Source organism: Petromyzon marinus, chromosome 3, assembly GCF_048934315.1.
Source record: "Petromyzon marinus isolate PM22_M1 ecotype Great Lakes invasive population chromosome 3, UKy_Petmar_22M1.pri1.0, whole genome shotgun sequence".
NCBI lineage: Eukaryota > Metazoa > Chordata > Hyperoartia > Petromyzontiformes > Petromyzontidae > Petromyzon > Petromyzon marinus.
In genome coordinates, this window is record NC_133669.1 from 15381375 (window position 1) to 15504272 (window position 122898).

The window sequence follows — 122898 nt, forward strand, 5'->3', positions numbered from 1 at the left end:
TCCCACCTTATCCCGCCGCGCTGGGATAAATTAGCGCGCAAGAAGTGTTTCCGGCTGGGAGTATTTTTTTCCCGCATGATTATTTATTTCTAAAGCCATTTTCAGCTTATCCCAAATTAATTCTTCTCCCTGTTCGAGGCGTTTTCGTGTCCCTCCTGGGGATGCCCGCCTTCAACACCCCCCCCCCGCGCTCTCGTTGGTTTCGCCCGCCGATTACGGGTGACGTCACGCCGAGGGCCCCGCCCACGAACACAAAGTGGGAGGAGGGGTGCTGGTTACGGCGCCATTATTCGTGGCGCATCGCATATAAACAGAGGGGGCCCCGTGGCAACCCTCACAGCGGCATCCTCTCGCTATCGCTCCTCTCGTGGCTGATCCTTAACTTCAAGTTGTCGCTTGTCGAGTGTAGCAAGGCCGCCCGCCGGTGTCGCTCGTCGCTCGTCGCCGACAGACGTCAACGATGGCCTTCGTGGTGAGTGGCGGAGGTTGACGGCGCTGCTGTGGACGTGCGGTGGCGGTCGTTTCGCGCGCTGTTTGCTAAGACAATTCGCACGTTTAAATGTGTGCAGCGTCACACCGCTATCTGTTACTGTGCCAACGTTTGTTGGGTATACGTGAGCCGTGAAGCCATGCGTGTTCCAATCGTTTTTTTAATTAATCATCTTTGACGTAACTGCGTTGTCCGCTCAAGGTTAAAGTTGGCTGTGTAGATTTTTTTAAAATTGTTGGTTCTTTCGGTAAAGTCACGCAGAATGGAAACAATGAAATTATTATTTTATTATTGTTTCCCTTCTACGTGAAGAACCAAGAATATGAATCCCTGCAGTCACGAATAGCTTTTAAATAAAAAAAAATGTGTGTAGATTTTGTCAAATGGTGCATTTGATTCTCATACTTCGGTTATTTAAATACATCTTATTCAGTTTCTGGTTAAATGCACGCACTTGGGTTAATCCGACTGCGCAGTTGGTGAGCAAGGAGGGATTAATGGCGTTGAGTCGTCTTGTTACTCCATCCACCTGCAGTGTTTACCGCTCGAAGTGTGTGAGCTTCCTGCCCGTCGCCTGCTGGCATCTACGATTGAAACCTGTGGTGGCAATTCCAGGTTGCTGGGGGGTTGGGTGGCGGCGGCGAGTCTTTAAATATGAGACGATCATTGTGGACGTCTCCACAAAGTGGTACCAATTGTATCGACCCTGGAGGGATGATGGGCTGAGACGATTCCCCCAGACGGGATTTAAAATCGCATATTTCCTGTTGCGTGTGAGCTCCTCGCACTTAACGTAGAGCCACCCGGATGGATATATGTACGTGTTTTTTTTAAGATTGTATAACAAACGCTGTATAATGTATACCGTTACGCTTTGAGGCTGTTTTTAAAGAATGTTTTTTTTTCAACTGAGAAGGCGTTTATTTAAGGGATCAGTCCGTCCTCATACGTGGAGGAGATAATGCTCTTAAAGGTAATCCATTAAATAAAGTCTTAAGTATAATGCCGTGTTGCAAATAAAGGAACCTACCCAATGGCCACAGCTAGGCCTCGGCAAGGTAAAGTAATTTACCCATTATACCGGGTAAAAGGGATAACGGTGTCGACCATGTCAAGGGGTAAAGTAAAGGGTAGGGTAAAGGTAGCCCTGAAGAATATTACCCGGTAAATACTTTGTTCACCGCTCGCTAAAAGCTCCGTGGCGCAGTCCGTGGCCTCCATTTTACAAACATTGTTCAATGTGTCGTAGTGTTAACCCAGTAATTAGCCTGTAAACGGGTAATTTGTATGGGCTTGAGGGTAAAGGTAGGCTCGTTGCTTTTGACCTTTTACCTTACCTTGTCGAGGCCTAGCCACAACTCGTCACGCTTCCAGTGCATAACCTAAATACTTGTTAACCACGGGGTACAAAGTGAGCTCACACTGCCACCACTCTCCAAGTTTAACCTTGCTGATACGCGCAGCAGTCTCCAGCAGAGAGAGCCCTTAACCAGCTCTGGATGGAACATTTCTGCTTCCTGTTTACATTACGTTTATTTTTATTTGTTACTGTACCGGCTGTCCCCAACCTTTTTGGCACCAGGGACCGGTTTCGTGGAAGACAATTTTTTTCACGGACCGGGGGGGGGGGGGTCATCATTGGGTCTTTCCCCCTTTTCAAAGACGCTCGCCAGCGACTCATCTTCTTTGGTTCTTTCGGTAAAGTCACGTAGAATGAAGGGGAAAATAATAAATTAAAAGGCCACTTGTGTTGTGGCCGAAACGTCGTGAGAATTTTACTGTGTTATTTGATTAATTTATTATTTTATTCTCATTCTACGTGACTTTACCGAAATAACCAAAGAAGATGAATCCTTGCAGTCACGAAAGCTTTAAATCGAAATTTAAAACTCTCCAGCGACGTTTGTTTTTTTACTTATTTTGGCTACTAGGGGTTGGAGCTTGTGGGCTTTATACCAACACTGACTGAGACGAGTGCGCGGTGCGGGAAAGAGGCGCGGACGGAAGTGGTTAATAATAAAACAATGGGGGTTGGGCCACGCGCGGACTCACCGCTCTCTCCTCCTGCTGCTGAGCGGCCCGGTTCCTAACAGGCCACGTGCCGGTCCGCGGCCCGGGGGTACGGGGCCCCTGTGTTACACGGATCGTCCCGTTAAGCCGGTTCGGCTCCTTTGAGGGATATTCGTGGTGTGCGAGCGCAGCAACAATAACAAGAGATAAAAAAATAAATATTGCAGAGAGCGAGTAAAAGGGTCCTTAAGGAAAATTGCACAACTAACGAGGTGTTTTAACTTTCGTCAACGAAACACGAGAATGGGAAACAAAAACCCCAATGTGAATATGGGAGCAAGAGGCACCAGAAAAAAAGTTAGGTGCATGTGCAAGTAAGCTCTGTATTGACATAAGGGAGGTAAAGAGGGGTAACGAGAGAAACGTGTTTTTCTTTTTACAAGTTGACCCTAGAGTAATCATTGCATTGCCTTTGATTTCTGGTCTCCGGATATAAAATGAAATACCTTTTAGTCGTAACTATTTTGAGTCGCAGACTTGTAGTATTGTTAACCAGCAGCATTTAAAAATGAGAACTTGAACCAGTTTGGTCCGCTGTGCCAAACGAGTCACTGCTCCCAATACCATATGGGGTTTGTGCGGGTGCTCTATGTCACGGGCTGTCGGCGCGAAAACAACACTTGTCATCCCAATAGGCAGGCATCCGTTTATTAGAATAAAGTCTGAGGATCATGATTCATATCCATTTCATTTTTATAACAACAATGCTATCTAATTGTTATGTCGTATGTAGGAATGTAACGATTTAAATACCATGGGGATATGATGATGGACACGATTTGGGGTAGCAATCAATGGAAGAGTGAATTGTTGTTTCTTGTTCCGTCTCGTATACATTGACTAAATTTAAATGAAAGGTTATCTATGACGCATGTGAATGTATGCATCCGTGTTAATTTATGAATCCCAATGTATCTAAATTATGTAATTATTTTGCATAAACCCTGCTGCTGGCAGCTTTTCAGTGACTTACCATGTAATAAGTACAGTAAAGTAAGGGAGGGGGGGTTTCTGTGTTTTTATGTTAGAACCATTGCGTTTTAAGTAGACTGTACCATGTGAGTGTACGTTACACTGTGTGTAATCCTGGTGTGAGAATGAGTCATTGCCCTAGATTGTGATCATATTTACTGATGGTGGTGATGTTAATGGTGTAAATGATGACGGTGTTGGTGGTGATACTCTTGATTGCATTGTTTACATTTATGTTCAGTGTGAAGGTGAAGGCATACTTGTTTCATAAGAAACTAAGAATTGCAGGCCAAGATGGTGTGTTTGCTGATCATGTGTTGGTAATAATCCTGTGCTTATGGTGGTGGTCCTGGTATAGGTGAAGGCTTATTTGCTGCGCAAGGATGAGTCTCGTCCGGAGATTCGCCGTGTGGCCATGGACGTGGATGCAAGCAGCAGCTTCATCTACCTCAAGGGGAAAATTGCCCAGGCCTTCCCATCCTTGGCCGATGCAGGCTTCATCATGCATTACAAGGGTATGGCACACACCCACGTGTACCACGTAGATAATGTCTACCATTTGTGTGTACTGTTGGCCATGTATCTTTGTGAGTCTGTTACTTTTGTGGATTTTGTGTTGCTTTATGAGTGGTGTTATACACTTATCATTGTATACGGATCCTTATGTTGTGTATCATGTGTGGTTAGTGTACCAGTTGTGGGGAGCAATAGTGTCGCGGTTAGTACGCTGCGCTCCAAACCCGGCGACCTGAGTGCGATTCCTACTCACGGCCGACGCCAGTGAAAACTATATGAACCGGTCTTACGCATCTCCTAGTTCCATTTGGCCTCAAATGAGTACCCGGTGCAGTGTGTAGGCATTGCTAGTGGAGAAACAAAGGTGGTCGGGCATGGTGCTTACCACCCACCCCCTCGTGTACCGTTCCGGTCTTCAAAGGTGATGGCTAATGGCACTTGCCCCTACAGTCTGTTAAAGGCAATGAGAGATTTTTATTTTGTAACAATTGTGCATACTATGTGGTTTGCTGCGTGCAGATTCGGAGGATGACCTCATCGCATTCTCCAGTGACCAGGAGCTTATGGAAGCTCTGGGCAACCTTTCCGAGGATGTGTTCCGCGTGTACATCAAACGTATGCACTCGCACACGTTTACTGCGTACACAGACAATATATTGTTCATTCTGAATATTCCAATATCTTATTTAAAAAAAATCGTCACCTATATGTCAAATCATCCACAACGTGATTTTTCTGTGTCTTGAAACTGGGCTTTTCTGGTTAAATCTTCAACTAGGTGATTAGTTCTTCAGTTGCATTTTATCACCTTTCTTTCTCTGCCCCGTGACCTCTCCAGTTGATCGTGGGCAGCGCAAGAAAGACACTGGAGATCTTGGTGGACACGGTGGACAGGGTGGACAGGGTGGACAGGGTGGATCGAGTGGACAGAGTGGGCAGAGTGGACGGAGTGGACAGGGTGGACGTGGCGGGCACGGAGGGCACGGAGGGCACGGAGGGCATGGTTGGCATGGATGGTACGGGGGACACGGTGGACATGGAGGACATGGGGGACACGGGTGGCACGGGTGGCATGGCGGCAACGTACACCCCCACGTGGTCTGCGATGGCTGTGACGGCCCTGTGATTGGAGTGCGATACAAGTGCTCTGTGTGCCCCAACTACGACCTGTGCCAGAGCTGTCGTGACAAGGGCACACACGGCGAGCACGAGATGACCACCATCCCCTTCCCTAACTGTCAGCAGCAAGGGCCTCACGCCTGGGCGGTACGTACCATCACACGACAGCTTGTGAGTACACAGAAGGGTGATCCTATCACAGACGGATGTAGACAATCAGTCATGTGTGGGTGGGATTGGTTACAGGGCTACATTCATGAACTTGATGGCAGAATTTGGATGCGTGGAAATTCCAACACAATTACATGGGAATGGTAACAGAACACAGCTTGTCTACACCATGACACAAACCATTGTCTTTATTGCACAATGGGGATTTAACATGTTTTTTCCCCCCACATGTATGCATGTCTCTAGTGGTTTGGCACCCCTGGGCCACATGGTACCCCTGGGTCACATGGCCCGCATGGACGACATGGGTCCCATGGCCCCCAAGGGCATTCCTTTGATTTTGGCCGCCATGCATTTTGGGGGATGGGCTGTCCCATGGGAGGATTTACCACAAGTGCTGGGGCCTCTACAAGCTTTGGGACCTCTACGCATACAAGTAAGTACACCTGGTGTGTGTAAGCAATAAACAATACAGTGGGCAGTATCATGTGGTGTCGCGGTGACGGTAATATCTGCCTTGCCTGGTAAACAGGAGGCATAAGTTTGATCCCGACCCTTAGGCATGTATATTTGGAGTTTACATGTTCTTCCATGGTTGTGTGGCTTTTTCTCCGGTTCCTCCAGTTTTTCTCTCTATTTAGAAACATGCTATTAGATTATTTGGCTGCTATACATTTCCACAAGACACTTGGAGCTATCATGTGTGGCCAGGTTGCCTTTGAAAAAGAGCTAATAGCTCGGTGCACTTTACCTGGTAAAATAAAATAGTTTGTGTGTTGAATTGATTTCACACTGTATGTAGCCAACTGCTCATTGGAGGTGTGGGGGAAGGATAAAGGAAGTGTAATTTGATGGATCACACCAGGTGCGTTAGCCACAACATCTGATTTAGTCGTGTGACTTGGTGTTCTTTTACCACCGTTATTCTTCGAGTGCATCTAACTTGGTGGAATTACCATTATGATGTCTGTAGTTTAGTGGCGAGTTGTGGAGGAGTTGTTTAATGCGTTACATGTATATGTAACATGATAGGAAGGTGTGTAAAGAATGTGATTGGCAAGTAATAGATATACAAGGGGACATTTTTTGGTGATCTCATTTTTCTGTGATCTAAATGCGTTTCATGGCACTTGGAGTGTGCTTTTACACATTTTAGGCAACAGTCAGCAGTTGGGTATTGCAGCAAAATCAATTCAGAATCTTATTTTTATCTTGGATGAAGCTCTTTCCACAGATGTCCAGTAGGGGCAGGTCCAAAAGTTACAAAATACCAAAAAATGCTGGGAGTGTAAAATTGAGGAAGTTTATTAAATCACAATTATATATATATGTTCAAATTGTATAAATACATCAATTCCAAAGCTTGGGAAAGGCAGCAAAAACAGTCCCAGACCACACCAAGCCAATGCACAGTCCCTGAATAAAATGGCACATTGAACTATTGATACACTTGTAAGGATTAAAGTTACAAATCACTTTTGCAAACGTGGTTGTATCTAGGATATTTTTGGAGGAAGATTTTATAATATTAAGGAAGGAAACGAGATTGGTGCTGCAAAGGTTTTGCAACCTATTTCCAATTCTTGTTCTTGGGCTAGTTGAAAGGCAAATGGTGGATGGATGTGTTAGGTTTTTTTTAGTTTGACATTTGGGGGTTCATGAATTGGCTAAGTATAGTGAAGATTTGCCAATTAGGATTTTATGGATGAACAGGGCCCAAATATGGATTTTTCTTCTTGCATCAAGTGATGTGAGATTTAATTTTAAGTAGCGTTCACAATGGGGGGTTTAGTCTTTTTAGACTTTCATTAGTAACTGATCTGTAAGCAGTGTCACAGTCATCAAAATTGGTAGAACAATAAATCTTGACTTAAAGATTCGTGACTGCAGGAATTAATATTCTTTGGGTCTCTCGGTAAAGCCACGTAGATAGAAAAAATAGAAAAATATGACATTTCGATCGCAACACAAGCAATCGTCATCAGGTGAAAAAAATACCGCTTTTTTCACCTGATGACGATTGCTTGTTACGATCGAAACGTCGTGATATTTTTTATAATTTTTCTTTCTACGTGGCTTTACCGAAAGACCCAAAGAATGTGGTTGAACGATTGCTTCAACACTTTTCAGGCACAATTCAATAGGAAAACAATTTTGTTTTAGGTATAAAAAAACATTTTTTCATTGTTGCTTTCAACCTACTGACCATTGATGTACGGTCAAATAATTCCCACAACAGGTGTGAGGGGGCCATCATCTAGCAGTGGATTGTACATGATCTAAACACATCACTCGTACACACCACTCGCATATTCCACTTTAACACGCGCACCACTCGCGCGCATACACAGCACTTGCACGTGTGCACACTATTCACACACCACTCGCACACATACACACCTTGCATTACTTAAACCTGCATCAATCATTCTCAACCCATGGGTGCTGGGGGGAGGGCAGGCTGCTGAATGTTCCAGAAGTCCCAAGTCTTTACCAAGCGGTCAATGCACTGGCGCCCTCTAGAGGTGGCACATTAACGTGAGGCGAGACTAGATGGAGAAGAGAGGCTTCAACTTTCTGGGCAAGGCGGCACAGCCAAAGAGCAAGGCATGACTATACTAAAATGAGAACACTGGTTTTCCAGCAGGTATGTGGGCATATAGCAGGTGGTTGTATGCTTTAGCGAGTAAAATGGTCCCTTATCCCCCAGGCTCAAATTTTCCTGGAGCCACCCAGGCTGAAGAACCAGCAGCTGAAGCACCCCAAGGAGAGCAGGCAAACCCTGCAGCGGACTTCCTGCAGAACATCGGAGAGAATGTGGCGGCCATGCTGGGCCCTCTTGGTAAGCGGCTTGAGAGGGGGGAGGCGGATGGGAGGCAGGTGGATGGCGAAGGTTGTGTGTAACGAGTGTGGTTGTGAGTGGCCACCGCGGTGGAAAGCTGTTATCTGCCTTGCCTGATATACAGGAGGTCGTGGGTTTGATCCCGACCCTGATGCCTGTCTATATGTATGTTTGCGTGTTCTCCACATGGTCATGTGGATTTTTCTCTGGGTACTCCGGTTTTTTCTCCATTTTAGAAACATGCTCTTAAATTATTTGGCTGCTATAAAGTGCCACTTCGTTGACCTTGTGGCCAGGTTGCCTCTCAAGACGAGTTGTATAGCTCTGGGCTTTCCCTGGTAAAATAAGAATAGTTTAGTAGTTTTAGAGGTAAGTGTGGCCATTTTCTTGTCTGTGTTGGTGAGTGCCTGCCCGAGTACATGTTTTGTGATGAATTAATCCTCATGGAAAGTGTAACAGTACTGTTTGTTAGTAGTTTTGTTGTATTTTAATATTGTGCTGTATAGGTGTAGACTTGATGTAGCGCATGATTGGTTGTTTCGTTTTGGTTGGGTATTGATGCGATTTGGAGTTTATGCTGGTATAATATTAAGTTGTGATGTTTAGCTATTTGAGTGGAGTTTGTGGCTCTGTTTAGGTATTGACGTGAGCGTCGATGTAGAACATGGTGGGCAACGACGTCGCTGTGGAGCTCGTGCCGGCTGTGGTACTTGGGAGGCCAGGGGTCCATGCTCGGGAAAAGAGAAGACCAAGGGAGAGAATAAGGAGGATCCCAAGGGGCAGGGAAAGGGAGAAGAGACCAAGGGGCCGAGTCCATCCAAAGATGATGAACTTGGGATGGAAACCGAAGAAGTCGCCGACAATGACAAAGTAAGTTGAGCGCTAGGATGTAGTTTAATGTTGCATATTGTGCTTGTGTACAGTTTGCTGGGTGTGGTGGTCTGTAGAAGGCAGTTCATGCAATTTGCAACATTTTGAGTACTGCTCGCTCATGTTTTGGTTTTCTGTATTCTGTTCTGTGTAAGGATGAATATATGTACAAGTGTGTACATATTTGAATATAGAGTTGCTTGACCTAGAACTTTTTTTAATCGACATGTACTTAAGGAGCTTGATAATGTGATACCATGCCAGGTCATAGGTTAACACCACAGGGTTGCGTTACTCAAGGGCTGCATAAAAGACGTCAATGCTTTTAGAAATCCTATTCGTTGGAATTATGGCCTCTCGCCTACACTCTGGGTTCTCATTTTAGTTTCCTCGATTGTTCATTCGTTTGTTAGTGTGGTATGAGACTTGGTTTTGGTACAATTTTAAATCTATTGCTCTCCCCGTGCAGGCCACATCTCCAGCTCGGGACTGGGAGACTGGGGAGGGGCCAATGGGCGGAGGCACCACCGCCATGGAAACGGTGCCCAGCAGCACCAGCAGCAGTGGAGGCGCTGCCATGGCTACAGTTAACAACACCAGAGACAGTGTGCAGGTAGGTGGAAAGGGAGATAAATTGTAACAGGATTTGAAGTGGTTAGTTACACTTGAATTTAACATTTTAAATTGTGTCCTGTAACTGCTTTGGAACATTACATAAAAATAGAACTTGACTGGTTTTCAGGCTGCATTGAATATAGCCATAGCAGAATGTGGCAATTTATATCCATTCAATTATACAGTTTAACAGTTTTCACAAACTTCTTTTGTGTCCGTGATAAACCATCGTATTTAATATTGTTCGGATACATTTCTATTCACACTCCTGGATTCATCGTGTGAAAATGGTGTATTTGAATCCCTTTGACTTTTTCTAAAGCCTTTACTTTATTTTGATTCGTTTCTTAACCTGATAAGGTTTGAGTAATTGATCAATTACATATAAAAGGGTAGGGCCTCGACAGTCACGAGGGTTAGGTTTTTGAAAATATGCGCAACAAAAATTTGCGAATGTAGTTACTGTGTTTTTTCCATATACGGAAAAGGGGGGTTAATGACTGAACATACAGGGGAAAATTAAAATGTTTAAAAACATTTAATCCTGTACAGTAATTAAATTGTAAAATCCTTCAAAAAGATAACACGTACGACAAAATGTAATAAATAAAGTAAAACACATCGGTGAATTTATACTGTAAATGTGTAAGTTTTTATTTACCTCTACACCGTCATGGTCACTTGATCCTGAATGATGACACCATCTAGGTGGCCATATGACACGTCCTGAACAAACGGACGGCTAGATGCATATAGCAATATGCGCAGTGCATGATCGCATAGAAGTATGTCTTGCACAATGGGTTTTTGTGCGCACACGGGGGCCAGAAGCCTCCACTGCGCAAGTACTACCCCTCCACTATGATGCCATGTTGCCAAATTGGAAATAGTTGAGGGAGGGAAAAAGGTGCAAAATTTTCACTGGTATTCAAATATAAAATTGCTAATTATCACAGTTTAGCGAAAGAAAAATCTCCCAAATGAAGAGGATTTACTATACTTGGTTTAACTCGAGTTGAAATGAAAGCAGTTTCATGACCTACTTAAATAGGATTGGTGACAATAAATGGATTGGTTCTTGATTTTCTGCTTAATGGCTTGTGGTGATGTTTTTTCTTTTTCCCCTTTTGCAGGGCTCGCAGGTGGGGGAGGCAGGAGGCGATGATGAGTGGACCTATGTGACACCTGGGGATGATGCAGTGGGGGGCTCACGGGGGAGCACAGGAGGATCGCAGCAAGGGGCAGGAGGGTCGGAGAGCGCTGAGCCCCTCAAGGAGGATGGAGGAGGCCTGAGGGAGGCCGCCGCTTACCCCAACCTTCCCAATGGTACAGGGACACGTGTGTGCGCACTGAAAATTTGCTTACACGCAGATGCATGCACTCGGTGACACTTAACTTGCACGTCGAAGCACAATTAGCACACGCTCAACCACAGACTTATCCAAGGAAACTCTTGTAGCGTTTCACCTATAGATATTCACATACCTGCTTGCACATGTATACTTATCAGGAACGGATGATCTCATGCACGCTCACTCGAGGTGCATAGACATGCTGTGACTCGTGCAAGCTAACATTGCACACAGTGATACATGTATTCAAAACATACTGTGTGTGTGTAGGGGCCGACAAAGTAGGATAGCAAGCGGGGTTGTTTGACACCGTGGCTCAGTGTGGGGAGCCATAAGAATATGGTGATCCCAAGGCCTGTGCTCTTCCCTGGTTAACAGGGTAGAGGGGGTTTTTTCTGTGGGAAGAGGGACCCCTATCTGATAGCAGGATATTGGGAGAAGGATAAACCCAGGCAGGGTTAGGGAATGGCATGAAAGAAAAGTGACAAAGGTGGGCAAGTGATCAAAACTGGGTGGATGGCTATTAAAAATTGAACAAATCACAAGCATGTATAAATGAAGGTACAGCATGCATACATACATACACATGGGGCTATACACGCCAACTTGTGTCTATCTGCCCTACTCCCTTCCCTGTGTAGATGCTGAGCCACGTCTGGTTGAAGCTCTGGCGCAGATGCTTTCCATGGGCTTCTCTGATGAGGGCGGATGGCTCGTCCGTCTGCTTCAGACCAAGGATTGCGATATTACACGCACACTCGATGCCCTGCAGCCGGGTCAGGGCAAGCCCCAGTGACCGCAACTAGTGGGAACTAAGGTCTGGTGCCGTTCCCTTGCGACTCATTCCCATGACCAGTTTTAGGCAACCGATTTTAAGTTGGTCCACCTTGACTGTTTACCTGAACAGTGTCGGGAGTGGGTTATTACAATGGTTGATAACTGGGAACCTTATGCTGTAGGCATACTGTTATTTTTATTTACCAGGTGAGAAGCACGAGTTTACCACATTGTTCAATAACCACATTGTTTTTAAAACAGCAACAAATGGCAATAGCATTCATTTTTTTAAATTGGTAAACTCAACCTTAATATGACAGTTTTAAAAACTGCTAGTTTTAGTTGCCAGTGTAGGGTTTAAACCCAATTTAAGGAGTTATTGCAAAATGACAACCCGCTATACATTACCCCCACCCAACCTCACAATTTTGGTGACAGGCTGCACAGTTCATGGAAGCCTAAACCGGTGTGAATTTTGTCAGTTTAAAACTGGTCATAGAAATGTATATATGCTGATCTAAAACCCCTCTGCATTATCTTCCTTGCGCTTGCATTGTCTGTTGTTGTTCTGCTGTCTTGCATATGCAGGACCTCATTCCTGTTTCCTCCTCCCATGAACACTGCTCTCTTACCAAAGTTTAAAATGATTTTTCTCCATACTCTTCCTTGCTGTCTCACTTTGTATTTCACGTTCTCCAAACCCCAGTTTGCATTTTCATGGTCTCATTCTCGTTCCATTCCCCATTTTGAGCACGTTTCCTGGCAGTAATCATAGCCCTGGCTGGATGACACTTAGCTTTGTCAATGCTGACCTTTATTCGCTACAGGTCTCATTCAGCTTAAAACAACACCGTCTATAGTTTTAAGATGCACGGTGTTGGGTGTTAAAATAGTTCCTGATTTAATGTGGTGAATCATTGATGTATGTAATGTGCTGCATGTTTTCTGTGTATCGCAGCTAAATAACATGCATACATTTTTGAAGGTGATTGTTATGTTGAAAGTAATGCTGGTTAAAGTGGTGATTGTTAAAGGTTTCTTCTGATTAAAACTATCGTTATACACGTAAGCTGGTGTTGATGGAAGCTCTGTAAACCCAACGAATATCCAGAGTGATTATAAAAATATGCTTTCTGTTAACTGTATAACTCTACCACGCAAGAAAAAATAAAATTTAAAATGTTTAGTAGCATCATTGCGTTTTCATTTGGAGCTGTCAATTGTTTAAAATGCAGTAATTAGGTTTCAATACAGATTGCAACGGTCTTTTAAAAAAAGGGTGGCTGACCTGACCATCCTGCATGGAGAAGGCAGGAAACTCCCTCCCCACAACCCTTGTCCAGCATGCAGCGATTTGCATCTCCCATGATTGAAAAAAAATGCTATTAAATACTGAATATTTTGCATCAAGTTTATGGCCCTCCTATTTTGGCTTTGTCACGTGCATCACATTTTATACATGGGATAATTTTCATGAAGAAAACGTTGCAAATCAAAAATGTACGCAATTCAATATGCATCATGAGCGAAAAACTGAAGCCAATCTTTGCATCTGAACAAGATTGAGGCTTATGGTGCTTCTGCTGTTCTCAGGAAGAGTTACTTGTTCTTGGCACACAGCTCAAACCAACTGCTCATGAGTACTGTAGCACCTTCCTGCAGCCATGGAGGAAATGGTGGATTTACGAGTGGTCTAGCTGACCACCTAATGTAATCTATTAGGGAATTGGAATTGTAACATGAGCTAATGCAATTTAACTCGTTTGCTACCCTGGCCAAGTTCAATAACAAAAAAACCCGGCATCGCTTATGGCTGGCAAATATCAGGTGTTCTCATTTAACAATGTTATTCATAGCCTTATTATTTAACAATGTTATTCCTAGGCATAGTTAAACCATTAATCTGCCTAATAAAGAATTAAAGCTTTCGTGACTGCATAAATTACTCTGGTTTTTTTGGTAAAGTCACGTATGTAGAAATATAAAATTATATTAAAATACATTAATCTGCTTGTTGCATTGATCTCTGATCTTTCATTGATTGCTGTGGCATTACTAATCCTGCTGAGAATACCAAGTTTGGATTTATTTTCCATGCCAAAGCCTTTGGTTAACTGAACAATTGTTCCTATCCATGCACAAATTACGTCAAAGTTGATGCTGTTTTCATATCTGCGATAAACACCCAAATTATTACCTCGCTGCAAAACATTACCAAGCTGCAGGGTGTACACTTTTTTGCCACGTGCCGTGACCGATACTGAAAGATGCGATCGTGTCCATCCAGTGCTCGCTGAGCTTCATTCGCCTCCGGTTGCCGAACGAATATATTATAAGGTCTCACTTATTCCACACAAAGTGCTTGCCAAAAATTACCCACAATACCCTGATCTCACCAAAGAGCATAAAACCAGCAAGCAAGCTCCAGTCATCCTCGCAGCAAATTTTGGCTAACCAAACAAAAACGGTCACTGAATTGTCCTTTTAGATGCGCTTTTTGGGCCGTATGGAACACACTTCTGATATTAGGAGCCACTGGAGCTATGCACTTTTAAATCTAGATATAAAATGCATTATTTTATAACTCCTTTGTGTTTATTGTTCTTCCTCCGCACCTCCGATCAGCTGTTTGCTATGTACGGTGCGAAATAAGTTCAATATATAGAACAATGCAATGCAGTCACATTGATACATCAACTCATCAATTCACTTGTTTCTTGGTCACCAGTAATCTGATGCCTTCTAATTACTCATTGCTACCAGTTACTGTTCGAATGATCTTCCCTCATGAATTATCCACCCATGTTGAGGACTCTTTACCAGACTTACTTGTTTCCTCATTGACACAACCAACCAACATGCTGGAGGTCAAAACACTTAGCTGTTTTTTGCTGGCTGTCTGGTGCTTTAGTCCTCACACTTTTTTGACTCTACAATTTTTGAGAAATGTCTAATGCAACAAATTGGTTTGTTGATAAATGCTTTAGGAAATGCTAATTTCATTTGCCATTATATAAAAATGTAACCCACGTTAACAGCAAAGTGAAAGGCCAAGTTTGGGCAATAACGAGGGTGGCAATACATTTCCAATGAAATCGAATGTCATCTTTGTTACAATTAGCTGCATTTAAACAAAAACTAACAAGCAGTCGGTGTACACATGGTGTTCATGTTATGACAGCCAGTTGTATTTTGAGATCTCAAGAATACAAATACCAAGTTTGTTATTCGGCTTAATATTGTCCAGCATTAAGGGTTAAGATCAGCTTCAACCGGCCAATAATCCTTCTAAGCGATGTGTCCTGATCTTTTTCTGTCTCGGTGAAATTTCTAGCATGCATTTCTACATGCTTGTTGGCAAATTCCTTGTTTTCTTTGTCGATGTCAAGTATATATTTGGCATGAATTTCTAAGTGTTGCTTTTCATGATCAATTTCCAAAAGCCTTCCATTCTATACAAGAATAAGTCTTGGATTTATTTCGCAATTTATACACTTAAATGTTTATATTGATTTTAACTGCACAACTCATTGCATCCACATTGCTTTATTTACCATTGTGACAAATATAGTATTTATACAGTATAAAGAAGTGAAAGCCACCACATGACAAGGTGAAGAAATTATAAAATTGATCAACAAACATAAAAAGAGTCCAGAATAGTAATGCAACTTCAGACTCGCAATTTTGAGTGCCTCTATTATCAGTCTTGTGAAGTATTCTACATTGATGTTTATTGAGCTCTAGAAAACAATTATATTTATGCTTACTTCTTGTTTTTGAAACTTTAAACTTATGTCAAACAACCCAGACAGCCAAGTGTGTGTTTGGATTGGGTATTCAATATACCCCATGACTCGCTTGCTCCTCCCCATTTGTTTTCCGTTTGGGTTCCGGTTTTGACGTCGTACAGTTACTCGTCGTTATCTGGAAACCGATACGAATCCAGGGGGGGGGAGGGCAGAGGGGAAGAGAGAAATGATCGATTGTAACAGCACCACATCATTGTACCGTAAACTCTTGCAGAAGCAAATGCATAGCAACGTGTTGGAGAATGGCCCGGAAAATGTAACTATTCCAGAATTGTGAGGCAGTGTATTGTGAGGAAAGGTGATGTGAAGCAGGGAGTTGCGAGGCAGGGGATTGCGAGGCAGGGGATTGCGAGGCAGGGGATTGCGAGGCAGGGGATTGCGAGGCAGGGGGTTGCACACCCTGGTAGGCTCCATCAGCCATGACGAGGTGCAAGATCTTCTGGTAGAAATGAGCAAAGCCAGGCTCCAACATTTCACGTGCACGTACACTCACGTCCTCTACAGACTCATCCTCGTCTTCATGAGATGCCTGAGAAATTATGCACACGTATAAAATACAGTACTATTATGTATCGACAGGTGTTAGTCATTCCGGTAATATATACACAAACGAATTACACCAACAATCTGTAAATATACCCCCCTTTTTAATTAAATTATTTTTGGAGAGAATGGGACATGACCTGGACAGGGGGTAAAGATGTGAGTGATGGGTTTGTGATAACCTGCAAGACTAGTGTGTAGAAAGTCTACTGATAATAATACACTAAGATCCAACGTTTTTCCTCCTAAATGGTGGGAACAAGTGCTGTTAGGTGGAATACTAGCAATCCCGACTCATGTTACCCACCAGTATTTGCATGCTTGAATAATTCCTTCTGGTTTACACAAGTTAACATAAGCCTGGAAAGCTGGAAAGTCAACAGATTGAAATATATATGTACCTGTATTTGAGTGAAGAGAGTGACAATGTTTGAATTTGCATATTTATACACTTATGCGTGAGACATTACCTGAATTGTGCGATAAGCTTCCAGAAACCGCTCCACGCCCATCTCTGTCTCGAGTGTCACGCGCATGGCCTCCAGGCGACTAAACACGCTGTCACCTCCCTCTGCCTCACTCTCATCTGTATGCACGCACATACAAGAGCTGTTATTCACCACCGACAGTGATGTTGTCATAGTGTTTGTGCAGAGCGAGGTGCACTTTGAGGCTACGTGAAGTGTGAAAGGCTTGCTTGCAGGAGGCCATGGCAGAGTTCCTGATGTTATGGATTAACTAAGATGACTAGCAGATGCAACGCCTGTATTCTGTGCCAACTTTCTGTGATGTAGCCACCTGGCACTCTGCTCATTGTTGTGAGCATTGTTCCTCCACCCTACATTGTTGCTTGAGGGTGATTGCCTCCAACTGCCCAGCAGTGTTCTTCACGAGCCTTCTGCACAGAGGCCGATCTTGACACCGTTGATACCAGTCATCAGCAAGTTGGGCAATTACCTCCTTTGTATGTATGTTGATGTATGAATGTTGAATTTATATCGCAACATACCTAGCCAACCGCGCGAATCAAGAGGTGCGGAGGAAGTACAACAGACTAAACTCAAAAAGCAGTTCAGAAGATATGAATTTTCAATCTGAATTTAAAAATGCATAGCTCCAGTGGCTTCTTAATATCGGAAGATAATTCTAGACAGCCACAAAAGCGCATCTGAAAGCGCACAATGCAGTGACCGTCTTTGTTTGATGGTTAGACAAAAGCCGCTTTAAGGATGACCGAAATTTGCGTGATGTTTTATGCTCCTTCATGAGATCAGGAAGACATTGTGGTTCAATTATCGCAAGTGTTTTTGTTGAATGAGTTCGACCTTGTAACTTATTCGTTTGGCAACCGGAAACCAATGGAGGTCTTGCAGTACCCATCACGACAGGTGTCAAAGAGTTTTGTACTCACAGTAGTGAGTTGCAATAATCGAGGATTGTCGATACTATGCTACATGCCACCGTGTTGCCTATGTCACAACTCAACACTGGTCGAATGTGTCGTCGAGCCCTGTTATGTAAATTTCTGAATCTATTTTGCACGTGGTGATCAAATTACACATTCTGGTCGAGTATGGTGCCAAGGCTCTATCGATGAGTAGAAAACTGAATCCTGGAGTCTGCGACCGCCACACCTGATCCTCTCACATTTTTTTCTTGCCTGAGCATGAGTGCCAACCAGCAGAACCTTCGAATTTTCTGGATTAAGCAGCATTTCATTTTGTGCAAACCACACATGGACCACTCGTGTGCAATCTTCGAGGTTACCGAGGCTCTCCATATCAACTTTGACTTCATTGCAGTGTACAATTGTGTATCATCAGAATATTGATGGAACTTGACGTCATGCGATTAATGACACCGGCAATCGGAGAGACGTATGTTCAGGTTGATCAAACTCAGATGGCAGACCGGGAGAACGCATTGCCTTTCTTCGTCGTCACTGTTTAATTGGTGAAGAACATCGCAGGTGCTGTGCACAGACGGAGTTGACTCGTTTATGGGTAGATGGAGTGCAGCAGACCCTTCACGACATGCCAGAGCATGCAGGTCGACAGCTGACTTATTGATGTGCAGAGCATAGAACGACAATCTGCGAGACTCAATAATAAGTCGGTTGGCAGATCTGCAGGCAGCTCCGTAAGCAAGTTGGACAATGTCGAAAACAGTTTTCTATCTAAGATGCTGCATCCTCCTCCGCGTCTGCTTCACAGCCATCATTTCCGGTGACAGTCAGTGACTACGCACTTTCCCCATTCTCGTTGTGCTTGTTCGGATGGACATAAGTTTTGTATATCATCTAGAGGTGTGGTTGCATTAAGACACTGTAAATCTAAATTGTATTGTCGTGCAGTGTGCCACTAGTTACCATGACACAAGAACGAAGACAAAGATCTCTCGTATATCCTTAACAGACTGTTGGGGCAAGTGCTGTTAGTGAGCACCTGTAAAGGCCGTCACAGCACACAAGGAGGTGGGTGGCCAGAACCATGCCCGGCCACCTTTGTCTCCACAGTGGCGATGTTTATGCATCGTGCCAGGTACTCATTTGAGGCTGAGTCGGTCTAGGGGAGGCCCCGAACCAATTCAGATAATCATCACTGATGTTGGCTGTGAGTGGGAATCAAACTTAGGTCGCCGGGTTCATAGCACTGCATGCTAACTGTTGCACTTCCGCTCCCTACAAGAACACACAGATGACACAAGAACAAAGATCTCCTGTATAGCCTTAACAGACTGTTGGGACAAGTGCTGTTAGCGAGCATCTATGAAGGCCGGAACGTTACACGATGGGGTGGGTGGCCAGCACCACGCCCAACCGCCTTTGTCTCCCTAGTGGCGATGTTTACACACACCAGGTACTAATTTGAGGCTGAGTCGACCTAGGGGAGGCCCAGGACCGGTTCAAATAATCGTAACTGGTGTTGGCCGTGAGCGACTCGGGTTGCTGGGTTCATAGCGTGCTAACCGCTACACTATCGCTCTCCGTAAGAACACACAGGTGCACACACACACATGCAATTGTTTACATACTGTACACACCTGTCATGCATGCATATTTAGCAATGCATGCAGAAAACACACAGACATTCACAAAAGCACTCATATATTTTCTTACACTCAGATTTACTTCTAATTTATATATAAGCATTCTCACTCACACACAATTGATCACACACACCCATCCACTCACTTGAAATCACTCATCCATTCACACATTCATCTCTTGAGACATTCACACACAGACCTGACTGCCAGTCCTCATGAATAAGCCTGTCCTCTTGTTCGTCCGTGTGATCAGCATCATCGCTCTCTTCCTCTAGAAGCTGAGCCATAGACGCCTGTAACTCAGCCAGCTCGCTGTGTGAACAAGATGAGTGCCCACACCCAACATGGCAAGTACACGGGTAAACACGGAATTTTTAAAACACGTGTACACATGACACATGCGGTCAAGTTCACATATGCAAAGCAAGTGTACACACACAATAAACAGTTCATATAGACGCAACATGTGTGCACCAACAAGCCACTTGTACGCAGGTCGGGTGCTTGTGCATGCATATAACATGTGCACACAAACACACAAGGTGTAAGTACATTATGTGAATGCATGTACTTAAGGGTACTCAGGTGTCTGAGTGTGCCATAAAGCTGCGGTGTGTGCATACATGCACTTATGAATGCGTACATGCATGCCTGTGTGTTCATTTGTACCTGAGCGTGTGTAAGAATATGGGCGGTGAATGCGTGTGTACACATATGATCCACATACTCATCATCTCCATCTGAAATGATGCATTCTTCCTCTGGAATCTCCCCGCAATTCTTGCTGTTCTTCTCTAACTCCTCTATAATTTCCTCATCACCACTGTCATCTCCATCGGTGCCACCATTATCATCACCACTGCCCTCTCCAGATGCATTGGCAATGTCTCCATCGGTGCCACCATTATCATCACCACTGCCCTCTCCAGATGCATTGGCAATGTCTCCATCGGTGCCACCATTATTATCACCACTGCCCTCTCCAGATGCATTGGCAATGTCTCCCTCTTCCAGTGACTCCCTTTTAGACATGCCCTGATCTTCCACATTACTGCGATGCCCTTTGATTGCTGCCCTGGGCACAAAACCATCAGAACCCTTGTAGTCCCCGGCCTCGACACAACCCAGGTCGCCATGACCTGGCTGGCCCTGGCGGAGGTCAGGCATGGAGCATGTCCTTAGCATCTGCTGTGAAATGGGAGGAAACAAAAAAAGTGCAATCAAAGGAAACACGATCCCCATGTCTGGCCAGGCACTATCTCATTGCCCAGACTTGGCCATTGAGAGACTTGGTCATTGAGAGACTTCTGAAGGCCATGGTAATCATCAATCCTTGCTCTAACTAGACCATTTTCCATTGTAAAACAAGTGCTGCTCATACCTGGACAAACTTGATCATTGTTCTCCTAGTGGTTAACTGGAATGGCAACTGAAAATTAGACTAAAAGTCACATGACCACCTGAGGTTGTGTGGTGATCTATAGAACAAACGGAATTTTAAAACTCAAATTTGTATTCGCTTTACAGAACTCCTTTACCTTGTGCCATTGCCATACCAAATTTCCATTGCTGCTCAAAGCAAATGTGTGGCAGGAAATTATTTCCATAAAATTGCTCGAGTGTATCATGGCTTTGAGAGACATGGAGATACACATTGCCCGAGGAGTTAAATACAAGCAAGCAGAGGTACTGCATTGACAGCCATTATGACCCGACTGAGAAAGAGACAAACACGTAGCCTTAACACTTGAATCGATGCATTCCATGGTGCTGGCTAATGGGCAATTTAATGGGAATCATCGATAATTATCACCAGCAATACATTATAAGCAACTATGGCAACCTGATACAGTATTACAACATGGCACTGAGTGATGTGCCCACTAGATGATCACATCCGTACACATTTTTTGCAATAGTAACTCGTGCGGCAACTATTGCCGATGACGATTGCCCTGAAATTGCCCCAATGTATAATCGTCTTTAAAGTCCTGATGTAGTCATCATGAGCCTAGTGACTCAAACTCACCATAGGGCTGTAGACATCGAAGAGGCCACGGGAGAGGCTCAACAGCAGCGATGAGCCGTCAACTCTGGATGCCTCTACCGGGTCCATGTGTCCCTCTCTGTGTCTGCGTGGGGACCCAGGCATCCCCCTGTTCCCTGGGGCAGTCTCCATCTCCTCATCCATTTGTGTCTCCTTCTTCACCGCCATGGCCGCTGTCTCAATCACCTTCTCTTGCTTTGGCTCAGCTTGTTCCACTCTCTCTGGTTGTTTCTCTATTTCCCCCTTAGTCCCTCTCTCTGTCCATTTTTCCATATCTGTCCCACTCCCTTTGACTGTCTCACTCTTTGTGTCTCCTTGTGTGAGTGTTTCTCCCCATGATTCTCTTTCCATCAATGTTTCACTTCCATTCTTACCTTCTTTGGATGTCTCTTTCTTTGTCTCTCCTTTTACCCTGCTCTCTCCAGCGATCTCTCTATCTAAGCCTGTCTCTCTCTGCGTCTGTGTCTCTGTCTCACCATCAATGCCTATACAGGTTCCATCTGCTGCTTGTTCTGAAAAAGACTCTTCTGCAGCCAGCATTTCTGTTTTTCCTAAGCCTCCCTCATGCTGAGGTATCAATGGGGCATTTTCTTCTGCTTTCTCTCCCACCTCAGGAATTATAGACTCTTTGGGACCTTCAACTGGGTATTTTGCCACAGTATTTGCTGGAACCACTTCTTCTGAGGTAAAACACCCTCCTTGCTTTGCAGGGAACAGGTTGCCTTGTGGCCTCAACAGCCATATACCCGATTTTCTGGAATTCCCAGGCCTAGGGTGATCTGGCATTGGTGAAAATCCATTGTCCATGCTACGCATCCCTTGGGAGTCACTAGAGCTTGTTGGAGTTCCCAATGAAAATCTTTCATCTGCCTTGAAGAGTGGAATTTTAGGATCTGTATCCTGTTGCTTCTCCATTTCTTGGGACAATCCTAGCTGTGTTGACTCTTTGGGAATTGGCAACCCAGGTTCACAGGATCCACATGAATTAAAATTAGTTCCACTTGAAACACTGGACTCTTTTGGGAATTCTGGACGGGCAACTCTGGTGAACAGTCTTTGAGGGTCAGACTCGTGGTCTGGCGGCTGCGCTGCTGGATATGGAGTGGCAAGACATTTTGTTACGTTAATAAGACTGAATTCAAACAGCAATAAAATAAATTAATTAGACAGGCAAGTAGATACACTCAATCCATACTAGAGTTATATATATATCCCCAATATATAGGGAGTGTAACAGTGGCGCAGTGATTTTCACACTGCTATGGACCCAATAACACAATTTAAATTCACTCACAAGGATACACAGGTTACAAACACCTATTACGGTCAGCAAAGCATACAAGGGGTGTAATGTATCAAATACCATGCACACCAGACTACTTTTACCTGGCTTGTGTTGATAGTGCCGACACGTCACCAAGTACTAATTTTATGGCGAGTTGACTTAGGAAGAGTCCAGTCTGACTTACGATACCAATTACAATTGGTGAATGGATTTTGGGTAGGAATAAAACACAGATTGCTGGAATATTAACACAGTATGCTCATAACTATGCCAACGCTCCACAAACTTGCACACACACTTATATGCAAAGGTACACGGACACACACATGAAACCCTACCTGGGTGGGTACTGAGTACAGAGCTCTCGGCATCCAGTTGAACCTTTTCATTAGCCGAGGATGCAGAGAGAATGCTGGGATCCTGCTTCTCTTCCCTGAATGACCAAAATATATAACACAACAGCACACCAAACATGTTTAACTGCCTATACTAATTACAATAATCAAATAAGTATTGAGGTTTCAGTTCGTGAAAATATATATTTTTAATTTATGGGATTTCTTATAGACTAATGATTCTCCGAGGTATCTATTGATTTATTATAAATACTAACCTAAAAACAAATTTAATATCCCTGAATCTTGAGTGTTGATGAATAGTTGCTCCCGCATGTAACAACAATGCACCTATTGGCAATGGTTTACAAGGCCACAACTTGAGGAGATACTGAAACTCGTACATAACAGCCTACTCCTGCAAAAGTCAGTGCCGTCTGTCACTGATGTCAACTTTACGGAAAACGAGGGAACGATGCCAACCCCAACTGCAAACAATAATAAAATTCTCACTTGTAACTAACCGAAACCAGGCTATTTTGGTTTTGAATTGGGTGCTAGGTGGATGCTCACTTCTACAGGTGATGGTCAGTGTATAGCTCAGCTCCACGGTCGGTCCTGGTAACAAAGACAATATTTGTACTGTCCTGTCACGACATAGTCCAGCAGATGTTCATCCTTGGTTCTGGCGTGCACCAAAGCAGTTGTGCGGATGCACTGGATGATGGACTTGCGTGACGATGATTACAAGCTGATGGGCTGCATAGAAGCCTAGAATATTCATATCGCTGTGGTTGAGCTGATCTGCACACATAGACAAAGATACCTCGTACAGCCTTAATAGACTTACGAGCAACTGCTGTTAGCGAGCACTGATGAAGGCTGGCACAGCACATGAGGGGGTGGGTGATCAGCATCGTGTCCGGCCGCCTTTGTCTCCCGAATGGCGATGTTTACACACCACACCAGATATTCATTTGGGACTGAGTCGACCTAGAGGAGGCCCAGGATCAGTTCAGATAATCGTCACTGGTTGTGATCCTGAGCAGGAATTGAACCGGGATCACTGGGTTCGTAGCACAGCAAGTTAACCGCCACTATACCTCAAACTACACAAGCACACACATACATCCATGTGCACACGTAGTGTGCATACACACACTTGCCTCTTCTGTGGATCTCCACCCCATGCATCACGAGCAGGGACTGTGATCGCATCTGCAGTGATGACGGCTCCCTCATCCAAACTCTCAGCCTCAAGATCTTCGATGTCTTCACACACACAAAGATGTTCATTCACTATTAATGTTATTATACTTTCTATCTAAAATGTTGGCACAGTGATCAAGAGTGTGAAACTTGCAATGAGGACTCTAAGTTCAAATCTCACGACAGGAGCTGACTTAGCCCTTCATCCCTCTGAGGGTTAACAAGATAAATTCCACATTGTGATAAGTTCACAGTGGACACACACTATACAGGAGACTGTACCACAAGCTCAGTGTTTGTGTGAGCAGGAGCCCAAAGTTGACTGTTTGCTGTACTTTCCTGCTACCCAATTTCGAAACCCACCATAGTGTTCTTGGCTCTGGTCTACACCACTAGATAACCTGATATTATTAATTTAACTGGTCACACCCTGCTTATGAGACTTGATGAAGTGGTGATGTTGTGAAGTTGTCATACCCACCAGTGTTGCCGAGTAGGGTGTGCGTGGTAGAGATGGGAGCATCTCTGAGTGCCCTCAATACGGTGCTCGGCTGGGCCCTCTCCCACTGTCTCCTCTCCTCTATCTCTGCATCTGAATCTCACACATACACACAAAAGATCCTCATTAGCCATATGAAGTGGACTGCTAGGGTAAGTACAGTTAGTGAATACCTGTGACAGACAGAATGGTGTGGCTAGCACTGCATCGTAGCCACCTTATTTTCCACAATGGTGATGTTCACACGCAGCACAAAGTAAACACTTTAGGTTTAGTTGATCTAGGGGAGGTTTACAAATTACACTTGTGGTCTGCTTGGAATGTGTGGTACATGAGGACCTGGAACTGAATGGAATTGTTACCAGCTGGTACCAATGTCATTATTAGGCTCTCTTGAGAAGATTCGTGAATAACGTTACTTTCTAGGAAATTTGAAATGGCTTACCTCCAACAGGAGGCAGAGGGCGATGCTTATGATAATCAGCTGAGCAATGGGGAGTGCAGGTGGTGAATCTGTCAGTTACCCTGGGTCTATTAAACCATAAGAACTGAATCTGTCAGTTACCCTGGGTCTATTAAACCATAAGAACTGAATATGTCCAGCAAGAGCTATTACCACTGAATTTGGCCTCAAATTCTACCTAGCCTGACAGAGGTGCCATGGTGATGTGACATTAGTGGCTAATTTTGGCAGTTGTTATTGTTTGATATGCATTAATGTGCACATGTGCGAGCATGTCCATGTGACGCTTACCCCCTACAGCGCCAGCCGTCTCCTCCAGGGAGAGATGGGAGAGACCCAATCCTTGATCTCTCCCAAATCCCCAGCGCTGCCTGTGCTTTGCCTACATGCAAACACATATCGACACAGATAAAACCAGAGTAAAACTAGATGTAATTTCCTGCTGTACTTTGTTACAAATGGTAGGCATTGTAAATAAGGAATCCATCAATATACAGATAGAACATTGTATGGATGTGAGCAACCATACGAAGACTTCGCATGACAGAAAAAGAGCAGTTAAAATAAGCTATTTATACCAAGTGGTTATGACTGATCATGGTGATGATAGTGGTATTAAATGGAGGTGAAGGTACTCTGATGATGATTGCTAAATGTGGTGAATATCGACAATGCCAGTGGCATTGATCATAGTCGTGATGGTGACGATGGAGGACATTTTATGATGCCGAGTGTCTTGCCGGAAGGTCGTGAGCTGACAAATCGGCTCCAGCATGGCTGTGGGGGCCAGGGTCACCCACATGGTGAGCCATGGCATCCTCCCCAACCTCTGATCCCTTGACGACCTCTGAATCCACCGCACCCTCAGACTTCTTCATGACTTCCTCTTCGACTTTTGCCCCTTTTGTGACCACTACCCCCTCCTTCACATCCAAAACCTCCGCCTGCATGTTCATGTTCAGACGCCGTAATATTTCACGCTTCTCCTTCTGCAAACAAGATACACGCTCACAGGCACACACGTATGTACAAAGCCATGCAAAGACACAGGGGCAGAGGCGTTATACGTACACACAGGCACAGAACCACGCAAAAGACGAATTTCATCATGAACAGGCAGGAGTTAAATCAAAACATCTCCTTGCTCAAATGAGCAATAAGGTAGTGTTCATCTCCATTTAAGTCCTGAGTCTGTAATGAAAATTAAATGTTCCCATGGCAGGGATCAGCTTATTCATATAATGACCATAGTCACAAGGAACATGTTGTTAATGAGCTATTATTAAGGCCAGCAGATACTATGGCCAGGATTACACAAGCCTAATTACCTTTGTCTCTGCAGTGCCGACATTGACCACACCAGCTATCCTAGATAATAGTAGTTTTAAAAGTATAAAAATTGTGACTGGGGAACATAGCAATGTATTTTTTATTCGCATGCTTGCCGACCTCCCACTGTGTACTTGGATCCCATACTGTTGTTGAAAAGCATACATAAAATATAAAAAAGTAGAAAGTTTCTTGCTTTAGTGAATCTATATATGTTTTAAGGTAAAATCTTTTTTTTTAAGATGGAGTTTTTATTCGTTGCAAGAGGAGTTCCTTGTGAATAAGCTACATACAGCTCAATGGAGCTTTCCACAACTGGTCAGGTGGCTCAGTATGCATGTTGAACTTCTTTTGCGCCGTACGTAGTTAACCGTGCTAATCGTAAGTGCGGGGGAAGCACAACAAACTAAACACAAAAAGCAGTTCTTAAGAAATGAGTTTTCAATCTAGATTTAAAAGTGCATAGCTCCAGTGGCTTCCTAATATTGGAAGAAAGAGCGTTCCAGACGGCCGCAGAAGCACATCTGAAAGTGCACGATGCAGTGACCGTCTCTGTTCGATGGCGAGCTAAAAGCGAGGATGACTGGAGTTCGCGTGATGGTTTATGCTCCTTCATGAGATCAGCAAGATATTGCGGTTCACTTTTCGGCAAGCACTTTGTAATGAGTGCGACTATATATATACTATACTATATAATGTATTCGTTCGGCAATCGGAAGCCAATGCAGCTTGGCGAGCACTGGACAGACATGGTCGGATCTTGCAGTACCCGTCACGACACGTGCCAAACAATTTTGTACACGCTGCAGCTGGGTAATGTTTTTGCCAGACGTCCTGTAGAGTAGTGAGTTGCAATAATCGAGCCTTGTCGATACAGGTGACCCCCGACTTACGGCTAGACTTGTGACCCCCCACTTTTTACGACCCTTATTATAGTAAGACCCCCACATTCGTGACCAAAACTACTGACGCCTAGTCAATTGGCGCTGCTTTGCTCTTCCGCCGTAAGCGTGTGTACAGTACAGCCCGGCAGTCTGCAGCTGCTCCTAGAGCGAACGCATCTCTTTCACAATGCTCTTCACTTTTTTTTAAACATTTTCTTCAAATTTAGAAAAATGTTCACCTCTCGCTATGTCTGAGAAGAGGAAATGTGATGCACATGCAGAAAAGTACTTAAGCATTTCAAAATAGTGTTAATTTTTACTTACAACACATTTTTGTGAGGGTTATTTTCATTTATTTCCGTTGTCAATTTAGGTATTTTTATGGTATGTAATGGATTTCCAGGAACGGAACCCCAATGTATAACATTGCGCCTATGGGAGACGAGGGTTCGACTTACGACGGCTCGACTTGTGACCGTCGTCCAGGAGCCAATTAGGTCGTCGGTGCGGGGGTTGCCTCTACTATGCTGCACGCCACCATGATGGCTCTGTCACGACTCAATAGTGGTGGAATGTGTCGTAGAACCCTGATATGAAAACTGCAGGACCTGACTATATTTTGCACGTGGTGATCAAACGACATATTCTGGTCGAGTATGGTGCTGAGGCTCTTTAGCGGAGTATAAAACTGAATCCTATCCTAGAGTCTGCCACCACCACTCCTGAGCCTCCTACACATATTTTCGCCTGAGTCTGAGTGCCAACCAGCAGTGGTAATCTACACCAATGGCCTAGGGTTCTGAACAGGACATGAGCACCAATGGCTCAATGCTCCTTTGAGTAGGAAACCACTTGGTTATGTATGTAAGTCATGTTTCTCGTGTGTACCTTTGTTGGAGACAAGTGGGACTCGGCTGTTGTTGGCTCTTCAGCTGGAAGGGGCTGCTCCTGGTTTTAAAACAGTAATTGCAATTACTAAAGGAGGACAGAAGGAGGTTCATTAACAGTACAGGAACACCACGTAGATACATGTACAAACACTCGTACAATCACACTTGAACATTCAAGCATGCATGTGTAGAGGAGTGAATTACGCGGTGCGCACAGTTAACCGAGGGCAACTGAGGGCAAACAGGTGCGCATGTGCAACACGAGGTTTGCACGGACAAACCGCCAATTGTTAAGGGGCGAAGCAGGTGCAAACGGGGTCGACCGGTTGTGCACGTTGAGACCGGAGGTGTTGCCAGGGAGACGGGAGATAAGGGTTGATTGATGGGCCAACAGGTGCCGGCCTAGCGAGAGCTTAAAGAGACTCATGAGAGGTCTCGGATAATTAGCAGAGGGATATAAGGATGTGTGCGTGAGCGTAGAGAGGGAGTTGTTGCCGGGGTCGAAGAGCGAAGACATCTCGCCGCTGCCGCTCCAGCCGTCAACGGGACCTCAACCCTCACGCCATCGCCGGGCGGGTGTTGGCTGATTCCCCCGCCCGGGACAGACGTGTGAGCGGGTCTGAGGGAGCGTAGGTGAGGGCAGTGGTGGAGATGTAGAGACGCTGTGTGAGGAGTCGCTGTGTGCGGAGACGCCGTGTGTGGAGATGCCATGTGAGGAGATGCCGTGTGAGGAGATGCCGTGTGAGGAGATGCCGTGTGAGGAGACGCTGTGTGAGGAGATGCCGTGTGAGGAAACGCCATGTGAGGAGACGCTGTGTGCGGAGACGCCGTGTGTGAGACGCCGTGTGCGGAGACGCTGTGTGAGGAGACGCTGTGTGAGGAGACGCTGTGTGAGGAGACGCTGTGTGTGAGGAGACGCTGTGTGCGGAGATGCTGTGTGCGGAGACGCCGTGTGCGGAGACGCTGTGTGAGGAGACGCTGTGTGTGAGGAGACGCTGTGTGCGGAGATGCTGTGTGCGGAGACGCTGTGTGAGGAGACGCTGTGAGGAGACTCTGTGTGCGGAGACGCTGTGTGAGGAGACGCTGTGTGTGAGGAGACTCTGTGTGCGGAGACGCCGTGTGCGGAGACGCTGTGTGAGGAGACGCTGTGTGCGGAGACGCTGTGTGAGGAGACGCTGTGTGTGAGGAGACGCTGTGTGAGGAGACGCTGTGTGCGGAGACGCTGTGTGAGGAGACGCTGAGTGCGGAGATGCTGTGTGCGGAGATGCTGTGTGCGGAGACGCCGTGTGAGGAGACGCTGTGTGAGGAGACGCCGTGTGCGGAGACGCTGTGTGAGGAGACGCTGTGTGAGGAGACGCTGTGTGAGGAGACGCTGTGTGAGGAGACGCTGTGTGAGGAGAGCTGAGTGCGGAGACGCTGTGTGAGGAGATGCTGTGTGCGGAGATGCTGTGTGAGGAGACGCTGTGTGAGGAGATGCTGTGTGAGGAGACGCTGTGTGAGGAGATGCTGTGTGCGGAGATGCTGTGTGAGGAGACGCTGTGTGAGGAGACGCTGTGTGAGGAGACGCTGTGTGAGGAGATGCTGTGTGAGGAGACGCTGTGTGAGGAGACGCTGTGTGCAGAGTCGCTGAGAGCAGAGCTGCTGAGTGCAGGATAAGTGAGGTGAAAGGTAGATAAGAGTGGGGAGAACTTAAACATAAGTGACCGTTTAGATAGTTATAGGAGTGCCTACAACTGGTGCAAGAATAGGTGAATAAAGTGTAAGCAGGTGACTTGTTACAATGTGTCAGTGTGAGTAATTTTTGAAGACGCTACACATGTATGGACTGATGTCCACTCACATACATATTGCACTCACATACACGTACCTCTATAAACTTGTATAAGTTGTCACAATACCTTTAACCAATATATAGCACACATATCATATGACGATGTTTTCACAATGCACCAGGCACTAATTTGAGGCCGAGTAGTCCGAGGGAAGGCCCAAGACTAGTTCAGATATTCATAATTGGTGTTGGCCATGGGCGGGAATAGAATTCGGGTCACTGGGTTTGTAGCGCAGCACATTAACTGCTTCACTACCATTCCCCACAGTCTCACACATTTGTAAAGACAATTAAGTCTCACCACTCCAATTGCTCCGAATGCTGCAGTCAGGGATGTGGAGGGATGAGAAGGGACTGTGGGGGTCTCATCTGGAGGCATGGGGCCCCCTGCATCGTGGGGGAGGCCCAGCGCAGAGGAAGCAGACGCGGGGCGTGGGGCAGCCTTCACCCCCTTGACAACGAGCTGCATGGCACAGCACCCATACCATACATGTATCACAAGTATCACACATATCACACACACACCATGCCACTATAGTACTTGCATCACACACCACACGCACCATACCACTGACACTAAAACATCACATACCACACACAAACCATGCTATTCTATAAATAGCAAAATTCTGTTCATATGTACCACATGCGAGAAATGTAACAATGCATAAAATCATTGATATGTGCATCGTTCTCTCTGTATGAACATGTATTATGAAGAAGTTATGGAAAAAAAACCAAGAAACTAAACAATGAGACAAAAGAGATGTAACCCTAGATTGTGACAATTCATCAAATTGCTGGTGTGGATATTTACATTCCCATACACATACCAAACGCCCAACATGTTTATTTGGCTGTACCTGTGTCTAACAAGTGTTTGTGCATCACCACATGTGTGTGAATGTGTGCATGTGTTCCCACATGGGGAGCAGTAAAGTAGTGATGCGCTACGAACCCGGCTACCCGAGTTCGATTCCCGCTCATGGCCAACGCCATTAACAATTATTGGAATTTGTCCCGAGCCTCCGCTAGTTCAACTCAGCCTCAAATGAGTACCTCGCAAGGTGGGTTAATATCACTACTGGGTAGACAAAAGGTGGCCGGGCGTGGTACTGGTCACCCACCCCTTCGTGTGCTGTGCCAGCCTTCATAGATGCTCGCTAACAGCACTTGCCCCAAAAGTCAGTTAAGGCTATACGGGGGATCTTTGTGTTCCCATATCCTCGTGTCACCACATTTCCCACGTCCCTGCAAGTGTCCCTGCGTGTCACCCCCATGCGTACGTGCTCCTCCCACATGCGCTTCTCCCTCTCGTATGCCTCCCGCCTCTTCCTCTCCAGGAGCTCTTTGAGCTGTGTGGCTCGGGCATCAGCCTGCTCCTGCATGCAAACACACACACATCTCCCGTTTATGAAAGTCTGTGTGAAGGATGGCATGGCACACAAGATTTGTATGGTCAGCAGCACAACACTCTTTTCGTTAAACCCACTGCACCATTCATCCACGAATGACTGTACGTAAAGGAGGCCCAACAATGGATCAGAAACTTATTTCCAGCCATGTTATCCATGGTCAGGAATCAAACCAAATTGGCTCGGTTTGTATCGCAGGGTCCTAATTACAACACTTTTCACCACACAGACATACACAACAATTAAGATTCCATTAAAGCCATGAAAACATAGATTGTTGGGGAAACTCCTGTGAGCAAGTATCTCATAAGGCTGGCATGGCACTCGTAGAGATGTGGCCAACACCACACAACCTTCATCTCCTCAGTGCTGATGTTTGGACACTGCACCTGGCACTCATTGAGGCTGAGTCTAACTAGGGCAGCCCCAGACCCGGTTCAGATATTCAGACCAGGTTGATAATGCAGTACCCTAACAACTACACCAAAGCTTGCTACGCACACACACATACACTGAAATACAGTGTGATAAGTACTTCACAAACAATTGTAGAAAAGATAGTTTAATACGTCTACAAAACACATTTTTTTAAAAGTTGCCTTCGGATAGGAGAAACTGATACCTTGAGTGCTTGGATCTTCCGTTGTCTTAACTCTCCTTCGTTCAGAACAGCTGCTGGATCTACCCCCATGTTATTTGCGACCACCTAAGGCACATCCGTAAACAGATAACAGATACATGCACACCAATACGTACATGCACACACACACGGACGTAGATGACAATGTTCTTTCATTTATCATTGTAAACTGTAGGAAGTACGATAAATAAACACGTATTGGGCTTGACAGAGCACAAGCGGGTCGCGTGGCCAAGTCACCTTTAGCTACCTCTTGCTTTTGTCCATGGGAAGGTTGACGACAAAATTCAGATATGACTAACATCAAGCAGTATGTCAACTAGTACCACTACTCTATGGATAGACATAAGCACACACGTATGTATGTTTGTTGAACTTCTTTCGCACCGTATGTAGTCAATCGTGCAGGATCGGAGGTGCGAGGGGAGGACAACAATATAAACACAAAAAGCAGTTCTAAATAAATGAATTTTCAATTTAGATTTAAAAGTGTCTAGCTCCAGTGGCTTCCTAATATCAGAAGAAAGAGCATTCCAGACGGCCGTAGAAGCACATCTGAAAGCATGCGATGCGGTGACCGTCTTTGTTTGATGGTTAGCCAAAAGCCGCTGTAAGGATGACTTGAGTTTGTGTGATGGCTTATGCTCCATGATGAGATCAGCAAGGTATTGTGGTTAATTTGTGGTAAGCACTTTGTGTGTCACGAGTGCGACCTTATAATGTATTCGTTCAGCAACTGGAAGCCAATGCAGCTCAGTGAGCACCGGATGGACATGGTCGGAACTTGCAGAACTCATCACGACATGTGCCAACACCACACACAGTTGCCTTTGTCTCCTGAGGTACTCATTTTAAGTCGAGTTGGCCTTAGCGGGGGGGGTGCTACAGGACCAACTCAAATATTTACCACTGTTATTGATCAGGTTACCGAGTTCATAGCAGTCTCATTTAATCACCACGTGCAGAATGTAGTCAAATCCTGCAATGTTCATATCAGAACTCTACGACACATTCAACCACTATTTAGTGATGGCATAGCCAACACGGTGGCGTGTAGCATAGTATCGACAATGCTCGATTATTGCAACTCACTACTCTACGGGACATCTGCCAAAAACATTACCAAGCTGCAGCGTGTAAAAAATTCTCTGGCACGTGTCGTGACGGGTACTGCAAGATCCGACCATGTCCGTCCAGTGCTCACCGAGCTACATTGGCTTCCGGTTGCCGAACGAATATATTATAAGGTCTCACTCATTACACACAAAGTGCTGGTTACAAATGAACTACAATACCTTGCTGATCTCATCAAGGAGCATAAACTATCACATTAACTCCGGTCATCCATGCAGCAGCTTTTGGCTAACCATCGAACAAAGACGGTTACCGGATCGCGTGCTTTCAGATGCGCTTCTTCGGCCATATGAAACGTTCTTCCTTGTGATAATAGGAAGCCACTGGAGCTATGCACTTTTAAATCTAGATTGAAAACTCATTTCTTTCAAACTGCTTTTTGTGTGGTTTGTTGTATTTCCCTCCACCTCTAATTTGCACGGTTAGCTACGTAAGGTGCGAAATAGGTTAAACATACATTAACCACTACACTACCGCTCCCCATACACACCCATATATAATCACTACACTACCATGCCCATACACACGCACCCATACATACACACATGTATGCAGTATATATAGTATAACTATATATATACACACCTCACCAGAAGGCACATACTAAACACCTGAGTCAGATGCCGGTCTCTCACCTGCTGATTCTGTAGTGCGAGCCTCTCATTGAAGTTTTGAAGTCTGATATTTTTGAGACGCAATAAATACTCCTGTGCAAAGGCAATACAACACACAGACACAAGCAACTACATGTGAGTGTTTGTGTATCGTGAGTATACACGCGTGTTGTCAAGTTACACATACATTGTGTGTGCATACGTATTATTGTATAGGCAGATCTCGCTCCGTGCAACCCCGTAGAACACGGATTCGTTTTAGGCCTTTGTGTCCTGGAGAAAAATGTATTGAAATTAAATTAGGAAAATATAAAAGCATTTGAGTGAGAACATGCAGCGCAGGCTGAGGAATCGTACCTGCCCCCATCATTCGCTAAAGCTAACAAGAGCATAGACATAGGCTCTGAGCCAACCAGACCCCACCCCCCACGATTAGATTATCACGATTCGTAGTGACGATTTTTTTTCTTCTTCAATGTTATTACAGTACAGTATTTAGCCAGGTGAGAACTCACAAGACCAGGATAGAGCCTCAGGCTCTACCAAAAAAGAAAGCTCATGAGAAGACTTTAGACCGAAGGCACCACGAAGATCACAGAGGTCCTGGAGCTCTTCTCTGAGAATGACCCGGACTGGGAGCACAGCAGGTCCTCCAACCTTATCTCCCATCACTGGCTTTGTAGAGGTACAGTACAATGCACTCGTGAGTACGGTACATATTATCACAAATCATTTTTCATTTATGTATTATGAGCGCCATTGCCGATACCCTAATGAGGCCCTCATATATTGCTCATACGAAATAACGCTGTTGGGAACGCATCCCCATAAACACAATGGTATAATATTCCCTTTTAGCACCGATGCCATTAGCGCTCACTTCCCCAGGAACGCATCTTGAACAGTAAGAGAGGTCTCCCTGTATATGTCTGTAGAGTGGATGTATACTTATTTCAGTTTACATATACCACTGTTTGTACAAGTGTGCCGTGTGTACACCAGTAGTGTAGCTATCAAGTGTCCAGGCAGTGCAACTGCACTGGGTCCACGGGTAGGAGGAAATTGGATAGGGGCCCATATTTCATTCCTTGTACCAGGGCCCATGCTGAACATTCTACTCCACTGGTGTACACATATCATATTTTGCGTGTCTGTGGTCATGTGTGGTCATGTGTGGTCATGTTCGCATGCACCTCTTCTTCTCTGCTGTAGCACACGACTGGAAAGTTGCTCTTTGGGACACATGACACCTAAACACACAGAGGCATACACGATACTAATTAATGCTAACAGTATATGTATACACACACACAAATATACATATTGAAGACCCGTATAAAAATGCTGACATCATCAGTCATAATCAATTTACTGCTGGATGAAGGCCAAAGCCATTATCTCTCATGATCCTGTGATGTAGTAATCCACTGAGCACCTAACCAATGAGCCCCAGTGACCACACATTCCTGTTTGCAACTTGCTGTCGCCCCTTTAAACGTATTTGCCTTAGTCGTGGCCTCTAGAACTATGGCCACTAAACTGGGTCTGTGCACTAAAAACACTGGTAACCTCCAGTACCAGTGCTGTACCAATGTCTGGCACGGCATTACTTCTGCAAATTCACACCATGGCGGGCCCATTTGTGGCACCATGCATGCCGAATGTCCATAGATTATGATTTTTATATTCAAATAATTACTCATGAAGAAAATGATGGAAAAACAAATGGGAATTGACGAAGTTATGCACAATAGTGCAGAGAAAGGGAGGTGTTGAGCCCCCTCCCACTTTAAGAAGTGAATCGGTAAGATGCCTATAATTTATGGCTGTAGGTACTGCCAATCCAAACAATAATACACAGTCCATTACTGAATTTTATGGAGATGATGACAATGCTGCTCTGTTGACACTGAGAGTGTAGATATCACACAGTAATTACATTTTCTTTGGTTCTTTCGGTAAAGTCACTGTGACTTTACCGAAAGAACCAAAGAAGAATCCTTGCAGTCACGAAAGCTTTAAATCGAAAAGTAATTACATTGTTTCTGGTGGTGTTACTAGTGATGTTCACAGTATTGAAACTGAAATAATGACACGTTAATCATGTGGGCATTGCTGATCGTGATGTTAGTGGAGATCTCACGGGGCGTCCTTGTGCTCGTGCCTTGTTTAAAGCCGCTTCTCTTTTCCTCTGATGGAATTCTTTTACCTGCCGCTCCCTACACTCACACACAAAGGCAAAACCCCCAGATTGCTGGGGTAAGTGCTATGAACAGCTATTTAGGCTTGAGTTGTGTACGAGGATGTATAGTGAGCAGCAACATGCCTAGCCACCATTGTCTCCCCATTGTTTTTAACCTGGCCCGTAGTATTACTTAAAATTATCATAAAAAATAACCGCTGTGGCATTGAAAATAATTATTAAGCTGTCTTAAGTCACATTATAGATGCTGCAGTGATGTGACAGGAGAAGGAGGGTCTGGGGCAGGTTGGCGGTTAGTGAGGGTCGGAGCCCTGCTAAGCGATATCTCCAACTCAGTGGTATACACGCAGTCTTCTGTAGCGCGCACAGAGTTGAACACAAAGGGCTGATAAAAAAAAGTACCTCACAAACAACCACCAATGACAACCAAGGATATAATGAGGGCAAGGGGACTAATCCAGCTGTGGATAATCTCATGAGGATTAACATGAATAATTATAATGCTCCAACATTAGGCTCACTGGAACTGTAGGCACCTGTCAGGGGGGCACTTGGCTTCTTTGTTCTGAGCCACTTGTGTTGGTTCCTTTTGCTGTTGAGCACTCGGTTCAACACACACCTGCACATGCATATGTACAAAGTTCACACATTTAGCCTTAGACGATTAGGACTCACTGTCAGTGAGCGACTATTAAGGCTGGCACGGCATATGCGTGTGGGGGTCATGTGGCCTGATATATTGAACTATGCATGCATAGCCACCTTTGTCCTCTTAATAGGTAATGCATACATTACTGCCACCACGCCTTTGAACAGCGTCTTTTTGGCCGAATTGACTCGCACATATTGCAAAATCAGTCCATTTAACTAAAGTTATACCTTTTAAAATGTATATCTGTATTCAGAGATAAGACATTTATATCAGCTTCTGTCTCCTCAATGCTGATGTAGATCACACACACCACAGACCCAGAAACCCAATGTAGTTACAAGGATCACCACTTCACACTCTTCCACCTCACCACAGATAACAACACTCACAAAGATCACCCACTTAGCCTTAGACTGCAGAACAAAGTGTTTTAACGAATACAAATACTAGACCCCCGTTTTGCCATTCCAATCCGTTGGGGAAAATGCTGTTAGGGCACCTCCGATTAGCACGGTTGTAGAACTTCTTTCGCTCTGTACATAGCCAACCATGCAAAAATGCATGATCAGTCAAGTAATGCAAAAACATTGTACAGATGGGTGTGAAGCATAGAGGATGATCATTTGCTGTTATGACTAGAGAATAATGGGTAGGTGTGATGCGGAATCTCACCTTTGGTACCTGTGCCGCCGGCACAACAGGGGTAGCTTGAGGGGGTGCCAGCACTCGCCTCCAGCCCTGCTGGCGTGCATGCTGCATGTACAGTTCCTGCAGGCGCACGCACGCCATGTGCATTAACCATAAGGCAGTGTTCTTATACCTCGCACACCGCTCCCATCACATGAAACATCACGCATGCTAAATATGCACATGCACAACACTGTGAATATCACACACAGCATGCATAAACACCCTGAACAGAAAACTTGTCATTGACGCATCCAACACCATAATAATGCTAAAGCATCATGCGTTATGCAACAACCATCCTAACTCACACTGCAGTACAGGATGCAACGTAATATATTTGATTCCTGACACAATTATCTGTACACACACATGCACTGAACAGCATGCATACATACATATCATCCGCACTCATACACTCCTCCCACCACATGCACCATGTACACCACGCGAGTGCGCACACCACCCCCCACTCCGCCAACCCCTCCCCCGCTCACCTGCTGTTTCTGTAGTCTGCGTGCATTCTCCTGCTTCAATAAATTCTGTGAAAGTTACAAAATGTTTATCACATATGGGTTCCCTTACGACAAAATGTGTATATGGGTTCAAGCAGTGGTCATATTAGCTGTCAATCTGCTGCAGCAAGGGTGTACGGAATTTTAACCAAACTTATGTCTGCATTATTGCCCTGGCCAACGGACCACAGCTCTATCAAGTGGCCAGGGCTTTTAAGTTGTATTTTGCCCTTTTGTGGTCCCTGACTGACAGATCACAATGACTGAGGACGTTTGTTCATTGTGGTGCGCAGGCCCTGGTAAAATTACATGGCCAGTTCAAGACCCATTCAATGCGCATCTAAGGGTGTGACAGGGATGTCCACTGCCTCCTATTTTAGGAATAGCTCCTTGTTGATCAATCGTGTAGTTTTTATGTCATTGGCCTGATAATTACTGTCCATTGTGATATAGTAATGAGTTGTTGCCCATGGAACTCACCAAGAAAAGGTGTGGAAGTTGTACTGTGTGCAATCACACCTGATGTTCCTTCCTGTTGCTCCCTTTCTCCTGATCCCGCTGTTTCCGTTTGATATTTTCCTAGGAGAACATATGTGGAAACACCAGCACAGTGAACACAAAGGATGGTGAAGTTATCTGATGCAATTGCAGTTTATGCTGCTGGTAATATTTTCATAATAATTGTGAAGATCATGAAGTCATAGGCTCACAGGTGTGCTTGCTGGCCGAGGGTAGTAGTTGCTAAGGGGAATCCCATATTTGGCTGCAGGACGAGTCACCTTTTGATTCCCACAGCCCATGGCAGGGGCAGCTCGCTTCACACCTACACAAGACAACAATCACTCACTCACCAAACCACATGCCCATGAACTCACTTAACTACTTTTTCCCCCATCAAATCACCCACTAATTCGCTCAAACACCAACTCACACTCACTCACAGTTGCACTCTCATAATCAATTACGAAATTACTCACTCACGATCTAATTTATTTACAAACCCATCCACACACCTACCAACACAAAGTCACATATTTACTTCACCGATTATTCACCTGTTCACCCACCAATGCACTCTCACTCACTAGTCTCATGTCTCATGTACACACACTCATTCATTAACTCATTCACTTGCGAAGGACAACTTTATTACACCAACACTACATCTTGGATGCAGTCAATAACTCATTCCCGGATTAATTTCTGAGCTTTCATTTACTCTCTCTCTCGATGGCTTATTTCATGATTACACACTTCACAGTCACTCGTTGAGGGGAGGGGGGAGTAGAACCTTGGGGGTGAGAGGGGCCAGCAGCAGCACCAGCAGGAGCTGGTGTACCAACTGGGCTAGCGGGAGTCGTGTTGGGGTGGCCCGTAATCAATGCCTCTTGCTCCTAAAGAAATATAAAAATTAATGGCGAATCTGTACCAAACACACCAGCGCAAGAGTTTGTGTGCATTTATATATTTGTATTGACATACACTCACACCTAATTTCAAATAGATAATAAACTAGTTGATCATGTTAAGTGCTTTTCATGCGAAATGTTCAAGAAATTGTCATAGAAAATGTTCTTGGTAGATTAACTAAAGTATAGTGGTCCCCTTATTTTGAGATGTTATTGCAAAATAAACTTGGCCACATAAGACGGGTGGCCTTGCTTTTGAGGTGGGGGGGGGTGGTGGGGGAATCGACAAAAAAATATGAAAAAGTACGCAAAGAAGCACCCACATAACGTAGCCAAACATCTCAAGAACACCTGCATACTGTGAGTTTCCCTCAATGCGCACCTGCTCACTGACCATCAGTCTTTGTGCCCTCGCCATAAGCAGGGGCCGTGAGAGCAATACAGCAACGGGTGGTCGGGCGCGGGGGTCACGCCGGAGCAGCCCCGACAGTGTTGAGCGCAGCTCGGACGAGTAGTGCGCCGATACAGGCGGGAATGAGCCGCGGATGATCTTCAGCACCAGGTTTTTCATGTTCCCTGCCTCAAACTAAACGGGTCATGAGCCAAAGGTCAGTGGCAGGTTGTATGAAACACCTGAAGTTAACATTTCTAATTTGGGTTTTTATATAAGACAGTATGTGTTAAGATACATGATCTGTTAAGGTGTTTTTTGCAACCAGCCACTTAGGTATATGTGGTATTATTCGTGCAACTAAACGTTGCCCTGTCCACGTTCATGGTTAAGCTGCTTATCTGATCCACTTAATTCACCCCCAATAGCCAAATTCCATGCACATGTATGTTGAACTTCTTTCGCACCGTATGTAGTCAACTATGCTAATCAGAGGCAGTCTTAGTAGTTTATGATACTTACTGCGTGTCTCAGGGTGCACATCTCATAGAGGACACAGCCCAGTGCCCACATATCACTGAAAAGCACACACACACACACACGTAAAAACACTTATGTAACCCATCCCTTCTTTTCAACAAGCGTAACATACTTAGGTGTACCAAATTTTTTAAACATGTCTGTAAAAAAACACTCTTCGTCATTATGTGTAAAAAATAATCTGTAAGGTTAGAGTAGTGCTGATGGTCTTATTGATATTGGTGGTGATGATGGTGCTGTTTATTGTAAAGGTTTATACTAAAACAGGCAAGCCTCGCTTAATGCTCGAGATGCGTTCCTGGAGAAGCGAGCGCAAATCCAATCCGCGCTAAAATTATACCATTGTCTATATGTGGATGCGTTCCTGACCGCGTTATTTCTTATGTACTAGTAATATATGAGGGCTTCATTGGGGAACCAGTAATCACGCTAATAATACAGATGTAATGGGTTCAACTGAGTCGCAGATGTAGACTTTGGAGGCAACACATTTATTCAGTTCCAGCACACGGGGTAACTTCCCCTCAACAAAATAACAACCTAACGTGGTCCTCCCGGCTAACTACACCAGTTACCACACTAGTTACTACACTAGTTACTACACTAGTTACTACACTAGTTACTATGTAACTGTTACTATGGACTGGGACCAACGACTTCGGCTCGGGTCCACGTGTTGGGGACTCGTTGAACGGAGATCGTAGACGAAGGGTTTCTTCCAGGGTGAACAACAACCCTGGTCCCTCCCGAGACCCGGCTTATATTCTCTATGGCATGGCCGGCTCCACCCTTGGCCACGTCCACCTTCCAGAATCTTTGGGAAGGATCTGGGTCCCAATCGCATGAACCCCCTAGCCCCTTCTTGGAGCCCCTCTGTCAACTTAACCGGTCACGTGTCCTCCCGGGTCAACCAGAGTGCCATGGCCTCACACAACCCTATCCTTCGGTCGACACCCACACACCCTGTCCTGTAGGGTCGTCACTGCACTTAAAGTGTGGTGACATCCAGCACTATTATTCAGTGCACACCGTGCCCCTCTTGTTACCTGGCTAAAGAATTTTTTTTTTTATGTAATAGTGACCACAAATCGTGATAATCGAATTGCGGAAGGTGGGGTAGTGGTTGGCTCAAAGTGTATGTCATTCTCATTAGCTGAGCAAAAGAAAACAAAGATAACGTTGGTGGGTTTCTTCACTCGTAAGCACTGTTTATATTTTTGGATCTCTTAATTGTATTAGTAACATTTTTCTCCACTACAAAGAGCGCCATAAAACATCAGCATTCTACAGAGTTTGGCTAAGCAAGGTCGCCTGTATTGAGTATGGTGATGGTAATATTTTTTATATTAGCACTGTTTTTTCTTTGTTATAGGTATTAATATTGTGTTGATGTTGATGGTGCATCTGTCAGTCGGTTAATCCATAACACCTGGGTCTGTCGCTGTGACCTTCTGCAGTCAACTTTCAACACTTCACGTGGACTCCAAGTGCATCTGGCCTGACAAGCGCTGTGGTGACATTGCCGTTGTTGTTGGCGTCTGTTGTTGATAATGGTTTGTTCGTGGTCATAGTGTTATTGATGCGAGTTATCAGTGATATTGATGGTGGTGTCAATAGTGGTGCTGTAGACAATCATGTTTATGGTGGTAGTGCATGAAGGCATTGGTAGTGTCATAGGTAATATTATTGATGGAAATGTATAGCAGGGTTGATGGTGAAGGTTGTGTTGCTGTACTTGTTGTTATCACCTCTTGTGGTTATAGGGTTTGTTCTCACATATCTCGGGGGATAGGTAGTACGGGGTGCCAATACAGGTCCGAGCCAGCTCTGTTGTACTGTAGGAACAATAACAAACCACCATAACTACAAAAAAAACACATGCCACAACAATGTATACAGCCACTTAAATAACCACAATACAACCTACACATCAACAAATTTGATTTCACAACATTTTAACCAATCAAAATATAACCAAATCAGCTACAGAAACCACTTAGCAATAATACTCCCTCTATCACCAAAGTCAAGGCAGCAGAGAATTTACGAACATTAAACTGCAACACTCTTCTCCTCTTCATGTGTTTTATGATGATGTTATATCTCTTTATCAACCAAAATATAAATGCAACACCCATCATCTTAAACCAAGTTAACAAAATATAAAAATATAACAGTAATAAAACCTCAAAGACGTCAACAACCACCGATATAGTGAAGCAATATTAGCAACCACCATCATGTGCAAGGCACCTGTTGAGGACGCGGGCAATCCCAAAATCTCCGAGTTGAACAATGCCAGCCTTGGTCAGGAAAATGTTCTGGTTGAAAACATAACAGACTCCCATATAAAATGGCACAACCGTTTTATCTGACCTGCCAGTATATGGTTACATTCATAATTTGGCTAAGGAGCTTTTTTTCTATTCCAACTCAAAGCCTTCTTCACCTCTGAACAGTCACTACTACTCTACAAAGCAATAGTTTGGCTGAAGTTGGAATCACGTCGTCACACCTCAAGTGGAGCTCCTAGTTCCGATCCAACTTTATCTGACAATTCCATTCAATGCTAAGTAGTTTGGTATATTATCCTATTGTGACAAAATCACTTCAATCACTCACCATGAAAGCAGTCTCTTCCTTATCACTCTTTTATTGCTACCAGTCACCATTCTCATGAACTTCACACCTACATACTATACTTCCACCAATTTAAATGACTTGTTCTCCTATACTGCTTCTTTCAATCTATAGTTTTGTGGGTAAGACCCATATAGACACATTATTCTCAAAATATAATTATCTTGGGAAATATTTACGAGAGTTACCGTGGCCTCTATTACAGTGAGATAGCCAATGCCTTAACATTTTTGTATATTAGATAGAAAGCATAAACAGAGCATCTTTACAGGGTAAGTCTTACTATGACTATTAGGCCACTCTCTTTTGCGATGTGGACACAGATCACTTTGCTTGTTCTTGCGTAATGAACAGGACTTGACTAAATTAAGTGCCAAGCCAAATGTATTGCATGATGGTTTATTGTGTAGTCAACGGTACTGAGATAAAACAATGCACGTTAAGTTACCAACCTGATATAATTCATTTGTATGCGAGTATAGAAATAATCGAGGTAGTGTTGACTCAAATTTTCTAACTTGGCTCGAAGAAATTCCACGCAAAAAGTACGTCTAGCTTTTACTGATGAATACAGGATTTCATTGGTTCTGGCTCAGTTCTGATAATTGTGCCACAAATAGAGGCAGATATACAACCACGGGTATCAATCGCATAATCTCACTAATAGAGGCATTGAGGCAGAATTGTTCACATGGCAAAACTTTTACAGGGCATGATACCTGTGACTTAATATCGCGATGCAGAATCTTGCGGTCGTGAACATGTTTAAGAGCCAGACACAGCTGCACTAACCAGTCCAGGATCTGTGAAACATGACACATGTACATCACAGTATAAACACAGGACACAATTAGAGTTTAGATGCAACAGACAATTATAAACTGTAGAGAATGATTTGTCAGGTGATGAGGACGGCTCAGACACTGATCAAAAATAATGTTAAAGCTTGGTCATGAGTGTTATCAGCATGCAGACCTGATCCTCAGAAAACAGGACACCCTTTTGAGCATTGATCCTCTTGAAGAGATCTCCCCCTTCACAATAGTCCATTACAATGTATAGATTGCCCCGTTCTGGAAACACATACACAAAAACGAATCTGCATACACTATATACACAAAGACACATAAACCATTTTAGTATGGCTTGACAGCACTGACAGCCATAAATATTAGGTATATTCCAATCAGTTCACACAAAGTTTGTGGCTCAACACACCGAACATGTTCTTTGCACTGCTGTGCAGAGCAAACATTGCCTAATCTTTTTTCTCCATTTTTGTACACAAAATAATGGTTTGCACCATTGTGGATAATAAAAGTAACAGATAATTGAGTTCACAATGTCTAATTTGTATATTTGTCTCTTCAAATTGAGTGCACTTGATTTCTGAGCTCACTATCTGATGAAACTCAAAGCAGTTTGAATCAAACTTTGTATGTTTATATTGAATTCAGTCTTGAAAAGTCTTATGCCACTGGTGAGTTCTATTGGTCAGAATTTGCTCAATACATCGGAATGTATAAACAATATATTGTACCACGGCAATATTGTTGGGTGGTGGAGGGTTATTGACAGAAATTGTGACATAAAACTAGTTTATGTCCGAACCCAAAAACAAATATAGATCATTGTCTTGGTTATTCAAACCCATGTTTTAAGCCACACTCTCTGTATGACTGTGACTGCATATGTTTAGGGAAAATCAATAGCACCTACATATATAACAAACATCAACAACCGCTGTGACATCACCACGGTGCTTGTGCCATGCCAGGTGCACTTTGAGGCCACGTAAAGTGTCGAAGGCCTGCTGGCAGGTCACAGAACAGATCCAGATGCACCAACTGCGCTCTTCACTGTGCCAACTGGAACTCCACTCGTTGTTATGCGCGTTGCTCCTCTGCCCTCCATTGTTGCTGGAGGGTGACTGCTTCCAACTCTCCAGAAACGTCCTTTACGAACCTCCTCCACAGAGGCCGATCTTGACATTGCTGGTAGCATCGGCAAGTCCAAGCAACTCCATATCCTTCTGTACCACATCAGTCCATCTCTTGTCTAGCCCGTGCCGGGCCAGTTTAGCCCCATCTATCCGGCCGAACAGAAACTGCGTGGGCAAGCAGTGACTGGGCATGTGGGCTACATGTTCCAGCCAGTGCAGCCTTGCTTGTTGAAGCTCATTCATGGGACTGTGTCCAGATCTTTCAAGGATCTGTGAACTCCTAACACAATCCAGTGTGGTTAAACCCAGGATGGATCATAGGTAGGCTTGGCTGAATGTTTAAAACTGGCTCAGATGTTCCTTTAGAGGGCTCCACGTTTCGCAAGCATAGAGAAGGGAGGGAATAACTGTGGCCGAGAAGACCCAGAGCTTTGTATGGAGCGACAGGCCAGGTAGCTTCCACACAGCGTTACGCAGCCAATGAAAAGATAATGCCACTCAACTGATTCGGCTTGGGACCTCGGCTGCCAAACCAGAGCTCGTCATAAGCACACTGCACAAGTACAAAAACTTATTCACTCTCTCCACAACTGCCCCATCACTCATGGGGAGTTGAGGGAGAGGAGCATTTGTTTATGATTTTCATAATATAATAAACAGACACGCACGAGCATACACATTGACAGGTCATATAACCGGATGGAGATTAGACAGGTTAGTGAGTAGATTGGGCTGTACCCTCAAAAGACTCCTTGTAGGACACAATATTGGGATGTCTCATGTTGGCCAAAACACAAACTTCCTTCCTGGCTTCATCCCGCTCCTTTGGCGACATCTGTTGACAAACACAAGTGAGTGAATGTGCTTAATCCGTAAAACATCTCGAAACCAAAACAAATGAGGGACGAGCCATTCTGATAATGGAGGATGCCTGGTATACTGCAATTTCAATCATTTAGCAAAATTATATTTTAAAAAACATTTACAAGAAATTAAACATCTAATATATTTAATGAACACTTAATAATTGACGAAATATTTACAATTTAATAACACATTAGAATATCACTACTGTACAGTTTAATGTGTCACTTTACCATTAAACAGAGGTGGAAGGCTGATGTTCACTGGATGTGGAAGGCTGAAGAGATTCGTTGATAAGCTTGAAGAATAAATGTAAAACGAGAGAGCACTAATAGGAGACTGAAGCGTATAAGTGCAGAGATTCACCAAATTCTATACAAAAGAAAAGTACTGTATACAGTGAAACTCCAAAAATGCACCATCCGCTAATCTTAAAATATGCGGCTTCCCCACAGTTTACGATAACCCTCAATTCGCGGGTGTGCAAGATCCCAACCTCCACCTAAACTTCGTGAGATACCGCAAAGGAAATTCTCTTTTCAAAGCACCAAACAAATCTATAGCAGTGTGTGCAATCGAATTAGAGACGTGTTTTAAGTGCTTTAAATACTTACCTCTCTTTCTGTGCTTTTGTAAATAGTTTTTATTTTTAATATTGTTTAAAATGTAGGCATTGGTTTGTGAGAGCAACTTAACTGCATTTAAGATTATAACCTGGCACACATGTGATAGTATCCCGCCTGTGATGTAAAGTTTGTTCTTTTGTCCAGGTAACCCTTACAAATGGGACCCGGAGTCTCAATGGGTTAGCATATATTTTGAACATCAGTTTAACACGTAGGCTATCGCGATCAATATTATCCATAATGATTGCCTCACAAGTAACGACATCAAATGTATCCCTCTATTTAAGAACGAAACAGGATTTCTCCACAAATCTGGCTGTCGCACTCGAATTGTAGATGTTGTGGGTTTACTCTCCAACACACTGGCGTGCTGTACTAGTAACGAATTGGCATGTTTTGTTTACGTGACAAACCTTACTAATTTGGCTGTCGGGTCGTGGCGGGTTTAACGACACATTTATATTTACTCGATCTAACCCAAGAAAACCTCGATTATGAATTTTGAACATCTTTCACACCATATGTAGCCAACCGTGCTAATTGGTGGGTAAAGTTGGTTAAAGATAATTCAGCTGAACTGTGGAGCATAAGGGTGGGGATTTTTGAAGCCCCCATTAAGCGTGATTTTTTTGTGAACTGGAGCACTGTACCCTGGAGATGTTGATCTCTTTGATGACGTAAAGATGTCCATCAGCCTTGGATTTTACGAGCATGGCCTTACCAAACGAACCCTCGCCGATCTGAGACACCATCGTGTAGCGCTCCATGGCTCTACACACTTGTGGTCAGAGGGGACAGAATAACACGGAGAAACGAGAATATTGTGGGGATTGCAATACAACCAAATCGTCCTGAACGTGCCTAGAAACTAAACAAGCTTAAGCTTGGTTAGTATAGGAGACTGCATGGGTATTCTTCAGTAATTATGGGTTCTTGCTATGTGCCAAACACTAATGGACATGGTCAAACATATCAATGGAGGACCCTCCTGAAAGTGTCGAGCCTCAATGAGGTTTTCCTGAAGAGAGGTTTATTATAGAGACGTGAGGAAGTAAGGTGATTAGGTAATGAATATACTGGAAGGTGAGGACATTGTGGAGACAAAGACATAAGGGATATAACATGGGAAGGCAAGGGCAGACGAAAATACATGGATGCAGAGATGAGAGATGAAGCGACAAAGTTATATATCTCATCAATGTTACCTGATTAGATGAAAATAAAACTCTAAATATAATTCTCCATGGACTATTACTTGTCTAAATAAAGGCTTTGGTGAACAAACTTTTCAACATTACCTGATTAAAGGGCATGATGGAAAACCGAGACGTCAGCATATTCTCACTCGGTGAAATAAAGACAGCTGAAAAGTGTTATTACAGAACACGATGGGGAAAGTTGAACATCTCACCCGGTTAAAGCGATGAGATAATATCGTGTCTTCACCTGTTTAGAGCACGCACAAAGTTAAACACGGCCCAGTGGTACTGCATTAACACTAAACAATCTATTGTACATCCTGTACAATACATGCGGGATCTACAACTTTGAGCAACAATGCAATGGAAAGTTTTAACTCGCGAGAAACGCGTTGAGATATTGAGGTGGTGATCTGTTTTACATTACCGTACAAGCCTTGAAAAGTACCGCTATGTACAGTACAATAAAGTAATGTACAGTGTACTCCCCAGTGTTTATCCACGACAGGCAATTGAATTGAACATATTCAGCCACGTTTGACGTTCATAACTCTGACCATGAACATACCTTACGTATCCCGGTATTAATATAATTGCCTTGAACGATCTAATTCGGACTTTCGGCAGCCGTGCGATGTCTAATTCAACCGAATGCAACACGCTCCATTGAGGCACAGGATGTAAGCGAGTTTCAACAGCGCTGAGAGGCGGCGTGCAGCTTTAAAACGTTGCGAGTGGTTGCTGGCTGTCTATGTTGTTGTTTAATTGTCGCTGTTGTTGTTTAATTGTCGCTGTTGTTAATAGTCGCTGCTTCGCCTGCAGCTGAATCGGCGTCTCCCACTCCGCTCGCGTCGTTACCAAGGCCGCGGGAATCGATTCCATTGCGCGCGACATTCGGAATCGATTGCCTCCGATGCAAAACAAAGGAAACAACCCTCAGTGGAACTAACCCTCAATGGAACTAATCCTCAGTGGAACTAACCCTCAATGGAACTAATCCTCAGTGGAACTAACCCTAAATGGAACTAATCCTCGGTGGAACTAACCCTCAATGGAACTAATCCTCAGTGGAACTAACTCTCAATGGAACTAACTCTCAATGGAACTAACGCTCAGTGGAACTAACCCTCAGTGGAACTAACCCTCAATGGAACTAACGCTCAATGGAACTAACCCTCAATGGAACTAACCCTCAATGGAACTAACTCTCAATGGAACTAACCCTCAGTGGGACTAACCCTCAGTGGAACTAACTCTCAATGGAACTAACTATCAATGGAACTAACTCTCAATGGAACTAACCCGCAGTGGAACTAACTCTCAATGGAACTAACCCTCAGTGGAACTAACCCTCAGTGGAACTAACTCTCAAGGAACTAACTCTCAATGGAACTAACCCTCAGTGGAACTAACCCTCAATGGAACTAACGCTCAATGGAACTAACCCTCAATGGAACTAACCCTCAATGGAACTAACTCTCAATGGAACTAACCCTCAGTGGGACTAACCCTCAGTGGAACTAACTCTCAATGGAACTAACTATCAATGGAACTAACTCTCAATGGAACTAACCCGCAGTGGAACTAACTCTCAATGGAACTAACCCTCAGTGGAACTAACCCTCAGTGGAACTAACTCTCAAGGAACTAACTCTCAATGGAACTAACCCTCAGTGGAACTAACCCTCAATGGAACTAACCCTCAATGGAACTAACCCTCAGTGGAACTAATCCTCAGTGGAACTAATCCTCAGTGGAACTAACCCTCGGTGGAACTAACCCTCAGTGGAACTAACCCTCAGTGGAACTAATCCTCAGTGGAACTAACCCTCAATGGAACTAACCCTCAATGGAACTAACTCTCAATGGAACTAACTCTCAATGGAACTAACCCTCAGTGGAACTAACTCTCAATGGAACTAACTCTCAATGGAACTTACTCTCAATGGAACTAACGCTCAATGGAACTAACTCTCAATGGAACTAACCCTCAGTGGAATTAACTCTCAGTGGAACTAACTCTCAGTGGAACTAACTCTCAGTGGAACTAACCCTCAGTGGAACTAACTCTCAATGGAACTAACTCTCAATGGAACTAATCCTCAGTGGAACTAACGCTCAGTGGAACTAACGCTCAATGGAACTAATCCTCAGTAGAACTAACCCTCAATGGAACTAACTCTCAATGGAACTAACCCTCAATGGAACTAACCCTCAGTGGAACTAACTCTCAATGGAACTAACTCTCAATGGAACTGATCCTCAGTGGAACTAACCCTCAGTGGAACTAACTCTCAATGGAACTAACGCTCAATGGAACTAACGCTCAGTGGAACTAACCCTCAGTGGAACTAACTCTCAATGGAACTAACCCTCAGTGGAACTAACCCTCAGTGGAACTAACCCTCAATGGAACTTACCCTCAGTGGAACTAACTCTCAATGGAACTAACCTTCAATGGAACTAACTCTCAATGGAACTAACCCTCAGTGGAACTAACCCTCAGTGGAACTAACCCTCAATGGAACTAACCCTCAGTGGAACTAACTCTCAATGGAACTAACCTTCAATGGAACTAACTCTCAGTGGAACTAATCCTCAGTGGAACTAACCCTCAATAGAACTAACCCTCAATGGAACTAACCCTCAATGGAACTAACCCTCAGTGGAACTAACTCTCAATGGAACTAACTCTCAATGGAACTAACTCTCAGTGGAACTAACTCTCAGTGGAACTAACCCTCAGTGGAACTAACCCTCAGTGGAACTAACGCTCAGTGGAACTAACCCTCAGTGGAACTAACTCTCAATTGAACTAACCCTCAGTGGAACGTGTTGCACAGCATAACAACTTATTTCAGTTCAATATGTCCACGTTGTTTGCCAAACGTAGAACGTTGTGTTGTGACACAAATGCTGAGAGTGGTGCACAACCACAAATAACAAAAAATCAACACATTCTTCAATAACTCAGTGACCTGTAAAATGAAACGTATAAAAAACAAAGCGAAGTTTCGGGAAATGGTCGTTATCTTCTTTGGTTCTTTCGGTAAAGTTACGTAGAATGAGAATAAAATAATAAATTAATAAAATAACACAATTAAATTCTCACGACGTTTCGGCCGACAGGTCTGTTCCTTTCACCTGAAGAAGGCCACTTGTGTTGTGGCCGAAACGTCGTGAGAATTTTGTTGTGTCATTTTATTAATTTATTATTTTATTCTCATTCTACGTGACTTTACCGAAATTAACCAAAGAAGATGAATCCTTGCAGTCACGAAAGCTTTAAATCGAAAAATGGTCGTTACTTAAAAGCTCCAGCGTTCTCAGCGCGGGAGAATCAACGATACATTTTTTTGTACATTATTATTTGTTGTAGTTCCCATCCCACGGGCGTGACACGGCTTTTTCGTTTTTATTTCTCCACTGCACGCAAGCGCAAACTGCGCGTGAGTTACGTGACCATAACGGGGTCAAATCCCACTCAAACGTGGCCATCTCCGCGTAGGCGGTGTTGCTTATGTTCTAGATTTGAAGCTTTCGTGACTGCAAGGATCCATACTCTTTGGTTCTATTCGGTAAAGTCACGTAGGTAAAAAATAAAATAACAAAAAATCACGACGTTTCGGCCACAACACAAGTGGCCTTCATCAGGTGAAGGGACCGTGCTGTCACTCCAACGCTGTCCTCATGACAGCACGGTCCCTTCACCTGATGAAGGCCACTTGTGTTGTGGCCGAAACGTCGTGATTTTTGTTATTTTATTTTTTACCTACGTGACTTTACCGAATAGAACCAAAGAGTATGGTGTTACTTATGCCCGGGGAGTCATCATCATCATCAGCAACAGCCATGATCAATCCACTGCTGGATCAATGCCTCCACAAGCCGCCGCCGCCGCCGCCACCTCTCACGATATTGCGATGCAACAATCAATCGGGCAATCCATTTGCACGTGAACTGATTTCGTCTCCCCGGTGGGGGGGGGGGGGGGTTCGCTCGAACGAGTTCCATTCCTGTTGCCAGGGTGTACATAAAAAAATAGTCGCGCCATCACGTCACCGAACTTTCTTGATTGTGCTATGGTAGTAATCATGACAAAATGCGCATCCACGTGTCTCACAAACTACTACACTCTTTCGTGTAAGAGAATGGCCCACAAACGTGGATACCAAAGAGCTACTTCCAGGGGCGGAGCCAGGATTTTTACTTTGGGGGGGGGGGAGCTGACTTAAATATTCTGAGATATCCAGTGTTTATGTTTTCCAATGGGCGCCACAAATATATAACATTTTTTTTTATTGGATTTGAACGCGGAGTTTATAAATAGGTCGGAGCCGCTGATGTGGCTAATAAGTTCGATAAGTTTGAAAGGCTGCCGCTTAAGCAGCCTGCAGAGCAGCACATGAGGTGACAGCCTGCAGCATTTTGCAACAGCCGGATATCCAGTTATCCCGATTACCGACTTTCCCAAAATTTCAGGGGGGGCTGAGCCCCCCCGAGCCCCCCCCCCTGTGGCTCCGCCCCTGGCTACTTCTGAGATCCCTTCCAGTGACCTCTGGATACACAGCGTAGGGGGGCAACACAATGAACTATCAGAGTAATGAGAGCTCGGGGATGAGCATCTACATCATGGGACCTCCTTTACCAACGTTGCGGCAACGTTGGCATGTGGTTCACTGGCATGTGACAATTACGACGCTGCCAACGTGGCATTCATTACTCGATTAAAACATTTGCTGTACGATACATACTGCACATGGCATTTAAACCACGATATATTTTACAGATGAATATCCCTATAAATTTTCATGGAGGGTTGTTTCACCATACTTTACGCCGAGGCCGTAGCCATGCAGTCAACATTGGGGGGGACCAAACGAATTTCCTGCCTAAAATATTTAAAAAATTTACTAACACATAGGATGGACTTTTTTGTTTTACAATGTCTAATAGTGTATTGTATTACATTGCTCTGTTTTTTTTACCTTTTCTTGTTTCATTGTATGTAATGGCAGAGATTAGGGATTAATAAAGTACAGCCATATAAACAGAAATGTATTTTATAGCAATATATTGGGGGGGGGGGGCATTTTGAGCATATTTGAACATTTGGGGGTGTGTCCCCCCCAATATATATTATAATTACGTCCTTGCTTTACGCTGTTTATTGCTGCTTGGTCAACCCCTCTAATCGGCACGGTTTGAAGTTGGCTTTCATCAGTTCAGTTTATTTTGGTATAGCCCTGTGAGCCATCCGGCTCTTGAATCGGGTGCAACCACAACAAACAAAAAAACAAAAACACGAACAAGAAAAACATCTTAAAGTGACCGTGACTGTGCAAAAAGAAAATCCATGGGAAAAAAAACAGCAAAAAATATTCCTGAAAAAAAGCACCGTACACCAACGCTGTGTAAAAAAATCCCAGTGGGAAGCAAGTCAAACAACAACAACCACAAGAAAACTTAGATTAAGGCTAACTCCTTACTACAACAAAACAAACATGCCCAAAACAAAAAACTTTTCCAAAGCACCAAAAAATAAAGCCATAATTGCAAAGTAACAGTGATCACAAGGACTGTGACCGAATTTTTACAATAAACTACATAAATGACGAAGGGCTGCAAAAATAATTATTCGATTCTGCTCACGACATAATTACGCCACTGTATATTCTGCATGCACAGCAGCAACAACAAAGACTAGTCAATTGAATCGTGAGTGATTACGTAATTTTCACTTAGAAATCGTTGCATCTATGTGTGTGCGCGCGCCTTGTGAACAAAGACAATTTTTTTACCCGACACGCCACGTATTAATGATCATGACCGTTCCGTTTTTTTGTGCGTGTCGTCATTCATGCTCGTTGCACCACCACAGCAAATAGGCTCGCAACAAAAAAAAAACCTAATTAAAATAAGGTCCCCTCCCCGAATACAATCTTACGTGATAAATGTGCGTGGTGACGTAGCATCAATAGACGCCGTGCTACGCGGTGACGTTGCGCGGGTCGGCCGTGCCACGCGGTGACATCACCGCCCTCATCCCTCCGCTCGGTGGCGTGGTGCCACCACCACTGCCGCCGCCGTCGGCTCTGCAGATGCCGGGCAGGTTGCTGATGGAGACGGAGGGGATGATCTAGGCGATTTTATTTAGCGCAGTACGACGTCGGCCGATCCGTGCGTTCATCTCACCCCATCGCTCACGCACGGACAGGTAGGTGAGGAACACGTGCGCAAAATTGACCGACGTTTCACCAATACTGATATTTAAACCCGGTAGGTGACCGCCCATATGGAGATTTCGTTGCGTCGGTTAAATGTCCTTTATCTGTGACCAGGCAGGTGTCAACCTCGTTGACGCGCAGTTAAATGGGTGATGGCCAATTAAAAAATTCGTTAGCTTAATTGTAAACGACCTTCGTTTAACCTCGGAACGAGTTGTCCATTGATATTCGTCGGCTAAAATACGTCCTTTGACCCTCATAAGATGGCATCGCTTGAGATTTTTGTTCAATGAAACGTGGTACAGTATACCACAAGGTGGCAACCCATTGAGATTCGTGATCTGAATAAAATGTATTTTACTTAACCACGCCACTAGCGGGACTTTGACTGTTTAGAACAGTCGCTAGAAGGGATAATGACCGATAGACGTGCCTGGCAATGGAATTCCAGACAAATAATGGAACACGCCCAAGAGGTTGAACATTTTGAAGATGGAGAAATGGGTTTAGTTCACGTTCAGGGGCGAGATGTGGGGAGGCCCTCATCCAGCAGTGGATAGATCAAGGCAGTTGATGGGTACGAATGAGAGGTTACAACTTGTGGCCTTGGTTACCTGTTATTTAACCATGTTATCTACAGGGAGCTCCACATGTCTTGGTGACCCCCATTTAATTACCTAAAGCTTCATATTCTTTAAGTAAGGTTTATTTTAAAACAAATGAATATGCAAAGGAAAAGGGTCCATTTAATTGAGGGTCAGGGGCCGTCCATAAATGACGTCACGCACCTAGTGGGGGGGGGGGGGGTCAGACATTTGTGACGATGTGTGACGAGGGGGGGGGGTGGTTTGAGAAATATGACGTCACATCAAAATGCGCAACTTTAAATAAATATAGAATTGTTATAACAACACTAATTGTTATAACAACACTCCTACAACATCAGAGTGTAGTGCCACATTAAATACGCACTACAATGACAATAGTTTAAAGCGATTTGAAGCATGTTTTATTTTCAAAATGGAAATATGGTTTTGGGGAGAGGGGGGGGCAGAGCTTTGTGACGTCATATTTGAGGGGAGGGGGTCTGACTTTTTGTGACGTCGTGTGACGAAGAGGGGGGGGTCAAAAATCGGCCCAAATCGCGTGACGTCATTTATGGACGGCCCCTCACATCTGGACCATCTTGTATACCCATTTTGTAATTTCAAGGCTGGATGCAAGCCTCCCTATAATACGTTGGTCATTGGTGCTTGGTGGAGGTGGGGAAGCGTAGAGGTGACAACACAGCAAGTACATCGATAGATTTAGCTGCACTGCTCCCCACAAGTGTGTTCTACACACATTAAATCCCGTGTCCAATCTTCTAATATACCATAGAGGAAATCGCTGTTCGTGAGCACTCAGGCGGACAAGGTGCTTGTCGTATCCTTCGTGTTACACACTGGATTCAATTCCCGTCGATTTTTATTGTAGCCTTTACAGAGACCCCCACCGTATCGCCTTAATAGTATTCGGGCAAGTATTCTTTATTTAACCTCGTAGCGAGTGGCGATGTTTAAACATCACACTCGGTACTTATTTGAGGCTGAGTCGATCTAGAGGAGGCCCAGGACTGGTTCAGATAATCATCGCTGATGTTGGCAGCACGCGAATCGCTACACTACCGTTCCCCCCCCCCCCCCCCCCCCCCACTTTATCTTGGGCCTTTACCACACATACTTTGGAAGGCTACTCATGAAACATACAGTACTTGGCAGTGCATGTCATGTGATAATCTGCTTTTACAAACGACAGTATAGTGCGCCCTGTCTGACCTATTTTTTCACTTATCCACTCAATCAGCTGCACCCAGAGCCACGCTCACAACAGTCCACTGTTCGATTTATATTACACCCAGTAATGTTTGTAAGATTTCACTATATTATTATTATCCATGCCAGAGAATACTGCTTTGTCTTGAAATTCCCAAGATATGTAGGATATGGGGGATCAGTGGCCCAGTTGTGAGTGCAATACACTTCAATTCCCGGTCATGGTTAATTTCAGTAGCGAGTGATATCTGAACTGTTGGTTGCCCCTTTTCATAAACCAGCGTGGTGAAGCATGGTCGAAGCATGGTCAAACAACGCCCATGACCAATACAGTGTGGATATGCCGTTATCCAGTGGCGTATTAGCAAAGAGCTGTACATTATTATTGTACTGTAAAGTGAACTCTGAATGTTCTGTGTTTATATTTTTCTTATTCCGAATTGCAAATGACTGTGTGGATTGATCAAGAGCGATTTTAGTTGGTTCATAGTTTAGCTTTGTTAATTATACACAGCCATTTCCCCGGGCTGCCAACAAGTCCTGCACTTCACACCAACGCCCTGTGGTGACATTTTGTCCAATATACTCTTGCGAGACCCTGCAAGTATGATTTACTTTCAGAGAAGTAGATATGAGCATTTATATGAATACATAATTTCATATACATATTAACCATTCATGTCAAACTAGTGTATAATTCCGGTGGGATTTAATACCGGCAGTATTGGTTTCTTACCTGATCTAATCAGTGTTTCCTCAGAGAGCGATGTAGAGAGAGCGAATAAGCCTATGAGCGAGTGGGCGAGTGACTATAAAAGTGTGAGTCTGTGGGCAAGTGAGTCTGTGAGTTCACCAATACTATATTTGGCTGGAAGCGCAGTCATATACGTTATCAGCAGACTATGGTCACACGGATTCAGTGTCCGGAATACACATTTGGATTTGTCAAGTCCTAAAAGAAATGGCCAAAACTGCACTGAATCAGAATCCAGATTCGAATTTGTCCCATCCCTAACTCCTACCATACGTCCACCCAGGGCCAGCATGGAGTCAGATCTGCTGCGAGCACAAGGCCACAACTCGGGTTCTTACAACAGCTTCGGGAGCCCGAGCGACGAGGACCCGGACGAGGTGGCTTCCGACTTTGTTCCCTTGAGCTCCGACCACTCCTCTGGTCCTGACCTTCCCCAAGACCCCACAGCCGGCCTCAGGCAACTGATACGCGAGCGTCCATCTTGCATCAACACAGCGGCGGCGACTTGGAGGACAGCAGAGCAGCCTACAGTGACTGAGGGGGTCATTGGTGAGATGATGATGAGATGATGAGCTTGTGTTTGTTTTGGGGAGTGATGGTAGTTTTGCACTGTGCTATGACCAGGGTTTGAATTCCTAGCATTGATGAACATTGCCATCACCAGTGGATACTTGCATCTATAACCTGTTAGAGAGCTTCCTCTGTTTCACCGAAAAAGCCTGGGTCTGTCCATTGCTGGTGTTCTACCCCCACAGTGTCTGGGACTGTCCAGTACCAATGACTTTCCCATGACTAAGGTTGTTCTCCGTGGGCCAATCTTGTAAATCAGCTTAGGGCTGAATGTTTCTTACCTGCCTAAACCAAAATAAATAAAAACTTTGCATTTGTTCCACGAGGTCCTGAAAGTAATGTGATAATGAATTGATTCTTCAATTACAATGAGTTAATACATTCATAATAATGAGTTAATACAGTCACAATACATGTATTCATCACATGTACACGTATGACCCTTTTGTAATTACATGCAGGTAGTGGGATTTATTTTGTAGTGTAGTAGAGTACACCAATATGTTGCTGCACTGTCCTCTGCTGACAATATATCCCCAGAATGTACCCTATTTTGTCAGATCTGAAAACTTAAGCAGTCTTGAGTCTGGATGGGTGATCGCCATGCATTAAACTTTTGTTGTATGGTACTGTGGGTCTGCGTATTCATCACAGTGGCAAAGCAAATGATGCTTGAATTTAATTGTGACTCTGAATCGTGGGAATTCATCTGAATGCGGGATAGATGGGACAGAATAGACATTAAGTGAGCAAGAGAGGCGATGGGCCAATGTCATGAGGCAGGATTTTAACCTAATATGGTCTGTGACCTCCCAGCGAACCTTTGACACTTTACCTGGTCTCAATGTGCGCCTGACCTTGCACAAGCGCTGTGGTTGACATCAATAATATTTAACATTTGTAAGGTGCATTTTATCCATAGATCCCATATCGCACATGTATGGAATGTAGGAAATAAACAACCAGGGTGACCAGCCAGAACTAGGGCGTAAAGGCCAATTTAAAGAGGTGAGTTTGCAAGACAGACTTAAATATATTTAATGAGTCTGATTGTCTTGTTAGCAAAGCATTCCAAAGCCTGGGAGCTGCACTGGCAAAAGCCTAATCACCCCAAGAATTGAGCCTTGACCTCGGAGTACTTAGAAGAAGGCGATCCGAAGATATCAGGGACCTCTTTGGAGTGTATTCATTTATCAGTTCCTGCAAATATTATGGGGCTAACCTAGATACATGTGCCTCAAAGGACAGGGACTGGTCACACTGAACACCAAGATTTCTAACGACCTGTGGGTGGGCAGACATCAAGACCATCTATTGGCAAACATGGCGAACCAACTTTAGATAACTGTAGAGGGGAGCCAATGAAGATGGCCTCCGTTTTGTCGGCATTTAGTAAAAAAAAATGTTGCTGCAACTAAGATTTGCCTCATGTTAATGATGCAGGCATTGCAGAAACAGCCATCGCAGAGTCAGAGTCTAACTGGATGTGAATGTGCGTGCATGTCATCAGCATAACAGTGATAACTTAAACACAAATGTAGTAACAATGCCCAAGGGTGCCATGTAGGCATAGAATAGTTAGGGACCAGGTACAAATCCTTGCAGGACACCGCAATGAACTGGTCTGATCGGAGATTTAAGGTCACCCATTGTGACTTAGTGCATGTGTTTCTCTAAATAAGAGCGAAACCATTGTAAAGTAGTTTGAGAAATCCCCATTCAGTGTTCTGATCGTGAAAGAAGCACCCCATGCTCAATGGTACTGAGATTAAGCAGGATGAGGATACTAGCTTGACCCTTATCCGCAAACAGCAATAAATCCCTGATCACCCTCACTAGAGTTGTCTCAGTACTGTGCACGGCCCTGAAACCTGATTGAAAGGGGTCAGATATGTTATTATAGGCCAGATGCTGGTGGAAACGAGAGGCCATGGCACGTTCCAGGATATTGCATAAGTCAGGAAGGTTGGAGACAGGATGTGAGTTGTTGGGAAGTTTTGGATCAAGACCCAGCTGTTTTAAGAGTGAGTTGACTGCAGCCATCTTACAAATTGTAGGAACGTTGCAGTCTCAAGAGACTCGTTGAAGAGGCCAAGGACACAGGGCCCCAATGCAGAAAGTCATCTCGTAAAATGCTACAGGGGAAGGGATCCAATAGGGAGCCTTACTACAGCTTCGCTCAGAGGTTCGGAGAGCTGTGCAGCCCTGCAAGGATGAGTTGTGGTCGCGAGTTGCTGAGAAAATTGAATCTGACTTAGTAGCCCATCATCACAAATCACTCATTAATTCCATTAAAAGTAGCTTGCAGTGCCACACCTATCACCATCCTTAGGAGAAAGAAGAGTGATCTGATCTCGGACCCCAAGAACAGGTTTGTAGGTTTGCTGAGCATTTCTGTGAGGTCTTCGGGAAGGGGAAATCCCTCAGCCCAGATAACATCATGAGACAAGGTGAGGAGGATCCTGCTGGAGTTGCGGTTTCTCAAATATTGGAAGAAGTGGTCACCCCCTGTGAGTGGCTGGCTGAGGTATCATTTACGGAAGGTGAACCAGAGTCTAAGATGATGAAACGTTCTGGGCAGAACTAATCTCCCTAGCAAGCTGCTGAGGGAGGGTGATATTTGTGTGCAGATTGCCCTATATGACATCATTACAACAGTCTGGACTACTGGACGGTTTCTGCGGGATTGGAAGGATTTCCTCATGGTCCTCCTCCATAAGAAGCGGGACCGCCAGATTGTAACAACTAATGGGCATTTCCCTCCTCAGTGTGCCGGGTAAGGTCCTGGAACGGATTATTCAACATTGCCTTGCCAGGCATGCTGAGGAGAGGCTTGAGGAGCCCTAATGTGGTTTCAGGCCAGGGCAGTCCTTCACACACCATATTCTCTGTCAGTCTGCTACAAACCAGAGCTGGTCATAGGCACAATGCCCAGGTATGGAAACCTCTCCACTCTTTCCACCAACTCCTCATGAGTGATGGGGCATTTGTAGAAGGAGAGTAGAGGTTTCCATACCTGGGCATTGTGCTAATAACCAGCTCTGTTTTGGAAGCAGAGCTCTAGCTCCATATCAGTCAGGCGGCATTATTTTTTAATCTGTTGCGTAACATGTGGAAGCTACCTGGCCTTTTTCTCCACAAGAAGCTTTGTTTTTTTTTCGGCCACAGTCACACAAAAACAGTTCCAAAAGAATGAGTTTTGAATTTAGAGTGTTATGTTTATGGTGTAAAGTATGTAGTGCGCATGTATGGTATACGTGTATGGTGTATGTGTGTTATGTGTATGGTGCGTGTATGTATGGTATACGTTTTTGTGGTGGGTTTGCAGGCAGCACAGTGGTGGTGAGCGATGCTGGGGGAGGTGCTGGTGTATCGGGGTTGTCTCAGCTGCTGGAGATCTTGGAGGAGCCCATCCCAGGCGTGGGAACCTACGATGACTTCCACACCATTGACTGGCTCCGGGAGAAATCGCGTGACAGAGAGAGGCACCGCACAGTACGATGTGACACCCACATGAAGGAATATTTAATCATGCCAGCACCTCGAGAGTATCAGAATTGTCTCAATCTGGTCACTTAGCTGAACCAAAAATTGTTACATTTGGGTTTTCATTTGATTTGGCTAGATCCCAGCTCTGAGTTGTAAAAATATAAATTTTACTCTCAGATTACAAATATTTATTTTGTAGTAGTACTTGTGAGAAATATGGCCCATAGGAAGTTATGTAATTGCTGCTCACTCTGAGAAGGAGTTGGGGGTTCTGCTGCTAAACTTGGAGCATGCCACTAAAAGGTGGGGTCTTACCATTAGCCATACCAAAACTAAGCACCTACCTGGGTATTTTGTGTCATCAGACACTCCACCCTCGCAACTTCCCATGAGTGATTGGGCAGTTGTGGAGAGAGTGGAAAAGCTTCCATACCTGGGTAGTGTGCTTATGACCAGCTCTGGTTTGGCAGCGGAGGTTTCACTCCGAATCAGTCGAGTAGCATCTTTTCATCAGCTGCTCAACGCTGTTTGGAAGATAGCTGGTCTTTCGCTGCACACAAAGAGATCTTCTCAGCCACAGTTATTCCCTCCCTTCTCTATGCTTGCGAAACATGGACCCCTCTGAAGGAAACATTCAGGCTGGCCTGCCTACGACCCATCCTACGTTTAACCAGGGCTGGATTGTGTGAGGAGCTCACAAATCCTTGAAAGATCTGGACAGTTTCCCATCAGTGAGTTCCACAGGCAGGCAAGGCTGCATTGTTTGGGTTATGTAACCCGCATGCTCAACCAACGTATATCCAAACAGCTTTTGTTTGGCTAGATAGAGGGGGCTAAATTGGTACAGCACGGGCTAGAAAAGAGATGGACTGATCTACAGAAGGATGTGGAACTGATTTGACTTGTCGATGACTTGGATCAGCGATGTCAAGATCGGCCTCTGTGGAGGAGGCTCGTGAAGAATGCTATTCGGCACTTTGATGCAGTTGCCCTTCTACAACAGCAGAGGGCAGAGGAGCAACACTTACAACAATGATCAAAGTGTCAGGCAGGTATTATGAAGCAAGCTGGTACAGTGGCGAACACAGTTGGTACATCTACCGGTCATCTCAGTCACTCAACCCATGGCACCTGGATCTGTCCCATGACCTCTTTCCAGCAAGCCTTCAACACTTCACGTGGCCTAAAAGTGCACCTACCCTGGCAACAAGCGTTGTGGTGACGTCACCGCCACTTTGTGGCAAATGGCAGTAGTTGTTGGGGAGCGGTAGTGTAGTAGTTAGTGTGCTGCGCTAAGAACCTTGCGACCCGAGTTTCATTCTCATGGTCAACACCAGTGATGATTATCTGAACTGGTCCTGGGCCTCCCCGAGGCTGGCTTAGCCTCAAATGAGTACCTGGTGTGGTTTGTAAACATTGCCACTATAGAGACAAAGTCACCCGGGCGTGGTGCTGGCCACCCACCCTCCTCATGTGCCATGCCAGCCTTCATAGGTCCTCTATAACAGCACTTGCCCCCAAAAGTCTGTTCAGGCTATATGGGGGATCTTTTTTTTAAGTTCAACACGTGCAGAGTGGCGTAATGATGAGTGCACTGTGCTACAAACCTAATGACCTAACTTGAGTGGAAAGTGAAATATGAACATGTCCTTCCCTAGGTCGACTCAGCCTTAGATGAGTGCTTAGTGCAATGTGTAAACAGCACTGGAGATACAAAATGCATTTGGGTGTGGTGCTGACCACACCACCCCCCAGGCAGTGGGCCGATATTAATATGAAAATTATTTGTAACTTTTAGTGTTTTGAGAACCATAGTTTAAGCTGAGCAACTCTTGTCTGATGACTCTTGGAACCTAAAACTTTTAATTTCTAGAAATGCTAAATCCCACTCCTTCATATTTATCGTCAGCTCATGTATAGTGCTCTCACATTTTCCTTCCCATATTTTTTATCTCACTGATGCCAACAATATTCCAGAATTATTCCTTTCGAGTATCCGCACACTCACTGTGTGTGACGATGGTCACATAGAGTAGGCTTCCTGTTCTTACCCAGTGATTTATAACATTGGTTACACCTAAATCTACCCTGCTGTTACCATGGATGATGAAATCAGAGCTGCAAGTTGACTGAGGACTGACATTTTCTGGCTGCACTACCATTAGGGGAAGATTAGCCGCTGTACTTCATGCTGGTCAGTGCGGGTTGGCGAAGATACTCACCTGACGAGGGAACACCATCACTCACATTCAGGTGACCCCATCCACTTGATAGTTAACTAGAGCAGACTTATTTATTACAGGCAGACCTCGCTTAGCACTCAAGATATTCCTGGAGAAGTGAACTAAAATGTAATCGGTGCTAAAAGGGGTTATTATACCATTGTATATATGGGGATCACTCTTGGAAGTGTTATTTCTTACATATGAGCAATATATGAGGGCTTAATTGGAGTATCGGTAATCGCGCTAATAATACAGATGGAAATACAGGTTTAAAAAAAAAGAACATTTTATTAGAATAATATCAGTATATTGTACCAGTGCATCCACCTGACGCTCAAGACTCACACCCACCTGACGGACCTGGCGCTGCGTGTTTTCATCAGTAATTTTTGGTTTAAATGTGTTTTTAGTATACTTTTTCTCCATGACAAAGAGCGCTGTAACGAATCGGCGTTCTATGGGGTTGCACTCAGCGATGTCTTCCTGTAGTTTATATTCCATTTAAATCTAAATTCTATTGTTGATTTGCAATGATTTTTTATTTTACTATGTTTGTTTAAATAGTGTATTTGTTGGTGATTAGAATACTTTTATGAGGATCCTGTTTATGTTAATTATAATGTACATACTGCTGATGATAAGGATGCTCGTGATGATATTGGTGAACGGAATCGTGACTTCGTAAATCACAACAAATCATTGAATTGCCAGCAGAGTTGAACCATATTAAGTGGAATTTTGAGTAAATAAATAAATTGATTGATGATTTGTTACATGACTCGTGTACATAGTGTCAAAATTATTATTATGATTTGTAGATTTGGAGTCGTCGCAAGAGCTCCGTGTGGGAGTTTTTGACGAGCGTGCACGATGCCTGGTCCGGGTGGCTGGTGGTAACGCTCACAGGGCTCGCAGCAGGTACCATCTGCACCATCATCAGAATCTGTGACCAGTCACAAGCTAATCACTCAGCTATTTCAATGCTAAATTCTCCTGTTTGATATGTACTAGGTGCCTCTGTGGATGTGTAGGCTTTGACTTTAACACAGCTATTTCTGTGACCAGTCACAAGCTAATCCCTCAGCTATTTCAATGCTAAATTCTCCTGTTTGATATGTAAACCCCTTTGTCAAGGTGCCTTCTCTTAATTAGCTGCGAATCTTAGCGGCGTTCATTGAAGCTCTGTCGTCCCGACAGTTCTGTACCTTTCACCTGAAGACGGCCGCTTGCGTTGTAACCGAAACGTCGTGAGAATCTTATTGTGTTATTTGATTATGTTATTCTCATTCTACGTGACTTTACCGAAAGAACCAAATAAGTTGTATGCCGAAATTAAGAGGAAAGCACAATATCCGACTGGATGGAGGGAACTTGAATGAACTCCAGAACATCTTGCTGTGCTTACATACATGGTCCACTGCTTGCCCTGTGTACTTTTGCACGGGCGTAGTTGTCTGTACCAAGTATTTTCTCACGCGCCTGTGCATGCGTGCGTATGCGTGCAGGTGCGTTGGCGGGCTTGATCGATATTGCAGCCGACTGGATGTCACAGCTAAAGGAGGGCATTTGTCTCCCTGCATTCTGGTTCAACCGCGAACAGTGTTGCTGGACGTCCAACGAAACCACCTTCTTGCAACGTGACCGCTGTCCACAGTGGCACAGCTGGGGACAGCTTGTGATGCGTACTGATGAGGTAGGACATCAACAAGGGAGATATGGGGGTATTCAGGAGGCTCAGGTGCATGGAGATAAGGAATCCCTGGGACTGTTCGTGTAACAATGCATTAAATCATCATTTAATAACACGTGTAAGGATCCATTATTAATTCAGATTTTTTTAAAAATTTCATTGGCAAATGATATTCTAATTCTATATCTGGGTTAATGCAGTGAATGAGGCAGAATATGAAAGTTTATCTCTTGAGCAAAATACCACAAAGTGAACAAATAACCATGTGCTGGAGGCTCCAAGATGACATGCATGTCTGATGTTCAATGGCTAAGCCCCCACAGGGTGGAGGGAAGAGACTGAACCGTAACTTGGTGAGCCTCCAGAAATAAAAGGCAAATGCTTGCTGGTGAGGAGAGGTTGCCATTCCTCTGCTGAGGGCTGGACCGGTATGTGTAAATGGAGGGGGACAAAGAAGTACCTATAAGATCATTAAGAAGAATGGATCATGTCTTGGTACATGATGTGGTCTTTTAGGCATAACCGGAAGACATGAAAGAAGGTTTGTGTGGTTTGGTTCAAACAGCTGGGGCAGCAGGGGCTATGCTACGGGATGTATTATTTAGCTTGATGTGGATTTGTGTCATTGGTTTGTTGTTGTGGCTGTGCAGGGTGCCGGCTCCTATATATGTAACTATATATTGTACGTGCTCTGGGCTGTCTTCCTGGCACTCGTGGCTGTCCTGCTCGTCAAGATGTTTGCTCCCTATGCGTGTGGCTCCGGGATTCCCGAGGTGACTTTTCCTGCATTTGATCATCCGATTAGAGTCTCGTGTTATTCTTAATGTGTTATTTTCCTTAATCCATGATGGTGTCGAGGGTGCTATTGGTTTATTTTATGTTTGTTCCTGTCTGTGAAATAGACTCCAGATATCCATGAGTTTATCTATGTGGATGAACTCATGGATGATAGAGATATTTTGCCAACATCCTCAAGTGATTTCTCATCACTATACAAATACACAAACAATACGATTAATTTATCTCTACTTCTGGATTACTCATCATCTGAAAGACATGGATAAGAGGTGGCCATGTGGCTCAGAGGGCAAAGCTGGTAGAACTCAGATTCTGGCTTCAAATCGAGGTAGCTCGATCTGGCAAAACTACAATCTCAATTGCAGTGAGTTTTTTTTCTTTCATTCTGGTCACAAATTAACAGTTTTAAAACATCACACAAATATTACCTTGTTTTATTTAATTTGGCTAAATACAAGCTCTTGACTCATGAAAAATACATGAAAATTAGTTTTCCTCGTAAAATTTGGCAAAATTCCAGTTGATGTTTACAATATTTATTATCCGACAAACACCAATCTATTAGCAGAGTATGTGGGGAAGTTTTGCCTTTGTGTAAAGATATAAAAGGCCACTTGAATTGTTTTTCAGAAGAACTTGTGTGAACATCTCTGGTGCAGCCATGCCTGGATATGCCATGGGTTTGTGAGCGATTAAATCAACACAACCTAAGCAATGAAAATGCCTCTAAAGGAATGTACACTGCTTATTTTAAAACACCCCGTGATGGTCAAAGTGGCAAGTTATTCAAACTAAACAGCTCCTCCTGTGCCTGCTCTAGAACGTCTTTTTTTATCTTTCTCTACATCTAAATTATTTTCCCCATTCAACGTCTCTCAACCCACATCTTCCAGCCATCTTATGTCTTGCTTTGTAGAGTGCACGATGTGAATGCGAGGTTGGACTTTGAAGGGAGGTTGATTCATTTTGTCTGTGTGTACATTCAGATTAGAGGGGGAAAATTTATCCTTAAATAACAGAATTTTCCACAAAACAATTTGGAGCATGGATAAAATTATTAAGTAGCGGTTATAAAAAGGCTGCTGAAAATAAGAGGAGCTGCACTCTTATTATCCAACACCATCTTTGTTTTGTTCTGGTCGATTTGGATGTGTGTGTTCCTGTGCTTCTGGATCCAGATCAAGACAATCCTGAGTGGCTTCATCATCCGGGGCTACCTAGGTAAGTGGACGCTGCTTATCAAGACGGTGACGCTGGTGCTCGCCGTGTCGTCTGGGCTCAGCCTGGGCAAGGAGGGGCCCCTAGTTCACGTCGCCTGCTGCTGCGGAAACATCTTCAGCTACCTCTTCCCCAAGTACCGCACCAACGAAGCCAAGAAGAGGGAGGTGCGTCATTGACTTCATTCTTATTCTTTAGAACTCGCCTCCGCTTTTAAAAGTCGAAAACAATATAATTTCAGCTGTTTCTGTTCCTTTGTTGCTGAATAACTTCCGATTAATGCTCACGTGTGACCAGCCATTACGCTGAGTACGATGGCATGCGCTTGTAACCCTGGCACTTTTGAGGCAAGGGTTGGTGGTCGTTCAGGTTTGTGTAACTTCTAAACCTGCCCAGCTACGTGGTGGCCAGAAGGTGGCGGCACGGGACATTACTTCTTGAATGCCTGTGTCGAGCTTTATCATTCCTTCGTATTTGCAGGTTTTCTCCTGTATGACGGTTTCCTCCTGCAGGCCATACACTCATAAATGGAATTTGCCAACGTGTCTCAATGCGTGACTCTCCTGATGAAGAGTTTTGTGGCTTGGCGAGGCTCTCCTGGATAAATAAACACCATTATGGTTATTTTAAAACTGCTTTCCTCCTCTTGCTTGTTTAAATCTACTTCCCCACTGAAGGGCGGTCCAAGAATCTGCCCTTTAGGTTCTCATACGGTGAACCCCCCCAGAATGCCATTTCCTCTTTGGTGATATTCAACAAACATTCTTAATTTGTAATATTCAACATCTCAAAATACCTACATTTTCCAGTCCAAGATCGTAATTATTTTCTTGTCGTACGATATTTAAAATGTTTATTATATTTCATGCTTCTTCACGAGAGGTCTATTTTTCACGTCTATGAAGGTGACCGGCTTTGTTTCCCTCTGTCAGAGGATTCATAGCACTTGTGTCACAGCCTGAAGTCCATACACATTCAAAACCTGAGGAATGTGTGTGTGGGTCTATCTACAGTATCTCTAATGGGCCTCAATGTCTATGTCAGAATTTTGAGCTGGTATGGCTGAGGGACTGCATTCAACCACCTGGAATGGATGCATCTGCGTACTGTATCGTAGAGTTTAAGTAAAAGTGTCTCTACCCCCCTCATGTGCCACGCCAGCCTTCATAGGTGCTCGCTCAAAGCACTTTCCCAAAAAGTCTGTTATGGCAATATGGGGGATCTTTGTCTTGTGTCATGTATTCCCACGCAGGTACTTTCAGCTGCCTCTGCAGCAGGGGTGTCGGTGGCATTTGGGGCTCCTATTGGAGGTGTTCTCTTCAGCTTGGAGGAGGTAACCACATAATCTACACCACCATCATTATTGTCATTATCCACATTATTTGCAGCAGGTTCTCCAGTTATATTTGCTGGTGGGTAACACAATCAAATTAGTGTGTGCTGGTGGGCTACATGATGTCATATGTCTCGTAATGTCTTAACCTTGTAGTTCATGCGACATTACATTATGAGGTCATAATGCCTCTATATAATCATCGGCCATGATCTATCGATTGTTGGATGAATGCTTCCCCAAACCATAACCAACTTTTACGGTCTTATAATGCACCAATATATTGAGCACTTGCACACAAGTTGATTTTGGCTCTCTCATTGTCCACAGTAAACATCCTCTGAGGCATGCGTCCTCCTTTGGCTGCCACTTCATCGTTAGTCTCAACCACTGGCCATAATCCTGTCTTAACAATGTGTCCTGCCCAAGCCTGCTTACTTTTCAATACCCTCAATACGATGTGTCTAACTTCCGCGTATGTTCTCCAATGCATATCACACTGCGCACACCATCATAATCTTCCCGTTCACCTGCTGCACGATCCATTACCATATCTTCAATCCTCGTTGACCACCCACCAAACTCTTCCGCCCCCACCGCCTTCTGCCCTCGTGGCGCTGACCTCTGGTGCCAGGTGAGCTACTACTTCCCGATGAAGACACTGTGGCGCTCGTTTTTCGCGGCGCTGGTGGCAGCGTTCGTGCTCCGTGCTCTTAACCCCTTCGGGAGCAGCCACCTGGTGCTCTTCTACGTGCAGTACCGACGGCCGTGGCACCTGCCCGAGCTGCTGCCCTTCGTCGCGCTTGGCGTGTTCGGAGGTCTCTGGGGCGCTGCCTTCATCAAATTCAACATTGCCTGGTGCCGCCGGCGCAAGTTTTCCCGCCTCGGACGCTTCCCTGTCATCGAGGTGATGGCCACGACGATACCATCATCATCATCATCGTTGACGTCATCATTATAATAATAATTGTTGCTATGATTGGGAGGAGTAGTGGGCAGTGCACTGCGCTGTGAACATCGAAACTGAATTGATTTATGGTCATAGCCACCATCAGGGGAGAGTGATATCTGAAACTGACCCCTTTCCCGTCACCAAACCAGCATCGATTAACGTGGTGATAAATGGCTAAACAATCCCTATAACCGATGCGGATAGAAGCCTTCATCCAACAGTGGAGTGAAAAGTTGTAAATTATTTGCTATTTATTACTGTTAGTATTATTACCACTGTACACTGTGATTGAAGTGGCGATCACAATCAAGACAATCATGACTTTATCGTCATCATCTTTATTGCCGTCATCCCGATCGCCTGTATTTGAGGAGACTGCAATCACGAGACCATCTCCTTACACAGTTTTTCAGGTGACTTTAACAGCAACATCACAATTATCATCATTATTAACATCACAGTACAATGCTCCCAAATTGTATAGGCTAACGATTTAACATCACTCTGATCAACATCCGCCAAATGCTGCTCTGGTTATTATGACAATGAAGATGACATTAACACTCGAACTGGTTGTGTTGATCATGAAAACGTCTTGTTTCTTTGTCTTCAATGGCTCTCGTGTCCTTTTGTCTTCTCTTGGCCCTGACCTCTCTGAGCACCCAACACTTCTACCCCTGTAACTTTGTCTCCCTGTGCCCCCTTGCTCTTATGGATCATTTTCATGACATCACTTGCCTTCTGTGTCTCTCCATATCCTCAATGGCTCTCCGTGTCCATGCTCCACTACCCTTCTCTGTCTTTGTGTCATCTCTGTCCTTTCATATCTCTCTGTCAACCATTTCTCATGTGTTTTTCTGTGTTACCTATTTCCTCCTTGTCTCTCTGTTATGCCTTTTCTTCATTATTGCTGCATCACCTCTTCTCTGTCTCTGCCTGTCACCCCAATCCTTTAATGTCTCTGTGAAATGCCCTGGCATTCCATGTCTCTGTTTCATTCCCCATCTTTCCGTGTCAAATTTTTCCCCCCATTCCTTCATTTCCTCCATATCATCCCTGTCCTTCCACCCCTGGTTGTATCTCCACTGCGGGTGCAGGTGCTGGTGGTGGCGCTGGTGACGGCTGTGCTCTCCTACCCGAACCCATACACGCGCAAGAGCAGCAGTTCCCTCATCGCAGAGCTGCTGCGCGACTGCAACCCCTTGCAGCAGGCATCCCCACTCTGTGGGCTCTCCCCTCCGTCCTCCCCGTATCCATCGCCATCTTCGTCTCCGTCCCCATCCTCGTCGGGCCTCGCCGACAACGTCACAAGCTGGACCACCCCCGTCACCGCAACCACGGCTGCGCCCCCTGACCTGGATTCCCAGAATGCATCGCTGTGGCTGCTTGGCCTGGCCCTCGTCTTCAAGGTGGTCATCACCGTGTTCACGTTCGGCATGAAGGTACGGAGCAGGCACCCGGGTTCATAAGGTATGGTATTTGGCCAGTGAGTGTTTGGTATGTGAGGGGAAATTGAAGTACTCAGAAATAAAACCACACACACATGCAGGATTAACACTCACAGACAGATTCAATCCACAGACAGACCAAATCCATAGAATCCATTTATGAACTAAGCTCATAGCTGTATCTTCATCTGGCCACCTTGCAGCCCATACCTACTTGGCAATATTTCATCCAACGGGTATGCTCGGGCTATCATCCACGGTGGCAAGATGTGAGATACCTTTCCTAGTATGGAGGAGGTTGTGGGTTCGATCCCAACCCTGATGTCTGTATATTTGGAGTTTGCATGTTCTCCCCGTGGTTGTGTGTATTCTCCTCCGAGTCCTCTGGTTTTTCCCTTCACATTTAGAAACATTTGTGGCCAGGTTGCTTCTGAAAAATGAGCTTTATAGCTCAATGGGCCTTACCTGGTAAACTTAAAAGATTTTAGTTTCGTTTTATGTATCCAAGAAATAACCAATATCAATATCATGCCAGTATTTAAAGCATGAAAAACAAGAATAGGTTTTACCCTTTCTGGAAATAAAACAGGTGTTAAGATGTTCAAACACCAATTAGAAACCTTTTGCAAGGGCATCTATATGATCAGAGTTTGTTTGCATATTCACCACAAGTCGTGTGGTTAATGCAGACTGGCTTGCTTGCAAAAGGTTTCTATTTGGTGTTTGAACATCTTAACACCTCCCGGTTTATTGCCAGAAAGGGTAAAAGCTTTTCTTATTTTTCAAACCTGCTTGACTTCTGAGATGTGACACGGCTGAGAGTATTCAATGTGATTAGGATGGAGGGACCCTCTGTGTGTTCTCACACACATGGACTTGGTCCCAGAGTTTCAAAAAGTGCTTGTTGAGTATAACGACACGGCTACTGTGGTTGTTGTGGCTGCAGGTGCCGTCGGGCCTGTTCATCCCGAGCATGGCGGTGGGCGCAGTAGCCGGGCGGCTGCTGGGCATTGGGGTGCAGCGGATGGCATGGAGCCACGGTGCTGCACTGGGCATCGATGGCTGGTGTAGCCCAGGCACAAGCTGCGTCACGCCTGGCCTCTACGCCATGGTGGGCGCCACTGCATGCCTGGGTGAGCATGAACTCTTTAACTGTAACCCTCAAATTAAACCTGTCGCTTATCATAACCACTTAACCATAAATTGCTTTGGAAAAACAGTCACAGTTAATAATACGAATAATACTTTCATTTTATATAGCATCATTCATGTTAATTGCTTCCCATAACTCTGTGCATTAATTATATATAAGGACCAAATCCTATATCCAGCTATTACCAAGCAAATGAAAACCCGACTTCAAAGGGAATAATAATAATAAATAACTAAAGAAATTGCACCAGAAAAAAAGGCACAAACAACACAAAAGTTATCCCAATTGAGAAGTTAGTCCATTAGGTCACATCCCAGACCACAATCCCAACTTCTCAACAAAGCCAGGAAACCTTCACAGGAGGGGTGGTGGAATGCTAAGAAGTTACGACTAATTTAGATCAATAAAGCAAATGTCCAAAATGCGATTACCTATTTTTAAATGTATGCCTGGATGAATAAAAAGGCATTTAGTTCGGATTTAAATACAATAGAACCCCTCTTAAAGACCACCCCTGTTAACGACTAATCGTTCAATGATGGGCCTCCATAGAGCCCAATGTTTTTGCTTACGGACCATTCTCCTGTTAACGACGGGCTGTTGTAGGTACAGTAAATATGAATGAATGCATTTATTTTTTTGGTTCTTTCGGTAAAGTCACGTAGAAATCAAATAAATAATAGAATACGACGTTTTGATTGCAACACAAGCAACCGTCATCAGGTGTGAATGCAAGCTCGGAGAGAGACACATACACAGAGAGAGAGAGACAAACACAGACACGGAGAGAGACACAGAGAGAGAGAGAGAGAAACAGAGAGAGAGAGACAAATACAGAGAGAGAGAGAAACACATAGAGGAGAGACACATAGAGAGACACACACGCATAGAGAGACAACAACTGCCATTCGCCACTAAGTGGCGGTGACGTCACCACGACGCTTGTGCCAGGTCATGTGCACCTTGAGGCCACGTGAAGTGTCGAACGCCCGCTGGCAGGAGGTCACGGGGCAGATCCAGGTGCCACGGGTCGAGAGAAACACACACAGAGACACACACACAGACGAACAACGCCTCTGTGACGAGGTATTATATATAGAGAGGGGGGGGGGTGGGGCAGAGAAATTAGCATGTCAATGAGAGCGGCAGGGGGAGAGAAATTGGAAGTTTGAGAAAACAAAGCTAGTAAACTTAGAAATGTAATGCAATGCAACACAGAGAGTCGGCTAACACAACAGTTAACACTTTACCTGGTTGATTACGTTCATCCGGTTGATTTCATTGCAGAGTATCACAACAGATGAGAAAATCCGTGAATACCATTTCCCACATCAACGCGGATTTGTGGAGTTTGACGCTATAATTCTTAATGTTGAGGTTAGTGATACTCGGCGAATGACAGAATCACAATCCTCTCACTCTAAAGGCATTGCTTGAGAGAATGCTTAAGTTTGCCTGTCTTGAGCGATTATTTTATTTTATTAAAACCGGCGAGATTCACAACAGAATGTGGCATCCTCCTACTTCACCACCGACTAACCCCGACCATCTCTTCTCTGTTCTCTGAAATGTGCCTAGGTTAGACTCCCACCCTCCCCTATTCCTTATCCCCCCTTTTTTCTGCCCTATAACACTTTGTGATAGACAGTCCGTGTGTAATTTGTTTATGATGGATAGTTTAATATGTTGTAACCCTTTGAAGGCATGTTGGGCTGTATCGCTCTGTTTAATTCGATCACGTCATAAAATTAAATGAAACAAAATACATAATCTTCTACCACTATAAATATATTCATTATCATCAGTATTTTATCATATTCCTCATGATTATTACTCATCATTTGTATTTGTCATCGTCGTCGTTTTCACTCATTTTCGATGTATCTGCCATGCACTGTTGTCATCATCAGCAGCAGCTGCAAGATTCACGACTCAAATCTAAACCCAGAATCGTGATAACTCCTTTAATCATAACAATGAATTGTCACATTGATCATCATATCCCTGTTGTGCCCTGCGTGTGCACATGCACCTTGCGTTATGCGCGCCGTATGCCATGATTGCAACACGTTAGCGTCTTGCTAAGTCAGGTTATCACATGTGCCGTACGTGCGCTCGCCCGCGCTACTCATCCCCGCGCCACTCGCCCCCCTGCCAGCGGGTGTGACTCGCATGACGGTGTCGCTGGTGGTGATCGTGTTCGAGCTGACGGGCGGCCTGGAGTACATTGTGCCACTGATGGCGGCCATCATGACGAGCAAGTGGGTGGGCGATGCCTTTGGCCGCGAGGGAATATACGAGGCGCACATTCGCCTCAATGGGTACCCGTTCCTCGAGGCCAAGGAGGAGGTGACGCACACCACGCTAGCGGCCCACGCCATGCATCCGCGTCCCGGTGAACCGCCGCTCACGCTCCTCACACAGGTGAGTATCGCACGCCCTCGGGGGGTAACCTTGGGCAACCGCTCGACACCGCTCGACACCGCCAGTGTATGCGTAATTACACGCCAGTTCCTGCAGCGAGCAAACAATCATATGACATAGCCACGAGAAATCACATGCCACCAGACGATACCACCACGGGTAACCGCACACACACACACACACCTTCCAATCAAGCACAGCAGCATGCAACTGCCAGCCTGCTTCCACGGGCAACCACATGCTGCTGTCATAGGTAATCACATCCTTCTGCCACGAGCAACCACAAGCTACTTACTGCCCTGAGTAACCACATGACCACCATAGGAACACATTCTTCTGCTGTGAGCAACCACATGCTACTGCCACAGGCAACTACATACTACTGTCACGGGCAACCACGTACTATTGTCATGAGCAACTACATGCTACTACCATGGGCAAACACACGCACCCACAAGCTACGGCCATGGATGGCTACACACATGCATACAACTACACATGCAACCACATAATACTGCCATGGGCAACCACATGCTGCCACTATGGAATATACTACCATGACCAATCACATGGAACAACATAATTACTGCAACAGACATCTACTTGCAATTGCATATCACCCCTAGCAAGCATTTTCAAACAAGCCACCAACATGAGAAAATGCATGCAACCACATGCTACTGCCATACGTAACCACATGAAAACATCAGGCTGCCTCCTCTGGCAACTTTGTGCAACTACACGAACTACAGCCACAAGTGGCCACAAACAACTAAATGCTGCTCTTCACAGGCAACCGCGCAACATCACTGACTTCTGAAATGGGCATCTATGTGCATTCACTGATTGCTTCCACAGACAACCACATGCAGCCAGTGCTACTGTCAAGGACAACTGCTACAGAAAACCACATGTTAGGGAGGTCAAACATGATTGCATCTGCATTTTTGTGTGTGTTCGACATATCCAATTGGGATCTCCGTGTGTTTCTGTGTATCCGCGCATGTCTCCGTGTGTGACTTTGTGTGTGACTTTGTGTGTATCCCCGCGTGTCCCCATGTCTCCAGGAGGATATGACGGTGGGCGAGGTGCGACAGCTTGTCCGTGATTCCACGTGTAATGGTTTCCCGGTGGTGGCGTCACGCGAGTCTCACCGCCTCATCGGCTTCGCGCTCCGCAGAGACCTCACCCTTGCTCTCGGTGACGCCGCCATCGATTCTCCGTCCTCCAAAAAAACACACAGACTCAATCCGAGGAGTGGGGTGGGGGGCACCAGGTGGCTCAGTAGGCTCATAATGGCTCTGTTAAACAACTGGGCCAACGTTGCCAGGGGTTGATCGTGGATGATGATGATGATGATGCTGTTTAACATCTCCCACATATATCAAGCTTCGAGAGGTTTTACTGTATTGGGAAATGTCAATTGAATTTTGTTTGTCCTTGCACTGATTATGATGATGATGGTGATGATGGTGACAGTAATTGTGTTCATGACATTTACGATTATGATTTTATTGGTGGTGGTGGTGGTGATGATATTTGATGACAATGGTGATGAATCATGATTACAATAATGATGACGCTTACAATAATAATGACAAAGGCCAATATGGTATATGATCATTATCTTCCAGATCCCTTCCCTGTTGTGACGACAGAGCGTCTCACTGGTAGCCTCTCCGTAAGTGCCCGTGCATTCGTCTCTCCCCTGCCGCAGAGAACGCGAGCGAGCGGGCAGAGGGCCTCGATGATTCGTCACTCGTGCTCCTCGGGCCTCCGCGGGCGGGCACCGCCCGAGCCTCTGTGACCTCCGAGCCTCTGAGCTGCCCTCTACACGCAGCGCGACCTCTCAAGCTGCGCTCCATTGTGGATGACGCCCCCCTCGCTGTGTCCGACCGGACGCCTATGGACACCGTCGTGGACATGTTCCGCAAGCTCGGCCTGCGCCAGTGTCTCGTCACGCGCAACGGGTGCGCTGGGACACAATACGCGCATACACGTTAGCAATGCAGAGTGGGCGTAAAGTCTGAAATTTGGCACAAATGTTATCTGGTCTGTGCTTTAAGCAGATGACCAATATTAACCAAAATGAATAGAAACCCATTTGTATGTATTAGTTTCAAATGAATTCAGCTGCAGTGTAGTAAAAAAAAATGTTCCTAGGTATAAATTATTTAGTATTTCAGCCTTGCCCGGACTGATAGTCTATGTGTTGCATGGCTAAAACCTGCAAAATGCTGTTCGTGGCCAGTTGTCGAAGGTTTGTTCATTGCACTATGAATCCAAATTCTTGAATTTGATTCCTGGCCCTGGATTACATCAGTAACGATATGGTATAATCACCTATCCTGGGCCTCATCGTTGTTGACTCAAATTGAATCGAGTACCTTTGGAGAATGTGCAAATAATAGCACCGGGGCAGACAAAGGTGGCCCGGGCATACCACGGCTTTGTGCACTGTTCTCTTTATTCTCGTTAGGTACTTTTATAATAACCGGCACAGACGAGGTGAATATAATGTGGAACAGCTTTATTTACACTGGTAACAAAATACATAATTAAACTAACAAGAATCAACAGTCTAAATACAGAGATTGAATGCACTGGACTCACCAAGACTAAGCTACAACTCATATGCACAAAGCCACACAGACCATTTACACTGTTGAACGTGTATGTTTTTGCGGGATTCCTCCCGTGTGATTGCTGCCTCGGACGCTAAGTGACGATTCTTTGGACTGCAGGCCCGACCTTAATTCGCGATGGCCTTTTATCTTTATCTCTTATCCACAGCTGATCCAAAGGCACCTTTTAATTTCCTCTGTCCGTTGCTTCCAGCATGTCCCACTTTTTAATCATCACTGTCCCCTGCTCTCTTTAATCTCTGCAATGTATAAATATCCACGAGTCTGCATCACCATTCCCTCCTTAGATCTCTCCCCTGTCACCGGCCATACATGTAATGCGGTGTTTCCTCTCAAACCGCTGAGCAAGGCCATGGCCCTTCCTCCGGTCACGCGCTGACCCCTAGGTGCCCTCGAATCTGCCCTACATACAGTCCCTTGCTTGGACACTCCATGGTTTCAACCTCTCCCCTGATCACTTCCTCTGAACTGCTGACCAAAGCGCCTAGTCTCCTCACATGCTCCCCCCTCCCATCTGATATCCTTTTACTGTCGTGGAGTAGGGGGTCTTAACAGTTGCATCAGTGTTCCAACATTCGATTTGGCTATATAGCAGATATAAGATTTGTCTTTATGTGTGTGTGTTTGTAAATGGGGAGCAGTAGTGTAGTCGTTAGCACACTGCACCATGAACCTGGCGACTCGAGTTTTATTCCCGCTCACAACAAATGACAATGGCGAATATTTGAACCAACCCTGGGTTTCCCCTAGGTCGGCTCAGCCTTAAATGAGTACCTGGTGTGGTGTGTAAACATCAGTACTGAGAAGACAAATGCCACCGGATGTGGTGCTGGCCCACTAACTTGTGTGCCATGCTGACCTTTATAAATACTTGTTAACAGCACTTGCCCCAACAGTCTATTTAAAGCTATACGTACGGGAGATCTATGGGTTTGTAAACCTATAAGTCTCAGCACAGGGTAGGTTCTCTATCATGTTGCGTGTGAACATTAGTTTGTGTGGTAATGTTCTACCTCTGTTTCGTCCTTCCCAATTTCTCCCCTTTATCTCCCCTCCAGACGGCTGCTCGGAATCATCACAAAGAAGGATGTCCTCAGACACATGGCTCAGTTAGCCAATGAAGACCCCAAATCTATAATGTTTAACTAGCCAAGAAACTGAATAACTCAAGGAGGCTTATGATGGCCACATGCAAGCCAGTAATCCAGTAGCATCACCAAGGTCATGGGGACTCGCCCACTCTAGATTAAATTTGGTTCTCAAGTGCAGCGAGTTGTTGGTTTCAACTCGGTCCCCAGTGACTGCACAATGTAAAAACTCATTTGACCTCACCCAGCTCTGAGGAAATAAATTAATGAATACAATTATTGGTCAACATTCAGAAAAATCCACATTTTGAAGAGAACGAAAGGACAGAGTCTCGTGTTGGGTAAAGTGGTCTGTTGGTATGACTTCGACTGTAGCAGTTTTGTGATGGTGTGCCGTGGTGGCGAAATGCTAAATTCATTTGCCTGGTATGCAGGAGGTCAGCGTTTGATCCGGACCCTGATGCTTGTATATTTGGAGTTTGAATGTTTCCTTGATCACGTGGATTTTTCTCCGGGTCCTCCAGTTTTTTCCCTCTACTTTTCAAAACATGCGTTTAGAATATTTGGCTGCTATAAATTTCCAAATGACAAACCACTTTGTTGAGCTATCATTTGTCGCTAGGTCACTTCTGAAAAAGGGATATATAGCGCAGTGGGCCTTATCTGGTAAAATAAAATAAAAAGTTTAGTGATGTCACCTTCCCAGGTGGCTCTTGAAGGAAATGGCATGTTTTGCTGGGAAACGACAATTCAGACATTTCCTCATGTCCAGTATAAGGTGGCGGTAACTGGTGATAGCTCATCAGATTCCCCAAGTCTAAATACAGATTTCTATTCTGCAAAAACATTTCCAGGAGTCAATAATCAACTATTACAAATAATCACCTATCCAGCATTTGACAAGTACTGATTAAACTATCCCTAACTAATGCTTTCATGTCCAACTTAAACTAGCAATGAGAAATGCTCAACTCCACTGGCTCTGAGCCAGTGATGGAAATTCCACATTCTTATGACGGGTGCCAGTTTGTCCACAGCATGACCACTGTGGAAACGTCTTAATGATACCAGAGGGATGATGGATTGAGTCGAGAAGCCAATAATGAATTAAACTCTTTCCAATAATTAACCAAGTGTTGTAAGCACAGCCACATGGGCAGATAAGATGTGCTTCACGAGCATTTCACAACATAAACACAAGTCCTCTAACTGTACGTGCAAACTAATTATCATGCACGCTCACGTTTACACGCTTGACACTTCAGGGCTCCTTGTCAATAAGATGCTCACAGCCTTCAGGATCCTTAAGTTATCAGTGACCCACGGAGGCTTCTTGTTAATAAGTTGTACACAACTCGTTTGAGTTTCTAGTGTTAAAATTATTGGTAAGAATTATTAACTGAGCCATTTTCCGCAGATGTGAAGCTTTGATACCCAATGCTGTTCGCCTGGTAATTCCTACACTTGAGCGCTGTCACTTCTCGTGGTCAACCAAAGTGTGCCGTCTGCTCGGGTGGATATTAAACGCACATTGATGTCATTTGCACAAGTTGGGCATTGTGTCACCTGTGTTTGATATCAGACTCTAAACATCTGAACAAGCTTCATTTGTCTGAGATTAAATTCTAATTATTGTCCTTAATGTAATCTTCTTCACAGGTCTTGGTTTAAACAGAACAAATGAAACACCTGGCTAGTGTACTCTTACCTGATTAAGTTAAATACACCGGTCAGCATTGGACATCAGAAGATGATTTGCCGTATGATTTGCTGTTAAATGTTTATGTAGGCAATTGTAGCCACCTTTCGTATAAAGGCAGAGTGATATGAGGCTATTGAGACTTGAACTCAAGCCTTGGGCGCTGCTGTTTCGCGAGGTTCACAGTGGCCATAGAGCACCAAGTAGGAATGTCCGAGCCTCTGGGCTTGGTGTGGCTCTCCGAAGGTTCATAATGGCTATGGCATACCACTGAGCCAGAACTTCCTAGACTGGGTTCAAGTATTTGGGGCTTGGTTTTGTACCTCAAAAGGTTCATATTGGCCATAGAATGCTGAGTCAGTTCATCTGAGACCGTAAGGTTGAGCACTGGGATTATGGGTGTCGTTTTTTTTAGGGGCATGCGGGCGGAAGGCGCATAATCACTCTCCTTTTTTTCTGCCGTGCTGAAAACCGTAGTTCAACAGAAACTAGAAATATGCGAACTAATACTGTATTCGAAATTAACACGTTAATGTGCTATTAAATTAAACAATAAAAACAACCCGAATTGAAATGACTCATCTGCATGTGTTGACTTAAAACTTTCGTGACTGCGGGAATTAATATTCTATGGTTCTTTCGGTAAAGTCACGTAGATAGAAAAAATAATAATAAAATTGAAAATAAAGTGAATAAAAAATATCACGACGTTTCGATCGCAACACAAGCGGTCATCCTGATGATGAAACGTCATATTTTTATTATTTTTTATTCACTTCATTTTTATTATTTTATTATTTTTTCCTATCTACGTGACTTTACAGAAAGAACCATAGAATATGTGCATGTGTGTACGCGTTTGTCATTGTTTGGGGAGTCACGATGTAGTTTTTTAGCGCTTTGAACTGCTAACGCAGCGGCCAGAGTTAAATGCCCAGCCATTTGCTAACATCAGTTGCCTAGATAGCCTCAGCCTTAAATGAGTAGATGGTGTGGTTTGTAAACGTTAGCACTGGGGATACAAAGGCGGCCAGGCATGGTGTTGGCAACCCACCCCCGTCGTATGCCGTGCCGGTCTTGATAGTTGCTCGTTTACAGTCCTTGCCCCAACAGTTTGTTAAAGTCTAGAAAGCGGATCTTAGTATTTGAATAGTTTGTAATCCACGTGTTCGGTGAATGGCTGGCTGATGTGCCCTCTTCTTGAGGATCAGTGCAAAGCGATCCAGAGCTTGAGAATCTTCCAGGCGAACTGTGGAGGATGGTTGGCCGCACATGAATTGCAAAATTCGGAGTGGGTTTTACTTTAATGCGAAACCGGCCGTCATTCTACCAAAAATGGCTAAATGTGACTGTAGCAGCCCTTGCTCCCCGCTCCCCCACCCCCGCCTTCCTCCTCTGCCCCCTCCCCCCCTCGTTTCGGCGCTGCGTGTTGTGTGAGGTGGAGGTTGTCCCGTCGGAGGCTTCGGGGAGACTGACAGGAGAGGTGAGGAGCACCGAGGAGGAGGGAGGGAGAGAGACGGGCGCGGCTGGCACCATGGCACGGCCACGTGGACGACCCAGTTGTGGTCGCCCTCAAATTCAAAGTAACGAGGGTGGAACATGAGACAGGCGCCTCATCATCCACCCTCCTTGCGTGCTGCTGGTGCCTCGTGCCGACGTGGCACCAGCAGCCGCCGCTGGCTGCGGGAGAGAGGAGAGTTCAATGGACGGGTCGTGAGGCAGCGCTGCGCGGCCGCGTGAGTGACCTCAAGTTTAATATTGCGAGGGTGTAACCGGAGTTCGAGCGTCTCCACCCACTCGGCATGTTGCTGCTGGTGCCCCGGGGCGACGCGGTGCGCTTGAGAAGCTCTACGCTGAGCTGCGGGATGGCGTGAGAGGGAGGGAGAGGCGCGCACGGGAGCGGGCGGCCTGATGCCACGTGGAAGCTCGTGTCTAGGGGCCGTCCATAAATGACGTCACGCGATTTTGGCCGATTTTTGGCCCCTCCCCCCTCCCCACCTCGTCATACGGCGTCACAAAAAGTCAGACCCCCCCCCCTTCAATTTGACGTCACAAAGCTCTGCCCCTTCCCCAAAACCATATTTCCATTTAGAAAATAAAACATGCTTCAAATCGCTTTAAACTATTGTCATTGTAGTGACGAAAGCATGTATTAAAAGGAGGCGTTGGAAAGCTGAAATTTAGCAAAAAATGCACTTTAAAATATTCAACGTCGAACTAAAACTGCAGATGTTCAGAATATTACATTGAAATTCTCTTATAATTATAAAATATTAAAAGCAATTATAACTATAAAAATACTTGAAACTTTGTAGTAGAATAAAGCACAATGGAGAGTACAATTATAACAATCATATATTCATTCCACAGAATGAAAAGCCCTGGTAGAATCATTACAATAAAAATGTTTAATAACAATCACATTTTTTTACAAAATGTATGCTTCTCCATTCTCCCATAGAGAGCAAAATGCTTCTTCATGGAATAAATAAAAGGTGACCTTATTAAATCTTAATAATCAAATAGTTAATAATGAAAATTTATAAAAATTTGTGTTATGACAATTCTATTGTTTATTTTTATTTAAAGTTGCGCATTTTGATGTGACGTCACATTTCTCAAACACACTCTCCCCCCCTCGTCACACATCGTCACAAATGTCTGACCCCCTCCCCTCCCCCCCCCAGGTGTGTGACGTCATTTATGGACGGCCCCCTACCTGAGCTCGGAGGAAGATAATTATAAGCGACGAAGTGTAGAGATGTTAAGTCGTATTTAGGGGAATTATGCTGTCATATTTTTGTGAGACAGAAACACGGACACGGGAGCAGGTTTACAAAAAAAATGTTGCACACGAGCCATTCGTCGAGGCCATATCTATGAAATACGTTTGCAAATGTTAGGACAGATTTTACATCTGTGATATTTCAGATAAATTGGTGACCTGGTGAGGGTGTTTTTTTTTATTTCAACAGGTGCGCTTTGGTAAAGTTATTTCTGAGGATGTTCATTTTAAAGCTACATTCATGGCTCATTGTGTGTGATCATATTTTATATGTCAGGTTTGAGGCAGAGACAGTCAAAGGAGAAACGTAATTCACAAGGTTGTGTTGGAGTCCTTAAAGCAGAGAGAGAGAGTCCTGGAGTTCAGTTTCCAGGTAGATTGGTTGACACAAGAAGTGTATCAACGGGTCTACAGGGTTACAGGCAGAGGTTTGATACAGGAAGTGTATCAACAGCTTTCAGTGGTTACAGGCAGAATGTTATTTAGGCCACTCCCGGTCATCGTGGTGTTCTGGGTTGGTGGTCGTTCCCTGCCTCCGCCGTATGCTTTCAAGGAGGGAGAGAATTCGTTGTTGATTAACCTCCCAGGTTTCCACATTTCTGCAACCGGTGACTCTGGGTGTTTGACGTCCACAGTACCGCCGAGTACAGAGACTGCGAGTCTCACAGGCGTTCACCCTGCTGCAAGTTGTGACAGTCGTGTGTTCACTACGTCAGAGCTCGTGTCTTCACTGTGTCAGAGCTCGTGTCTTCACTGTGTCAGAGTTCGTGTCTTCACTACGTCAGAGTTCGTGTAATCACTGTATCAGAGCTCGTGTCTTCACTGTGTCAGAGTTCGTGTCTTCACTGTGTCAGAGTTCGTGTCTTCACTGTGTCAGAGTTCGTGTCTTCACTACGTCAGAGTTCGTGTAATCACTGTATCAGAGCTCGTGTCTTCACTGTGTCAGAGTTCGTGTCTTCACTACGTCAGAGTTTGTGTCATCACTACGTCAGAGCTCGTGTCTTCACTGTGTCAGAGCTCGTGTCTTCACTGTGTCACAGCTCGTGTCTTCACTGTGTCAGAGCTCGTGTCTTCACTACGTCAGAGTTCGTGTCTTCACTACGTCAGAGTTCGTGTCTTCACTACGTCAGAGCTCGTGTCTTCACTACGTCAGAGCTCGTGTCTTCACTGTGTCAGAGCTCGTGTGTTCACTGTGTCAGAGTTCGTGTTATCACTGTGTCAGAGTTCGTGTCTTCACTGTGTCAGAGTTCGTGTCTTCACTGTGTCAGAGTTCATGTCTTCACTGTGTCAGAGTTCATGTCTTCACTGTGTCAGAGTTCGTGTCTTCACTGTGTCAGAGTTCGTGTCTTCACTGTGTCAGAGCTCATGTCATCACTGTGTCAGAGTTCGTGTCATCACTGTGTCAGAGTTCATGTCTTCACTACGTCAGAGTTTGTGTCTTCACTGTGTCAGAGTTCGTGTCTTTACTGTGTCAGAGTTCATGTCTTCACTGTGTCAGAGTTCGTGTCTTCACTGTGTCAGAGTTCGTATCTTCACTGTGTCAGAGTTCATGTCTTCACTGTGTCAGAGTTCGTGTCTTTACTGTGTCAGAATTCGTGTATTCACTGTGTCAGAGTTCATGTCTTCACTGTGTCAGAGTTCGTGTCTTCACTGTGTCAGAGCTCGTGTCTTCACTACGTCAGAGTTCGTGTCATCACTACGTCAGAGCTCGTGTCTTCACTGTGTCAGAGTTCGTGTCTTCATTGTGTCAGAGTTCATGTCTTCACTACGTCAGAGCTCGTGTCTTCACTGTGTCAGAGCTCGTGTCTTCACTACGTCAGAGTTCGTGTCTTCACTGTGTCAGAGTTCATGTCTTCACTGTGTCAGAGTTCATGTCTTCACTACGTCAGAGCTCGTGTCTTCACTGTGTCAGAGCTCGTGTCTTCACTACGTCAGAATTCGTGTCTTCACTGTGTCAGAGTTCGTGTCCTCACTGTGTCAGAGTTCGTGTCATCACTACGTCAGAGCTCGTGTCTTCACTACGTCAGAGTTCGTGTCATCACTGTGTCAAAGTTCGTGTCTTCACTGTGTCAGAGTTCGTGTCTTCACTACGTCACAGCTCGTGTCTTCACTGTGTCAGAGCTCGTGTCTTCACTACGTCAGAGTTCATGTCTTCACTACGTCAGAGTTCGTGTCTTCACTGTGTCAGAGCTCGCGTCTTCACTGCGTCACAGCTCGTGTCTTCACTGTGTCAGAGTTCGTGTCTTCACTGTGTCAGAGCTCGTGTCTTCACTACGTCAGAGTTCGTGTCTTCACTGTGTCAGAGTTCGTGTCTTCACTGTGTCAGAGCTCGTGTCTTCACTACGTTAGAGCTCGTGTCTTCACTGTTTCAGAGTTCATGTCTTCACTACGTCAGAGCTCGTGTCATCACTACGTCAGAGCTCGTGTCTTCACTACGTCAGAGCTCGTGTGTTCACTGTGTCAGAGCTCGTTTCTTCACTGTGTCAGCGCTCGTGTGTTCACTGTGTCAGAGCTCATGTCATCACTGTGTCAGAGTTCGTGTCATCACTCTGTCAGAGTTCATGTCATCACTGTGTCAGAGTTCATGTCTTCATTGCGTCAGAGCTCATGTCATCACTGTGTCAGAGCTTGTGTCATCACTGTGTCAGAGTTCGTGTCTTCACTACGTCACAGCTCGTGTCTTCACTGTGTCAGAGCTCGTGTCTTCACTACGTCACAGCTCGTGTCTTCACTGTGTCAGAGCTCGTGTCTTCACTACGTCAGAGTTCGTGTCTTCACTACGTCAGAGTTCGTGTCTTCACTACGTCAGAGCTCGTGTCTTCACTGTGTCAGAGCTCGTGTCATCACTGTGTCAGAGTTCGTGTCTTCACTGTGTCAGAGTTCGTGTCTTCACTGTGTCAGAGTTTGTGTCTTCACTGTGTCAGAGTTCGTGTCTTCACTGTGTCAGAGTTCGTGTCTTCACTGTGTCAGAGTTTGTGTCTTCACTGTGTCAGAGTTCGTGTCTTCACTGTGTCAGAGTTCGTGTCTTCACTGTGTCAGAGTTCATGTCTTCACTGTGTCAGAGTTCATGTCTTCACTACGTCAGAGCTCGTGTCTTCACTGTGTCAGAGTTCGTGTCATCACTGTGTCAGAGCTCGTGTCTTCACTGTGTCAGAGCTCGTGTCATCACTGTGTCAGAGTTCGTGTCTTCACTGTGTCAGAGCTCGTGTCTTCACTGTGTCAGAGTTTGTGTCTTCACTGTGTCAGAGTTCATGTCTTCACTGTGTCAGAGTTCGTGTCTTCACTGTGTCAGAGTTCATTTCTTCACTGTGTCAGAGTTCATGTCTTCACTACGTCAGAGTTCATGTCATCACTGTGTCAGAGTTCGTGTCTTCACTGTGTCAGAGCTCGTGTCTTCACTGTGTCAGAGTTCATGTCTTCACTGTGTCAGAGTTTGTGTCTTCACTGTGTCAGAGTTCATGTCTTCACTGTGTCAGAGTTCGTGTCTTCACTGTGTCAGAGTTCATGTCTTCACTGTGTCAGAGTTCGTGTCTTCACTGTGTCAGAGTTCATTTCTTCACTGTGTCAGAGTTCATGTCTTCACTACGTCAGAGCTCGTGTCTTCACTGTGTCAGAGCTCGTGTCTTCACTGTGTCAGAGTTCGTGTCTTCACTGTGTCAGAGTTCATGTCTTCACTGTGTCAGAGTTTGTGTCTTCACTGTGTCAGAGTTCATGTCTTCACTGTGTCAGAGTTCGTGTCTTCACTGTGTCAGAGTTCATTTCTTCACTGTGTCAGAGTTCATGTCTTCACTACGTCAGAGCTCGTGTCTTCACTGTGTCAGAGCTCGTGTCTTCACTATGTCAGAATTCGTGTCTTCACTGTGTCAGAGTTCATGTCTTCACTGTGTCAGAGTTCATGTCTTCACTGTGTCAGAGTTCATGTCTTCACTACGTCAGAGCTCGTGTCTTCACTGTGTCAGAGCTCGTGTCTTCACTGTGTCAGAGTTCATGTCTTCACTGTGTCAGAGTTCATGTCTTCACTGTGTCAGAGTTCATGTCTTCACTACGTCAGAGTTCGTGTCATCACTGTGTCAGAGCTCGTGTCTTCACTACGTCAGAGCTCGTGTCTTCACTGTGTCAGAGTTCGTGTCTTCACTGTGTCAGAGCTCAGGGATCTGAGACTGCAAGTTGCTCCTGAATCAGAGCTCAGAGATCTGAGGCTGCAAGTTGCTCCTGAATCACAGCTCAGGGATCTGAGACTGCAAGTTGCTCCTGAATCACAGCTCAGGGATCTGAGACTGCAAGTTGCTCCTGAATCACAGCTCAGAGATCTGAGGCTGCAAGTTGCTCTTGAATCACAGCTCAGAGATCTGAGACTGCAAGTTGCTCCTGAATCACAGCTCAGGGATCTGAGACTGCAAGTTGCTCCTGAATCACAGCTCAGGGATCTGAGGCTGCAAGTTGCTCCTGAATCAGAGTTCAGGGATCTGAGACTGCAAGTTGCTCCTGAATCACAGCTCAGGGATCTGAGACTGCAAGTTGCTCCTGAATCACAGCTCAGGGATCTGAGGCTGCAAGTTGCTCCTGAATCACAGCTCAGGGATCTGAGGCTGCAAGTTGCTCCTGAATCACAGCTCAGGGGTCTGAGGCTGCAAGTTGCTCCTGAATCAGAGCTCAGGGGTCTGAGACTGCAAGTTGCTCCTGAATCAGATATCAGGGGTCTGAGGCTGCAAGTTGTTCCTGAATCAGATATCAGGGGTCTGAGGCTGTAAACTGCGCTGGCACGAGGCCCGAAGGAGTTTCCAGTCAATACTCCATTGCGCGGTTGGGTGACTTTCGGCGGGAGATGCGAGTTGGTTGATTAGTGATTGTTTAGTTGTGTTCAATATTAAAGTGTATTTTGTGCAAGTCAGTTATTCGCTTTCGGTCGAGCTGCGCTGAGGAGTGGCTGTGTGCTGGGAACTCGGGTGCGCTGGACTGCTTTAAGAGCTTTGAATAGAGGTCCTATGTAGGACTCTGACGGAACTGACCCAACCCTCACTGACCCTTTGTGTATGAGAGATATTGTGTGTATGTGAGACAGTGTATGTATGTATGTGGGGAGCGATAGTGTAGCGGTTAGCGCACTGCGCTATGAACCTGGCGACTCGGGTTCGATTCCCGCTCACGGTCAACACCAGTGACGATTATCTGAACCGGTCCCGGGTCTCCCCTAGGTCGACTCAGCCTCAAATGAGTACCTCGTGCGGTGTGTAAACATTGCCACTAGGGAGACAAAGGCGGTCGGGCGTGGTGCTGGCCACCCACCCCCTCGTGTACCGATCCGGCCTTCATAGGTGCTCGCTAACAGCACTTGCCCCTACAGTCTGTTAAGGCTATACGGGGGATCTTTGTCTTTTGTATGTATGTGGGGAGCGGTAGTGTAGCGGTTAGCGTGCTGCGCTATGAACCTGGCAACCCGGGTTCGATTCCCGCTCACGGCCAACACCAGTGACGATTATCTGAACCGGTCGACTCAGCCTCAAATGAGTACCTGGTGCGGTGGATAAAAACATCGCCACTGGGGAGACAAAGGCGGCCGGGCATGGTGCTGGCCACCTACTCCCATTTGTGCCGTACCAGCCTTAATGTGGTGCTACTTGCTAAAAGCATTTGCCCCAACAGCCTGTTAAGGCTACAAGGATAATCTTTGTATTTTGTGTGACCTCTGAGTTATTCGGCCAACCATACCATAGCCCTGACCCTAGCCCAGGCCAATCACTCTTGGCTGCACCGTGAAGGCATTGAGACTTAATTCCCACAGTGAATAATTCAGTGCAAGTCAGGCCATGGATTCTGCACCTTTATTGTAATGTTGCGTCATCCCGAGAGCACTGCCGACAGCGAGCGCAGGTTCAACACTTTATACATCATGCGAGTTTGAGTTCAAGTCAAGGGTGGGGTAACGGTTAATGCAAGGGTCATCATTGGCCTACGGACTGGGCTTAGGGTTTCATTTAGAGTCAATTTTTAGGTTCAGGTTAATGTTAGGAGCCGAGTAGGAGCAAGGGGCTACATTCAGGGTTCTTGCTATAAGTTCACATTAATATAAGAGATAATATTAGTGTTATTGTTTAAGTTAAGATTCGGGTTAAAATTAAGTACAGTATTATGGTTAGACTTAGGTATTAGCATTAGGGACAGGGTTAAGTATCCGGGTTAGAGTTATTGGTAATGGTTGCAAAATAAGGGTAGGATCCTAGTTAGGAATTAGGATTATGGGTTAGAACTTTGTGATGATGAAGGTCTTGTAGCAGCCTGCAACAGAAAAAGAGATTATAATAGACAATATAAACAGCATCCATATAATAATTACCACCACCCATCCATCTGCCAGACCTTTGCCTAATGTTACACATCACAGTTTTCCAGCATTAGTTCGGGTGGGCCTGACGCTCTATGTCAAAATCTTTCGGTAAGGCTTGTATTGAACCAATGATGCTGAAATTAATCACCTCCAGAAGGCCTTGCAGTTGATGGAAAGTGTAAAAAATACGGTATTTTTTTAAGTGAAGGGAGAGATATATGAAAATGCATTTCCTGCGTGTTAATGTTGACATTCTCCACATCGATGCTAAGGATTATTTTTCATTGTATAGAAATTATATTTGTGGTTGCTGTTCAGAGACTTTGTGTACTGGATACTTGCTCTGGCACGCAAATACAAGTGTCATGTTTCTGCCCTGATCTCTGCATCGGCTTTAAACAGGCCTTTGACACCATCTGGCTTTATTGCGAGTCTTGAGAATTTTGGGCATTCCTGAGAAATTAAGCTGATAGAAAACAACTGTCACGAATGATTAATAGACGAATCAATAATTAATAATTACGTGCACTTTGTTTTTACCTGTCAGGGGTATTCTGTAGAAACGAGTCGGCCATTATGTGCCTGAAAAAAAATCACCGTGCGTATTAGTACTCTGTTTTTTAACCATTGCATTTATGTTCACGATCACGAGCGCATTGTCAATCCGCTTCTTGATGTAGGTCTCCCGATGCTGTCCCACACAGACCTAACCACCCCGTGATCCATATCGTGAGCTGATTTCATCGCTCGAGCTCCCCGGTGGCTGTCCTCTCAGGAATGTTTCTCTCCTTTTCTATTCCATTGCCAGTCTCGTGCCTCCGCTGTCATCCCTTCTCGCCGCAAAGTGTCCCTTCTAACCACGAAGTGTCCCTTTCTAGTCATTAAGTGTCCTGCCGAATCACTATTTAGTTTCCTTGACAGCTAATGTACCATCTCTAACATTTCTTTGTTCCCTGACCCACTTGCTCCTCTTTTTGTCTCGGTGTAATTCCCAAGCATGCACCTCTATCTATGCTTCTCTTTCCACTTTTTTGAATTTGTTCATTTTTTGTCGGCAGTGTCCCAGTGATGCGCATGTCATGGGTGGCGACATGGACTGATTACAAACACTGTAATAATGCACACTGGTGTGTCACTTTTCATGATAAAATTAACATTTACAAAAGCACTACATTCGGCTCTTTGTTTTTACATTATTGAATAATCTAATCCAGAAATGCCTTCTATAATTGCCCTGGGCATATGTATCTTTGTTTTCAAGTTGTGTCCGTCCAACAATTACTTTATTTTGATGAGCAAGCTTGCGAATTAAAAGCACTTATAAATGAAGAAAGTATTACACGTATTAATCTAGTACATACATTTCAAAATGAGCAATTAAAATGAAAACACCATGATGTTAATTAATAAATACACTGGTAAATTCAGCTCAAGTTACAAATAGTCGAATACAAACAATGGCAGCCAGGTGCGGGAGCCCACACCTTGTGATGCGGCGCTTTGAAGCCAAGAGTTTGAGGATTACATCGGGTTTCGTGAAATTCCCACACCCACTGCGCTGTAAGATGAACAGGAGATAGCAGTATAACAAATAGGTTTGTGGACCCATATGTGCGTACATTTCACTGATACCCCCCCCCCCACCCCCGTATCTGTGGATATTCCTTAGGCGCTGCTGTTTCCTCGAAAATGCTAAAAACTAATTAAATAGAAATGGTTAAACATCCAAAAGCCACTTCATTTTGGATTAAAGAGCCTTCAGCTCAATAAGTTTTCCTGAGTAGGAGGACTACTGCTGTTGAATGCCCATAAAGTGGTACTCATTTATTGACCCTTGCAGGGTGATAGGCTGTGGCGACCCCCAACAACCTTCCAATTGTGTGGCGCTGAGGGCGTGATGGGTTTCTTTTTCATTCATGTTGCTGTGTGTCCCTGTGCTGTTTCAGTTTCGTTTTAAGGTGCACTGATGCCGACTTTATTGAGGGCGATAACGGCACGTAAAATTAAGCTTGATTGATTGAAGCGCTTAAAAGCACGACGCCACCTGATCTGATTACATATTGTACACGTGCATCGCTGTCACTGTCTGGAATTCTCTTCCTTCTCATTAGGAAGCCAATGGAGCTCTGCACTTTCAAATATAGATTGAAAACAAATTTCCTTCTAACTTATTTTTGTGTTTAGTATGTTGTCCTTCCCCCAACCTCTAATTAGCACAGTTGGCTACGTACATTGTGAAAGGACTTCAGCATACAGGCAGTTCTCAACTTACGAGCACCTAACTTATGAACACCCGCACTCAGGAACCAGCTTACATGAAAAACATACGGTATTTAAATTTGACTTAAAACGCGAACTCGCACTTGCGAATTGAACCGCGGAACTATTTAGTTCAGCAGAGCGATCATCCACGAGATGTAACGAGACAGCCTCGTGCAGAGCGTGAGTGTGTGTGGGGAGCAGTAGCATCGCGGCTGGCGTGCTGCGCGAACGAACGAGACGACCCCAGCTCCATTCCCGCTCATGGCCCAACACCAATGAAGATTATCTGAAGCGGTCATGGGCCTCCCCTAGGTCGACTCAGCCTCAAATAAGTACCTTGTGCGGCGCTGGCCACACACCCACTCGTGTGCCATGCCGGCCTTCATAGGTTCTCGATAACAGCACTTGCCCCAACTGTCTGTTAAGGCTATACGGGGGATCTTTGTCTTTGTGTACGGTGCGTGTGTGCCTTCATAGGTGCTCGCTAACTGCACTTGCCCCTACAGTCTGTTAAGGCTATACGGGGGATCTTTGTGTGCACGTGCCTTTCGTTTTTGACAAGTAATATTTTGCCGCATCTACGCCTGTTTTATCTTGTACACTAATTTTTGTGTCGGACGAAGAGAGAGATCCAATGAAGTGCATACCTGTATTCTCCGCAAGTGCTGCTGGTACAGTTTGGGAACCAGATTCAGCAGCGGATGAATGACTCCCGACTGAGCAGAATGTAACAAATAAGAAACAAAACATTGTTATTATTTTAATGACAATTTATTTTATTCAAGAAAGCCTCAAAAGTCATGAGACTTTTTCAGGAGAGTTCCTGCGTTGGGATTTTTGGCCAAATCCATTGAAGAGTGCTTTGCATGTGGGAGGAAACCAGAGCAGCATACAAGGGAATTACTCTCAAACGTTCTGCATAGATGGATTCAATAATCTATTGCACTGCGATCTGTTGGCTACTGGCATTAGGATCAACATTTTTCAAATTCGAAAATTACCCGTAAATTACTCATTTGGAATTATACGTATCAATCATCCCACTAATGGCAGACTAATGCCCCAAATTAGACTATCCTGGTCTCTTGCACGTAAATAAATACTATTTACTTATCATCTATTTTTTATTAAAATAAACAAAAGCAACTTGTCAATTAGGTTTAATGCAGATATCGCCAAAAACCAAATAGTTCTTACCTTGTGGTTACACGCGTGTCCTGGGCTAGCGCGCATTTGCAGCACCATTAATGAGGACAATTTTTACTTAAAAAATCGAGTCCAGGCACTCAGTCATAACGCTATAGGGAGGCTAATGCCTTGACATTGCAGTTATACGAGTGAGAATGGAATCATAATTATGTTAATTTTATGCTATGAGGGCACATTTTACCGTAACTTTTAAGTATTTTGTTTTAATTACGAAGCTTCAAACAGCCAGGAAACACATCCTGGGTGTGGAGCTACAAGAGCTGATGAGTTTTTTTTTACATTTAACTGAACCTCTTTCATCTAACACCTAAATTAGGGGTCGAACCACGCATAATTCCTCCAGGCTTGAATGACAAAGTATGAGAATCTAGGATTGATGTCCTATTTTAACTAAGCCATGGTCACTGAGATTATATATGGTGCAAAGGAGACAAAGTAGATTGTGCTTATGGAATTTGGCCTACGCTTCCACGCTGACTAGACGTATTGGAAGATGTGTGAGGACCCACAAGTTTACCCCTCTGCATGCGAGCCAGCCGTAAACTGTGGTGTTGTACCCATTTATATTTCTGGATGGACAGAAGCAAGGTGGATGTCAGGAACTTGCTCATTGTTTCAACTGTCGCGCAGGGAGGTTGAACCATCGACATCTGAATTGCAAGTCAAGTGTGGCGACCCTTACACCACGGCAGCATCCCTGTCATTAAAATGGAAGTGTAATGTTATTGAAAATTACGGTAGGGTTAGTGATTATAATATTATCACGTAGATAGGTTCTTTTCAGTGAAGTCGCGTAGATAGGTTCTTTGGAAGAGGTGTGAGGACCCACAAGTTACCCCTCTATATGCGAGGGTCTTTGAACCTATCTTACGTGACTTTACCGAAAGACCCAAAGAATATGAATTCCTGTAGTCACGAAAGCCTTAAGTCAAGATTTACAATGGTAATGTTATAACACAATATTGATAATGCTGACAATGATAACGCTGAGAGGAATATGATGATTATCGTGGTAACGTCATGTTACTGATAATGGTGCTAAACGGCAATGTACCTATGATGGTGAAGATTGACGGTGTTTAAACGTGCATGCTTATTTTAGTCATTGCAATGGTGCTAACGTCATGTTACTAATAATGTAACGTGTGGATGATGATGTACAGTATGTGATAATGTTAGGTTGAACGTATTCTCTTACCGGTCCAATGTTGGGCGTATGCGCTGTGTTGTGAATTTGAGAATAATGAAAGAGGAACTGTTTGGATACACACATGTATACACGTGTAAGTAAACATGCAGACATGCATAAATCACATTGATATACGATCCCAGTAAAATCTTTCAAAGCGGAACGTCAAGCTATGCCAGAGAGGCTTCCCGAAATGTTTGCGGAGATATGAAATATGGTAAACATCTCGAACTGGAACACGTTTTGCTTATTAATTCCGTGCGATTAAACCCCAACCACGAGAGAGGGAGCAGGGTTACTACAAGCAGAGCCACGTGGTAAACTGAGGCCACTCAAGGGCACGGGTTTACCACATCAGCCATCCTGTTATCCAGAATATTCAGTGATGATTTTATGTAGGCAGGGGGGGACAAAATTACTTTTTTTTCAAACCACGAAAAATAATGCTTTGACGATAACTTGTTACAAGCCTCCCAGAAAACACTTTAGGGTAACGTTGGCATGTGATTGAAATCGTTGTGCCAACGTTGGGCCAACGTTCCACGTTTACTGGGCTGACGCTGTGGGTTGGTTCCTAATAGATTAAGTGAAGAACGCGTGCGCAGTGCTGCGTTTGTGTCGCGTGAAGTCGTGGGTTAACTACTGCTACGAGTACTCTGGTTACTTAACAGGGAGTTGGGTTAGGTTGTAAGTAGTGGATCAAGTCTAGGTGGGTGCGTGGCGTGGGGAGAAGCGTGGGGTGTGGGTTCCTGTCAGCACTTGCGTGGTGTGCGTGTGTAACGCCACGTACGGACGCACTCACTCGTTTATCTTCAACTTTCGGTTTCTGGTTGCAGACACAAACATTGAATTAAAAGTGAGAAGCACAGCCTGATATTATACGAATAGCTACATCTGTAAATGTATGGGCTCGTCTCCTGTACACATCCCCATGCAACGCTGGGGCAGCGTTGGTCGACGCTGGACCAACCATTGTTGCATATCAACTGGGGAATAGGCGCTCGCAACAGAAGCTCGGATGCCCGCACACTCTGTCGCATGCGTGTTCCCGTCCCCACATTGGGTTTCAAGCAGATGTGGTAGAAGAGTATTACTCCGCTTGCACGAATTCCAAATGCAATCAATCGTGTGATCAATTCCACGGGAATGGAGATTCCGAACGGGACACGCAAACTAATCACCAACACATCGAACACAATCTAATCACCAACAGATCTAACACAATCTAATCACCAACAGATCTAACACAATCTAATCACCAACAGATCTAACACAATCTAATTACCAACAGATCTAACACAATCTAATCACCAACAGATCTAACACAATCTAATCACCAAGAGATCTAACACAATCTAATCACCAACAGATCTAACACAATCTAATCACCAACAGATTTAACACAATCTAATCACCAACAGATCTAACACAATCTAATCACCAAGAGATCTAACACAATCTAATCACCAACAGATCTAACACAATCTAATCACCAACAGATCTAACACAATCTAATCACCAACAGATCTAACACAATCTAATCACCAACAGATCTAACACAATCTAATCACCAACAGATCTAACACAATCTAATCACCAACAGATCTAACACAATCTAATCACCAACAGATCTAACACAATCTAATCACCAACAGATCTAACACAAAGATGGCAAGCTACCTTTTTTGGATGTCCTAATAAAAAAGAAACCTGGTGGTTGAATGAGCCACTCTGTCTACAGGAAAGCTACCCATACGGATGCTTACCTGAAACCGGATTCCCACCACCATCCATCCCAGAAGAATTCCCTCATCAAGACTCTGCACCATAGAGCCCAATGCATATCCGACCAGGAACACATAGCCAGTGAACTCAAGCACGTACACCAAGCTCTTAAGGCTAATGGTTACTCCGACTACACAATCCGCAAAGCTATCACTCCAACCATGAAGAAGGACCCTCTTGAGGAGCCTTTCAAAACCATCACTTTACCCTACATTGCGGGGATCACAAAAAAATCTCCAAAATCTTGAATAAACACAAGATCCAGGTCCGATTCAACACAGTACATAACATCCGTGATCTGGTTCCGTCTGTAAAAGATGTGGTTCCAGACATACAGTACCCGGGAATCTACAAACTAAGTTGCCTCTGTGGTAGTAGTTACATTGGAGAAACCAAACGACATGTCTCGGACCGCATTCGTGAACACAAAGCAGACCTAAAACACGGTAGGACCAACATCTCGGCCGTGGCAGATCACTGTTATAATTCAGTAGGCTCACATGACATTGACTTCTCCAAGACAGAGGTTATTTGCAAGCCATCTGGCTACCATGAGAGATTCGTTCATGAGGCTATCCACATATACAAACACAGAGATAATTTCAGCCGAGAAGATGGATTCTGGCTTTGCAATCATTGGAAGGATTTGTTAAACCATTTCGGGTCTTAATTGTTTGTTCACGCGTACGGTGGCTTTCAGACCGCATCCATTATTTCCGCCTCCCCCTTCCTCTTTTCCGAACATAGATGGACTCGTCCATCTGAACAAACTGTCAAATCGCTCTCCGTGGTGCTAACGTTAAAAATTACTGCCACTTTTTTAAAATTATCTTGCCGTTTGTTTTCACACATGATGATGATTGCTTGTGTTGCAGTCGAAACGTCGTGAGAATTTTATTGTTTTATATTTTTATTATTGTATTGTTTCCCTTCTACGTGACTTTACCGAATGAACCAAGAATATAGATCTAACACAATCTAATCACCAACAGATCTAACACAATCGCCACGTGGGTTTCCCGTGGTCCCTGATAACTTCTCTTCCACGGCGCCCAGCGCAACTCAGAAGGCACGGGTTGTTTTGCTTTTCCACTGCAGAAGCCGAGACGTGCCGCTCTGACAGTTACATGCAGTGTGTGGCTTTGATATTTTAAAAACAAATCGACGAGGCGTGTAACGCTGAGTTTCGAGTTGGTAGATCACAGATATACAAGACAAAGATTCCCCATATAGCCTAAACAGACTTTAGGGGCAAGTGCTGTTCACGAGGAGCTATGAAAACCGGCACGGCACACGAGGGGGTGGGTGGCCAGCACCACGTCCGGCCGCCCTCATTTCCCGTGTGGCGACGTCAACACACCCCAACAGGTAATAATTTGAGGCCGTGATCGGAAATTTAACTCGGTGCCTCTGGATTCGTAGCTCAGCACGATAACCACTGCACCACCGCTCCCCAAAAATAAAGATCCCCGTACAGCCTTGATATACTTTTGGGGCAGTTGCTGTTAGCGAGCATTCACACACTCACAAGCACTTCTTCAGCGTCCCAAGCCTGCTTTCTCTCCTTCGACCCGCTCCGATTTACTGATCGCCAGTGTTGATATTTTTCACTTTGGCTTTACTCGGTCTCAAGCCGGATTTAGATGTCTTTATTTAATGTAAGGCAAGTGTCTAACGGGTTGGTTTCAGCTCGGCTCGGCAAATTACCAGTGATGTGGATTCCGTGCTGGCTCGGCTTGGATGAGCCAGAGGAGATATAAATATCCCGCATAGCAGGACACATGGTGCCAAAGATATCATTGCATAGACGCGTCCAATGCGCCTGCCTGCTAGGCAGTGTAACAGTTCCATTCTTTTTTTTTATCGCAGTTTGTTTCAATTGTGAAAAGAACGGTCACTAGCAGCTGTAGGGATCACTTAAACTTTAAAACATGCTAGAAATCAGTAAATATCTATTCTTACACACGCAATGCGATGCATGGTATAATGAGCTAAGTAATAGACGCATCGTTATACTACTGCAAGTATTGTCTTGTAATTCTGTTACCCAGGAATATTCCTACACAGTCCACACAGAAAACAATACAATCACACTTTTACACATGCACACACACAAAGACACCCCCCACCCCCCCCCCCCCCACAGACTTTTGGGATAAGAGCTGTTCGCATGCACTTATTAAGGCAGGAACGTCACACGAAGGAGTGTGGATTGCCAGCGCCACGCTCGACCGCCTTTGTCTCCCCCAGTGATGGTGTTTGCACACTGCACCAGCCACTCATTCAATGCTGAGCCGACCTAGTGGAGGCCCCAGTGTCGATTACGATAATCGTCACCGATCTTAGAACTCGAGTCGCCAAGTCTGTAGTGCAACGCCACGCGTGTTTCCTTAACACACACAAAGACAAAGATCCCCCGTATAGCCTTTGCCAGAATGTTTGGCAAGTATGAAGACATTCACACGTACAAAAAAAACCCTTTCACAAATGCACACTTGCAGTACACACAGATACGTATGAACGCACACACAAAGACCGCATGCTTACGCACCATAATATTGTTGCCGAATTCTGTACAGGGCCGATGTATGTAGCCTCCTGTTAACGTCAAGAGAAATACATCAATTACTTGTCTCACACAGACACGCAAACAGATAAATGTCACGTCAATCGCGAATAGGGTAATGCAAACGCTGCAACACAAACACGTCGAGCGCTCACACAAAGACAAAGAATTCCCCCCCCCCCGTACAAATTATAACAAACTGTTAACGATAACCTATGAAGGCCCGTATGGCACACGAGGGGGTGGGTCGCCAACAACAAGTCTCCCCAGTGCTAATGTTCATCACACACGCACCAGATACTAATTTAAGACGAGGTTGACCTATGGGAGGTCTAGGACCGGTTCAGGTATTTGCCACCAATGACGGCCGTTAGTGGGAATCGAACTCTCGTCGCCGGGTTTGTAGCGCCAAACGCTAACCACTTCACCACCGCTCCCCACACATAAGACAAAGGCACACACAAGCACACGTGTTCATACGTACGGACAAAAATTCACACACTACCAACCACTGTCAACCACTGCCCACTGGTTTTGTCAGGATTGGAAGCGCATTGAGTCAACCACCGCTGCCACGCGCTTATTTCCTAAAAAAACATCATCCATGGTGATCTCACTCGTCAATTCTGTATATGACGAGAAGAGCGCACATTCATTACTGACAGACACACAGAATTCCCACAGTTAACACGGCGCGTATAATTATTTAACAGTCAATCAATGGACGTTACCTTTGCAGAAGCTTATGAACAGCATAATCACCACGATGCTACCGACTGCAGCCTTCATAGCTAAAGGTAACTTCTATGATAGGCTACCGTAAGCACAAAAAAACACCCCAAAAAGGGTCTCTCAATTATTTTTTGTCAGCTTCTCACAAAGCTCCAACAGTTAACAAACAAACAAACAACAACAACAAAAAATGTTCCCAAAGGGGAAAACGCCCAACAGATGCTGTGCTGGTTAAATCAGAGACAGCCGAAGACAGCTGCTGCGGTAGATGCCGCGTTATCCCTGCAGCCGAGTTCTCACGAAAGTTGAGAACGAGACGAGGCTCGCCACCTCTGCTTGGTCAGTCTGCGATGTCGGAGCCTGGAGTCGAACTCGCCCGTCTCACGTCGGCTCTGCGTCTTTATAGCAAACAGCGCCGACGTCACGCGCGGACGAGCCAAACAGGCGTCGTCGCGATCCTGGTAAACGCGCGTGCGTGCGCGTGAAATGAATCAGCGTTTGCGTGTACGTGTCAACAATTTCATTGGCCGGGACGTAGGTGTATGTGTGAGTATCCACTGTCAACGCCGCCGTTGTTATTATCATCATCATCAGTCACGTTTTCTCCACTGCTGGAAGAACGCGCGTGCCTGTGTGTGTGTGAAATTAATCATTGTTCGTGTGTGTGTGTAAACGATTTCGTTGGCCGGGACGCAGTATCACTGTCAACACCGCCGTAATTATCATCATCAGCAGTCACGTTCTCTCCACTGCTGGAAGAAGACTCGTCCCGCACCCTCTTACCCTCTCACCCTCTCTCACGGTTTCGACTATTTCATGTCATGAACTGCCGTCATTGACATCGCTCCATCTCACACACGAGACAAACACCTACCCCCCCCCCCCCCCCCACTTTAGCCTCAACAGACGTTTGGCGCATGTACTGTTTGCGAGCACCTATGAAGGCCGGTAGGGCACGCGAGGGGGTGGGTGGCCAACGCCACCCTCGCCCCCTTTGTCTCCCCAGTGGCGATGTTTACGCACCGCACCAGGTAGGCATTTGAGACTGAGTCGACCTAGGGGAGGCCCAGGACCCGTTCAGATAATCGTCATTAGTGTTGGCCCTGAGCGGAAATCGAACTCGGGTCGTCGGGTTTGTAGCGCAGTGCGCTAACCACCACACTACCGCTCCCCACACTCATATGTTGTATACACACACACGGGTTAAATACATCCGTAGCTATTTTAGTAAAAGTGAGTCGGGAGAAAGGAGGGGGACCCATAGTCGGTATCTTGCATATCACCCCCGTTGAAATAGGTAATTGCGCCCCTGCCCGTACTTTTGTATTTTATGTCGTTAAGGATTACGTGAGTCTCACATTACAGCAATAATTGCACGCGACCTGTGCTCACTCTCCCAACAGACCCGTATTGATGTCAGTAACGGGTCGCTAATGAGACGGTTCATTGCGTGTCTATGTTTGGAGACCTACGGCGAAAGCATCCTTCAGAAGCTTAGCAGCGTTGAGCCTGGTTCGTGCTTGGATGGGAGACCAACACGCAAAAAAGCCGGTGTTATAGGCTGCTGCAGAGCTATGTTGTTGGAAGCCAAAGAGTAGTAGCGCAGTGGTACTTCGTGACACCGATGTCTAGTGCTCTCCGCTGTTACCAACCCACAATGACCACCAGTGCGGTGAAATGAGGTCAAAATAACCGTAAGATAATCGCGATATTACAACATTACTTAACATTAACCATATTTTAAAAGTGCATTGACGAGGAACGTATATGACCCTGTAAATAATGAAACAGGTACAGGTCATTGTTAGTGTTAAGCCAATGGTGTTTGAGTCATGTGTCTAGTTACCATACGGCTTAAAGGGCCAGCGTCTAAGGCAGAACAGCGCAGAGCAACTCAAATCCTCTGGCTCTGTGAGCGCAGGGAAACAGGGATGCAATGCATTCCGGGTATCATTCTCATCTTGACCAATAGCAATATTTTCCAGATTCTTTGAATGAACATTGCCCGCTTTTATCTGAATTTGATCATTTTCGTCGAATGTCATCACCCAACGTACATGTTAAACGAAAATGCATGCAGACTCCTTTCAAATGGCCACACATACTATAAAGCCCGAACATTTAGACACGTATTTTGATTTAAAGCTTTCGTGACTGCAGAGATTCATATTCTTGGTTCTTTCGGTAAAGTCACTTTGAAGGGAAACAATAAAATAATAAAAATATAAAACAATACATTCTCACGACGTTTCGACTGCAACACAAGCAATCATCATCAGGTGTGAAAACCACAACAAGAACATTTGAAAAAAGTGGCGTTTTTTAACGTTAGCACCACGGATAGCGATTTGACAGTTTGTTCAGATGGACGAGTCCATCTATGTTCGGAAAAGAGGAGGGGGGAGACGAAAAATAATGGATGCGGTCTGAAAGCCACCTTAAGCGTGATCAATCAATTAAGACTCGAAATGGTTTATCAAATCCTTCCAGTGATGACTAAGCCAGAATCCATCTTCTCGGTTGAAATTGTCTCTGTATTTGTATATGTGGATAGCCTCATGAACGAATCTCTCATGGTAGCCAGATGGCTTGCAAAGAACCTCTGTCTTGGAGAAGTCAATGTCATGTGAACCTACTGAATTATAACAGTGATCTGCCACGGCCGAGGTGTTGGTCCTACCGTGTTTCAGGTCTGTTTTGTGTTCACGAATGCGGTCTGAGACATGTCGTTTGGTTTCTCCAATGTAACTACTACCACAGAGGCAACTTAGTTTGTAGACGCCAGGGTACTGTATGTCCGGAATCACATCTTTTACAGATGGAACCAGATCACGGATTTTATGTAATGTGTTGAATCGGACCTGGATCTTGTGTTTATTCAAGATTTTGGAGATCTTTTTTTGTGATCCCCGCAATGTAGGGTAACGTGATGGGTTTGAAAGGATCCTCAAGAGGGTCCTTCTTCATGGTTGCAGTGATAGCTTGGCGGATTGTGTAGTCGGAATAACCATTAGCCTTAAGAGCTTGGTGGACGTGCTTGAGTTCACTGCCTATGTGTTCCTGGTCGGATATGCATGGAAGTCGAAAAAGATGGCAAGCTACCTTTTTTGGATGTCCTAATAAAAAAGAGACCTGATGGTTCAATGAGCCACTCTGTCTACAGGAAAGCTACCCATACGGATGCTAACCTGAAACCGGATTCCCACCACCATCCATCCCAGAACAATTCCCTCATCAAGACTCTGCACCATAGAGCCCAATCCATATGCGACCAGGAACACATAGCCAGTGAACTCAAGCACGTACACCAACTTCCAAGTTACTCTTTGGTTCTTTCGGTAAAGTCACGTAGGTATAAAATAAATCACGACGTTTTGGGCGCAACACAAGCGTCAGGTGGGAAAGCATGGTCTGCTGATGCTGAGGCAGACTGTTTTAAAAGGTTTGAAATGGGTGTAGTTCAAGGGTCATAAAGAAGTGGCTGGGGCTAGTGATGTTAATGTGAGAAATTAGCGTGTAACTGTAAGATAGGAAAGCGGCCTCCTCGACGAGGGCACGGAAGTGGATATGTTAATGTGAGAGATTAGCATAATGTTAATGTGGGAAATTAGCATGTAACTGAAGAACAGGAGGAGAGCGGCCTCCTCGACGAGGGAGTGCACCCCAACGGGTGTAATCCAAAGGGCCTGTGAGTATGAGAGTGCTATCCAAAAGACATGAGAGCATGAGAGTGCAATCAAAAGGCATGAGAGTGCAATGCAAAGGACATGTGAGCATGAGAGCTCTAAGAGAGAGGCAGAGAGAGAGACACAGAGAGTCGAAAATAACAGCTGACATAGGCAGGTGGAAACATCACAGTCAGTTAAGAATTTTTCCTGGTTAATAACGTCCTTCCAAGTTACTGTTGGATCGAGAACTGCTGGGGACCGGGCACCACGATGTGCGTGTGGTGCTCCACCACGCTGGGCAGTGTGGGTTGCAAGGAGTACACTTTATGTCTCACCACTCGCTGAATACAGGAAAAACCTTGCCCAGTGCGCGTTTATTGAACGCGTAGTTCAGCTACACACGATTTACCTAACGGGGTCTGTTTTTTAGAACACGGGGTGATGTTTCTGCTATATGTGGTTTGACGCTGCTCAGATTCTCATCTCCGCATCGAATAATTGTGTCGTGAGAGTGCTTCATTCGTTGAAATGTTTCAATTAATCGACTGTGAGGACGATTTACAGTATTCACCATGGATGTTTTTGGTGCATATGTGGTGGTCACTCTGTAAACACACACACGCTACACAGTACCTACCAGAGCGGGGTCATTGATAACCCTGATCAAGACCCTGCCTGAGGGGTGGAGGCTGTGGAGTGTGTGTGTGATCCCCCAGAACTCTGCCCCTAGGCAGAAAGCGGGATAAACAAACACAGATCGGTTGGACTACCTGTGGCCAGAACCCCTCCTGAGGGGAGGGGGCTGTGGGGGATCTGTGATCCCTCAGAACTCCGCCCCTCAGTGGGGAACCGTATAAAAGGCGGGTTCCTGAGAGCAGAGCTCAGTTCGCCTCAAGCCGACGTCGAGGAGCCACCTGGAGACGAGACCCTGGACCCCAAGCCCCGACGTCCTTCTGAGGGCCGGGGCTCAGTGCGGTGCCAGAGGTCGGGAGGCTAGGACCCTGAGGTTCCCTCAGCCCGACGTCCTTCTGAGGGCCGGGTCTGGACGGGCCAGTGGTCAGAGACCCACCGGTGCCAGCGGTGGGTCATCCTCCTTAGCTCCAGCCAGCCGGAGGGCTATAGGAGTAGGTCAGTGGCTAGGATAGATAGCCCAGAGGCTGTACCTCCACGAGTTGTGGGTGGAAGGGGCCATTACCCCTTCATGTTAAGTCTTAGTGAGTGTTGTTAAAGATATAAATAAAACGTGTTGCTTCCTACTACGACTCCGTCTCCATACGCGACTATTACACATGTTCTTGTGTGATAATGTAACGCTTTTAATACGTACAACGGCACAACAGAAATGTTCACAAACCAATTTGTCGCGTGATATAGCCGTCCAGTCGTTGAAGACGTTAGTCAAATGGATGCCTGCATGGCGAATCATTCACGTTCGTGTTTTTGTTGTTTGTTGTGGTTGCACCCAATTCAAGAGCCGAATGGCTCACAGGGCTATACCAAAATAAAGAAACTGAATCTGAAACGTTCAAGTGACGATGTTAGGGGCGAGAATCGGGCTGGGAATTCAGTGTCAGAAATGAGCATTGGGCGTGAGAAGAACAACAGAAACAGGGTTTTGTGCTGAGGTGAAGTGGAACAATATAGAGTGTCCACACACACAATAAACGGAGAGCGACTCAGCATCCTTTAATACAATAACAAGGGCGGACATCATATATAATTAGTTAAAGAGGGAGGGGCGGATCATTTTGGACCCAGGAACGCAACCCTATTTTTCCCTAAGGTCTATTATTTGTCGAAAGCAGTTTTGCCCAACACGGCATTTTCCAGGAACGTGACCCCTGCGTTCGGTAAAGTCTGCCTGTATATGACAGGCCCCTATGAACTAAAGCTACTTAAGTCCTAATTATGCATGCTATTACCCAAATGTATAGTTCTTACTTCCGACTGGCACCTTGCGATAAATGTACAGAGACTCCTTTACAATCCTGCATCATCAACTACATTTTAGGCAAGCTCACCTTTAAGCTTCCTCTGTCCAAGCGTCACTGCAAAAAAAAACTTCCTCAAGATATAATAGCCCCAGCCAAGGTCCCAGTGAACAAACCTGCGTCATCTTACCACCAAAGGGGCCATATTCATATCTTGAAGAAAGAGCCAAAGCATGCCAGCTTAGTAAATCGCCATATTGTTTTGTGGGAGTGGCTCACTTTTTTTAATTTAAAAAAATCATACGAAAAAGGCCCATTTTGCCAGCTACATAAATAATCTGGCCCTAAATCTCTCACCACGATACCATACCATGAATGGAAAATACAACATTTAATGCAACAATAATAAAACAGCAACATATTAATGTCAATCTAACAATACAACACTGGCATTTGTTGTGGTATTTCTGCTGTTATACAACAGCAACAGAAATAACAGCATAACAATAACAACAGCGATCTCGGTGTAATATGAGAGCATTCATATCGAGTGTAAGAATGTACGATACAAAAAGGCTGGCCCACCTCCACCCTCCCGTTCTCCCCCACCGTTCCCCCCCCCCCCACACACTAATGAGATTACCATCACGAGTTGAGCATTGCTCTCGCTGAAATATGGACTTAATTAGACAGAGACATTATTGTTGCTATAAATCAATAGATGGAGATGACGGGGTCCGGACTCGAGCCGGAGTTAATTCCCTGGAGGGGCAGAGGTGATCATTACATATGAAGTTAAAAGGAACGTTATGCACGCATAACATTAAAAAAGCATATTAAAAAGAAGTAAATAATTCGTCATCAGAACACCCTTTATTGCTCAATTAATAAATGGGTTGCTGAAACATTGTGGATGTGGGAATAATGGTCAATGATTGCTTTTTATACGTTTTTTATGTTTACAGACATGTGATAATATTGTGAAAACGAACGTCCCGGGCTGTGTTAGAATGTGTTAAGAGCATGGCAAGGTTTTATACTGAAAACTGTTCGTTACTACAACAAATGCAATCTACGGTCCTTCTGTCTATGGTTACATTTATATATTAATGCCCCCAGGTGAGAGCACATTGAGATTCGTTACCAGACTTTTGTTGGTTTTCTTTTTTTATATATATTTGTACTGGATGCCCCTGCAACACAATAGTCTGCACTTATTTTTAGTGATGATGATGATATCACTGAGAATACACCTCTTCGATCATCTCTGAAGTGGAGACTGTTGTCAACTTACCTCCCTCGGTTCCTCCTTCCATCGAGCATACGTGGTCATTTCAGACTCCAGTGGTCAGCCTTGGTACAGGATTCAGGGTAATAAGTGGCAGTGGTGACACTTGTTCCTCACAACTAGAAAGGCTTGTTCTCCCCCTGTTCTGCATGGTGTTCATCTGGGTTCTCTGGCTCCTCCCGTAGCTAAAAACATACAATGCAACTGAAATTGGCCAAACTATCCTAATGCTGAATAATTATCTCCAATTTACTCACTTGGGATTACACAGAGTAATATTCCACCCCCCCCCCCCCCACTCAATGAGGCTTTCCTGGGTAAATAAGCGCATTAATAACAATAAAGCAGCATAATAATCACACTCCAAGTCTCACCACTACACAATCAAATAATTCACCACCACACAATGGCATGAAAATTAACTCGTACTTCCAACTGCAGTGATCTCAGTAGTTCATCCATGTTCTGCAGGTAATCCGTGTGTATCAGCTTATCATGTGGTCAAGCTCTATGCTATTTATGTGTAGAAAAATTGAGATGCTCTTGTCACCACCAGGAAGTGTATGCCGCTATGCCCAACCACTGTAATAAATACAATTGATTGTCGTTATAAGCATGCAATGCTCACTTAAATGTCCTCTGTCTCTTGTTTTTGCACATTTATATATTTCAGAAGATAGCTTAATCCTTAAGCGTTATTAAGTAGTAAAATATTTAGTTGCAATTATATTTAGTTGCAATTATGTGTTACATGTAAATCAAGGAACTAAAGCAGTTATGTGTAAGATTTGTAATCCACGAACGTTGTATCTATGCACCATATCGCAAGGTAATTTCCATACACGTAAGTAAATTTTATATTCCCAGATATGGAATTTTGCCAAATAAGAACTTCAACTTTACTATTGTGTTTTTATTTTTATTTTACATAGTCATTCGAGACCCGGCTAAGAGGTTCCACTCGCTACGTTTGAAAATCTGTATTAATAATAATAGGATTTGCAACCCAGGTCCCTCAGCGGAAGCTGTCTCCATGTACTGACAACTTATACTCTTGCCTTGCCTTCGTGCCCCATGCCAGAGCAATCGGTACCGACTCAGGTGAAAAGCATTTAGTGGTACCAACTTCTGTGCATTGTTGTGACAATCTATTCACTTGAAAGAGCTTTCACACAATTCACTTGTATTATCCATATCAAGCAATGTGTACTTCTAAAGGTTCTCCACCACAGGTACAAAAGTGTGCCGCATAGTAATCTGGTTTGATGGACTAAGGCTGTGGTTGTTTGGAGAAGTTTTGAGAATCAAATGAGCAGCTTTCAGCCCACTGACTGACACCGAGGCTTGTGCGTGTCACAAATACTCTCACAAACACACGCAGACCGCTGTTTAGCCATGCACAGCTCATTGGCAAAAAGCAAGCTGTGTGCTCTTGATTCTTACAACGAACGTAGTAGCCCTCCATTGAGCTGCATGCGGCTCATTGACGAGAAGCTGCGTGGTGAGAAGGGATGTCTTGCGTGTTGTGGGATTAGTCGGCATTCATGCCAGGGGCTGGGCAATTAGTGAGATTGGCTGCTTCTCCCGCTTGCTTGGCGTGGTTCTGAGAGACAATTAAAAAGTGAAGGTTTTGACCCTCCGGCTCGTGGAGTAAAACAGCAACCCCCCGCGCTCTTCATCGTTGCCAGCCAGCCCCACCCACTCGTGCACAAAGCGTTTACATAAAACATTCACTTAACTAATGCGGCAATGTATTTAAAGCGGCCGTGTGTCATGTGCGTAGGTTTGATCCCGACCCTGACGCCTGCATATTTAGAGTTTGCATTTTCTCCCCGTGGTCGCGTGGATTTTTCTCCAGTTCCTGCGTGGTTTCTCTCCAGTTTAAGACACATGCGTTTAGATTGTTCGACTGCTATACAATTTCACACGATAAGCCACTTCGTTGAGCTGTTATTTTTTTGGCCAGGTCGCTTCTGAAAAAGAGCTGTATAGCTCAACGGCCCTTACCTGTAAAACAAATATGTGTCATATGTCTGTGTATTTGTATGTATTTAAGTCTGTAAGTGCAATACGTGTGTGTGTGTGCAAATATGAATGTGGGCGGATGTGGTTGGTGCTGGTCACCCACCCTCTCGTGTGCCTTGCTGGCCTTCATAAGTTCTCGCTCATAGCATTTTGCCCCAATATTTTGTTTAGGGCCATATAGGGGATATTTTCTTTGTGTATATATTTAGTGATTAAGGGCCGTCCATAAATGACGTCACGCGATTTTGGACGATTTTTGACCCCCCCCCCCCCGTCACACGGCGTCACAAAAAGTCAGACCCCCTCTCAAATATGACGTCACAAAACTCTGCCCCCCCCCCCCCCAAAAACCATATTTCCATTTTGAAAATAAAACATGCTTTCAAATCGCTTTAAACTATCGTCAATGTAGTGCGTATTTAATGTAGCCCTGCACTCTGATGTTGTAGGCGAAAACATTTATTGAAAAGGCGTTGGAAAGCTGAAATTTAGCATAAAGTTCACTTGAAAATATTCATCGTCTAACTACAACTGCAGATGTTCAGAATACGATATTGAAATTTTCTTATAATTATCATATATTAAAAGTAACTATAACTATAAAAAAATACTTGAAACTTTGTAGTAGAATGAAGCAAAATGTAGAGTGCAATTATAACAATCACATATTCATTCACACATAATGAAAATCATGAAAATCAAAATGTTGAATAACTACATTTATGCTTCTCCATTCTCTGATGGAGAAGCAAAATGCTCCTTCATGGAATAAATAAAAGGTGACCTTAGTAAATTTAAAGAATCAAATAGTTAATAATGAAAATTAATTAAAATTAGTTTTGTTATAATAATTCTATTTAGTTAAGTAGAACGTGGTGTTTATATTTAAAGTTGCGCATTTTTATGTGACGTCACATTTCTCAACCCCCCCCCCCCCCCCCCCAGGTGCGTGACCTCATTTACGGACGGACCCTTATGTTACTTTTGTAGTCACATCACTGGATGTCACCATGCTGTGGATGTAGTACCGGCCCTAGAGGGGCACGGTGTGCGCTGAATAATAGCGCTGCATGGCACCACACTTTAAGTGCAGAGTCCCGCCCTACAGGACAGGGTGTGTGGGTGCCGACCGAAGGATAACGTTGTGTGAGGCCATGGCACTCTGGTTGACCCGGGAGGACGTGTGACCGGTTAAGTTGACAGAGGGGCTCCAAGAGGGGGCGAGGGGGGTCACGTGATTGGGATCCAGATCCTTCCCGAGGCTTCTGGAAGGTGGACGTGGCCAAGGGTGGAGCCGGCCATGCCATAGAGAATATAAGCCGGGTCCCGGGAGGGACCAGGGTTGTTGTTCATCCTGGAAGAAACCCTTCGTCTACGATCTCCGTTCAACGAGTCTCCAACACGTGGACCTGAGCCGAAGTTGTTGGTCCCGGTCCATAGTAACAGTTACATAGTAACTAGTGTATTAACTAGTGTGGTCACTAGTGTGGTAACTGGTGTAGTTAGCCGGGGGGTCACCACGTTAGGCTATTTTGTTAAGGGGAAGTTACCCCGTGTGCTGGAACTGAATAAATGTGTTGCCTCCAAAGTCTACGTCTGCGACTCAGTTGAACCCATGACACTGTTGCCTGACAACCCGAGTTCGATTTCCAGCAATGGCTACCATCAGCAGCAAGAATCGGCACTTGTCCTGGGCCTCTCTTAGGTTCCCTCAGCCTTAAGTAAGTTTATGGCACAGTGTGTTAACATTAGTACTTGGGAGACAAAGGCAGCCGGGGCATGGTCTTTGCTACATACCACTCCCCTCAAACGCTTTTCCGGCCTTAAAAGATGCCCGCTAACAGGACTTGCCCCAACAGTCTTTTTTTTAAGGAATACGGGGGCGGGGTCTTCCCTTTTCTGTACGTGGACATATTTGTATTAGAGCGTTTGAGTACCTGCCTGGCGCTTTCAATGCACATTAGTGCTGGACAAAGGCGACCACGGGTGGTTCTGACCACACCAACATCACGAAATCCAGTAGTCTATTGTCTTCTTTTGATAAAAAAAGGCCTCGGTGAGTTTGTAACCACACTTAACTGTAGTCTGGTTAAATAAAGAAATATATATACTATCCAGGTATGCCTGTAGCTGCAGCAGAGGAATGTAATGTGGATGCGCTGTCACCTGGCTTAATAAAGGGTTTAATGAAATAGTGATGAATCACAGACCCCTGGTTTACGCTAATCTCCAATTTTCTGGGATGTAGCCTAACGGCCGTGGGCTTAAGTCAACGCTGCGCAGTCGATGGGGAGGCTGGTAATGGCTCCAATAAATATCGTCGCTTATGGATGTGTAGTGTACTAATTCACAGACACGAGTAGGAGGTCCTCTCTCTTTTTTTTATTTCGGCCTTCACAGCCTTTAGAAGATAACCATCCACCGGGTCGGGACAGCCAACATGCTGCCAGACCCACAGCTTGAAGCGGGTGAAGTTCACAGCGATGACGGCTCGACGAGTTACACTCCAGATCGCAGCAGCCCCGACTGTGAGTCGGAGCTCGCCTTTTATCCTGAACAGCGTGGCCAGGTTCCGCCCTCGGCCCCGCACCCCTCTGGATCCCCCAGATGGCTCCGTGCCTTGCCCACAGGTGCAACTGGTAGAACGGGCTGTTACCCCTAATTCGATTGTCTCCCAATATCACAGCGGCACGCGCTCAAGTGACTCATTCCACGTCACTACAGATGTATGACATGTTTACAGGAATATGTACGTATGTACACATTCCTATTCACATACATGCACACCCACACACCCACTCAACAACAAACTGCCACTCTTTTGATTTAAAGCTTTCGTGACTGCATGGATTCATCTTCTTGGTTCTTTCGGTAAAGTCACGTAGAAGGGAAATAATAAAATAAAACATAATAAAATTAAATTATCACGACGTTTCGGCCACAACACAAGCAGCTGTCTTCAGGTGAAGAGACAGAACTGTCGGGAAGACAGTGTTCCAATGAACACTGCTAAGCTTGGCAGCGCCTTTTAAGCTGGGTGGGAGGAGCAGAGCGCCTTGACAAAGGAGTTTACATATCAACAGAAGAATTTAGCATTGAAGTAGCTAAGTTAATGTGATAGATTAGCAGGATGTTAAAGTCAGAAATTAGCATGCATTACACTGAAAGGTACTAAGAGATTAGCAGGATGTTAAAGTGAGGATTTAGCATGTAACTGGTCATGGAAGTGGCTATGTTAAAGTCAGAGTTTACATATCAACAGAGGCATTTAGTATATTAACGCTAAAGAACTGCAACTACCCACCTATCATACAATAAACCGATGTGAAAGATAAACTACATAAATATATTTTGATTTAAAGCTTTCGTGACTGCAGTAATTCATATTCTTAGTTTTTTCGGTAAAGTCACGTTGAAGAGAAACAACAAAATAACAAAATATATATAAAACAATAAAAAATTCTCACGACGTTTCGACCATAACTCAAACGGTCATCATCAGGTGTGTCGGTTTGCATAAATTTATTTTTAAAACGGCATGTTTATTTATTTATATATATAAAAATAGCGTTTGCGTCACGCGCAACGATTGGCAGTTTGCCCAGGACTAGTCCATCTATTTTTTGAAAAGAGGAGGGGGGAGACGAAATTTGTTTTTATGTATGCTGTCTGAAAGCCACTGTAAGCGTGAACAATCAATCAAGAACTGAAATGATTTATCAAATCTTTCCAATGATTGCTAAGATAGAATCCATCTTCTCGGTTGAAATTGTCTCTGTGCTTGTATATGTGGATAGCCTCATGAACGAATCTCTCATGGAAGCCAGATGGCTTACAAAGAACCTCCGTCTTGGAAAAGTCAATGGCATGTGAGCCTACTGAATTAGAACAATGATCTGCTACGGCCGAGGTGTTGGTCCTACCGTGTTTAAGGTCTGCTTTATGTTCACGAATGCGGTCCGAGATATGGCGTTTGGTTTCTCCAATGTAACTACTACCACAGAGGCAACTTAGTTTGTAGACACCAGGGTATTGTATGTCCGGAATCACATCTTTTACAGACGGAACCAGATCACGGATTTTATGTAATGTGTTGAAACGGACCTGGATCTTGTGTTTATTCAAGATTTTGGAGATCTTTTTTGTGATCCCAGCAATGTAGGGTAAAGTGATGGTTTTGAAAGGCTCCTCAAGAGGGTTCTTCTTCATGGTTTGAGTGATAGCTTTGCGGATTGTATAGTCGGAGTAACCATTAGCCCTAAGAGCTTGGTGTACGTGCTTGAGTTCACTGCTTATGTGTTCCTGGTCGGATATGCATTGGGCTCTATGATACAGAGTCTTGATGAGAGAATTCTTCTGTGATGGATGGTGATGGGAATCCGGTTTCAGATAAGCATCCGTATGGGTAGCTTTCCTGTAGACAGAGTGGCTCATTGAACCATCAGGTCTCTTTTTAATTAGGACATCCAAAAAAGGTATCTTGCCATCTATTTCGACTTCCATGGTAAATCTGATGGCTGGGTGTATGGAATTGATGTGGTCGAAGAATTGGTCTAGAGCAGGCCGGCCATGTGGCCAGATGACAAAAGTGTCATCCACGTACCTCTTCCATAAGGTTGGGCGCAGAGTGGCAGTCTGGATGGCGTCAGTCTCAAATTTCTCCATGAAAATGTTAGCTATAACTGGAGAAAGGGGGGAGCCCATTGGGGTGCCCTCAGTTTGTTTGTAGAAAGTTCCATTCCAAGTGAAGTATGTATTGGTTAAACAGTGTCTCACCAGGGGGGGTACCTCAGTGTTTAGTCCTTGATGAACCAAGTCTTCAATGATTGCAATGGTGTCAGGTACAGGAACCTTGGTGAATAAGGAAACTACATCAAAACTGACAAGCAGGTCGTCTGGGGACAGGGAAATACCCTTGATTGTTGATACCAGGTGAGTAGAATTTTGTACCGCAGAGGTGGTCTTTCCAGTGAAAGGACGCAGGATTTCAGACAAAAAACGAGCTAGTTTGTAGGTGGGGGAGCTGATAGTAGAGACTATGGGACGAAGAGGTGTATCAACTTTATGTATTTTTGGTAAGCCGTATAATCTTGGTGGCCTGGCAGCAGAAGGTTTCAACGAAAACTGTTTAGATTGATCAATTAATGCGGTTGAATCAGAAATTATTTTGTTGGTTTGTGTGACGAGGCTGTTGGTGGGATCTCTTTTTATTTTTGTATAACTACCATCGTCGAGTAATTCTTTAATTTTGTTGTTGTATTCTATTTTATCCATGATGACAGTAGCATTGCCTTTGTCAGCTGAGAGAATATAATCAATGTACTCAATATATTCTCCAATAAGGTGAGCTATTAATTTTTTCGACATTAAATTGTAATGTATAGTGACTTATTGCTAGTAGCTCAGCTGATTGCATAGTTTATTGAGTTTGTTGATAATTTTGATGTAGTTTATAGTTTTTTTTTTCCAGTTTACTTTATGGTATTCATTATATAGTGTAGTGTATACCCAGTTAATAGCTCAACTTATTGGAGAATATATTGAGAACATTGATTATGTTTATGTAGTTTATATTTAGTTATTTCACATCGGTTTATTGTATGATAGGTGGGTAGTTGCAGTTCTTTAGCGTTAATATACGAAATGCCTCTGTTGATATGTAAACTCTGACTTTAACATAGCCACTTCCGTGACCAGTTACATGCTAAATCCTCACATTAACATCATGCTAATCTCCCAGTTACATGCTAATTTCTGACTTTAACATCCTGCTAATCTATCACATTAACTTAGCTACTTCAATGCTAAATTCTTCTGTTGATATGTAAACTTCTTTGTCAAGGCGCTCTGCTCCTCCCACCCAGCTTAAAAGACGCTGCCAAGCTTAGCAGTGTCCATTGGAACACTGTCTTCCTGACAGTTCTGTTTCTTCACCTGAAGACGGCTGCTTGTGTTGTGGCTGAAACGTCGTGATAATTTAATTTTATTATGTTTTATTTTTATTATTTCCCTTCTACGTGACTTTACCGAAAGAACCAAGAAGATGAAAACTGTCACTCACCACTCAATGGCAGAAACATCGCTTTAATAATGCTTCTGCCAGGCTATGTGCACTTTGAGGCCACGTGAACCTTTGAAGCATCGCTGAAAGGTTATGGAACAGACCCATGTGTTATAGGTGAACTGGCTAAGACGACCTGCAGATGTTATAACCTGCGCTCTCAACTTCCTTAGTGTTAGCAGCCCGGTGCTATGCTTGTCGTGCTGTATCTCCTCTGTCGATGCAATAATCCACTTAGATTCTAGCACCAGTCTCAAACCCGTTTCCTTGGGAAGTATCTAAGAAGGGTTATTGTCTCCCATGTCGCCAAAAACCCACTCCTCTTTGGTCTCCACGGTCCAAAGGAATCATAATCAGAATATTAATTTATACCAGAGAAGTCCGATGAGCTATGAAGCTCTTTCACAGATTCCCAGGCGAACGCTACAACAAACAATGTTACTTTACCGAAAAAAAAAAGATTAATACAATAAGAGTGCAAAGTATTGGAAAGGTAAGCAAATCGCTATTAAAATATACAAATAAAACTTAACGTTTTAAAAATGTTACCAGATAAAGCCCACTGAGCTATTTGCTTCTTTTTCAGAAGCGACCAGGCCACAAATGACAGCTCAACGAAGGGCCTTATCATGTGGAAATTGATAGCAGAAAACTATCTAAATAATCTCAATGCATTCCAGATTTAAAGCTTTCGTGACTGCAAGGATCCATACTCTTTGGTTCTATTGGGTAAAGTCACGTAGGTAAAAAATAAAATAACAAAAAATTACGACGTTTCGACCACAACACAAGTGGCCTTCATCAGGTGAAGGGACCAACCTGTCCGGAGGACAGCGTTGGAGTGATTCCTACTTGAAACCTGATTCCCACCACCACCCAGCCCAAAAGAATTCTCTCATCAAAACTTTATACCATAGGGCTCATTGCATTTTGGACCAACACCACCTGACCAGTGAATTAAACCATGTACACCTGGCCCTCAAAAGGAATGGATACTCTGACCGTACCATCCGCCAAGCTGTTTCTCCCTCCATGCAGAAACAACCACTTGATACTCCGGTCAAAACCATCACACTACCATATATAGCAGGCGTTACTAAAAAGAGTTCCAAAATTCTAAACAAACACAAGATCCAGGTCCGGTTCAATACAGTACACAAAATTCGTGATCTGATCCCATCCGTGAAGGATGTCATTCCTGACTTACAGTACCCCAGGGTTTACAAATTGAGTTGTACCTGCTGTGATTGCTATATCGGGGAGACAAAGCGACATGTCTCTGACCGAATTCGCGAGCACAAATCAGATTTGAAACACGACAAAACGAATTCTTCTGCCGTAGCTGATCATTGTTACAACGCTGTGGGTGATCACGATATAATTTTCTCCGATACCAAGGTTCTTTGCAAACCCACGGGTTTTTATCAGAGATTTGTTCACGAGGCAATCCAGATCTACAAACACAGACACAATTTCAACCGAGAAGCTGGCTTCAAATTAAGCAACCATTGGAAAGATGTTCTAAATCGAACCAAACGTTAAAGGAATTCTTAATGGTGCAGTATATTCATTCAATTAGTGGCATCCCAAACTCTCACGGTGGTGCTAATGTATTTTTGATGCTATTTGCGAGCTTGCACAGCTTTATATTTTTATGATAATTCCTTTGTCAAGGCGTTTTTTCTGTTTACCCACTCACAGCTTAAAGGAGGCGACCTGCGCTTGACTTTTTTCACTCCAACGATGTCCTCTGGACAGGTTGGTCCCTTCACATGATGAAGGCCACTTGTGTTGTGGTCGAAACGTCGTGATTTTTGTTATTTTATTTTTTACCTACGTGACTTTACCCAATAGAACCAAAGAATCTCAATGCATGTTTCGAAATGTGGAGGCAAAACTGGAGGACCCAGAGAAAAAATCCACGCGACCACGGGGAGAACATGCAAACTCTAAATATATAGGAGTCAGGGTCGGGATCAAACCCCCGACCCCTGCATACCGTGGCACCCCCTTAAATATAAATAAATACATATAAACTGGTACAATGCTTAGTGTACTGGACTTGCAATCGAGAGGTCCTTGGTTCTATTCCATCTCCCGGCGCAGCAGTTGAAATAATGGGGTAGATTTCTTAACTCCCTCCCCCGGCTCAACTCCGCCTCTGTGCACCCAAAAGTATTACACCACAGTCTATCGGCAGGTCACGTGTGGTGAGGTAAAGTGTGGGTATGCCCACCTCTTCAAAGACGTCTGGGCCAAATACCACATAATTTCTTCTGATGTAGGACCCTTCCGCCAGCAGTGGCGTGAACAAGCACTTGCAGGGTTGCACATTTACCTTAAACCGATAAACGAGGTACCACGCGGTGACTTAGGTGTGCGCTTGCCAATCAGTGCATTCATTTCTGATACGTACCATAGCATTCGTTAAATGCGATTAAGAGTTCTTGACTTTCTGAACCGGTAACCGAATTCTGAAAAAGGTTTCCGGCTTGCCGGTTGTAGTTTAACAACCATAATAATTGTAATTGTTGTTGCTCTGCATCTACCCCAGCCATACGAAAGAGGAAGAGTATACGTATGACACACAATACGAGCAAGTCCCCACGGTGTTACAGTAGATTTAACCATTAAATTAAGCAATTTGTCTCAGACCTATCAATAAGGCCTCTTGAAATTAAACAGCCAGACAAGCCCAAAATCCCTGCAATAACTCTGGCCGCCCCGGGGAGTTGGGATTGGGCATTACAACGACCCAGTCACGCACGCGAAGCGACACATCTTACTGGATTGAGGAGACTAATGCTGTCTTATTATTCCTAGTGTGGGAAGAGGTTTGAGAGTTGGGGGGGGGGGCATCCATACAGAGCCGGATTTAGGGTGGGTTGCAAACAGGACATTTGTCTACGGCCCAAAACATCAGAGATGCCCACGAAAAAAACAATAACTGTACATAGGTTCATTTATAAATGTCATCATCAGAAGCCATAATAAATCTACTTTTGGATGAAAGTCTCCAAAAGTTATTGCCATTCCCACACTGTCCTACGTAAGCATTAGTAATTCACCCAGCACCGTCGCATGAGGTGATCTCATCGCCCTATCTCTGCGCCGCCTCTCTTGGTGGGTGGTTTCCTTCCTTTGGCTGCCACACAGTCATTTTTTCTCCCACTGGTCAAAAAGTAACCTGTGATTCTCTAATCCACGTGTTCCTCGTCGGTCTGTCAGCATAATCCCAAGCGTGCATCTCTCCATGCCTCTTATTGCTTCCTGAATGGTGTGTTTAAGGATCAAATTCAGTTCTAGATTTGAAGCTTTCGTGGGTGCAAGGATTCATACGCTTTGGTTTTTTCGGTAAAGTCACGTAGTTAAAATAAAAGATATGAAAACAACTAAATTAAATCACGACGTTTCGGAGGCAACACAAGCTTCCGTCTTCAGGTGGAAAATCCAGGACCTACTCAATGATGGGAGTTACTCCAAAATCAAAAGTGATCCTACTAACAGACTAACGACAAAACCCAACAAAATTATCACTAGTTCGACTTCCCTAATCGAACCAACAAAACGTCCCTCCCTAAAACCCTCGGCTGCAAGACCTCCCAGATTCTATGGTCTTCCCAAGATCCATAAAGAAGCTACCCCACTACGGCCCATCGTGTCCACGATCAACTCTCCTACCTACAAGCTAGCCCGTTTTTTTATCGGATACTCTGCTTCCCTTCACTTGCAAGACCGCCTCAGCAGTACTTAACTCAACCCAATTGGTTTCTATGGTCAAGGAAATTGTACTGTGTTCTGACGATATCCTCGTCAGCTTTGATGTGGTCTCTCTGTTCACCAAGGTCCCAGTGCCTGACACCATAACAATAATTGAAGACTTGGTCCAACATGGACTGAACCCTGATGTACCTGCGCTGGTTAGGCACTGCCTCACCAACACTTTACCTGGAATGGTACCTTCTATAAACAAAATGAGGGTACCCCTATGGGTTCCCCCTTGTCACCAGTGATAGCCAATGTTTTCATGGAGAAGTTTGAATCAAACGTCATCCAGACATCCACCCTTCGTCCTTCCCTGTGGAAGAGATATGTGGATGACAATTTCGTAATTTGGCCACATGGCCTAACGGCATTGAACCATTTACTAGACCACATCAATTCCAGACACCCATCCATCAAATTCACCATGGAAGTGGAGAAAGATGGCAAGCTGCCATTCTTGGATGTTCTGTTTGAGAGGAGGCCTGATGGCTCTTTGGGACATTCTGTTTACAGGAAGTCCACCCACACAGATTCCGACTTGAAGCCTGATTCCCACCACCACCCGGCTTAAAAGAATTCCCTCATCAAAACACTATACCATGGGGCTCATTGCATTTCTGACCAACACCACCTGGCCAGTAAATTAAAACATGTACATCTGGCCCGCAAGATGAACGGATACTCTGACCATACTATCTGCCAAGCTGTTTCTCCCATCATACAGAAACAACCACCTGATACTCCGATCAAAATCATCACGTTGCCATACATACAGTGAGGGAAAAAAGTTTTTGATCCCCTGCTGATTTTGTATGTTTGCCCACTGACAAAGAAATTATCAGTCTATAATTTTAATGGTAGGTTTATTTGAACAGTGAGAGACAGAATAACAACAACAAAATCCAGAAAAACGCACGTCAAAAATGTTATAAATTGATTTGCATTTTAATGAGGGAAATAAGTATTTGACCCCTCTGCAAAACATGACTTAGTACTTGGTGGCAAAACCCTTGTTGGCAATCACAGAGGTCAGACGTTTCTTGTAGTTGGCCACCAGGTTTGCAGACATCTCACGAGGGATTTTGTTCCACTCCTCTTTGCAGATCTTTTCCAAGTCATTAAGGTTTCGAGGCTGACGTTTGGCAACTCGAACCTTCAGCTCCCTCCACAGATATTCTATGGGATTAAGGTCTGGAGACTGGCTAGGCCACTCGAGGACCTTAATGTGCTTCTTCTTGAGCCACTCCTTTGTTGCCTTGGCCGTGTATTTTGGGTCATTGTAATGCTGGAATACCCATCCACGACCCATTTGCAATGCCCTGGCTGAGGGAAGGAGGTTCTCACCCAAGATTTGACTGTACATGGCCCCGTCCATCGTCCCTTTGATGCGGTGAAGTTGTCCTGTCCCCTTAGCAAAAAAACACCCCCAAAGTATAATGTTTCCACCTCCATGTTTGACGGTGGGGATGCTGTTCTTGGGGTCATAGGCAGCATTCCTCCTCCAAACACGGCGAGTTGAGTTGATGCCAAAGAGCTCCATTTTGGTCTCATCTGACCACAACACTTTCACCCAGTTGTCCTCTGAATCATTCAGATGTTCATTGGCAAACTTCAGACGGGCATGTATATGTGCTTTCTTGAGCAGGGGGACCTTGCGGGCGCTGCAGGATTTTAGTCCTTCACAGCGTAGTGTGTTCCCAATTGTTTTCTTGGTGACTAATGGTCCCAGCTGCCTTGAGATCATTGACAAGATCCTCCCGTGTAGTTCTGGGCTGATTCCTCTCCGTTCTCATGATCATTGCAACTCCACGAGGTGAGATCTTGCATGGAGCCCCAGGCCGAGGGAGATTGACAGTTATTTTGTGTTTCTTCCATTTGCGAATAATCGCACCAACTGTTGTCACCTTCTCACCAAGCTGCTTGGCAATGGTCTTGTCGCCCATTCCAGCCTTGTGTAGGTCTACAATCTTGTCCCTGACATCCTTGGAGAGCCCTTTGGTCTTGGCCATGGTGGAGAGTTTGGAATCTGATTGATTGATTGCTTCTGTGGACAGGTGTCTTTTATACAGGTAACAAGCTGATATTAGGAGCACTTCCTTTAAGAGTGTGCTCATAATCTCAGCTCGTTACCTGTATAAAAGACACCTGGGAGCCACAAATCTTTTTGATTGAGAGGGGGTCAAATACTTATTTCCCTCATATAAATGCAAATCAATTTATAACATTTTTGACATGCGTTTTTCTGCATTTTGTTGTTGTTATTCTGTCTCTCACTGTCTCCCAATAAGATGTTGGTAAAAAATAATTTCCAATGTTGCTGTGAATAACCTTGGGGGGAGAGCATGTCATCTTGTCTGACTCCTCTTTGGATTTGTTTTTTGTAATTGTTATTTTTCTCAAGAAATCTCAATATGGCTGTTCCATTTATTTGTAGATCTATGTTTGTGAGCGCTTGTTTGATAACATACATTTTCACCGATTTGAATGCTATTTCATCGTCATCAAATGCTAGGCACACGAGTGTTTTTAATGCATTATTTTTCAATTCATTAATCTTTTCCAGAATCTGATTGCTAGCATGTGGCCGATGGTTGAGAGACCATTTCCTTAACCCGACTTGCTCCCTTTGTTGGTTGTCTTCTAATTTGTTAGCTATTCTGTTTCCACTGAATAATCTATATATGTGTGGTATTGTCGGCTAATGGGCATGGAATTTTTCAAGTAGGCTTGCAGGTTCGTGCATACCAATCGGTACGATCGTCACCAATATTGCACCGCGTTCGATTATCAATTCTATGACTTTTGGATCGATAGTCCAGTCTGAAACTAATTTATAAATGTATACTTATTACGTTCAATAACTCTAGTTTAGATGCAGTATATACGTGCGTGTGTGCCGTGAGTGTAGGTGCACGTGTATGTCTGCTCCTGGGATGTGTTGGAATGACCTTGCCATTGATTGCTGTTATAACGAACACGCCCCAGTGGAATTGTTGTTGTTCGCACATTCTCTCGCTCAAAAACATAAAAGTATACTGTATACGTTTACTGACACGAGGGGAGGAGCATATACATACTTATACATGCACCGATTGATTCGCACCAACTACTCTACGTACAGGCACACCACGCACGCAATCACAAATAAAGATATCACTCGATAGCCTTTAACCAATTGTTGGGCAAAGTGCTGTTAGCGAGCACTTATTAAAGCCGAGACAGCACACGCAGGGTTGTGTCTGATCAGCACAACACCCGGCCGCCTTTGTCTCCCCAGTGCTGATGCATACAAACCGCACCAGGCACTCTTTTTAGGCTGAATCAACCTCGGCGGAGGCTCAGGATCGGCTAAAAATATTCGTCACTGGTATTGGTCGTGACCATGCATACAAAGACAAAAATCCCCCGTATAGCCTCAACAGGCTGTTGGGGCAAGTGCTGTTAGCGAGCACCTATGAAGGCCTGTACAACACACGAGGGGGGTTGGCTGGCCAACATCACGCCCGGCCGCCTTTGTCTCCCCAGTGGCGATGTTTACACATCGCATCAGGTACTCATTTGAGGCTGAGTCGACCTAGGGGACGCCCGGGAACCGGTTCAGATAATCGCCACTGGTGGCGGCCGTGAGCGGGAATGGAACTCGGGTCGCTGGGTCATTTGCGCAGCGCGCTAATCGCTACACTATCGCTTTACTCTACTGCACACACATAGGCACGGTGAAATTCTCATCATAACGTCCCAACACATTAACTTTACTTTTCCTAAGGAAGGCAAATTGTGCAATGGGCGTTCGTGCTGCAGAGTACGAGAATGAGCAGTGCTGAAGGGTAGCGCTGGGCGCGGCACAGGAATCGGGTCCAGAGGCCACCAGCAGGGCTGGTGTTAGTGAAGAGGTGACTCGTGATTCTTTGGTTCTTTCGGTAAAGTCACGCAGTCACGTAAATATATATAAAAATAATAATAAATAAAGTGAATAAAAACCAGGCTAAATTCTACATTATAGACTGCCAGTACACTCCGATTAATAACCAGGCTACATCATTAGACCTCCTTTGCCAGTATCAAAATCTAATAATAGGGATTTCCCCCTTTTTTCTGGCAACAAAACTGAAACATTTTTACAAGGATTCATGTCTGCATTAACCACAATACCTGCAGTTAAAATGCAAACATACACGTCTTTTGGCGTCATCTGGTCGAGAACCAATTGGATCGAGGCTCATATATTATCATAGTATATGTTTTGTTTACATTTAGACTGCAGGTATTGTGGTTAATGCAGACATGAATCCTTGTAAAAAGGTTTCAGTTTTGTTGCCAGAAAAAAAGGGGAAAACCCCTATTATTATAACCAGGCTACAGTCAACATGAGTTATATATATTTTTATATATTTTTTATGTTTATTTTTATTCACTTCATTATTATTTTTCTTCTATCTACATGACTTTACCGAAATAACCAAAGAATATGAATTCCTGCAGTCACGACAGTTTTAAGTCAAAAGGTGACTCATGAGTTTTCCTTGCTCGGAAGTGAGTCTTTTGCCCATGCGCATGAATTAAATAAATGGGGGCCATCGCAACACTGTGAGAGATGGTGACGATGTAGGTGGAGGGATGGTGACGATGTAGGTGGAGTGGGGAGGGGGATTCATCCAGCTGTAGATGGATAATAGATCACGGCTGATGATGACTGTGATGTTTTGAGGCAGTATCGATGGCAAGACGGTGGGGTTTTGCTTTGTGACGATATAAACAATGCAAAAGTCCCAGTAAAAATGCATCGTTGGGCCAATATTGTCACGTGATTGGAACCGTTGGCCCAAAGTTTGTCCAACATTCCATATTTATGTGAAGGCTCATACTTTTTGCGCTATTATTTCTCCAAGTTTTGGTCAAACCTATTATCAAAGTTGACGCTTTTCTATAGAGAATGTCCCTTATAGCAACACAACTTCATGCAAAAGTTTCGTTCTTAGATCATATTGACGAGAGATATTGTGTCCCATGTGTTAGGCAGAGCTGAAGCACAAACGATTCAACCAAAGTCGGAAATCGTGACTTAAATACGAAAATCAAAAGACGATTACAAAAAGAAATGTATTTACATTTAATAAGTAAAACAATACATTTTTAATTACAACATTACAGGCTTAACAACTATCATTGGACATGTTGAGTTTTTTAAAAATGTGTTATTGTATTACAGTATATAATTATTTGATGCAAAAAATGAGAACAAAGATATTTTGAATGTAAAGCAATTATGTTTTTTTTAAATGTACAGTTAACAATAATACAATTTGTAATTCGCTGCACAATATTCCACGGACATAAATGAGTCACTGGCAAGCCAGGAAATAGGGGCGGGTGCCTTTAAGATAAACGTGGACCCTTTCAATTTTGAGCTGGACCCTTTAAGATAGAGGTGAACCCTTTAAGATAGAGGTGGACCCTTTAAGATCATGGACCCTTTAAAATAGAGGTGGACTCTTTAATATATGGTTAGTCCCTTTAAGATAGAGGTGGACCCTTTAAGTATCTCTTAAAAGTCTGTAGGCTGAACATTGCTGCGCTTGTGAAGCGGGATGATGGCCGTGTTCCAGAGGGAGGGGGCTGCCAATGGAGAAACGACGCCCGGCTGTGAGCAGGCCTGGACCTTACTTACAGCGTGAACCGACCGCCACTGCATTTGGCTATACACATGCATTCTACTGGTACACACATACAAAGACGCATATTCCTCCGGTTGCTGTTAGCGAACACCGATGAAGGTCAGCACAGGACACGAGGGGATGGGTTACCAGCACCACGCCTTTGCCTCTCTAGTGGCGGTGTTTACACTTCGCACCAGGTACTCATTCAGACTGAGTCGACATACATACACACAAACATACAAAGATCCCCCTATTAGCCTAATATTGCTATGTGAGAGGACCTATGAAGGCCGACACGGCATTCACGTGCACACGCACACGAGCGCACGCAAAGTCGCATCTATTTGTGTTCGGTTTCCGTGACAACATTTTAAATATAGACAATTTCCTTTCCTTCTTCTATATATAACACAAACACCATCCGTGTTTATATATAAGCTCGTGCTTTTTTTATGTAGCAGACACTGCCAATTATATACACGTGGAACCAGCTATAACAGCCAAGCTCAAGGTTTTGGGCAACACGCCTTTCATTGCTATCACTCTTAAAACTGGTCCCAATTTAGTTTCTATTGCAATTATATATTTTTTAAATCCAATTTTGCAACCGGTGTAATGTAACGATACAAAAAAACACCTATTCGGAACTCTCACATCAAGTCAATGTTTTCAGAGAATGGTCG

General features: G+C 44.6%; 4 protein-coding genes across 12 annotated transcripts; 2 read left to right on the top strand and 2 right to left on the bottom strand.

The window, feature by feature from the left end:
• Positions 1-239: 239 nt before the first annotated feature.
• On the top strand, positions 240-12978 carry SQSTM1 (sequestosome 1). The gene is made up of 10 exons (XM_032975943.2): positions 240-472; positions 3891-4047; positions 4568-4663; positions 4887-5314; positions 5585-5774; positions 8049-8180; positions 8818-9050; positions 9520-9663; positions 10799-10991; positions 11659-12978. Exons 1-10 carry the CDS (start codon positions 461-463, stop codon positions 11811-11813), a joined length of 1740 nt encoding a protein of 579 aa, XP_032831834.2. The 5' UTR covers positions 240-460; the 3' UTR covers positions 11814-12978.
• Positions 12979-15324: 2346 nt separating this feature from the next.
• Positions 15325-53263, bottom strand: LOC116954991 (serine/threonine-protein kinase Nek1-like). Of its 6 annotated transcripts, XM_076074765.1 has the most exons (34): positions 48009-48349; positions 47653-47687; positions 46892-47019; positions 45490-45586; positions 43785-43882; positions 43529-43612; positions 42423-42490; positions 41918-42004; positions 40152-40206; positions 39621-39824; positions 39121-39223; positions 38540-38652; positions 38349-38408; positions 37812-37856; positions 37300-37395; positions 36512-36594; positions 35916-35991; positions 34966-35022; positions 33794-33865; positions 32007-32090; positions 31256-31351; positions 30271-30432; positions 28137-28196; positions 25776-26024; positions 25327-25417; positions 24555-24665; positions 24031-24136; positions 22868-22962; positions 21227-22335; positions 19925-20385; positions 19397-19509; positions 16620-16735; positions 16006-16135; positions 15325-15721 (listed from the first exon to the last, which is right to left on the bottom strand). In XM_076074765.1, exons 3-34 carry the CDS (start codon positions 47006-47008, stop codon positions 15708-15710), a joined length of 4512 nt encoding a protein of 1503 aa, XP_075930880.1. In that variant the 5' UTR covers positions 47009-47019; positions 47653-47687; positions 48009-48349; the 3' UTR covers positions 15325-15707. The 6 variants fall into 6 exon arrangements, with proteins under 6 accessions (XP_075930880.1, XP_075930884.1, XP_075930897.1 ...); XM_076074769.1 differs by lacking the exons at positions 47653-47687; positions 48009-48349 and adding an exon at positions 53242-53263; XM_076074782.1 differs by lacking the exon at positions 47653-47687 and having other exon boundaries at positions 21227-22332; positions 48009-48350.
• A 173-nt stretch (positions 53264-53436) lies between these two features.
• Positions 53437-79541, top strand: LOC116955017 (H(+)/Cl(-) exchange transporter 4-like). 4 transcript variants are annotated; one of them, XM_032975976.2, is made up of 15 exons: positions 53437-53661; positions 56519-56784; positions 60134-60300; positions 63338-63437; positions 64025-64212; positions 64860-64982; positions 66186-66392; positions 67478-67558; positions 68193-68465; positions 69608-69952; positions 70905-71091; positions 73270-73535; positions 74603-74735; positions 75253-75505; positions 77239-79541. In XM_032975976.2, exons 2-15 carry the CDS (start codon positions 56526-56528, stop codon positions 77327-77329), a joined length of 2673 nt encoding a protein of 890 aa, XP_032831867.2. In that variant the 5' UTR covers positions 53437-53661; positions 56519-56525; the 3' UTR covers positions 77330-79541. The 4 variants fall into 4 exon arrangements, with proteins under 4 accessions (XP_032831867.2, XP_032831862.2, XP_032831847.2 ...); XM_032975971.2 differs by having other exon boundaries at positions 53438-53657; XM_032975956.2 differs by lacking the exon at positions 53437-53661 and adding an exon at positions 54821-54956.
• Positions 79542-87560: 8019 nt separating this feature from the next.
• LOC116955045 (uncharacterized) lies at positions 87561-98189 on the bottom strand. Its single transcript, XM_032975998.2, has 8 exons — positions 97820-98189; positions 97074-97120; positions 93540-93563; positions 92747-92803; positions 90987-91055; positions 89562-89635; positions 88618-88659; positions 87561-88028 (listed from the first exon to the last, which is right to left on the bottom strand). The coding sequence occupies exons 1-8, from the start codon at positions 97875-97877 to the stop codon at positions 87974-87976; spliced, it is 426 nt and encodes a 141-aa protein (XP_032831889.1). The 5' UTR covers positions 97878-98189; the 3' UTR covers positions 87561-87973.
• Positions 98190-122898: the final 24709 nt, after the last annotated feature.

Excerpts from the sequence above, each read along its gene's own strand:
- SQSTM1 (XM_032975943.2), top strand. Across the intron at positions 4,048-4,567 it reads CTTCATCATGCATTACAAGG|ATTCGGAGGATGACCTCATC; the intron begins GTATGGCACACA and ends TGCTGCGTGCAG. Across the intron at positions 8,181-8,817 it reads GGCCATGCTGGGCCCTCTTG|GTATTGACGTGAGCGTCGAT; the intron begins GTAAGCGGCTTG and ends GGCTCTGTTTAG.
- LOC116954991 (XM_076074769.1), bottom strand. The coding sequence starts at position 47,008 with ATGGAGCGCTACACGATGGTGTCTCAGATCGGCGAGGGTTCGTTTGGT. Across the intron at positions 22,336-22,867 it reads TGTACTCAGTACCCACCCAG|CAGCGCAGCCGCCAGACCAC; the intron begins GTAGGGTTTCAT and ends CTCCATATCCAG. Across the intron at positions 20,386-21,226 it reads TCGATGTCTACAGCCCTATG|CAGATGCTAAGGACATGCTC; the intron begins GTGAGTTTGAGT and ends CCCATTTCACAG.
- LOC116955017 (XM_032975956.2), top strand. The coding sequence starts at position 54,826 with ATGGACGGCCCCTCACATCTGGACCATCTTGTATACCCATTTTGTAAT. Across the intron at positions 63,438-64,024 it reads GCTCACAGGGCTCGCAGCAG|GTGCGTTGGCGGGCTTGATC; the intron begins GTACCATCTGCA and ends GTATGCGTGCAG. Across the intron at positions 64,983-66,185 it reads GTGGCTCCGGGATTCCCGAG|ATCAAGACAATCCTGAGTGG; the intron begins GTGACTTTTCCT and ends TTCTGGATCCAG.
- LOC116955045 (XM_032975998.2), bottom strand. The coding sequence starts at position 97,877 with ATGAAGGCTGCAGTCGGTAGCATCGTGGTGATTATGCTGTTCATAAGC. Across the intron at positions 97,121-97,819 it reads GTTCATAAGCTTCTGCAAAG|GAGGCTACATACATCGGCCC; the intron begins GTAACGTCCATT and ends TGACGTTAACAG. Across the intron at positions 89,636-90,986 it reads AGCACTTGCGGAGAATACAG|CGCAGTGGGTGTGGGAATTT; the intron begins GTATGCACTTCA and ends TTCATCTTACAG.